The sequence below is a fragment of the Labrus bergylta genome, chromosome 5 (assembly GCF_963930695.1).
Source record: "Labrus bergylta chromosome 5, fLabBer1.1, whole genome shotgun sequence".
Taxonomy (NCBI): domain Eukaryota; kingdom Metazoa; phylum Chordata; class Actinopteri; order Labriformes; family Labridae; genus Labrus; species Labrus bergylta.
In genome coordinates, this window is record NC_089199.1 from 17,938,945 (window position 1) to 18,083,123 (window position 144,179).

At 41.7% G+C, this 144,179-nt stretch overlaps 2 protein-coding genes across 2 annotated transcripts; one reads left to right on the plus strand and one right to left on the minus strand.

Annotated features, from left to right (window-relative positions):
• The first annotated feature begins 22,507 nt into the window (after positions 1–22,507).
• Positions 22,508–75,822, plus strand: slc25a26 (solute carrier family 25 member 26). The gene is made up of 10 exons (XM_020633095.3): positions 22,508–22,669; positions 24,308–24,464; positions 25,867–25,985; positions 31,599–31,703; positions 32,961–33,008; positions 55,792–55,836; positions 60,350–60,419; positions 64,070–64,134; positions 67,607–67,680; positions 75,333–75,822. Exons 1-10 carry the CDS (start codon positions 22,637–22,639, stop codon positions 75,427–75,429), a joined length of 813 nt encoding a protein of 270 aa, XP_020488751.1. The 5' UTR covers positions 22,508–22,636; the 3' UTR covers positions 75,430–75,822.
• Positions 75,823–77,757: 1,935 nt separating this feature from the next.
• Positions 77,758–112,726, minus strand: lrig1 (leucine-rich repeats and immunoglobulin-like domains 1). The gene is made up of 18 exons (XM_020633111.3): positions 111,683–112,726; positions 100,559–100,630; positions 99,576–99,650; positions 93,837–93,974; positions 93,452–93,595; positions 92,386–92,529; positions 91,729–91,872; positions 89,451–89,594; positions 87,204–87,284; positions 85,395–85,466; positions 84,866–84,937; positions 84,568–84,731; positions 83,964–84,317; positions 82,927–83,208; positions 81,031–81,465; positions 80,667–80,801; positions 80,167–80,442; positions 77,758–79,629 (listed from the first exon to the last, which is right to left on the minus strand). Exons 1-18 carry the CDS (start codon positions 111,883–111,885, stop codon positions 79,445–79,447), a joined length of 3,120 nt encoding a protein of 1,039 aa, XP_020488767.2. The 5' UTR covers positions 111,886–112,726; the 3' UTR covers positions 77,758–79,444.
• Between the last annotated feature and the right edge of the window lie 31,453 nt (positions 112,727–144,179).

Below are 144,179 nucleotides of genomic sequence, written 5' to 3' on the forward strand. Positions count from 1 at the left end.
TTAAATCCTCCAAAACAGGTGAAAAACAACAGGAAAAGCCTGATTGAAAGTTAGACTACAAACTGGCACAGAAGGGAAGGAACAAAGTGACTAAATACACATTGTAATTAGAAAGAGGTGAGTCTAACAGGACACGGGTGAAAACAAAAAAAGGCGGGGCACACATACAAACCCAAGGGAAACACACACACACTTCGTTTAGGGCCACATGCTTAAAATATAAACTTTCCTTTTAGCACTTGCGTTTTAGCATACACCACATGTTAGCCCAGCCCGTAAGAGTCTGGATTCATTGCTTTTCTAAAAGCATCAATCAGTACAGTACAGAACCATTACATTTTGTATTGACAGGAAGCTAAACGACTTTGACTTTTATAGAGGTTTAGTTCAGTATATTTGCCTTTTTGCTTAAATATCTTTGGGTATGTAATGTTCTCCTCTGAGCCTTCCACATCAGTAAAAGTCTGCTTCTTCTGCTATCCCCTCGTTGACTGAAGTCTTGGCAGAAGTCCAGCAGATGTAGGGGGAGATTGAGCGAATTGTCCCCCTGAGGCAGTGGCTGTGGGCCAGTAGGGCGAGGGCCACGGGACCCGGGGAGTGCCGGTTTGTTACTATGCTCCAGTTATGTATGTCAAGACTGTATAAGATTTCACGTGGAGAGGCAGGGAACTAGCCCAGAAGAAAATTCAAGCGAAGGGAAGTCGGCAGTCAGGAAGTGAACAATAATTCAAAACAGAACTCCCAACAAAAGAGGCCCTTCAAATGTGTTGACTTTAGAGCATATCATTTATCCATGCAGTCAAGGTATCCTGGTGGAAAATATACAGGCACATAAAGACAATAATGAAAAGGTCATGCAGGAAGTTTGAAATGGAAATGATTCATTTAACAAGCATATTTATGTTTGGAATATACCAAGAGACGTTTCTACTGACATGTTAATGATTTTGTCACAACTGGACTCCATTGTGAACAAACATAAAAACTGACCAGCAGCAATTGTTGGCTCCATCAGTATGGCGCCCCCCCCCCCCCCCCCCACCCCATGAACAGCCTGTATTGAATGTGAAACTTTATATTATTAGTGTTTGAAAATAATTTGTATTTAATAACATTTTCATTTCAGCGTTGGACCTTTGAGGAAAATGTAAATAAAAAAAGCACGTGATGATTTGCGAAACATTGAAACCCGCGGCCTTGTGGTCAGTGTGTGCACCACATGTACGGATGCTGTGGTCCTCCAAGCGGGCGGCCCAAATTTGAATCCGACCTGTGGCTCCTTTTCCACATGTCACTCCCCACTTGCTCTCTGCTAGATTTCTGACTGTCCACTGTCCTGTCTCTAAATAAAGGCATAACAAGCTCCAAATTAACCTTGAACAAAAACATTGACCCACCATATTTAATTCAAAGAGAACATATCATATCTGATCTATGTCATTGTATTTGGAAAGTTATGCCCATTTGTAATTTGTAGCCAGTAACATATTTTTTTAAAGTTGACTAGGGGTCATGTTTACCATGCATCACTTTGTCTTTTATCAAGACTTTGTAAGCGTTTTGGGAACTGAGTTAAACTATCTGTTTGTGAATCATGTTGTTCCTAGGGCTCTAACATGCACTCAGATGAGAGACATGAACATACATACACACATAAACCTGTAACTGAAACACTTGCAGTCAGTAAAGCATGAGCAGCTATGGGTATGGAGGAGTCAGTTATCGTCTGCTCTGTCACTGTGCTTTGCTGTGTCCACTGTCTTCAGCAGGAAGCCGCCTAACTCATAGGCTGACTCTCTGCCACAGGCTCCAAAGCTGCAGGTCCTCAGTGGTCTTTAACTGTGATCCAATGTGGCAGCGCTGCCTGCTGCACTGACTCAGACTATGTGTGTTTGTGCGCTCAGATAAAAGGAGAGGACGGTGTGTAATTTATCACATACACAGGGAGAGAATGGCCGCCGTTATGGGTTTCACTTGCTTTAATGTAAATATGCATAGACAGGATGTGTGTGTCTCATTGAGTGTAGATGGCTGCTGTGTATGTGTTAGGTCAAGGGTCATCCCCATGGCAATGTGAATGACTGTGTTATCACTGTGAGGCATGAAATGGTTGTGACTTTTCTTGGAGGAACAGCATCATTTCTATCATCTTTGAGATCAGTCTGGAGTAAATCTGTAGACTGAGATCTTATCAACACTGACGGCACAACCAGAAGGATATATAACAGGGGCGTGTCCACATGGGTGGCCTTCTAGAAATCTGATTTGCCACCCCAGGTGCCACCCCCAAAATCCTAAACAGTGATTGGTTATTTGCCAATCACTGTTGTGTTAAACCAACTATTAGGTCTTTTTTATGTGTTTAAATATCAATGTCTATTAGATCAGGTGCATGGGACAGTAACGCAATCTGTCTTACTTGCAATTAACTAACTAGCAATGCATAGGGACCAAAACATTTACGAATTAATGTAAATTTGCAAGTTAGACTGTGCAGGCGTTTTCTTGCACATTTTTAAGTACTCTAAATTCTGACTTTAACATAAATCTTCTTTTCGTATCATTCAGACATAAGACTAATGTGTCCATCATCTTGTGTTATAAAGTAAATATGATAAATTGATATTTATTTGAGTGTGTTTGTGTGCACATCCCTTCAGAGCCCCCCTGCATGAGTCAGTGCCCCATTTGGACCACCCCAGTCAAAAAAGTCTGGACACACCCCTGATGTGTAGATATTTATGACAGTAAATGCACTGATGCTATCAGTCTTTATCCAAATGAACCTTCTTCTATTTGACTTTGTCCTTAAAAAAAAAAAAAAAAAAAAAAAAAATCAAAATTACATTTGTCTCAGATTTAAAGGCTGCAATCTTGTTTTTTTTTATGTGTTATGTTTGCATCAAAGTTTAGTAACTTAAAAAAGCTAAATGTATGTTATGGCTGCTTTGCACCCTCTACAGACATCCTTCAAGGAGGAGTAGGTATCTTACCTCTTCCTCTGTGCTTTTCTTCCTGTGTGATTGTTATTTTTCTAATGAGGCCAGCATAAGCCATTGCTCTGTGACCCAAAGGGAGGACTAAGTGCCATTGAAGTATAGTCCTACCTGTGCAGGAATTATTTTGACATGTCCTCAGGTCCTCTGTTTTGCCAGTTATCATGTTTTTTATCATCATTGAGGAAATGATTTTGCTGATGATAATGCAATGTGAATAACAGGAATATGATTCTTTTAAACCAAGTCACAAAAACAAGACTTGATATGTTCCTCTGGAGAAGATGTCTGTGCCTAAAAGCACATACGAAATATTAATTTTCAGCAAAAAGGCATCACAAAAAAGATACCACTGTATGTAGTGTGTAAATGGGTTTCTCAAACAGATGGTCAGTTCTTGTCTCTATTTGGGCCTTTAGAGATTAGTTAAACAATCATAGTAAAATGATAACATTAAAGGCTTCTATCAATTTATCCATGTGATTCAATAACATTTGGCGGCTCAAGTACCTTTTGCTACATAGATTTAAGCGCTTACATCAACATTTTGATGATGAAATAGGACTGGAAGTGATAACTAAACCGTGAGTTATGTGATCACTTCATGATATTCAATATTTGTATGTTTTGTTCAGTACAAGATCATCTTATGACTCTCAATATGTTATTCACTTTTTTCAGTATACCGACATTGGCATGCTGGTAAAAAAAGGTATCCATAAATCAAAAAGCTCCAGCACCACCTGAACTTTACGACAATATAGTTAGAAGTTGTTTATTCCAAAGAGAACGTGTATAAACTTTACTGTGAGGCTGCAGCTGCCTCCACTCAGAACAACAATCTCACTGATGCCTTTGCACTGCGTCCCCCACCACTGCAGCTTACCCCATATCGATCTCCATAAACATGCTCATAAACTACCGTTAACACCCCCCGGCCCTGAAGCTTACATTGTGCCACCGGGGCAGGGAGATTATGTGTTTTTATTTAATAACTTCCTGGCAGCATCCGTCTCCCTCTATAGATGAGTGGTCAGTATTCACCTCATAATGCATCTGCTCTGAATTACTGCTTTTGTTTTTACTCGTTTTAGCCCCATCGTCCTAAGTAATCAAGAGGCTGCTCAACATAGCAAATAATGCTCTTTGTCACCATTACTGTATATTAATCCCTCTATCACACACAATCTCCAGAAATCCCCCCTTGAGTGAAAAAGGTAGGTTGGTGGGAGCTAAAGACAAACAACAGACATGTACTGTAATGGAAGTGTGCGAAAGGAAAGTGTGCATGAGCAATATGTCACTATGACTTTTTGTCATGGAAGCGCTACTGGGTAAAAGGAGAGTGTGTGTTAATGTGCATTTGTTTTCCAGTGTTTTGGCCTCGTCAAGTACTTCCTGGATAAGTGTGCATGTGTCTTGGCATGGTTTCCCCTTGCAACAAAAAACAGCAGATATGAGTGGACATGATTAATCTGTCAGCAGAATTCTGTTTCCAATGTATTCTGTCTGTTAAAAAAAAAAAAATCAGAAATTTAAACCATAGATAGCACATATATGTGTACGGGAGAGAACTGGGAAGCGATTAAGCAGTTGATATTCCCAAGAGTCAGTGGAAACTCAGTAAATGAGCTCCCAGAGGACAGAGTTCACTGTGAGATGGCTCATCTTTGTGGATGCACCAGTGCAGAGCCATTCCTCTGTGATTTGGAAACAATTTTAATTCAAAGGGTCATACAGTAGTGTAGAACATTGTTATGGTCAGGGGAAAATATGAGAGCATGCTATAGTTTAATACCAGTTTATGCTGAAAAGTAAAACTTAAATGTCAATGAAACATAACTAAATTGCACATCCGTCATTTTCATATTGTTTGTTTACCTTAAATTGTAAAATTTCTAAAGCAATGTCATATACTTCCTGTTTACTTTTTTGATGACTCTGAAATGGATGGGGCGACATCCAATTTCTTGCAATGAATAGGCCCTCAACATGTGAACATTGATTCATGAGTAAAACTGAGTGACCAATAGCTGGTTCAAACAATTTCTGGCTGTTTTACCACTGCAAGAGTTTGACACTTCAGAAAAACAAACGTTGATATTTCTTGATAAAATAAATTAAATAAAATCAAAGTGCTGCCGTCTGCTGCCACACTAACAACATAAAAGATTACTCGTATGCTAACACCGTGAAGAAATCATCTCTGAGTGGGCAGCTCTCCATCCCAGTGTCTACCATTATGCTTTATTTTGAGGACCAGTTATCCCAACAACACGTTTTGAAGTGGAAACAGTGGCTCTGTCTTAAATAATGCAGCATGACAGGCCACTGAAAGAGGACCACATTCTCCGCTTTGTCCAAGGCCTTTGACACGATTACAATGTGAAGCATTGGATGGAGGCTCACTGCATATATTTACTATAGAGGTTGTTTAATAAGATTAGCTATATTGTATTCCAGACCTAAAGCTTTGCTAGCTCTTTCTTGTACGATCTCATTATCCACTGATGCGATCTTAACCAGCCAAAGCTCTTGAAATCAAAAGAGTGAACCATATGGTAAGAGAGCACGAGAACGTTTCAACTGACACACTTTGAGCTTTAAATATTCAAATTAATTATTGGAGCATGCAAAAACGGATGACTGTCTTGATGAAGTGTTGTCTTCTGTAAGGGAATCCTTCAAACAACAGAGGCAACAGTTTCAAACCTGCACGGGGCCCTCCCTGAGATCATGTTCAGTAAAGGTTTTAGCCATGCTAACAGCATCGCTAAGGCGGACCATGTCACTGTTAATCTTAACATCTTTTTTGATGTGTTTGAAAAAAAAAGAATCATGGCTCCTTAATATATCCCAGTGACTTTAGTAATCATCTGACTTTTTTTCCCTTTCCCCTGCATCAGGTCAAAATTGTCCAATTCTATAATGCCCCCAGTAAACTAGCAAGCCTCAGCTATACTTTATGTTTATCTTAAAGCGCTGTAGTGGTTTTTGACAAAAGAAAGAAAAAAAAAAGAATGTCCTTCTTTCTTTTAACAGTCAATTGTATCACTCACCTTGACTTCAGCCTGCTTGTCTCACACTTAACCCATGGTAACCGTTTTAGGCAAGTAAAATGACCATATCGTTCATTTTAGTTTTTGCTGACAGACAGCCCTCTTACCTTTTTTGGTCATATAGAGACATCAGTAGTAGGCTTTACTTCATTTCAGTCTGTTTCATATCCATCTAAAAACTCCTCACTGGGGATTTAATTAGTAATCGTTATCATGCTAACACACTTCACTGAAGGTGTGTGAGCCATGGTACTGGCAGTTAGCATGCTTACATTCACATTTAGCTCTAAGACCAGACAGGCCCACATTGAAGGCTGTATTCAGTGTACAATCAGTACGGAGCTGCAATAGCATTAGACTCATGTAACACAAAAAGTACTTTAGTTCATAACTGTAGCTCTGATTTTGATTTGGGCTTCAGTGAAGAGAAGGCTATAAAGAGCTACATTGCTAAAATACAAAGGTCTGTTTTGTTGTATGCTGTTTTTTGTAAGTTGAGATAAAGTGTATGAAACTCATTGACTTTGTCTTACTATCAAAAGAGGAGAAATTGAACTACAGCGTATTCTCTACTGAGCAGAAATCCTTTGAGTAGATCAGCGATCACATTGTATGTAACAGAACAAGATAAAATGAAAGGAATCAGAAATGCAGGACCACACAGGGGCAGAGTTTAATAAACAGCCCAGGGCCACACACAGGTAATCAATAAGCTAGTCAAACAACTCCAAAAAGGCAGCAGGCAAAAAAAACAAACAAGCAAATAGTCAAATCGTAGAAAACTCACAAGAGAGGACTGCTGGAAAGAGGCATGACAAGGAGAAAAACAAAGAACAGGCAACATAAGGGAGGACGCACTGGGTTTAAATACACAGACAATCAGGGGATAATGAGATGCAGGTGAGTACAATCAGGTCGTGGGAGCACTAGGCGGAAAACACAAGGAGCGGGATCTGGAAGACAGAGACATGTAAGCACAAAATAAAATACGAAATGACTGATAAAATAAACAGGAAACTAAAACATGATCTGATTGAACTTGACAGACCGTGTTTGAATACTGAAAAAAAAAAAAGTCTCTGAACATCAGTTTGGATTCAGAAGATTATTGCGAAGGGGCCCTGGTAACCTAGCAGTTAGCATGTGTGTCCCAGGCCTCGTACTTCAAAGCGAACGACCTGGGCTCAAATCCTACACCTAAGGCTCCCTTTCAGCATGTCGCTCCCCACTTTCTCTTTACCCAGTTTCTGACTCTATCCTCTGTCCTGTCTCTGAAATAAAGGCGTATAAAGCCAAAAAACAAATCTTAAGAAAATGAAGACTGTCACGAAAACATGACCAATTGTTTCCAACCAAAAAGTGAGAATGATTCAGTGTTGACCCTGTTTCAGCCCTACATTTCTCCAACATGAAACTACCTTATAGCTCTCAGGCTTCATTACTGCTGGTATAAGCAATCAAACTGATTTTGGCTCAGTCGGGGGCAGGATGGTGACCGACTCTGTCATACCATTAAAAAGATCAGCTTTTCACATATCCATTCATCTCTCCCTCTCTGTGTCTATTTTTTTCTGTGTCTCTGGGCAGGTAAAAAAATAATCCTCATATCCAGCCTATTAGTCACAGAGGATTAGACCCCTGGCAGAGAAGAACTGAGATGGGAGGTGAGCAGAGTGATAGAGAGAGAGAGAGAGAGAGAGAGAGGGATATTAAATGCCTATAGCCTATGGTATTATGAGGTAATGTTCGGGGGCCCTGAGGAAAAGTGTCATTTTTGAAAGTACTGTGTGTATATATACAAAGATACATTTTAATCAGGCAGAATATTCCTGCTTCACATGCCATTGATAACACTTATTCTGTATATGTGCATGCAAATAACTCCTTACTGCATGACAGTGTACATGTTTTATTCATATCTGCATGCATGTCAGCAGTATCTGCATGTGAAGAGAAAACATGTTGTGTGTGTGTAAACAAATCCATCCCTGCCATGTACAGACTTCCTGACGTATTTCAGGCCATCAACATCATCGGTGTGGATATATCTCTCCAACCTGCAACCCTCTGAGAAGCTCATTTAAAAATCAAGACTCACTTATCAGCTTTTGATCTAATTAAACAACCTGAAGCTGGGAGGAAAGCAGGGACCGGCAATTATCTGACTATTAGCTTTGGGCGACACATAAGAAATTACGCCCAATCCCTTTACTTTAGACCAACTCTCTCACTTGTTCTTGTCCTGCAGCAGCTGGTAAAGATTATGATCTTGTTTTTATTCCACCTTTTATTGCTCCGCTGCTGAAGCTCTTTAAAATAAAATAAAAAGGTTTTTCCTAAAAATGAATTTCATCACTTTATCTGCTGAAAACTTTTCCATCATTGCTGTTTGCTATATGTGACGTTTCATAATTCCTTACTCGTCAGCTCAGCTTTCAGATTTCAACAACTTCAATGTAATTAGTTTCTTAGGATTCAGGTAAAGTGCTGTATATTCTCTGCTCTAATACCTTATACCAACATGTTCTTAACCTCTGTCTGTTGGAATCAGGGATTATTCTTTAAAATATCTCCCCTCTTTCTTCACTCTTCAAGTGAGTTTTAGGGACGGAGGTGCAGATTTATGACTGGTCTGATGGAAGAGGATCAAGTTAGGATCAGAACTAGCTTGAAACTTGACTGGGAAAGTGACAGTTTTGCATGAAAGCACTTTTTTGTTGTTGTTGTTGTTGTTGTTGTGGATTCAAAGTTTGAAATCCAAAAAAGCATGTGTCAATGTAGCATGAGGGGAAATATGTGTGGGTGTTTCTTCCTGTGACGTTTTCATATTTGGCCTGAAAGACATGTGCCCCCTCTGCTGGGAAGTTAAGGTATTGCAGCACTAGCAGAACACCTGAACTTACATGGCAAAATATTGAAAAAAATCATTCTAAAAAATCAAATAAATGCAGCTAGTATACCAATTAACTTGACTGCAATTTATTATTGTTACTCCAACATTTTCTATTATGTGTTGACTATTTATAGCCAACAACTGCATAGTGCCGAACATATGAGTGATCATTGCACACATCACAGAGTCATTTTCACTGGGCCTGCAGGCGTCTGGAAACATTACTGTTAGAAATGTAATGGCATCAGTTTTCTGAGATGAGAGACAATGAGGACACCAATTAGGATGGAAAGACTCGTGGCAGTAAAAGAAAAGGAGAATGTTGGAGGAAATGTAGTGGTGGAGCGTAATTAGCTGTGTTTACTGCAAGCTATTAGCGCTAATTTGTGATGCCTGCAAACAAGCAGTTAAAGGTAATGGGCAATGTCTTGTTCAGTGGAGTTAATAATGGCAGTCTCATGTAATTACAATTCAACAAACTGTTTCTCGACCTGAAGTCATGGATTCATTTAGTGGGAACCACTAATATAAATTAAAAACACAGGTCACTAATGGAGGCCTGTCACTTAATCTATCCATCATTTCTTAGCACTGAAGTCATTATTAATGTGGTAGACATTACCACTAATCAGGACAGCTTATGTATGTGTACCTGCAGGCCTCTTTCTCCTGTCTGGCATGCTGCAGTTGTGTTTCTGCTGGTGTGCACAACTTCCATTAGACTAGAAATGTGTCTGTTCTACTGATTAATGAGATTTTGGCTGTTGCACCGATCGAGACAGTTGGTCCATGGTTCCCTGCTCTTATTCTTTATGAAACCCTGGTGGTGAGTCTGGTGGCTCAGCTTTTAGCAATGTGAAGTTGCAGCCTTGTGATTCATGTAATAGTTGTTTCATTTTAGGTTGACCACTAAAACTGCTGATATGCCCCCCTTTTCTTCACCCTTAATTATTCCTTTTAGTGCCCCCTTTTCAGCGATTGTTTTTTCCCCTTCTTGCTTCTGTTATAATAATTGTTCTTAACCAATTTAGTCCTGCATCTAAATTCCCTTTTATTTAAAAGAACAAAACAAATACTGCAAATACACTTAAATATAAAGTCTGTGATTCCTATTTGTTTAATATTGTATAACTCAAATGTTTTTAATTATTTATTAACGTATCACTTTTTAATAGAACAAACATCTAGTTTATTCTCTCACAATGTCTTATTCTTATAAGCTTATCATAAATGGTCGTATTTTGTGTGAAATCTTCGTTCAGCGCAACCAGTACAGCGATAAAGCTTTAAATAATGTAAATGAAGAAAGGGAACAATGTTTCAACTTATAAGTGTATGTGTAGTAGTATAGCAGATAAAAGTGTAACATAATATAAAAATACTCAACCAATATTCAATCCAACACCAGCAGGGTGCTCGCAGATTCGTTCATACTTCAACAAAAGTTTCATAACATTCAATATCAGCTCCCTCAGTAACTCCTATACCAGAATGCACTTTCTTTATGAACAGATAAAATCCAATCTGTTTAAAATCTCATTTGATCCCACGTATAAAGAAAAGCAACTTCCATAGAAAGGTTCTTGATATTGCTTTTGTAATCTACGTTATATGTATCATAAACTTTAGTATTTGATTTGGCCAAACACAAAGTCAGCATCTTCACATTAAGAAAGTATTTGTGGCTCTTGACAGTTCAGCACATTAGTGTGGACCACATTATACCAACACATTAAAAATGGAACTGGTGACAACAGGAAAAACATGTTTACAGTAAACTACTGTATAACAGATGTGTTAGTGTTGACAAATAAATGCATGTTGTATAATGATACAGAAGAATTGCATGATTTCCTGCAATGACAGTCTGCTTGTTGTTTATGAGTGAGAGCATTTTCTGGCAAAATGGTAAAAATGGCCTTCATAAAGTCAGAAGAAAAGTCTATTCATTTTTTAAAATTTGGATATGTCATGACTTACTCTTGTTTAATTCATGTATTCAGAGTTTTGTTGTCAATGTTTGTTTTATTTTGTCTTTCCCTATCCTCGTGTTTCTCTATTCTGGGTTAACTTTGTCTTTCATGTTTTATTTTCTCTATTCCTTCCCTTGTCTTACTTCCTCCCGTTGTCTGGTTTCCCTCCTTTTTGATTGGCTTCATTAGTTTCACCTGTGTCTTGTCTGTCACACCTGGTCTTGATTACCTCTTATCTATTTAACCTCTTGCCCTTCTGGTGTGGTTTAGACATCTTCCTACCCTTGTTCCTGACTCCTGAGATGTAAATTATTTATTCTCTGGTTGCTTCTTGTTGTTTCTTTTTGCTTTTTAGTTGGACTTTAAAGAAGCCGGTCTTGTTTTGTCTTTTGGTCTTTTTTTAAATGATGTTAATTAAATATAGTTTAGCTTTCCTGCATGTGGGTCCTCCTCTTTGTTTTGAACTAACTGGGAAAGATAAGCTGCAGATTGAGACTTGATAACTGCTAAATAATCCATTAAATAACAGTTTTGTTTGGATTGGATACAACATTTTATATTTACGAAGTGTTTCTAATTTTACATGTTGTATACAGAAGAAAAAATGACTTACAAGTAATGAATATCCTACTACTTGTCCCTAAAAAAACAAACATTGTCCTTATGATTTACATCTGCAGGGCACAGGGTTGTAGAGGAACAAAATGTTATTTCCCTTGAAATAAATTGCACAGCAACACGCGTCTTTATTTTGCACTTCTAGAGAAGACTATTGAACCCCCACAGAGACCTAAATCCTATAAGGATTTCAGGTGGGATGAGGTCCTGAGCAGATCTGGAGCCCCAGGTGAATCTTCTGCATGAGAACAGCCTCCATGCAACAAAAGGTCACTGAAACATGATGATGATGTTATGGTTGGAAATCTTAAATTGTCACAATTATGTTGATTTGCCAAAGAAAGCCTTACATCGAGAAATGCCCTACTCCTTTTTTTTTCTTCTTTTTTTTTATGCATTTTCTTGTAGGGTGCAGTTGTGCAAAAAGTTTGGAAGCTTTTTGTATAAGCAGATTGAGTTTTGGTATTTTTTTTATTATTTGATGTTTTTGTGACAAATTAGACCAACATGGCACACCATTTTATGGACTTTGACCAGGCTTGCAGATTTCACGAGTGCTAGATTGTCAACAGGGATCATAACTTTAATCATTTTAATTGGATAGGTTTTTAGAAGGGTTCATTTCAGTTGGCTTTGGAGTGTATTGTTTAATGATTTTAGGGAACTATGAAAATGAAGTTATTTGCAGCATTACACATCCATGTGAGAGAGTTGGAAAAAGTGTAGATGGGCGAGGCTTTACACCTTTATTTTTCATCATCTAAAGCCATTCATCCTGTTTCTTTCAACCCAACAATGAAAATCAAAGAAGATAAAAGATTCTTAACAAAACTGTTCAGGATTGTACAGGAGAAGGTGCAACATTTTAATTACCAGTTAAACAGCAAAGGGTTTTGTTAATATAAATATTTGATTGAGATTTATGACCAGGTGTAATCACATACCAGTGAAGCTGCTGTTTTCTTTGACTTTTGTCTGACCTGCAGAGGAAGTAAAATGTAACCGGTGGCTGGTGTCTAATGAGGTCTATCCTGCTCCCGAGCTGCATGAATGTAGATTAAACCAATTTAAAAACCACACTATGTTGGAGCTCACTCTAATCTGCCTTTATTGCTGACTCTTATGACCTTTCAGGACTTTCCCTGTACAGGCAGCTCTGCAAAACAAAGTTGTTAATAGCTGCTGGACTTCTATTGTAGTCACTGTCTTTGCTGCAGATAGGAAACCGTTAATAGAGAGAGTTCTACATTTACCCTCTTCTCCAAAGATGCATACTGTGCTGTTTGTCCTGACATTACACATTTTTAATCTCAATGTGAAGGAGCACGTCAAAAGAAAACTAAAACTTTGTTTTACAAATGGCGACTGTGCAGCCTTGGTTCATATTGATGAAGGCAATAATGGCAAAGATGAATGGTAAAATTAGCATGCTAATGGCTTATTACCATACAATCAGGCACATTGGTCCCTGAAGACTTTCCTCTTATACACTGATCTGATGGGAGCAATCCCATGTGTTTGGAGGTGAAAATTGCTAATACATAATGTCTGACAACTGATAAATTGGAAGAACATAAATTATGAATGCAGGGTTAATGAAGCCACTTCATTTTTTTGAATGCAATTATTTTATGCCTTTATTTTGACATTGATTTCACTATTCAAATATTTTACGAAATATGAGCTGCATTGGTTATTTGAGAGGATAAAAACAAATACTCCACCCTTCATTTCCTTGTATCACATTATCCAAATGACATGAAAAGGTAGAATTTCTGTGTCGTATTTGACCACTAGATGGCACTCTGACACTGCAGTAAAGCAGCCCTCGCTGTCCAGATGTTATTCAAATGTAAAGGTTAGCTTCTCCCTCGGTGCTCACTCTTTACTGTTTTAAAGGTCATTATTTGCAAGCAGAGGACAATCTGATGTAACATTTATGTTGCTGAATCATAATTGTAGTCTGCGACAGAATGCCGAGTTGATCACTATCACAGTTTGGTTGATACTTTCATTTCCAGACCCCAGCAAAAGTTCTCCAATGTAACCTGAAGGTGAATGCAGAGGAGAGGAGGGCAATGCTAATGTTCACCGTGTCATCTCTTCCCACTGTGCTCTGATTAAAGGTCTCATCTATGACAAACATTTTTCACATTCAAGGCAACAATTTGTCACATATCTCCTGTGACTAAAAGCGTCACAAAGCGTCAGTGTGTCACGCTGATGCCAGATTGAATCAGCTCATGAAGGGATGAATCAAATGTCAGAGTGACAGGGGGGCATGCCAGAACAGATCTATATTTCTATTAGGCTGCACAGACAGAACAGATAGGACTGGTTTGCCAAGCATGTTTGTGCATATTTTTTACTGTAATGCAGCTCCTCCGTCTTCATTGACCCACAGAGGAGGTGATAGAGAAACCTGCATGGAGTCTACACACATACAGGGGCATACACACACGCACACCATTTTCTGTCCTCCTCTCCTATTTGATGTTCATGTCATAAATCGATCCACACAAAACGAATGTATCTGTACATGCCTTTGCCAAAAGAGCCACTCCGAGTCTCTCATTCAGGCGGAGACGGGGGACCGGTGTTATTGATCCACCTGCAGCTGCCTGGAGAGAATGACTGCCAGCAAAGATGAAATCTACTTGTTCACATCTGGTCCCTGTGCTGAACAGGCTTTTAGCACAGTGCAGACTTTCGACATGCCACACATACTGTAAGCTCTCAGACAGACATGGCACTGGTGGATATTGACAGAGCTGTGCGATGTCGTCGTAAAAACTATACTTTGTGCTCCACATGTGAAGCCTTAGCCCAGTATTGCTATAAGAAAAATGGTCAGAGGATCATTAATAGAGTACAGATTTCGTTACTAAGAGGATAAGACTCCTATCAAATGTTCCCTTTTCCATTCTGGGGTCCTTTATCTGCGTTCAGATGGATTATTGTGTTAAAGGGGAAAAAGGGTTTGGGAAAGTTATGGGATAAAGATGAAATTAAGAAATGACATTGTAGGGCTGTCCGATATCTTTCTGAGATCTATGTTCGATCATATAGATATACACATTTGCTACATTTATCCCTCAATTGCAGTCAACTGGAAAGTAACTGTGCATGTACTTGCAGCACTTTGAATGGTGATACTGCTTGTTGTAATCCATATAGCGCACTCTGTTGGTGAAAGAGAACTGCTAGTGTAATACAATGAAACTCAAATGAAATGCTACTTGACTGGTGAATAAATAATATTGGCAGATACCTGCGATAAAATTAGCCGATACGATAGTCACTGGTATGCTAATATCGGCTGATATTATCAGCTAGCCGATAAATTGGTTGAGCTCTATTACATTGCATCCTTCCCAATCATCATCCCAACTGTAATTAGTTAATGGAACAATTGACTGCACTTGTATAACGCCCTCAAAGTCTACTGATCAAGGTGTCAACCTGCCATTCAGAATTGTCTCTAAATCATTCACATACAGTCACATACTGATGGCAGGGTCTTGACATCTTGACTCTTGAAGACATAAAGGAAAGAAAATATAAAATTCTCGAAATGTTTTTATTCAATTTTTAGTATTTAACAAATGAAATATTGCTTTGCAGATCCAGATCATTCCCGCTCCCACAACATCATCGACAAAATATAGATCCTCTGTTCTTACTAAACAAAAAGAAATGGAAAACCAACGTCTGCCAATGTCATATCTATTTTGTCAAAGGTCCCATATTATGCTTTTTCTGGTTTTATATGCTCTTTAGTGTGTTTTCCATGTATCCTTTGCATGTTTAGGCACATCTATGTGCAAAAATTCAAAGTCCGCAGAAGCTTCTCCTACGTCCTCCTGTTAACTGTAGCATTAGCTGCATGTAACGCTCGGTTCTAGCCCCCCTCGATAAAGATTTGTCAGTGCGGCGTCATTGTCAGTGTGAGATCACTGATCTAAGTCCATTGGCTCGTTGTGGCAAGCCCAGCAGCTCATGTTGAAATTTCCGAGACGCGTGCTGAGCAACTGACCAATAACGACAGAGCGGATCGGCAGACCAATCAGAGCAGACTTGGCCCACGTGGGGTCTAACAGTGGGGGCTCAACAGAGCGTAGCTGACGGACTCAGAGCGTAGAGGGAGCAAGGAGGAGCAGTACATGAAAACAGACACTTTTTTCAGACTTTATCTATTGTGAACGTACAAAAGTAGGAACATAGATTAAATATACGAACCCCAAAAAGGGCATAATAAAGACATTAAAGGGCCTTAAAGAGACAGTGTCATACATGACAGAGGCTTACAGTGTTGCAAGATGCTTTGTGAAATGTTAAAAGCCATGCCGAGGCATCAGCCACCAGAAGGCAATAGGCTTTGTCAGGGATATCTGTCACTGCAGACACAAAGACAGGCTGGCATTAGTGGAGTCAATGAGGTGTGTGTGTGTGTGTGTGTGTGTGTGTGTGTGTGTGTGTGTGTGTGTGTGTGTGTGTGTGTGTGTGTGTGTGTGTGTGACACCATTCACAACAAAATGTTCCATAACTGGAAAGGATCGTCTTAGGCTTTCCATTGGGTAGTGGTGTTCTTAATATTAAATGCAAAAAGAAGCTAAATCATACGGTATAAAGAATGGAGACCAAGTGAAGTGATTTATCAGAGGGCACAGGATGCTGCACACAAAGCTCCCAGGATTGATTTTGCTTTGTGAAGAATTTTGGTTTGGGTGCGCTCACCTTTTCCTCCTCAGCACTAAAGGCCGTGACAAATGCACGTGTCAGCCGTGGCCAAGAACCAAAACAGAGAAAGGCCAGTCAGCTGATGTAAGCGAAGGGTAGAAGTCAGCCACACTAGTTGTGATGAATAGATACTGTATCTCCTTTGAACTAATTTTTGTTTTGGTGCTTTCAGCGAGGAGACTGGCTGCTCACAGTTTCCTTTTTTTTTTAAACATCTGTCAGCACATTTCATCAGAGATAATTCAACCTGTTGATAAAAAAGAACTTACAGTATCAGAGTTTGTGACTCTAAATATTGTTGCCACTCTGCTCAGGGCCGGTACAATACCTCAAATTTCAATATTGACTTTTCATTCTGAACATAGATGTGAAGGTCAGGTGAAGGGAAAAAGAGCAGATTGTGATTTTATCATCCCAAATTTTAATTTCCATGTGAACAGATTATCGGGACGCAGCTCTTACACAACAAGACTCGTAAGTCAGTTAGGCTACTTAGTTTAATTCAAAATAAAATGTTATGTTGTATCAGCTGATAAGATTAAAACAGGCTGAAACTTACCTCATTTTGAATCAAATTGATTGCCATCAAATCCTGAATCGGGGTGAAAGCAGCTATGAGGTTTAACTAACTGTTTGCTCATCCCAAGTTTCCAACAATATCTTCCTACACTGCAAAAGATTGTTATGGTAATATTTTGGTGCCCAAAAGGAAGGAGGGAAAATATAACTATCAACTGCAGTTTGAGTTACATAAGAAACTCGATCAGAGTTTAACCGTGAAGAAGAAGATCCCCAGTTGAAACAGCTGGTTTGTGCTAACATCAGGGTTCTAACCTTTTCTCATTGGCAACAGTCCCATCATGTTTTTAAATGTAGTCTTAAAACTAATTTATTCAGTCTGGCTTTTATATAGTGTTTTATATCAATTCAAATCTTAACATTACTGTATTGTCTTTTTTATCCTATGACAATTTTAAATATTTTCCTCTTATGTATTTATTTTAATATCTTGTTGCTTTTATGTGTCGTATTTTCTTTTATTTTCTTTTTATACATATTTTTTCATTCTTATTGGTGTGCATTAGTCATTATGATTTTATCAATGATTTTATAAACTACTTTTTGTCAACAACTTTTCTGCACTCTTGTTAAGCACTTTGAACTGCAATTTAATTTGTCTCAAAGGTGTATGATGTATAGATGTATATATATATATTCATAGTATTCTTACCGTTGGTGCGTTTCATATGCGCTCCGCTGTGTCCCGTTTGGGTGCCTGACAGAGGCGGCCCATTTCCGCATTCTAAATAGGCGGAGGCGGCGCGCAATATTAATCACGTGATTGATTGTTTAATTAAGTGTTTGTTTACAATGTATCGCCACTGATACATTGCTGTGGTGTTAAATAAATATGGATTCAAATGTTTCATTTAGTTATGAGTAGACCATATGAATGTAACAGATTAAAAATCATCTCATTCATGAGAAAGTGTGTTTTGTTTAAAGTGTTATGTCATTCATAACGCCCAGTGGGAGGGGCTTCTTGCTTTAAAAGATGGCTGCTTGCTGCTTTCAGGCAGGTTGGTCAGAGAGGAGGTAACGTGTTGGAGACTTTCTTTTTGAAGCGCAGTTTTGTTTGCTCGCTCATGTGGAATTTTGTTTTTGGAAGACTTTTGTTTCGTAAATAGTTTAAATATTTCCTGTTTTTGGAAATATATCTGTCACTTCACCTTGGGAGGCCGGCTCAAAATAAAACACATCAATTGCAGTCTTCGACTATGCCTGTGTTTTTAAGATTTTGGGGTGTTTTGAAAGAGGACTCCGTCACAAGCATGTACAATGTTTACAATGATAGTTATGAAAAGTACAGTTAAGCTAAGCTATGTGAAGTAAATAAGCCTAAGTAAAGCTAAGATAAGGTTTGTACACCTATGCTAAAAAAAAAAGCTTAAGCATAAAGCTAAGCTTAATTAAGCTAAGTTGTTAGCTCTCCCTTTGCTTGAACAATGACTCATTGCAAATAAATGAATGGCAGCCTTAGTCTATCTCATATGATGTCATATATGACTTAAGGAAGCCAGAAGATTGTCATAAATGAGTAAACACATCAAATAATCTGCATGCTATTTAAAGCTTTATCTTCAGTGATTTATTCCGAGGGTGAAGGAGGTCTTGACAACTGATGCCTCTATTGTGGCCCCTGCCACTGGACAGCTCTAACACAGAGCTGATTACACACGTCCTGACCAATCGAAGGCCATCACAGTTCAGCCTGTGTGACAGCCCTCTGTTCAGCTCCTACTGAGACAGTGACAACAGAATCCATCAGCATTGCGTTGTGGCCAAATTGATCGTCGCAATCAATATCAACCAGTGAATCCATTGGCACTGCCGCTGCTACAGCTGCAGAGGAGGAGAAGGAGAAGGAGGCATCAGGAGGAGTGCTTTGCCTTGTCTGTGATCCATCTATCTTTAGGCAGGAGCTAGGCATGGGATCAATATGCTACAGGCAGCTCATATTTCAACCACTGGCCCAGACGGGATGAGAGGGCAGAGGGGGAGAAAAGGGGAAAGGGGTAGATAGGATGAGGACGTGGCTTTGCGAGGCTCATGGGGTTCAATAGAGAGCAGATAGCGAGCAGCAGAAACAGGTGATATGAATGCAAGCAGAGGTGAGAGAGGAGAGAGAAGTTTTGGGTGGGACGTAGGAGTCAATAGTTCAGCAGAGGCTTATACACTACGTAGACGGCAGCGCAGCCTGACAGCTTGTCGATTCAGTGAATTTATAATGAATGTTCTTTTGTTCTCCTCTTTCTCTCTAACCTTTCTTTTCTCCTCTCCTCCCTTCATCTCACCTACCTCCTTCCTCTCCTACTGTCACCTCCCTCCTCTCTTCGTTTTACCGCTCTCCCTCCCTGTCACGAACTCATGTAGCCTATCATCCTGAGAGTAAAAAAAACAAAAAACAGAGTTATATGAAAGGCGCTTAGTTGCATTTCCTCCTGCCCCTGCTGTTGCACTGTCCTAATGATGCAAATGTTAGGCCGGCTAATGAGCAGGAGTTATGTTTGCGATGAAGTTTAACACGCTGCTCGACCATCCTGTCTCATGAATAATATCACCGTGTCACACTCAAGATGTGTGTTCCTCTCAGCTCACAAATAATGACCATTACAGATGGTGCTTTCTCAAGGGGGGGAAAAAAAGACAATGCTTGCTTCATAACAGTGTTCAAAAGAGCAACTCGGCCTTTAAAATGAAGGTAATGAAAATTCATTTGAAGATAAGCAATCTGCCCTGTCTGAAAAAAAAACACACATAGTCCACAAACACACACACAGGCAAAAAAAAAAGGTGTCTAAAAAACACACACACAGACCACAAACACACACACAGGCAAAAAACACACACACAGGCAAAAAAAAAAAGGTGTCTAAAAAACTTTAGTCGGAACTCTAAACACCCTCTCACCTGTGCGAATCTCATGACTTTTTTTTTTATCCTGAGTTCATTCTGGCTGTCACAAAGCACACATGCTCTATAAGGGAGTGCAACCGTAGCTGGCAGCTCTGTGTTATTACAATAACACTTATGGCTGCTTGCATTTCTCCCCCTCCCCACCTCGCGCCTTAATCCACCGCGATTTTGCCCTTCGGTGTTTCAAAGACAGCCTGCAGGCTAGAATTGCCCTTTGCTGACTTGTGGCTGACAGTGAATAAGTTCCCCCTCTCGTCTCCTCCCTTTTATCTCTGAGATCATACTCGGAGTGGGTCAAGATCAATGGTGCTCCCTGCAAATCTGCCCAGACTCTGGTTGCTTCTCATTGACCTTACACTGGGGTAACTGAACACTCCAGCTCTCATCCAGGCAGCTTAAACATTAACTTCTATAGATAAATTCACCAACCCCCTGGCAGGGCTCTCATCAAAAACACACACACCCCCGTTGGTGCAGACCAATTTCTGTTTCTATTAGTATTCTTCCTCTCACAGTCAGAGCTCGACTCCTGACAGGTTCCTGATTAAAAGTCATTTGAAAAAAGGTGAAGCCTACAAGCTGCTTGTAAGTTTGACCGGAAAAAAAAAAATGCTCCATCACTGCTGCAGAAGTAAATAAATGTTTCAGACGCATTGATTCAAACTACTTTTTTTGGACAAGAGACCCATATTAAACTTTCAGAGGTAACAAACCTATTAAACAACTTTTTATGGGTGTCCAGTCTTGTAGCTGTAGATTTTAACGCCACTTTTGAAGCTTTTACTAACTGTTCCTTTAGACATAGCATTTGGAGCACAAATGACAAAAATCCCAATACCCAAGGACGTCCTGTGACAGGGTGATAAATGACTTTACATGACAGAGCAGACAGCACTCTGGACACCACAAACTTGTCGACATCAAGTGAAAGAAGACAAAATCAATTACATGGCACAGAATTAATTATTTTTATTGACTTAACTGAGGGACAAAGTCTTCCTAAAGGTCTGCATTGTAAAAGAAGCAGTAGAAAAGTAGTGTGATAATAAGTATCCATTGCATAAATCCAGCAAAGTAAAATGTAACTAAAACAGACCAAAGCAATAGAAAAGTCACTCACAGAAAATGACATTTTTGTACTCTGCAGCACATGAAATGCTTCACTGAGACAATAAAATGTGAGATGCAGAGGCTAAGTGATGCTGTTGCCATCCCCGGGCATAATACAGATCAAGACAGCAGCCCGCTACAGATCCAGCTGGGGCTCACATCCAAAGGGATCCCTGTGAGACCCGCATCAACAAGATGGATGACGGGCACAGAGCTTCAAACTGGGCGCACTCAGCCCAGACATCATTGGGTCCGGGCTGAATAAAGAGGTGGCGGCCCCTCGCCTGCTCTTCCCTAATAGGAGGCGCTGCCTGGCTGACAACAGCCCATAAATAACCCAGTCTGCGTGTCACTAGAAAAGAACAAACTCACCTGAGCACACTCACTCAGTGGGATCAGGAGGGAGAGATGAGACATACAGGGTAATGTTATTGAATGGTAATAAAAGTGCATGTGAAGGTAGGTCACAAGAGTTATTTTTCTCCCTTTTAGACTTCATTTTTCCCCCAATGATAATCACTGTGTTGTGTCAGTACATGACTCCATTTAATCACATGGTCAAATAAACACTTCAAATTCAATTTATGAGAGTCTTCTTAAAACTAGATGAGACTGGTGCAATTTTTAAATATGATAAATGTGATTGGATCTTCTCCCTAAACCTAATCTTTCCATCTTTTAATGCTTTGTGTCATTAAGTTTATTTATTTTCTAGACTTTTCCCAGTTGTTAGCAACATTTCTAGCAAATATAAAATGGGTAAAAATTTAGAACAATAACATTAGCCGTCAAAATGCACAACAACATTAAGATACTGAGTAACTGCAACTGAGAATAGCTTTTAGTTGTTTCTTTTGTGTGTTTTTTCTTTGCATTGTTAAGATGCAATCGATACATGCCTGAACTTTAATATGTGAAATGCTGGGATAATAAAGCCACTAAAGCATAGATTTCTTTTTTTCTCAATTCAGTTCAAAAAACATTATCTGTCCCCGGGTGCAAATATCTCTGTACCGTCTGCTTTGTTTTATTGGAATAATTTTGTCTCTTTATGGAAAATGGTTAGGATGCTACATCACTAATTTTTCATTAACAAAAAAAATAGAGAGGTTTTAAATTATTAAATATAACTTACCTCACAAATCAGTGCATGATGAATCTCCAACTATACTTTCTGTAAAACTCAACCCAGAGAATATCACACATTTATTGCGCATTTATACATTTGTCGCCTTTTTCCCTGATTTAATGAAAACATTGAAATGTAGGCTATTTCTACAATTTCACAAAGCACTAATAACTAAGCAATTAAGACTTATATTGTCTGTTAATTTTATGTTTTTTTTTAATTTATGTACGTCTGATATGTTTCACAAAATGCTTTGATTTGAAGCATCCCTTGGCATCTCACCGTTTTGTACTTTTTGTCTATCTTGTTTGTTTTTCTGCGTTCATTATCTGTTTCAGAAAAATATCCTGTATTGTTATTTTTATCAGTAAAGTAAAAAAAAATTAAAAACAAATGAATAAAGCGTAGATTTGTCTTGATTTAGAAATGTGACCGAGACTGTAAATACAGAAATGAACACGCGCTAGTAGCGTTCGACAGCACGTGAGCAACATGCGTAATGACGTCATGCGGAAGCGGTTCAACCAAGATGGCAGCGTCCTTGACAGGCATGTTTTGATTCGGGTTGAGTGTCGAACATGCAAAACGGGTGTAATTTCACGAATTGCACGACCGACGAGAGGAGACTTTGAGAGCGGAGGATGGAGAGACGAGAGTTTGTCACGTCCCTTGTGGTAAGGTGGCAATCTAGTAAAAAATGACAACGTTAAAATAGTATTGTCACACACCAATATTGAATTTTACTATCAGTAATGACAAATGCATTCTGTTCTTCGTGTTTAAAGACTATAACACCACAGGAGCTGAAGTAGTTTTCTTCATACAAACCAGAAAAAAAGGAACAGGAATGCATATGTCAGAAAAGCCTGGAAACACTGTATAATATAACTTAACCCTGGTCTATTCTTTCTATCATGACAACCATTCAAGCTTAAAATGTACAAAATAATAACTAATGCATGTGTGACTCTCTGGGAGTTAGCTCTTAGATTAACCGAGTTATTCTTACTGTCCTCGATAAAGAATCGACAGGAAGTCTGAAAAGTGGTAACTTTTGTGTGAGCGGTTCTATTTAGCTGAACCATTTCTCAAAGATAAGATCATCTGTTTGTGTCTCTACTTAAAGAAGCCAGGGGGGCAGGGCAGCTCTTTTTTATGTGACACATCAAGAGTTATTGTTCCTCTCCATGCTGTGGTTTTCTGGCCCAAGAGGGAACAGCCGCAGTGTTATGAGTCTTATTATACAAACACGACTGACTTACAGTTTACAGTCCATCATTAATTATTCCATTATTCCATCACTAAAACAATGACTGTTATGAGGTAAGGATGGACAAGGAAACACACTCAACTCAAATACATGCTGAAGCATCAATATGCTTCAGCATGCTTCATGTTTCCTTTGAGGTGACTTTGAAGGACAAGGTGGTGAAGGTCATGACTTCACATCATGGACTGTAAATATTAGTCTGCAAAGATAGAAGGATAAATATAGAAATATACAAAAGGCAAAAGCTTTTGAGCATTTGAGGATTTGATATCGTATAATTGACCAATAAAGACGAAGAGAGGTCAGAATAATAGACGACAGAGTTTAGCTGAACCTTATGTCTGTGTAGGTCCTCGCTCCTTTTTAAGACCCTTGGGCTTCTGCATAAAACATTATTATAATAACTCCTTCATAATACAGTGACAAAGGAACATCTATTTGTATTTTACTGAAAATAATACCTATGTTTATGTTCTGTTACTTAAAGTTCTGCTGTATTTTGGTTGTAATGTACAGTTTGCGTCTTTGATATTTTGAGCATCCTAACCCCTCCTGATTATTAGCATTAAACACAACAGCATCATCAGATATATGATTTCAGTGATAAAAGCTCTGATAAATCAACTATACACCTCTTCCTGTAACTGACAAACAAAGGTAAAAGCTAGCTGCTTAGCATGGGTGAGCTTTTAGAAGCTAAAGAGACAGATATTACCTTCCAGGAGTTGGTGTAGACAAAACAAGAGCTGAAAGGAGGGTGAATGTTGAGCTGACACAAATCAGGAGGCCACAAACAGAACTTCAATTTATTTATACATATACATATATTTCCCTTTGTCTGCTTGATTTGTTGTAGTTACCACTAACAAGTTCACCACTTTTGCTCTGAAACTTTCAGTGTTGTGTTTACAACAAATAGCAATTCCCCATGTGGCTCATATGCACATCAAATGAAGTGAAAGGTCTAAATATATCTTCCCTCATTGGTGTTAAAGAGTGTGTTTCCCCCTCATAAAGTCTCACAAAGTGATTGTCTCTGCAGGCAGGAGGCTGTGCAGGGATGTGTGTGGATTTGACCCTCTTCCCCCTGGACACTATTAAGACAAGGCTGCAGAGTCAGCAGGGCTTCTACAAGGCAGGGGGCTTCAGGGGCATCTACGCTGGAGTCCCATCTGCTGCTGTCGGCTCCTTCCCCAACGGTACGACAGTCATTGTGATGATGCATGTTCTCATATGAATCTTCAAGGTGCAGTATTGTTTGTATTGGATGTTTTCCCCCCGTGAAGCACATGCACACCCCAAAAAAACAAAACCTTGTCATCTGCAGGTTGGCAGCTTTGATTGGCAAATCAAATTGTGGTTAAACGCAGCATTGCATCCAAAAACACACTTTACAGTATGTGATAGAAAGCACAACCAGACGATTGTTTCGACAGCTTTACAGGCAGACTTTTGTGTGGAAGATGGAAGATAATGATGAACTAAAAAAGAGAAAAACAGTAAATAGAAAATACTTAAAAGAATGTCTCGAGACTGTCTATACAACAGTAAGTTCTGACCAAGACAAGGAGGCATTCTATGAGTGCTGATGTAGAGTACACCATCACTGGGCCTTTCACACTATGTATCACTCCACCTAAGATGAGTGTTACAGCACACAGAGTTTGGCTTTTGGATTAATGTAGCTGGTAACCTCTGCGATTATTTTCCGCAAATCACGACAGTGCTGATGTTCAGTACATCACTCCATCTGGTGTGGTATTGCTTGACTAGAGTGGAGATAGAAGCACTTCTGTTCGCTGATCAATAAATCATTCAAACCATTTATCTGGGATGTGAGTGTGATATTAACAGAAAAGTGTGCCACACCCAATCCCCCCCCCCCCCCCCCCCCATTCACAGTTTCACTAAATTTTTGTTAAACCAACAAAAAGATAGCTTCTTCAATGTAATGCCTGTTCTGACTGAAAGTATGTGGCATCACATTCTGAATGAATTCCATTCTTGCAATGAACAAAACAAAACAAGTGGGCTAATTTCAGTCATGTTGTACAAAACTACAAATTAACCATACACGGACTACTTCTTCTGCAGGGCTGAAATATTGCTGAAACAGACGTTTGTAATAAGTGCCATGCACATTCAAAGTAGTTAAAGCTTGTTTTTTTTTGTCCAAGGTGTATCACATCCTTGAGTTAGCGGTTACCATACTGCACTGTATTGAATAAATTGGTATATTAGAAAGCTTAAGCAGTTTGTATGAGCCTCTCAGAGAGAGACTGATAACGATGAGGTAGTGGTCTCGTACTTTGTTTGTAAATCTATCCAATCTGCTTTCTACAGTCTGCTCACGAACTCCACTCTCTTACAGGATACATTTCTTTGACTATTGGGAGAAACAACTCTGTCTAAATGAGTCACTGTTAACTTTCAGAGCTTTCCCCTTGTCTTGTACTCGCAGAAACAGACTCACATACACACCACGCACACACAAACGTCCACACCTCGGCGTCTCCCCTGTCAGTGGTAGTGAGGGATATTAATTGCTGTATGCTGGTTGACTAATGGGCCTTAAATGGCTGTGGTTCTGCTTGGTTTCAGCCGCTGCTTTCTTTGTCACCTACGACTGCACAAAGTCCCTGCTCGGCGCCAGAGGAGTGCTAGAAGCACCACATCTAGCACCTGTCACTCATATGCTGGCCGCCTCCCTGGGAGAAATCGTAAGTTTGCCTGTCTTTCATTCTCCCAACTTTTGATTCTGCACATCCGCTGCTCTTTCACTTTTCCAGTAATCCTTAAATATTTGTCTTTGGTTGTTCCTTCATTGAGAGGCCAGCTGCCGAAAGCACATCTTCTTGCTCTTCCATGTACTCATTCTTCCCTTTATTTACTTCCCTGATCTGTTTGTACAAAAATGAACACCACTGGCATGTCCTTTATTGCCTTTCTAATTTAACAGACAACTATGCAAGAAGGCAGCAGGGGAGGAGGGGAAGTATGTTCTTTTGGCTCTGGACCCCAGAGTCCAGCTGGTTGAGTTAAAAGAGCTTCCTCAGGACTGCCCCAGCATTTCCCCCACAAGCTGGGTAAATAAGATCTCATTACTGCCTATTGACTCATCTACTTTCCCAGCTCAGGCCCCTAGACTCTGCCAATTTAGTCTGGGGAATTCAGGCTTGAAACCAACAAGGAACGGTGCAATTTCCTCAGCCCGTCCTCTCCAAATCACTCGCACGGAACCGGAGAGTCTGAGCCATATGGGGGCCAGGCGTACTTACATTGGCATGAAAGAAAGGTAGACATAGATAGGGGGTATGGAAAGAGGGACACCCCCTGCTATACCACTGTGGCTTTCTGGAAAATACTAGGTTTTCAGTATTCATGGCTTTTGGATGGATGTGATTTAGCCAAGTTTTGCATGTTTATGAAATGGGATTATTCCACATGGAAGGATGTTCTTCTTGCTGGAGTTGTTCTAAGTCTTGGTGTCTCATTGTTGATAAAAATTCATATAATATTAGAGTATAAGACGTATACTCTTAGCAGAAAAACAAAGAGCGATATGTCACAGTTATCATAACAATCATGCAGAACTGGAGGAGTTTACGACTTATTGTTATAATCTGTGCATCTTTCCACTTTTTGTCTATTGTGCGTAGTCGATGTGAGGGTAAAAGGTGAACCTGAGGCTGCAGCTCCCGTTAACCCCTTCCCCCGCTGTTCTGGATTTGAGCACATCAAAGGCATAAAATCCTAGGAGCAGAGCTGCGCGGAGCAGGGGCAGTATCCCACTGCAATCTGGCAACTGGATACGTCTTGTTCAAAGCGAGTAATCTTCAGGCTTAGCCATGAAAGGCCTACTCTAGTGCTGCCCCCGAGTACTACCCAGGGTCTCTACGCCTGCACTATGATGCAACCACTGCCACATATGATTCTTCTTCTCCTCAGGCGTTGCTAATGATTTGTAATTAAAAGTTATTGCACTGGTGTGCTCACATAAGCTTGACTCAGTTCTGGCCAAGAGGCGGCATAAACTCGTTACATGTAGTGCTAAAACGTTTTATTGATTAATGGATTAGTTTATTCAGCATGATTTTTCAGCTTTTTTTTTTTACTGCAAACATTACTCCCCTTAGTTCTTCTCGGGCTCCTTAAGGAAGACAACAATCTCACCTGCTTGCTTTTTGAATCTACTTTGTAGCTTTAAAGTTTTATTTTCTTATATTTCCTATTGAGAAATATATATTGCTTTTATTTTGGTAACATTTAAACCATACTGCGCCATTTTCCCATTAATCTTCCCTCTTCTGTTAATTGTTCTGCTCAGCCATACATGGTGTTTATCTGTTACTCTTCCTTCTACTTTTCCTTCTGTCAGTGGGTCCAGCTGAGTGAGGGAAGGCTCTGACACATAGGAACTTAATGCAAGGATAAGCAACTTGTTATTTGTCGCTGGTCAGATTATCCCACTCCACTCCTTCATGAGTGCAAAATCTTTTCCACAGGTGTCCCTTTTTTTTTTTAATCCAAGTATTCTCACTCTGCAGCGTTCACACAACAGAAGCTTCATGGGAGTTATTGCCTTGCTAATCCCATCCCCAGAGTCTGCCTCTGTGGATGATGTGCTTGACTTGGCACCAACTTTCTAGAGTCTATTATCATCGTACCAGAGGGAGTTCTAGCCCAGAATCTATACTGTTCAAAGTACGGGATGGAAATTGGAAAAGAGAAAAGACAACACCCTAAACACACTCAAATCTTTTTACAATCTTGACAGTCAAACTTTTTGTCTGATGCCCATTAAGGGGTAGAAGAGAGCAGCCTCTCCAATCTAATATTGAATTCCAAACTAAGGTCCTTCGTTACAATTTTTGTCACAGCAGGGGGTGAGTATGTACTTAGCAATTTATTTGTATTTTATTTCTCCAGTGTCGTAACTTTTGCCTTTCCTTAGTAAATCCCCTTCATGCTTGGCGATGTATGTAAACATTGGGCATGGCAGACATAGACTGGGAGGACAGAGATGCAGACAGTCATAAGTTGCTGAGAGAAAGACCGGGTTCAGGACAATGAAAAGAAATCTGCCCAGCCTGAAGCGTCCTGGTTTTTGTGTGACTGTGGTGTTGGGACGCTCCTATAAAGAATGTGTAAGCTGATGGCGTCTGTCAGGCTCTAGCAGGCTGTTATCCAGCCATTAGATCAGATTTATCTTCATTCCCATTCGCCCGACGTCTGCCCTGAAAGCTCATTTGTCAAGGCCAGGCGGGCGGGCTTCTCTCGCATCCATAAACCCCCTCAGCGCCACCACCATCTCAACACAACGTGTCCATGGGAGGATGTACTGGAAAATACAGGGTGACATGACAAGATAGGAGGACAGCGAGAAGAAGGGTGCAAGAGGGAGGAGATTTGGTGGTAGAAACTGGCAGCCACTTTCCCTTGCACTCAGAAATAATCCATGCATCGCCTATCAACCACGCTCTGTGATTTATTGGCTGTTGTTTCAAATTTAGAGACACACGGTGTCCTCATCTTTTCCCCTTTCCTTATGACCCTTTTTATTACCTCGCTTTCTTTCCCTCCTATAGAAACCTCATTCCAACCTTTGTTGTGCTATGATACATTTCCAGGATTGGGCATTGTAATGAAAACAGAAAATTGGAAGAAGTCTGGTACTGGAATAATTGTTGGTTGTTTTCCTTATTTCAGGGAAGGAGATGTCGTAGTTTTTGGTCTTCCCAGGCATCACTGTTTTAGTATGTACCACTTATTGTCTCTTGATCAAATGAGATGTATTGTATTGTATTGTTATGTTGTATTGTACTATTGGGGCGGCTGGGCTCAGTGGTAGAGTCAGTCATTTCTTAACTTGACAGTCACGGGTTTGATTCCCCAGCTGTCCTTGGGCAAGACACAGGATCCAACACTGCCAGCAGTGTAGGAAAGCATGTGCATGTGATAGTACTGAAGGCGTTTGGACACTTAATACACAGTAGCAGCCATGGCATGTTTGAATGTGGTGTGAGTGGGTTTAATGTGACACGTTGTGCAGAAGACTAGAAATGCCAAATTCATAAACCATTAACTGCACCACTTTCTCACTACTTTCTCGTTTGGCAAATTGCCTGTTTTGTTTCCTATATGGCGCCCAATGGTAATCCTGGTCCTCCTTGACCGACAACTCTGTTCTGATGACCATGATGTACCTAAGGAGTGGAGGACGTGGGGGATGTAATGATTCAATCTGCTGATTGATTCACCAGCTATGCTGATAATTTGCTGAGAGTCTCCAGTGCTTACCTTGTTGTTCGGAGGCCAGCGATGGGAATTGAAAACACACTCTGTCATTTGGATAAACAACAACAGGCCAAGGGAAACTGAGGGCCTCCAATCACGGGCAGACAGCTCCCTAATTAACGGCACTTTACGAATACAACAGCTTGTAAATAAAGATGAATGGGACAGGAATTTAAAAGCCTGCCAATGGGTTTATAATAAGTTTACAAGCAAGTCGAAAGCTTTGAGAATGAAGGGCATGGAAAACAGGGAATAAACAGACGTCTGTCATCCAGATAGTGCCTCCTCTAAACGTGAGGTAGCAAGCCTGATTTGTTGAGGGACACCTTCCATTTTTTGATTCTGCCTATTGTTTGTTCTTCTTTGAAAATCTTACAGCATACTCGCACTGTTTTTTTCCCAGCCTTTTGAATTCCCAGCCCCTTATCGCCCTGATTCATCATCATTGTTCCCCCATTCTTCGCTGTTTTCTGAGATCTAAAATGGCCTCGGCGGCTGCACACTCTGTCCTCTCTCCAATCAACACCATCTTCCCACCCCTAGGCGTGCAAATTACTCCCAAATAAACAATGTCCCTAATTTATTTGGTATAATCTCTGGCTCATTCTGCCTTCCCCTCTGCAGTGACAGGAGAGGAAAGGCCGTCTCAACTCGAGGCCCCACATCCAATTACGTCAGTAATTACTTGTCATAGCCACTTTCTTTCTATTTAGCCGCCTTGGTCTGGTCCTTTGGAGAATTGGTTCGGGGAAAACATGATGTACAATGTATTATAAATGGTTACTTGACCAAAGGGAGGGTAAATGAGATCTGTGAGATGGATGCAGCAAGCTCAGTTATAACAGGGAGGTGATGGTGGTGGAAGTTTGGCCACTTGGTGGTACTGTTGCACTGTGATTGAAGATGAAGCTAGACTAGAGGCTTACTCACCTGAAATAACAAAAAATATTTGCGCTGAGTCCTTTTGTAGACACCTATTCAAGTCTTTTGTATGTGCTCTTATACACAGGGAATCAGGTTTGTCTTCTCATTGTGCGTTGAAAAGAACTAGAACTTCCATTTCTTGTGACAAAAAGTTGGACAGTAAAGGTCAAAACATAGCTGAGGAGTACACTTTATTTATAATCAATAGTTAGAGCTGCAGAACAAAAACTCTCTCTTTTCAGCTCAGTCTGATTTCACTTGACTTTCAGCTTACTTATCCTTTCCGTGCTCCACATATATTCCCATTCTTGCTCATTAGGTGTCCTTGACCACAGAAAGGACAAGTGGCTGACAGAAGTGACGTCTCTTGCAGCTGTCAAGCAGCCTTTTCTTTTGCACACAGGACGCAAATAGTGCCTGACCCTCCAGGGCCCTTTGTCTCTTAAAACTCTGTTCTGGCAATAAAGCTCAATCAGTGCGATGGATTGCTGAACAGTGGGCTGAAAACAGGAAACGATGCACTATCATATCTTTGTTGCAGCGACTCCATTGCTCTTTTCTTTTTTGTGCTCACCCCACATCATGGTTATTTTTTCGAGGGTGGCACTGGTGGAGAACTGGCATTTTTGTATGACTGGGGGAAATCACAGCAGGGGGGCTGCTCACCAATCGTTCTGTGAGATTGCCCGCCGTTATCAGGATCGGCGGGCAGGATAATGGGAAATCAAGTCGCCAGGTGGGCAGCTGTATGCCTTCCTGCCTACCTTTAGGGCCATGGTAGTTATGAAGCATAAATATTCATGTCTATCTTCACTAGCTGCTGGGAGTCCATATTTCTATAGACATATGGTGCATGGGTTGGAACTTGAAGCTCGGAGTGTGTATAAATGAGTGTCTACATTCATACTGTAAGAGTGTGAATGGAGAACGCATGTTACCCTGATGACCTTTACACCTGATGCTCAGTTGTCATGTCTGTTGTGTGTTTTCTTAATTGGCAGAATTGCATGCTAGCTAAAGTACTTTCTATCACACAAGCTTGATCTAATTTCTCTCCTTGGCTCAATGTCAAAAACAAAGCTAGTATCAGTAATGCTCTCTCCATCCTGTAGGTGGCGTGTCTGATCCGGGTGCCCACGGAGGTGGTCAAACAGAGAACCCAGGCCTCTCCATCTTCTGGCACCTACCGCATGCTGCTGGCCACACTCAGTGAAGAGGTACAGAGGTTAACTTTGGCTTCATACAACTTTGATCTTTTTGTTGGTTGTTTTGACCTGCATTGCTATCACACTGTGCTCACCAGGATGATTGTGTGTTAGGGACATAGCTATGTCATTTTGAGTGAAAACCACAGTCATATACTACTGAAGGCTGGTGTGAGAACTAATTCATAATATATGCAACCATCTCTGAAAACAAACTATTCACCTTTTGTTCCAAAAAGCAAAAGAGCCAGCATTCGTAGTTGAAGCATGTGGATAAGAATTCAAAATGAACACCGTTTTTTCTGTAAGACAAACATTGATTTTCACGTGTGCAATGATTGAGTAAGTCAGGAACAAGGAGGGCTTGAGATCGAAGTCTAAACTCTACTTCTTTCTTAATTCTAAACACATTGAAAAGTATCATAAAGTAGCCTTGAGTGACCATCAATGCCTTCAGAAAGAAAAAAAAAAAAAAAAAAAGGTGCCAGAAACAGCTGTCATAATTCTCTTTCTTGAAAGACAAGTTGGGATGAGACTGTTTGACCCTTTGACCTTTGGTTTTATTAGAGAACACTTTTCTCAATGAGTGACATAAAAATCAGATTGGTAAAAAATAAGGACTGAACTTTAAGAACATTGAAACATACATATGTTTTAATATATAATGTCACAGATGAATTTGCATTCACTTTTCAAAATGTTGTGAACTTTAAATAAACATTTTTATTATTTTAATTTGAATTAATTATTATTCAAATTAATGTCTGGCAGGCTGCTGGATTATGGGAAAAATCCTAATCACGATTATTTTGATTAATATTGAGATCACGATTATTAAAATTATTCTTTTTGATCTGCATCACATACATCAATCAGACTTAAACACTGTTAACACTCTAACATCCTGAACACTTTAAAAAACAAGCGATACATGACAATAAAGAAGTGAAAAATATAAATAAACAATAATAATAATAATAATAAATATATACAAATAACTTAAACATGTTTTTGATGTACTTGTCATGTACTCTTGTGGCCAAAAATATAATAAACACTTTAAAACATTTAGCACACATGACAGACAAAGTCCAGTTATGGTCTTTAAACATTACTATGGATTCAACACATGTGGCACAGTTATCATTTAATCTCAGTGATCTTGTTTGTATGATCATGGGAAGCCAGGAATCATAATTGAAATAGAAACGTGATTTATATCCAGCGCTGATGTCTTTAAAGGTGACATTCTCTGTTGTCTCTGAACAGGGGGTCCGCGGCTTGTACAGAGGATTTGGGACTACGGTTCTCAGAGAGGTAAGATTAACTCCAAGATGTTTCTTCCTCGCATTGTCTGTCTGTGTAATCTCAGGTGATGCGCATTCCTCCAGTGACGGTGATCAAAACCAAAATGACAACCAAAACTACACGTGATGGAACATGCTGCACATATGTCTGTCTTTGGTCGAGGTTGTTCTCAGGAAATTGCAAAGCACATCTCACAGACTCTACTGAATTCAATTTGAGGAGTTTATACTAAAGACCATTACTGGACTACTTAAAGACTGTGAAGTGAATTCTGTTTGATTGGCTGCACGAATATTGGAGCTTTCCACTCCTCTGACTGAAGACATTTTAATTTCTCTCGGGCTTTATTGAGGTTGGAAATATTGATTTACAGTTTTTTTTTTTCTTCACTTTCATTTCATTCAATTACTTGAGCAAGATGCTCTCCTTCCTATGTGAAGTACATCTGATTAATTAATGCAATTAGTTGTGTTATAAATGCAAAACAAAACCAGGATAAATGAGCGCTGGGCTGCACTCCCTTGATGGCCGCTCACCTTTTTTAATGAAAAGATGCTCTAGTTCTTTGATTCATGATCTTCTGCTTAATTGCACTTGCAGTGCATGATAATACAAACTGATTGTTGCAAAAGCTGTATAGATCTCGCCCTCTTTCCCCCTCCCCTCATGCCTAATGAGCTTCGATAGAAGTGGAAAAGAGAATGAGAAAAGCCGAGAAGGAGAAAGAAGTATATGAAGGTGACACTTGTCTTTCCATCCTTTTCTTTTGGGGAGGTGGGTGAGAGTGTAATCTAGTCCCCTCTGCTGTGCTAGCCTGTACTTATTTTCTGCCTCACTAAACTGATGTTATTCACGCAAATTCCATCTGGACAACCGGGGAAAAAAGGACAACAAGACACTGTGATTTCTCCGAGGGGCTCTGAATAAATGAATACATTTGGAGGCTGGCGCATGGCCTGTGTGCATACTAACACTGGTAGATGAAACGCAACGGTGGTGGCGGGGATTTGGGGCGCGGCAATGGCAAGGGATGCTCCGCTGTGATTGGCTTTGACGTGTGTCAGGAAGGTAATTCATTTTCTCTCGGCCTCCTTCGCTATCCGCACATCTCCCTCCTTCAACCAAGCGACCCTGTCAGGATAAGTTTGTTTATGTCGTATGGTGTCGCATCCCTCCCCTCGCTAGCCCATTAATTGGAGGCCTTCGTAGTGCTGTATATTCAGACGGGCTCAGAGGACATTTCTTTTGGCCATCATTTCACAGCGGTGCAGGATATGGGGTGTTCAAACTGGACTGGACCTAAAAGGTGAAGTTTTGGTGTGACTGGTCCACATAATCTATACCTTCCTGAGAATGTATAAAAAGTGATGGTTGCGTTAACACAGCACACTCCAACAATTCCCCTGATGTTATTTAAAAAAAGATGTGGGTCTATTTGTCCTAACCACATTAATCTGGACTTGTAACTGTCTATTCCCTTTTTAAATATAAATATTGAGTCGTTTGCCGAGTTGGCACTTTTGGGTTTTAGCTGAGTAGAGCATGAAATTGTTGAGATTCACATTCTTGTGAATAAAGCTGCGCTGTGAGAAATGACTTAGTCAACATGAGAAAATTTGGATTTTTTAATTAGAAAAACTGCAGACTAGTTTTTTTTTCTTCCTGATTTAAAGTAAGCCGTTTAAGTTGTCTGGGTGTTTATTTATTTTCTCTTTATGAAGATTCAATTACCCCTGACTCCTCTTACAGTTTAAACAAGACTCTGATATATTTCATCTTCTGCTGATGCCTGTCATTTGGGCATGATCCCCTACTTCAAGACAAGCCGTAACCGGACTCCCATCTCATTTGTACAGTACCCCTTTTTACCACTAGATGGCATGCTAAGATTAGCCCTGCCTTCGTTGTCTGTACCTGACTTCATCTCATTTCACTCCTCTCCCCACTCTCCTTTTCTCCCCCCTTTCCCATCTCACCAATCCAGCTTTATGACATTTACAAGCAGCAGTCACTGCAGTAAAAATGAAGGCTTTTTCTTATTTTATGCCTTTTTTGTTTTAATGGTAAGAGCGGTAAGGTGATCTCGGATTTGATCTTCACTTCTCCAATCTGAGTAATGAGCCTGAGATGGGTTATTAGTAACTTAGTAATATGGTGCTATGGGGGCAGTGGAAGGCTCTAGTGTAAGTGAAGCTGACAGTGTCTGACACAGTCGAGGTCGTCGTCTGATTGAGTACAGCATACGACGACTACGCTACTTTTGCCCTTTCACCTTCTCAGTCTGATGGCCACTTTATCTAAATCCATTTTCTTCACGTGTACAAGAAAGACACAGACAAGGAAGGTAATAGAGGCTGAATGGTCTACCTATTAAAATGTGTTCCTGCTCTTCCCTCCACCGGTGCTATTTATACATTTTTCTTTTGCCAGCGTCTAAATCAGCCTTTTAACTTTCCCCACCCAAACAGCTTGGACCTGGCAACCTGAGGTCCAGGATCTGGCTGTAGGAATTATGAAACACCTCTCGATCCACACCTCTTCTTCCTCTGTATCCCTCTCTCTCTTCTCCAATCCCTGGTTGATCCTGCTTCCTCAGTCAGACTGTAAGGAAATACTTGCTGACTTGGGTTTTAACTGGTACCAACCGGCCAGATCTCCAACTCTGAGATTTCAGTCCTGGTCAGAACTGATCTCACAGATTTTCAAAAGTCAGTTTCGAAAGCAGGTCTTTGGATGACCTTTGAGCTAAAGGTAGGTGACAAATGGAGGGAAAAACCAATGTATGTGTCAGGTTAGAGTCAGGTGTTGGGTCATCACAAGCCATCAGACCAGTCGTCACATTCTCTGAGATTCTGAAACCCTGTTTGAGAAAAGCACACAATTGCACTAAAACATATTTCCTGGTGTTCTGGTGATTGTTGTTAACGTGACACAATTCACTTCATTGGTGGTTTATTTTATTTTTCATAATCAATTAGTCTATTAATTGTTATTTTAATTTGGTCCATGTGATGATATCATGAAAAATGCTGCTGATCACAATTATTTGTTGTAAAATATACAAATGGTTTGTTTTACCAGAATAAGAGTCATTAAACTAAAGTTGTTTAGTTTAATGAAATGGCAAAACCCCTTAAACATTTTCTCGATGAAGTAAAACGTTTTTGTTTTTTTTTTGCTTAGAAGGAATACTTGAAAATGAATTTTCCACCTCCTGATAATCTGTTCATTAATTACTCAACTACTAATTTAGACTTTAAAACATGGAAAATGTCTAAAAGAAACTTGAATTTAAAGGTTTGTTTGTTCAGGGTTCGATAAGTGAAGCCAGATTCAGCCTGAAAAAGGTAAAACTGGTGGTGAGTTTGCGTGCTTCAGCGTGTAACACCTGCAGTCTCAACTGTTTCACAGCTCAGTTGTTTGTATGATAAGTACGCGGGTTCTGCTTCCACTGCTGGGATGCTTTGGTTTAAACTGTTTTAACAGGCGTGCAGCAGAGCAGAGCACAGCTGACCCCTGCATAGCCCTTTTTTTTTTTTTTTTTTTTGGGAATAGAGCCACTTTTCTCCGTCTGTGACGCAGGTTCAAACGGGAGAGGAGAGGGGAATCGCTCTCATATCCTGTCTCTGGGCGCACTGATCCACAGAGGCTCATGTTTATACACCCTCATATGACTGAGACAGAGTGCAGGAGAGAGGTAGAGCAGAAAGAGAGACGCGAGACAGAGCAGGGGGAGCAGAAGGTGTTTATTTTCCCTCACATATGCAAAGACAGAATTTTTTTTTGGACATGTGTGATGGACCAAAAGGCTTCCTCCAGCTTTGTGTTTAGAGTTGGACACCATGTTAGAGCTACAACCATTAGTCTCCCAAACATCATCTGACTTTATAACTTGGCTTCACCACCTTAAAAAAGTCTTAACAGGATTGGGTAAATGAAATGGAAATGTCACACAAATGCACTGTAAAAAAAAAAGAGAAACTAAACCAAGGGAAATGTTAACCAGTCGACTGAAAATGAAATGTAATGCCGACTGATCTGCTTACTGATGCACCTGTTCTTGTTTGGTTTTTGACCTGTAGAGTCATTTTCAATTCGTAGCTGTTTGCAATTACACAGTTATAGGTAAATATTTTTTTTTTTGGATCAGCATCTTCAAGCCAACAGAATAACTAAGAAAACAGAACTTTGGCTTTCAAAGATGGAGCTGACCTGAAAAAAACCTGTTGACCTCTGTAGGGGCTGACCCTTGACATGACTTGACCTCTAGAAGGGTGCTGGATCTGTTTCTGTGATATGGTAAAACAACACCAGGGTGTCAGCCATCTTGGATTTGAATCCAACGCCACATCTTCCTATCAGCCAATACAGAGAAGGGATGGGAGTTGCAGTCAAACTTATCAAATTCCCCTATTTAATTATTGCAGTTTATTGTCAGGCAGTGTCACCTAAGGCTTCATCTCTTTATATCCTCCTTAGTCTTCTTCTTCTTTTATCCCGCTGTCAACTTCTTCTTTGGCCAATTGACTTCTGTTTCATGTTACCCTCATTCATGTCATAACCTCCGTGATGACGAGTCAGGAAGTGAGAAGACGTGAGTAGAATTGCGGGGAGTGCCGTATTTGTAATTAAACTATATATATATATATATATATATATTTGGCACCTGAGAGTTGGTAATTGTATCTCACGAGTCAGGAAGACGATATACTTGGATATGGATATTGTGTTCTCACTCATACGTCCAACTTTCAGGTCATGTTTGAGCAGTCATCCACAGCTATAGAGGGGCCTCAGTTTGTTGTGTCTTTTCACATTAAGCGTTTTAACAGTATTTATTTCTTTGACTAATCTGAAACGGTCTACAAGTCGAAGTTATGGAATATCATTTTGAAATACTGACCTTTATTGGAGTTATTTGCAGGTCAGGATGACCCTTGTTAGAAGAGTGATGGTCTTCTTAAGCTGCAGAAAGCGATTCCTCTTTGTGACTGAATGATCTTTATCACTTTACCACACATGTCACTCCAGGGATTAATGGTTTTACTCCCACCGCCACTCTGGATGACTGATGGATGGGCTTCTTCGCTGCATCTGTCATTCACATTAGTGTAGTCTGGTGATACAGCTGTATCCATACATTTCTATTTTCTATGGCTCATTGTGCGTCCATGCTAGCCCATTAACATATAGGCTATATTACATCCCCTCATACTTTCTGGGGGTTGACTTTGGCAAAGTGGCTTTTGCTACAAATCTGACTAAACCTCAGTGACCTTCCTGAGATCAACATGTTGTTTTTAATGACTTCTACAGCCCGATGTGCTTGAGGAGTTAGCTGCCATGCTGTCTGACCCCCATGTGCGCTCGCTCCTCGATGCAGACTTGGCAAGGGGACAGTATGAGGCTTTCTCTGCTTCCCTGTTTAAGATGATGCATTGGGAGTCCTTGCCACAAAGAGCCATGGATCACACGCTTATGTTAAGTATGTTTTCCCCCTCTGAGCTTTTCAATCCACTCGGAAATCCATCATTGTGGCTATATTTCTAAATGCAGCGATTCTGCGTTTTTCGTGTGGAGACTTATTACCAATATCTACTGCCAGACATATTTCCAGGAAAAAGACACTTGTTGTTTTAGCCGTGCAACCATTTCTTTTATTCCTCTCCAACCTGCTGTATGAGTGAATGCTGTGGACATGTTAGTCAATAGTCTGTGTGCCTCTCCAGGTCCGGGGGCTATATTTGCTTACCACAACTTCATGCATATTTGTCTCAATGTGAGCAGAAAAACTCTGGCGCTCCACATGTGTTTCGAATAACACATACGGCCATGACGGCTTGGCAAGGAGCTGAGGCCAGGGGGGTGGGGGTGGTGGTGGGGTAGGTCTGAGATGGAGGGGTAAGGGACAGCAGCGGTTTGGATGTCCTTTGGAAGGAAATAAGTGTCAAGACTAGGCTCCTGTATGTGGGAATCTGGTGCCAGTACCCATGATTGAGTGTGACGCATTATTCCCCTGACAGCAATACTTGCAATGCACTTTGTGTTTGACTTGGACACCTGTTCCACTTGAGTTCTGCAGGCATTAAAGTGACATAATACTTTAACTGCCTAATTACCTTAATACCCATCTCAGTCAATAAGCCTGTTATAAAGTCCCTATAAGAGACATTTACATGAGTCAGTTATGTCCACTCTAAATAACAGTTAGGTCTTATTTACTCTTTATTTTGAAGTGACAGGAGCGAGTGAGAGTCAAGGGAGTGGAAGGGGAATAAATCATTGCTGTGCTAAAGCCAGACGTGGGGAAGCACCTAGTAATTACAGCGCCATTTCTCTTTCATGAGAAGCAATGATGCACATCCCTCTCCTGTTCTCCTCTCCTTTCCAAAACCAGCAGCCTCATCTCTCATTCTGCGGATTTACAGTGATGTTCAGTTACATGAAGCATGTGACCACTTGTGAATTCAATTGGTTTTTGGAATGTAAATCATTTATGACTCATAGAGGGAGTTGCATTTTTTTTTTTAAAATCTCCTAACAAATTGAAAGCCGATGGTGTAGTTTATGAGTTTTTTTTTTGTTGCACAAGTGCCCCTTTATTCCCAGACAGTCATGTGAGGTTTTCCAAAAGCAGCACCTGCCCCCACCTACACCCCGACAACCCCCAGCCCCCCCCCCACGCCCCACCAACCATATGCCTGTCCCTCCTGTTTCCGCAACCACAACCATCATCTCGCTAGCAGGAGTGCTTGCGACAAAAAGCATCTGGAACAAACCAACTGAATGTCAGGGGTCAGGCTGTGATGTCACTGCTTACTGTCTAATAGAGAAAAAAGCAATGTGAAGTGTCACTTGCACTAAAAAGCATTCACCTCATACAACCCCGGCAGAGGTTAGTGGTTCAAACCAATTTATAAATCAACACTCATCTGCAATCACAACCGTCCAGGCTGGAAATGTTTTCAATGTAAGCTATGGGTTAACAAGGGAACAATATTATATTATTTTTGCATGTTTGATGTTAACAATGTACAGGTCTTTGCAAACAAGGATTCATTTTTTTGTCTTTGCAAACAAGCGCTCTTCTTGGATAAGACCATTTATTCTCTCCAGCACATTAAATTGTAAGTCCCAGTGGTCAAGTCAATAAAGTAATGGAAAGGTCAAAGACTACCTGTCAGCATCTGGGCTCAAGGGATGGCAACAGTGATTGGTTATTTTGTTGTGTGTGTTGATTGTTAGGCGCACCAATCCATCCAGATCTCATGGATTGACAATCATTTTCTCAAGAGGATGAGCCCATAAAACTTTGGTTATTTTCCTGACTTTGTCTGAAGTTTTTATGTAAAGAACTTCGCAAATATTGCATGGATTGCTTGGAACTTTTTTGTATATGAGAGGGGGGGTAGACGAGTTTGGTGGAGACCTTTTGGCCACCCGCAGTTCAAACTTTTCATTTATCCAATGACATTGGAGAGATGGAATTGCATGACATATTGTACCGACTTTCATGTTTTCACGGTAATGTTTTGTATGGGCTGAAAAATGTATTCCTTTTTCTCTACCCAACCACCCGGAAAACACTTTAACAGCAAAATGGATAACATTTCCATTAACCTTGGCCATATTTATTTAAGTGCTTACAATTCCATTTACAGTTTTCCTACTGTTGGTCAGTATGCCTTGAGAAAAAAAAAAATCAACTCTGAAATTGGAAATGTTGTGCAGACTCAGCAGATCAAAAGCAGACTCAGTGTCGGCATTTGTTACTGCAATGACAGAGTACCACCCAAACAACTCAACTCAGAATTCTGAACCCATTGTAACAAAACATCTATTGTTTCAACTTTAAGAAAAAATGGAAGTGCTGGACTAAATAATGAATTGGAAGTTTTTTAATCTGTAGAGCCTAGAGATTAAACATTGGTGCAGTGGCTGTAAAGATAAGATCACTAAAATGGTGAGGCAGCTGAGATGTCTTCCATAAAGACCTAGTGTGTGTTTATATAGTCAATAATGATAAGCATTATGTTGTGCAGCCTGTTGTCAAGGCCCATAACGGATTGATTAAGTCCATGCATGGTTCATCAGACTAACTCATCTTTGTCTGTATGTCTGTGTGTATGTGTGTGTGTGTGTTTGTGTGTGTTTGTGTGTGTTTGTGTGTGTGTGTGTGTGTGTGTGTGTATGTGTGTGTGTGTGTGTGGAAATGGTTGTATCTGTGCCAGTATGCACTTTCTGTTCTTTCCAGCTGCGTTGCGGCTGCTCCTTTCTGATTCCCAGCTGACAAGATATGTTTGTGCTAGTGAGAAACGGGGAACGAAACACTTCAGTTGACCGTCAGGCTGTGATTGGTTAGCTGCAGTGACTGTGTTTCTGTTTTTATTGCTTTGGGCAATACTCTCAGAGAATATAGCGTGCGTTTTTATGTATTTGTGTGTTTTCAGCAGGTGTGTGTGTGTGTGCCATGCTGGAGATACAGTATCAAAGCAAGCACCCTTATTCTGAACCTTCCTCCCCACTTGCTGTCTTCTGAGACATGAATAATACTTTTATTTATTGACATATATATTTGAATATACTGCCAATAATAATGCTTTCTGCTTTTAGCCTAACCTGGCTGTTAACAAAACCATATATTGATTGCAAATGCTGCCTTGGCTGGTGGTGTCCAGTTAAAGTGAACCACTTAGCTTTTTGTTTTACTTGACGATTGTACAATCACAGTTTAAAATGTAAGTTTTGAATACACAGCAACTTTACTGAAGTGACATTTTGTGTAACTGCCTGGGCCAGACCATCTGACTGTAACTAGTATACATTACAATACAAAAGCAGAGGTTCTGTGATTCTATGTTTGTGGTATAACAACTTGTTTGTTCTCACACTCACTTAATTAGTAGTGAACTGCTCTTGTTGTGTTCTTTAAAACGCCCCTGCTGTCTTGTGGTGGCAACAAAACTCCTTCAGGAAAGTCCTTTATACTGCTGTCCCCAATAAATTCTGACAGAAATATGCAGCCCATTTTCAAGTTAACTACACCCATTATATGTTGGTTTGGTTGATTAGAGCAATGTGCTCTGCGTTGGCTAAGTTTACCCAGCTTGTCTTTTTGCTGCTGGCTGTGTCACTTTTTATTTTTCTGTTAAGTGCTGTTGTTGATTTTCTGCCGACCAAGGCTTCGTGGTGTTTCCCCAGTGTCTGTAGTTTGTATAAATAACCATGTTTCTCCTGCTGTTGCTTTCAGTTTGTCTTAGGTTGATTAAAGTGCCACTCCAAAACACACAGCAGCGTGTTTGCTCGGGCCTCAACAACCAAATACAATTGTTTATCCTCCAAATTGAAATTCATTCAGTGCATTGTTGGCACCATTTGGCTGAGTATTTGCTCCTAAAACTTTCTAAATGGAGGTGTTTGTTAGCACAATCAGGGAACACAATGCCCTGTTGACTTAAGCCAGGTACACACTACAAGATAATAGGGCCAATTTTGGGCCCGATTTCCCCGACTTCTGACCAAAGTCAGCAAATGCCCAATTATCTTGCCAAGATTCTGTGATTCTGAGAAGACGATCGAGGCCGTCACGATTTTAAATCGCAAATATGAAACGTGTTCAATATTTTCTTTGTTAATACAACTGACAAGGAAAGGAGTTGAACCAAAGTGTTTACCATAATGGATGAACCAGCTAACAGCTAGCCACATTTAGCTTGACCATCATGTTTACTCTTAGGTCGCGTTTGACAGTGTGAGATTACACGTTTTGATAGTGCAGACTCTGGTGTTGGTGAATGAATCGGGAAGTTTGTGGTGTGCTGAGTTGGTCGCCTCGTTGCACACCACACTCTGTTACTGAACTGTTGATCTGTCATGGCTTGTCCTCATGTGTTAGGTCTCTCACATTTTCAAAATTGTTTAAGATTTTAAAAATCGTTTAGTGTTTGCCAGGCCTTAGGGAGGAAACCAACTATGAGTTAGTTGAAATTTTCTTCCATTGACAGGCTTTCCCCAAAAATAGAGCTGATGATGCATGTTTATTTCACATGTCATAGCATTGTTTTCCATCCTGGTACCAATTGTGATTCATAGACTAGCTGCCAATACTTAGTACTCCAGGTGTTAAAGAATTTCAAAAACTTGGTGAAATAACACTTTTTTCAGACATAAAGCTATATTTGGCTGATCAGTGAGCAGTGAACAACACATTGTTTGGTTTTTTAATAATGCCACGAAACAACCTGATTGTTAATGGAGTTATTAGTTATGGTACTAGATTGCTGGCTTTACTTCCTGATGCCTGATATCATATTTTAGACAATATTGTGGGCCAATACAAGTCCAAATATAAAATCTAAATAATGTTGAAAAGGTTGTGTCTGTTAAGGCTTCAGCCAAGTTAAGATACCAAACATTCCTGTCAGTTCAATGATCATTTGCATGTTAGAAATGTTCTGCTCAGTGCTCTAAACGCTCCTCAACCAGCTGTGCAGCTGGGCTAACTCTGCCCCACCAACCTCTCCCATGAACATTGCACCAACACATTTTCCCCCAGTCCACTCTCCCACGCCTGGCTCGTATAGCCTCAGCCAGATCCTCAGGCGGCCATACATCTCTCTTCCTGTCAGCAGCTAATTGGTTGGCCCTCAGGGCATCCTGTGTCACACCACACCACCATTCATTGGCTAATGCACCCTGCCACTGATGTCATCTGTCAGAGGCCATGACTGATCTGAAGTGGCATGTTTTTAACCCATTGAAAGTCTTGATACATAAATACACTACGCGTTAAACCGCATCTTTTCATTTTTCTTCAACTGTTGGACATTGAAAATAGGTTTGTCAGAAAAAAAAAAAACCATAATTCATAACACAGACTTTCATGTCTGTACTGTCTGTACCCTGAGTAAAAAAGTCTCATTAATGTTTACCTCTCCTGATTTGCTACAGTGTTGTATGAGCATCATGCTGTATAACATCTGTTTTTTAAAGTTTGGTGAAGCATCACGTTTGTATATAGCCTACAGACGTTTTCATTTTCCCCTGTATGCCTGTACTGCTGTATCAGGTGTCCATTTTGAAGCAACAAGCTGCACACAGGTGGGAGGAAGAAAAAAAAAAAATCACCGGCACAACATAAATATTATTCAGAGTTTCTGGGAAATATTTCTCTCATGTCAATGGAATTGCTGTCTTGAATCTTTGCCAGCACACTGTTTCTCCCAACCACCTCCTCTCCTCCTTCTTTTCCTCCTCTCCCTCTTGTCTCCCCCTCTAACCCTGAACAAGTCTTAATTTGTCGGGGAATATTACTGCCTTGTGCCGCCATTCGCTGGAGCTGAGGAGGCTTATAAAGGAACATGGGCCAGCTGCGATTTGATTTGCTCGCAGTAGATGTGCCGGCTCTCAAACGTCTCCTGAGTTTGGCTTGTTTAAACATACACACACACACACACGCAGCACTGCCCTTGGCATTCAAAACTGTCAGATGGAATTCTTCAGCAAGTGCACTCACTCTTGTTTCTAGTTGTTACAGCACCGAGGAGTGGGAAAGGTATGGAATGAGTGATCGCTAGCTGCTTAAGGCAGAACACTCCTCACTGTAAGACTTAAAGGGACACGCGCTCATACTGCAGGATGCGCTCAACTGCAACTCCTCCGGCACCCCCTTATCTGTGACAAATAGGTGTAGAGAAGCTGCACTGAGCACAGGGGGAGTTGTGCTTTCTATGCGTTATAGGTTTAGCTTTGGATAGGCGTATGATTTGTGTGAAGGGTGCCTCAGGGTAGGGTAGGTAGAGACAGGTGTGTGTGTGTGTGTGCGTGTGCATTAGATTGAGACAGCATATTGGGATCTGTTTTCTGTTATTGGGAGAGCAGTTCTTGGCTTCCACTAACCAGCACTATACAACCACCAAGAGGGAAGAAATCCAACCTCCTACCTCTCTCTATCTATTACTCTCTCCCCTCTCTCTCTCTCTCTCTCTCTCTCTCTCTCTCTCTCTCTCTCTCTCTCTCTCTCTCTCTCTCTCTCTCTCTCTCTCTCTCTCTCTCTCACTGGCACTCTCAGGTTCCCCCTCCTTCCACCCCCCTGTCGCTCCCTCAGGCCTCTCTTATGAAGTGAGAGGCCAAACACAGGCCCGCAGTGCCGGATCAGGCTCCTTCTATCGATTGACTTTATTTATGTGTTTGTTTACTTATTTAAAAGGCCCTGAACCCCTCTGTCCCTGAGGGGTACTTATGTGCCACACACACACACACACACACACACACACACACACACACACACACACACACACACACACACACACACACACACACACTATCTTTCTTACTGGTCTGTGCACATACAAATTCCCTGTGTGCGTCTATGTTTAGTCAGGGATTTTTGCCGCGTCACTGCTGGGTGTAACGCATGTTGTCACTGCAGTGACTAGGTGTTACATTAGCTTATATGTGCGCACACGGCTTGTGCTCAGTGTTTAGAAACATAACAAAGTGCTGCTCGTAAAAGGAAAACATTGAACTGTGAATACGCGGTTAAAACAAGGATTAGGTTTAATTTATATTAAAGGAAGCTGGGTTGATATTGCTGGATCAACTACTACTTTCTAATACAATAATTTGTATTGTTCAATTATGGAGAGTATCAAACAGTATATACACAGAAGTTAATCCAATTAAAAGTAAAGGTGATTGAAACTCAAAATCTAATTCATTAAAAATAACATGAAACAATTCTGAAATCAAAGTACATGAATCCCAATTGTTCCTTTAGTCCTTCTCTGATGCAGAAACCTTTAAATTCTTCATGTACCTGAGATCTTCAAAAATATAAAAATAAAGTAAGTGTGGCATTCCTTTTATATAAAGTACTATTTATGAATAAATACAGCTAAGATAAGGTCATATCATTTGCGGTATAAATACAATCCTGCATTGAAACATAGAATTACATCTTCATCTGATAAATGACACAAAGTTTTTATAAATATGAAAATAAAATAGATTGTCATCTACAGAAGTATCTTTTTCTTCATGCAATAACAAACATATTAGCCAAAGTCATTTCAGGGGAATTGTTGCTAACTCACCAAATAAAGCTGTGGGAATTGCAACATGCACCCTTATCACATATCTGTCTTATTTCATTAGAGAAGCACTAACCTTCATGCAGCATGTGTGTTTGTGTTGTTTGTATGTGCTCTTTGTGTGAAGCTGTGCACACAAACAGGTCTGTCTTCTTCCTGTCGAGGGTGCCTTTCTAAAACTTGGCACAGTTCTGTTCGGAGGTGTCCAACACCACCTGCCTCCCTGCTGTGATTAATGACTTCATCAACTTTCAGCATATTAAAATCTGATCTCTGTCTGTTTGTTATCAGTGTGTCACCACACACCGATCCTCATCATACTTTCTTGACACACAGCAGATGGAATGTGGGTGTGTCTGAATGTTTGTGTGTGTGTATGACTTTGGCAAGTGAATCTAGCTTGCAGCCCTGTTGCATTAGCAGGTAATAAATGTGGACTTAGAATCAGGGCTATGCTCTGCTGTGTGAGTGTGTGTATGTATGTATGTGTGTGTGTGTGTGTGTGTCTTTGTGTCTTCACATGTGATTCCTCACTTTGAATAAAGCTGCTGTTGATCGTTTCACCATCCGACTCCCATCTGCTTTCTTTCAAAAGTGCCTCTTCTCCCCTTCTCTCCTCTCCTCCCCCCCCCCCCCCCTCCCCAGCTATTCCACCTTCTAACTTTGTTATCATAGGAAAAAGAAAAATCATGTTTTTATTTGTCTGACTCCTACATGTTAGTGTTGCACACTTCTGTAAACAATGTTCAGGTTTACAAGCAGTACTGTACCACAGAATACCGAGTATCAAATTGCAAAGAAAAAGCTGACACTGGAACTTTGTGATGCATTTAAGATCCTATAAAAGACTATAAAAGGCTCTGAGTAGAATCAAAGACCATCGGGTTAAATGGACAGTAAGACCTTTTCTATTGGCTTGACTTTAGCTCTTTAGTGAATCATCATTCCTTAACTTGACTTTTTAAACATGAAAAAGGAGCCATTGTTTGTTTTATTTTGCATATAAATTGAATTTGAGAGAAAACTCCAAATCCTCGGGTTAAGGAGGTTTTGCCAAATGGATTTGGCTTGGACACTCAGTATCCAAAACGAAGTGAGCATCCAAAAGGCCTCTCTGGCTCGTGAATCATTTGCACTTTTACTCATTTGCTTCACATCTGGTGAGGAGAACACAGCAGAATGACTGCTCTAAGATGTTGGGTTTTAGATTGCACCACAGTGCCTTGACTGAGTTAAAGTGTGAGTGGTGGTTTTCTGAATACTGTTATTTGTGTCTAGAATTTCATAATATACTGTTGCAATAAAATCTTGGAGGGCGCCTGTCTTGTAATTGAGATGACAGTTAAATATGTCATTATGCGTGCACAAAATCTTAAAACCATAAACTGCAACTTTTTGGCTGAACTGTTTCCAGTATGGTTGAGTCTTCACAAGCTGGTACAGAAGTGTGGCTCCTCTGTTTACCCAACATCTTAAACAAGATTTAAAAAACTATCAGCAGGATTGCAAAGTGAACATCAGACTGCATGTAAACTACTTTGTGTGAAAAGTAATATACCCAGTGTAACATAAAGAATGAACTGTGGGCAGCTTACCGCTATTTGCTTCACTTTTTGTTGAAAAAAAAATCTATTTGTCTGCCATTCTTTTCCACATATAATTATCTTAATAACTACTGTATGGATTGAAATGAGATACAGATACCAAGAATGAATTATGACTATGAGGATCCACTGGTTTTTCTTTTTGTGCCAATATCAGGTTTCCTTTTGATTGTGGTTTATAGTGAGTTGTGTAAACAAAGTATTGTCGGGAAATACAGCTCTCTTCTGCATCATTGCGTTGTAAAAACATTGGTAATCTCTAAACTTTCATCTTAAACCATTACAAGGTCAAATTTAGAATTTGGCCATTTCTTTGAAACTTTCAAAACTATTAACATGTTCAGCATGTTATCAAATCAAAAATGTGTTGCACTTTGTAAGGCCCCAAACTATAAGAGCTGGATGCCATTGTTACTGTGATAAAAATAGCACTCTGATGTTAGCATTTAGCCCAAAGCCCCAGTGTGTCTATGAACATCATAAAATCAAAATCACAGTCACTTGAGTGGCTGTAGAATTTAAGGCTTGAGCCATGCATGAAACATTGGTCCTCCTCTAGTTTGTATGAAGTCAGTTTGTTGGCATAGCAGGGTGCCAACGTAAAAAAAAAAAAAAAAAAAGGCTCTGGAAAAAGAAGCTGACTCAACGTTTTCTGCAATGCCAGTCAACACATTAACCTGTTACTTCAATTGGACTCACTGGACGGTAATTCTGGACCTCTCTCTCAGGTGCCCTAAACAACTTGTTCCCACAAATGCAGCCCTGCAGCTGACCCAACTTTTGTCTGTTTAACTTAATGGTGGGTCCATATTACCAGTGAGATTTTTCTGCTGACATAATGTAGAGCCAAAGTTCTGTCTATGAGCAATTTACAGTTTGAACAATGGTAAAATGACTGCCAATCAGTATGTGTTGGGCCTGTTGTAAAAGTCCCTTATGCACTCTTAATGTTAACTGGATTGTACAAATTGACTTTATATCATCAAAATGGCATATTATACTAAATATCAGACATGCTCAGATTAATTTGAACATGTAGTTGGAAAGCATCTGAAATGTGGTTTCCAGTCAAGTTGCAGTTGGAGAGCGTTTCATCCAGTAGCAGCAGGTAGATATTTTAAAGCAGACAAACTTTAATGGATGAGATACTTTTTGGAAAATAATCAGCTAGAGAAGATGAATAATGCCTCATCTGTTGGTCTTAGGCATCTGTACATTTGTCTGCTTGTCTCTCCATGTCAATATCCATCTCCCTTAATCTAACTATCTCCTTTTAAATGCTCATCTGTATGCAGAGGCTGCAGTATGACCTATTAAAAGTCATTTGTAAAATTGCAGCCAACTGGCTTGCCTGCAATCAGGCTCAATGTGAATATATTTTGACATGTGTTTTTCCTGCCCTCCGCTGAGTGCCTAAGGACCTGTGACAGCTCGGAGCCTCTCTGAATACTAATAAAGTTAGCACTAATACAGTTGGCAAGGACGCCTGCACACACACCTACATACACACACTGGAGCACTGTCAGTAGAGTGACACAGCAGACGCAATCTCCATATTCCTATAATATAGTACCTGACAGTCACTGCAAGTGGAACTGTCACCTTTGATCAGTGACTAAATGTGTCAGCCGGTGAACACAAAACGCCGCTTTCAGACACACGTAGACACATAGCAGCAGAATTATGATTAAGCACGCCAAAAATAGTCATAGAAAAAATGCAGAGGCATGGATAGCAGGTCTGTGTGAGAGCTGCTCATGTGTTTCCCAGCAGTGGAATCTGTCCCTGGAGACCAGCTGGATGACACACATGTTTGTGGGCTTTGGGAGCAGATGCTGCTAAGCTTCTGGAGCACAATTTTTAAAAGTGTGTTCAAAATGGAGAGCCATAACTTGGCATGTTATTTATTTATCGCTGTATGAAATAATGAATAGGTAAACAACTGTGTTCTAAATACTTAGAGTCCAGGAAGGTAGTGTTACGATTCAGAGGAAGTGTAGATCAATGGAGTGGAAAGTGTAGATTGATGGTTAACGGAACAAGAATAATGATGGAAGTTAGAGGCAGACAGTGAAGATGAAGATATGGTGTTGACAGCCAGATGCATTTGAGGTCTGGAAATTCAAGGATTTAAACCAGACGCCGATTTCCTGATAATTTGTGAACATATTGTTAAGGCTTGACAAGCTTTTGTGCAGAGAGGAACAGGTTGATTGGACTTAATATGTATATGCTCACTGAGAATATGTCCTATACTGCAAAATACCTCAAATAGGGGTGGATGACAGGGGTGGAGCTTAAGGGCAAAGAACGGCTGAGAAATGACTTGGACTATATCTTCAAAAAAAATAATAGTGAAAAATGGCCATCACAAGTTTCCAGTTCATAAAAAAAAAAAGAGTGAGTGAGAGTGAGAGTGAGAGTGAGAGTGAGTGAGTGTGTGTGTGTGTGTGTGTGTGTGTGTGTGTGTGTGTGTGTGTGTGTGTGTGTGTGTGTGTGTGTGTGTGTGTGTGTGTGTGTGTGTGTGTGTGTGTGTGTGTGTGTGTGTGTGTGTGTGTGTGTGTGTGTGTGTGTGTGTGTGTGTGTGTGTGTGTGTGTGTGTGTGAGAGACTGCATGGTCAATGAAGAGCACTCGTTATCTCAGCGAGCTAGTAAAGTTTTGGCAGGCGGAGGAAAACCTCACTCACTCTCAACGGACATAAACATTACTGCTGCACTGCGCTGGCTTCAGGGTAACTAACTGATAATTTGACTAACAGCCACATATTTAGTCTGTGTGAATGATAGTGTCAAACAGGAAGAAAACAAGCTTTCTCTCGTTTGCCTTGCAAATGAACAGTTGGATGATTTAACTGAGAGATTGTAAACGTTATGCTCTGAAGATGATGATGGACTTCTCTCTACATAATAAAGTGTATCCTCACACAAACACATAAACTGTAGCTTGGCTTTGCTCATTATACGAGGCAGGGGGATGAACAGTCAGCAGTTAGCACCAAGGACACTGTGGAGCATTCAATTCTGCTTGACTGCCTTTATGCTAGCTTAGCATAGCACTACCTGTTTGCATGGCTGTGTACTAGTCTGTTGGGACATAGCTTAGGTCTAAATGTGCCCTCAGCACCTCTTTGAAACTGTAGATGATCAGAACCATGCACCTTGTCCACTGGCTCAACGCTCAGAGAAATTGTCCCCTTTTGACTTTAGCTTGAGCACCTTCAACCAGTTACAGCCAGGTGGTCCCTCACTGGGTCCTTTAGTAATATACTGAGCCCCTTACTCTCTCAGTCACTGCCAAAATGTACTTCAGTTGTATAATTGTGTTCTTTTTGTATTGATAATAAGTGAAAATGTAAAACATCTTTAATCCTTCAATTACAACTTAAATATACTGTGATCTAAAACTCATTTGACAGACACGGAAATACTTCAAAATGTGTTTCAATGCTTTTGTTAAGAATAAGATATATGGGTTTTATCAACACAATCCCAAGTTTAAAAAAAGTGACGTACTTTATACATACCGTTTAAATTATATTACTGATGATTGATTAGAAATAAGGCAGAACCATCAATCAGATTTTCATCGTCATTCAGATGTCAAAATGCAGAAAAACATGTCGCAAAACCCTTCTTCAAACACACATCTGAGATTTCCCTCGCAAGAAACTGACCTATTTCATATTTACATTTGAGTTCTACAAGTGTTTGATAACAGCATTTGAGGGACTTACTCAATAAATGGGTTTGTTTATCCATCTATAAAGATCACAGAAAGATATCCGTGATTTATCTTTTCACTGTATCTGCACTTGTGTTTTTACCTTAATTGATCGCATTGGATTGATAAATATCAGTCAGACATATTTCATTAAAAACACTCCTTTGTAATCTCTGGTATTATTCTGATGTTTTCTGTTTGCCATGAAGAGTCCGACAGAGATGTACCATCTCACCTCCCACGACGTCTGATCATTCATCAGAGCATCAGACAATAAGAGTGACGTCATGGAAAAAGTTTATTTTTAGAGTTCATCTACGTAACTGGTGTGCTCTGTGTAGTTTGACTTTCAATTATTTTTAGCACATTTCACTTTCTTGTAACTCTTTATCACACCATAAAAGAGACAAAAATTGGTTTGACCAATTGCTGCTAAAGTCAACCTCTTTTAGCAACTCATCTCTGGCTTTCTTTCTTCACCCGAAATTCCAGGGACAGAAAAAATATGAACAACTTTCAGTCTATCAGGTGCAATGCTGATGCACCAGTCCATCTCCTAGGTTACTGCACCTCAAAAACAATACCTCAAGCCAAAAAGGCCCGGGGATGTTTGGAGAAATCTTGCTTGTGTTATTTTTTTTTTGTGCGAGTCAGAGCAGTGAAGTAAAGTCTTTCAGTCGTGGTGGTTTTCATTCCACAGCAGGTAACACATCACACGCAACCTATCGACTGGGTGGTTAGAAAGTGAGCAGACTTAAGGTAACTTTTAGATTGGGATGTTCACAGTGTGAGAGAGACGGATCACCTGTCCAGCCCCCTTCCTTTTACCACTTGTCTTTCTCCCTCTCTTAGTTCTCATCCTGCTGAGAGACGTACTACATCCGTCATCTCCTCCATCACTGCACAAACATCAGCTGTGTTGATATGAGTTGAGATGAGAAGAAATCATTTCAGATCAACCAAGAAAATAACACTGCAGCGACTCCTCCACCCTGTTCTGTTTGATTTCATAACTCGGATAAACAAACACACGCATTGGTTAGGCCAAATTTTCTCAGGTTCACACATGCCTTGAGTGTGTGTGCGTATGTGCCCTCCGCCCTGCTTTAACTACAAATGGCTTATCAATCTTTACCAGATCGCATGTGTTTTTTTTCAGACGCTCCATCTCTGCCAGGCAACACACTCACTCTCTCACACACACACACACACACACACACACACACACACATGTGGCACGCACAGCGTTAAAGGGGTGTCAGACCAAGTCATAAATCATCGCTGGATCAGTCTTTCCAAAGAACAGTGTGCCTGTCTTTTTTTTTTCGCTCTCTGCAGTCATCGCTGTAGTTTGAAGGGACAACTTTGGAAGATTTGTCTATTTGGTTTTAAAAGAATAAATATCCATAATATGGTAAACGTTATGTGTAAAGAGCTTTAATATGAGCACCCCCCCCCCCCTTCCACTCTCTCTGTCTCTCTCCTCGCGGTCTGGAAAAGAGCAGAACTCATCAGAGTGCTAATAAAAGACAGGTGCACTGTAATTCCTTTTGAACGCTCTCTCATCTCTCTACAGTTGGAAAACAGTGGTGTACTCTCTCTCTCACTTCACGTTCAGGGGGCTGGATACCAGAGCTACGTCCAATAAGGTTTTCAGATCATCTCCCTGCAGGACTGAGAGAATTTTCATCTGTCTGCCTGAGTTGAACAGATGGACAGAGAGTTTTCAGTGGAACATTTCTGTCAGCTCCGTGTATCAGACTCACTTTATAAAGAAACAGTAAAAAATGTGAGATTGGGTTGAACCAGCAAAAAGGGAAAAATGTGTGTTTCTGTATGCAGCATTTGGAGACTGTGGATTTTCCTGCTCTTACTGTAAGATGTTAACAGAAACAACATGGTTAGCCTCTATCATTGATTTTAAAGCTTAAGAGAATGTTGTTTACTAAATACATAATAAAAAAAACATTATAATACAACCTCTAACCATAATGTGTAGTTAGAGGTTATAAAAACATGTGTTTAATATCAGTCCTGTTCTAGCATCCCTTCACTGGCTCTCAATACGCTTCAGGATCTATTATAAGGTTGCACTGTTTGTATTTTAAGGCCTGAATGGCTCTCCTGTAAATAACCGACCTCCTTAGCCTGACATTGCCCCCTTAGATTGTCAGACATGGGCCTCCTGGCTGTCCCCCCGCTTACGGCTCAAACTCAAAGGTGATGGGGCCTTTGCAGTCAAAGCCCCTAAAGGCCCTGACAGACCAAGGAGAATGTCGGGCCGTCGGTCACAGTTGGACCGTCGGTGAGCGATCGTCGCCCTAGTTTTTGTGGTTTTGCGGCTCGTCGCTACCCGTTGGTATGTCGACCTCTTTTTTGACTGGTTCCACATGTTGAATCGGCGTTGGCGGTCGCTGAGAGGAACCTCTCTGATTGGCTGTTCGGAGGTTTCATTTCTCTCCAGCTCTCGACACAGGCTCGGGAAAGCTCCTTGAGCATGCCGCTGTAGTAATGCTTTCAACCATTTGTCGTCTTCGCCTCTTCTTTTCTTTTTCCACTAAAAGACCAAGGGCTGAAACGCCAGTGCCATTTTCAACATTTTATCAGACATTATTCTCCTTTAGTAGGCTACCTATAGGTGTCGCCTGCTGGCATGGAGTGTTCTTTGATCTTAGGCATGTGCGAAACATACGTGGTGCTTGGCCTTGGTGGCCACTAGTTCTTTGCCGCCTGCTTGCTGTGTCAGGGCATTACCAAGTGGGAGAGTCTTCCCTCCTACATTACGTCGGCCCCCTCTGTTGACTCTTTAAAAGTCCCGCCTCAAATCATATGTCTACATGTTAGCATTTGAGTCCTCCGGTCCTGAATAGGCCACTCATATCAGGTTTTCTTTATTGCTTTTTTAGTTATTTCTTTATTCTTATTAATATTGTAAGCGCTTGTATTTTTTTTCTTGAATGCTTTGTACAGCACTTTGTTCTGCTGCTGCTGTTTTTAAATGTGCTTTATGAATAAATGTAACTTGACTGAAGTCTAGAAGCTCGGCTGTTCAGAGCCGTTTGGAACAACTTTTTTCGGGTTTTGGGAGATTTATGCTGAAACCCCCCTTGCCAAATATTTCGTTCATAGCGTAAAAGGAGTCTAAGGCAATCATCAGTAAACAGAATTATGTCACCGTGGTGTTACAAGGGAAAGCTTGACAGGCAACAGTACACAAGTGCACTACAGCTGTGGTCAGCTGAAGTTTATTCAAGGCACATGTTGATCTCTGTCTGTATATGTACGAAGAATGGTGTGTGGTAAAGCTTTTGAAAACAGGGATGAGTGATGTAGATGGTTTTACAGGTATAGAAATATTGAACTCATAACTCTTATTATGTTGACTGTTAGGTGGTGACTACTTCCTGACATCCTCCTCTCACTTTCCTTAGTGATGCGATGACGTGTTTCTTATTTGACACGATTACTTTTACCTTTTGGAATCATGACTTTTTCCAGTTCATTACAGAAACTACATTTGCCGTGCCAAGGTGGATTTGTGGACCTTTATATATTTCTAAAAGATGCCAGTTATTAAAACCAAATACTATATTAGTGAGTTTTATGTCGAGCCCTGTGAGAGCGTCTTCTGCAAAAACCTTTCAAGTGAATCTTCGTTTGAGATCGGTTCAGTTATTATCCGTTGTACTCACAGTTCCATGTGTCCCTTTTTTTTCTCCCAACGTGATGAATGTAGTCTGATAGAACACGCTCATGAATGAATGATGGTCTTCTGTGATCAAAGACTGATGATACCACACAGCGTCACTTGATTTATTTCTCTTTGCATTTTTGTTTTTGTTTATTTTCTTCCTTCCTGTCCTGCAGTGCAAGATGACAGGATGCATGTGTGTGTGTCTGCGCGTGTGTGTCTGCGTGTGTGTGTCTGCGCGTGTGCGTGTGTGGTCTATCTGAATGTTGTCTGCCCCTTGCCTTGGCACAACCATTGATTCCTCCCGCTGTAACTTCCTGCCTGAGGCGACTGTAGCATTTCCATTTTCCAGTGGCAACACTCATGATCCAACCATCTCTTTAAAGCCCTCCCCCCGTCCCTTTACTCCTCTTTCCAAGTTTGGACAATCAATCACCCATCCATCCATCCGTCCGTCCATCCATCCATCCATTCAGGACTGCCAGACCACAGCCTCGTCTCATTCATTAATCATCAGCAGTGAGAAGGGGAAAAAGGGAGCAGTCAGGCAGAGAGAGGAAACAGAGAAAGGTGGTGGGGATGACAAGTGAAGGAGATGAAACTTGACCCTCCAGAAAAACCAAAAGAAAAAAAAAAGATGCTGAGATATTTGTGATGATTAATGATCTGTTTACTTATTTTTCAGATCCCGTTCTCGCTGGTGCAGTTTCCGCTCTGGGAATATTTAAAGGTATGTTTTTAATCATTCCAGAAACCTTCCTCTAACAGACTTATTTCCTTTCTTTTTTTGTTAATCGATGCATTTGACCCCTTCCACTCTCTACTTTTCTTCATAACCCTTATTTACAGAAATGATCCTCACCGGTGTATCTGTGTAGAGTTATAATAGTGTTATTGCTCTGACATATTCACTGCTTGCTCACACTCTGCGTTTTCTTTTATTATTGAGACAAATCAAAATGGGACTTAACACCTCTCTTTAATGGGTTGTCACGAATACCATCGAATGAGACGATGAGCACATCCAGCCCTGTGTGTTTTTCTTGCTTTAGCTTATCTATCTTTCTTTCCTTTCTCATTTAATTCTCCCCTCATGTCCCTCAGCTTGCCTTTGCTAATTGAATGTCCCTGAACACAGTAAAAAAAAGCCGTTTCTCTTTGAAAAGACGGCATTTTGTCCGAGTGACATCATGTCTCAAGGGCGCAAGAGGCGGACAGTCAAACATTCCATCAATGTTAGGCGCTAACGACCGAGCTATGACGAACAATACGCTGCACAGCTGTGCGTGTGCGTGTGCGTGTGCGTGTGCGTGTGCGTGTGCGTGTGCGTGTGCGTGTGCGTGTGCGCGTGCGTCTGTGTGTCTGTGTGTGTATGCACTGTATGTTTGTCTGTGCATTTTTGAGTGTTAGGTTTTGTCATTCACAAGTGTCTCTTTGTCCCTCAGTCAAAGGCCCTCTCTCTCAAGGCCATCTGGACACGTCCGCTGGTGGAGAGCTAAACTGCCTCTCCTCTCCTCTCCTCTCCTCTCCTCTCCTCTCCTCTCCTCCTATCCATGTAATGGCTTTCATAATCATTAAGTAACGAGGCATTTCCTCAGTTACAAAAGAAGATACCAGCTGACTAGTCGATGCATAAAAGGAAACAAAAAAAGTGACTACTTGCAGCCATAAAGACTTTTATTGCAAATTCCATCAGTATAACCACCCTGATGTTCTGAGGCTTTCATAAACACATTGAGTTTGAAATATGCCAGAGTGAAGGAATTTGGGAGAGTGCATGTGTGTGGCATGATCTCCCATCTGCTTTTGTGGGATGGTAATGTGCTGCGTTATTGCTTTTTGCTTTTTGCTTCACCCAGAGCCAGCACAGCTGTCAGGGAGGAAGTCAGAGAGAGGAGAAAGCAGACACACTTTTTCAGACTGCATTAAGTTCAACTCATCCATATATATGTCTATAACATAATTGATGGAGGGAAGTCCAAGACAGTGGCCTTTACTGTTTTCATCAAGCATATGAAAGGATATTGAAGGAACTTCAGTGATGGTCATCGCACCGATTTTCTAAATGCCTTCTTTGCACCAGACTTGAGTGTCATTGTGAGTATTTCTCACACTTCTGTCCCACATTAATTACACCATATTGTGGTTTTTCTCAGTTGTTTTCTCAACATAAACACGAGAAATACAGCTTTTCAGTTCATCCCATCTGCTCTGACCTCAAAAACAACATTAGAAAAACAGGAGGGTGTAACACTTGTAGGTTATGATTAAACACCAAGAATTAGCCACACAAAAAAAAAAAAAATTCAAGGAATCTCTCATGAAAAGGCATTTCAGGAACTCAGTTTAAACCAATGTGATGCACTTACAGATGTTCTCTCTCTACACATGAATACAAACACATACAAGATGCATCGACAAGGACCACCTCCTTCCTGTGGGAAGTCGTCCAGGTGCAAACTCTGACCCTGACACACGGTGTCACAGGTCAAAAAGTTTGTTTTCCCAGGTTTGCCCCATTATTATTTATTCACGAAACAAAGAGGAAGGGAAGGAGAGACCCAAAGAATGAAGGAGACAGAGAGGAATCCCCCAGCCTCGGCCTTTGATGTGGAAAACAAAAATCTTTAATCTGCTCTCTAATGGAATATGCAGAATATGCATGACACATCCAGAGCTGGCTGTCTCCTCCTTTCTCTCTTTCATTGTGTGTTTACTTGTTTGTTGTGTGCATGTGTCATGGATGCACACATTGTTTGAACATGATGTGCACATGTGTGTGAGGTAGGAGGAGAAGGAGATAACATGCAATAGATTATACTCACATGGGGGGGGGGTGGACAAAGCAAATATTAGTAATCGCTCCATGCTGTTGCTCAATTTCTCTCTCTCTCTCTCTCTCTCTCTCTCTCTCTCTCTCTCTCTCTCTCTCTCTCTCTCTCTTTCTCTCTCTCTGAGAAGTATTCATACCTTGAAGGGCCTGAGGCTGTACAGCTGTCCACGTGTATTTTACACAAAGGATAACCTTGTATAGACAGTCTCCTCATCGTGTTGCTGAAAACAGGGAGTGGGGAAAAGAGCGTTCATTCTTAAAACAAAAACATGAGGTGCTTTCACTCAGTAGCCGGTTGCGTTTGGGAAACCTTTCAGTGAAGTGAGAGATATCACACAGAGGAGGTACTTAATAAAAGCATCAGACTTGTTTTTCATATTCACAAGCTTTAATGATCTGTAGACACATTTTAAGCCTTGTGGTGAAGATGTAGAGTTTATTATTCAAACACAAGTCATTAAAAAGCAATTTTAAAAAAACACAACAAATTCAGTCAAATTTGATGATGTCAACAAAATATGCACCATCATGTACCAAATAAACACTAATGTAAGAAGAGGCTTTACCATTATTCAAGACTGACAAGAGAAAATTCTATTTTATATTATTAATAGGGCTGTCAAAAAATATGTATTGCGATGAATCACTGAATTTCAATGGTTATTGGGATTAATTGCATTTTTAATCATGTTTAAAATATATTATTTTCAATTTAAAAATACAAATTGTTAGGCTTTTATTCTGAATTTACATCATTTTTTTAAGCTGAGAGTTCTTTACTTGCTGTCTGAAATCAACCATGCTTTTATTTTGAAATAAAATTATGCCCTTCTTTTAGATAGAAGGTTACAACATTAAGTTAACCACAGAAAGAAGAACTTGTTATAGATAAAAAGCTAAATGAATACAGCTAAAGAGGACAGTTAAAAAGTGACAGTGATGTCATAAGTTAGATTTTACTATTCACTCGTCAACTGATCTGTTTGAGAGTTTGTTAAAAGTCAAATGAGACGATCAAAGATTCAACAGTCTAGTTGTTTTCATCACTGTGACTACTGGGAGACGCTGAGGCTTATCCACGGTGTGCCTAAAGGGACAAAATAGCCTATGAGATCTAAACCAGACAACCTATCAGGTTGAAAGGTTCTGCACAAACCTGCATCATCAAGCTTCTGTGACCAAGACAATAAGCCAGTTGCTACATTCTAACGTTTGTTTTGTTTGTACATTGATGGTCTGTTAGTGTGTCGGTCCTCTTAGTCCAACACAATGAGCTGAATGGAACAGACCGTTTACAGTGACAAAGTTACGATGGTTGCAGTTCATGTTTGGTTCACTCATTTGATGGGAGTGGCTTAGCGGAGTGATACGAGGTAGCAGAGGGAAAGGTGGAAACCATTTTCATCACATTGGAGTGTTCATGTTGCCAATGCCTACAGCCACTTTAACCATTTTTGACAAATTTAGATCAAGAATCAATTTTGTCTTCACAGTAAATAAAGACTTTTATTTTGTTAAATTCAGGAGGATTTCAGATTAAGTTTTGACATGAAGTCTTACATTTATAAATATTTTGTGAACATCGACACAGTAACAACATTTACTGATTTTTTTAAATTTATTTCTGGAGCAGGAAAAAGATGGAATGAACTTTGCAACTTCAAAAAAGCAGCAACACACTTTTTTTTTTTACAATAAACAACCAAAATCATAAAGTAGATTACAAAAACATTTCAATCATCAGTTAAATCATTTATACAGACATCCAGAACTTATTAGATTTTTTAAACATTTAAAACTGAGTGCTACTAGATAGGACAAGAGAGGGTGATAAGTTGTTCACCTTTAGAGTGTTAAGTTGCCATTTGAATGATTTTGTATTTTTCCAGTGTGGTGTTCATGTGGCCCCCGTATTAACAGAACAACCCCACGGCCCCAATGTAATCTGAGTTTCAGACCCCCTGTGTATATTTATAACTGTACTATTTAACTTGTGTGCTTTTGTGGTACATACATAGAGGTTAAGAAAATACCTTGCTGATAATGATATGTGCCTGTAATGTTTGAATCTGTGCTGATCTCGATGGTGTCTAGACTAAGTGTGTAAAGCTGCAGCATGTCGATCCTCTTGCCTCCCTCTCGTCCCGTCCCCGTTCCTGGGAAACAAGTAACATGACATCACTGGGGAGAAAAGGCAACACAAAAATAGCTGGACAGCCCAGTTCCCAGCCTGGACCCCAGCCTGGACCCCAGACCGGACCAAGGTTCACAATGTGTTTTCAATGTGTCTGATATCTGCACTAACTACAGTCTTCTCTCTCTCTCTCTCTTTGTCTCCCTCCCTCTTCCCCTCTTTGTTCCCGCTCTTTCATCATCTTCGTCTATCCTCTTTTCTCTCTCTTTTTCTCAGACTCTCTGGTCATGGAGGCAGGGTCACACGCTCTACTCTTGGCAGGCTGCAGTGTGCGGAGCTTTTGCAGGTGCAGGGGATTATATGCTGCTTTTGGGAAAGAGGCGGAGATGGAGAAGTGGGGAAAGAGGGGGAGGATGAAAAAAAAGAAAAGAGGGAGAGATGGATAGCTAGAATCGATGGCTGGATGGATGTGTGGATGGGTGAATGGATGGCCAGGAGGGCAGAACAAGTTTACCCAAAGCCACATTCTTGTTCTCTTCCGCTAAGTTGAGATCAGCTGACAAATCACATCCTGTTGCACAGTTGATCAGAGCTGAAAGAGAGGATAAGGTGAAGAAGAAGAAGGAATGAAAGGAGGAAACAGGAAATTCCATCCTTTTCTTCAACATTGCTTTCTTACAGTCAGTCCTGTCTAAAAAAAAGTCTTAGCATCACTGCTCTCAAGCGCTTCAGCAAATAAAAGTCATAGCATAGTGGACTTTTATACTTCTGTCTAAGCCTGGATGAGTGTCCACGTAGAAACAGACAACTGAAGGAGGAGAGAGCAGGGATAAGAGGGGCCAGATCTCACAAGGGCCTCTGCAGCTGTGCGACCTCCTGAGCACTGGGGCCTGAAGTGGTTCAAGAGGGAAGGGGAGAGAATAAGGGCCGGAAAGGAGCCAGAGAGGGGAAGGGGAGTGGAATAATAAGAAGACAAATAGAGGAAAAGGACAGACAGTAACTGGAGGAAATTAAATGAAACTATTAAATAGAAGCAGTAAATACATGAAAAAAGGCCAGAGTCTGAGTCTGTTGTCTGTGATCATAGTTTTTTATGTTCAAAGGATGTTGGGACAAAGGTGTAAACGGTATCAAGGATATAGTTTTATGATAAAAAAACAACCTGGAAATGATTAATCTACTTTGAAAATTAGAGAAATTGTTCTCCTTAGTTTCCAAAATGCAAACAAATTGATGAAGTAAAGACAAAAAGTGATGCAGCAGAGTGGTAAACAACTTTTTGATGTGTGTTTCTGGCAGCAAATTCAAATTAGGCATGTCGTTTTCCAAAAACAATTCAACATGTGATGGCTTGATAGATTGATAGACTGTGTGCTATTTTTAGATTTGGGGATTAAATCATCACATGCTGGTTTTATTTCAAATGTGCAAAATGTCCCAACTTGACTGAACTTGGGGTCGTTAGTTGTGCATTTTTAGACAGTTTTGTATTTCCCAACCTGTGAGTTTGACGTGTGTCTGTGATGTTGCTGTGTAGAGCTGCACGTCTGACAGAGGGCGATGCAGCAACACACAGCATGCAGCTTCAAGGACAAGGCTTTTTTTAAGTTTATAGAGAGGAATTGGCAGGTAACAGAGGCACATCAATGATTTCTATTCATCATCAGAAATATCCAGAGTTACAAAGATACATAGTACGTACCTTTACTGTTGTAGGTCTGGATAAAAAATCTGTCACATCATCAATCTTTCCCCTCAGTTCTCACCTTTCACACGTTGAAAAAGCAGAACCACAATGAAAATACATATTTCAGAAGAACAGATCCGCACACACTGGTCTGTGTTGGACGGTCATAGCTCTCAGTCCATAACTCTTACGGCGCTACAATGTGCCAGACAGCACAGGGAGCTTCAGCTTGCTGCTCCTGGGACAATGGAGAGATGGAAAAATGGAGACGGAGGTGAAGGAGAGGAGAGGGGATGAGAAAACAGCACCCTGAGGAGCTGAGACGTGGTCCTGCGCCACCCTACCTGGACTCAGTCAATGCAGGGGGGGGGGAGAGAGAGGAGAGGAACGAAGGAAATGGAATTGGAAAAATAGGAAGAGGGGGCGGGAGGTGTAGATGAGTGGGAGGCAGAATGAGACCTTTAGAGAAAAATTCTAAATAAAAGACTTGGAATAGATATGGAGCAGAGTGGAGTAAATAAAAGATTGAGAAGACTCTTAACCCGTTTATAGCCATGATTTAATTTCAGAGCTGCCTGCCCCTAACATCATCCTCAGTTGCTCCTTCAGACATATCCCTCACAGCTCCCTCACAGTGGGAGACAGAAGGGGGAGTGTTTGGAGGCTATCTGTGATGGGAAAATGATGCTGCGGAGGAAGCAACTGAGTGATGACACTTATTTACTTTATATCAATGCATTGATGTAATTGGACAGATTTAGTTTAAATTGAAGAGTGTAGTGTTACATCCAAACCGGCCGCCAAGTGGTCGCAGGATGTGAACGTCATCAACCTGCCCTCTCGCCCGCCCAAACTACCGTGTTTACACATAAACTCACCCAAACTGTTTGCAGAACTTTAAGTGAGGGGCTGACAAAGTGGGAGTGACAACTCTTTTGTTTGCATTCAAACATGCAGCTCAAGAACATTTCTGGACTTGTTGTAGGAGTTTTGGTCTTGTGTAAAAAGGGGATTTAAAACATGTTTCAAGCTTTCAGAAATAACATTATTTCTCTTCCAAAAATGTTACCCCTAATAATATAGGAAATATTAGAAAATATTAACATAAAGTGATTTATCATCTGAGAGGTTGACGGCTTACTAACATGCCCTGTATGTTGATCAAATTCTAATAAGGTTGAACATCAAAATCTTAGAAATTCAAGGGCAAACTGAGGCTAACAGAGGAGGAGGGGGGGGAAGGAGCAAGGAACTGTGGGGTTGGGTGGTAGTACGGGGACTCCTGAGTCCAGGGCAGGAATCATGTTCATGTCCCTTTGTGACCGAGCTGCTTTCCAACAGGGATCCTCAAATTTCACTTCCCCGTACACCTCGCTTCACACTCCCCTCTTTCACTCATACATAATCTACTTGACACTGGAAATGCTCACACAGGCGTGTTTAATCATCCTGAATATCTCCACTCACACCCTGCTTTGACTTACGACTTACTTGACCCTGGTTGAACCGGCCTCGGAGAAAAACAAGCTGCCCCCTTGCTTGAGATGGGATTACATCAGTGTCTGATTTTGCTCTAACCTTCATCACATCACATGATTCTTCCAGCCAGTTTTAGATCCTCCAGTTATGCGCTCAAAGAGAAAGATTTATGAGGGCAACGCATCCTTTTTCACTGCTGTCCAAGAATGTTACCGAACAGGCGACAGTAAGTGAGGCTGTAACTTCTAATCCTACCGACATTTCATCCACCTGAGTCGGAAAGTCACTCTGCTGCGCTGTGGCCCATATGGACATGTTTACTCAGAACAGTTGCTACAGTATGTGTGTGGCAGACTGACACACACAGCTCAGTAGGGACACCTCTGCATTCTGTCGCCCTTTTAGTTTCCAGGTAAGAGGGATGTCAGGTGTAACTTAAGGGAGGTAGTGAGCATACTTGCATCTGAATGTATCTGAATTTCTGCTTTTTTTTTTTAATGGTTGTGCGTACAGGTGTGTTAGTGTATTAGTGAATGTGTGTGTGTAGCTTAGTTGAAGGTGTGTGTAGTACGTAAGGGAATGGAAGTGTGTTTGGCTTGTGTGGTGTAGCAACTTAAAAAGTCTCAGATGGGGAATATTATCTTTTGTATAAACTTAATGGAGCGGAGGGCTTAGAAGAGTTCCCCTGCTAATTCTGAATTAATTGCGATCGTGTATGTGTGGTTAAGTAATGGACTTTTTTATGACTTCTTTTTTCAATATCTAAAGTGCTCTTAGAGTGGGACTCTGATGTTTGCTCTTTGCTAAATGTGTCCATGTGTGTTTTGTAGGTGCTGTAGCGGCTTTAGTTACCACTCCTCTTGACGTGGCGAAGACCAGGATCATGCTTGCAAAGGTATACACACTTGAACTAGAACACACACACACAAACACACACACATTGCACCTCTGGCAGCGACTTTTAAACACTGCTGTCAGATGATGCCTCGCAGGCGGAGAGCTGAGCGGGCCTGCCGCCTGAGCAAACTTCAGCAGTTTGAGGACGCAGGACGGAGTGGGCTGAGGTAGCGCCGGGACAGTAGAAATACATAACACACACATCAATCATCTGATGAAGACTGTGGGCCGTGTTAGGGAGACATGTTTGTGCGCATGGTTAGTGTTAGGGTGAGGACTTGAATTTCCATCTCAAGGCTGCTTGTCACCGAGAGGTGAACCAGAGGACCAGTGTCCCTCCGGTAACTCTGTGTGTTCTTTCAAACAGCCTCTCTCTCTCTCTCTCTCTCTCTCTCTCTCTCTCTCTCTCTCTCTCTCTCTCTCTCTCTCTCTCTCTCTCTCTCTCTCTCTCTCTCTCTGTGTGTGTAAAAGTGTCCCTCCTCTTCCTCCCTCTCTCCACCCCCTCTTTCACTTCTGGCTCGCTCACACTGTATGTCTGGCTTCCCTCACTATGTCCTGTATGTGTGTGCAAAGGGTAGAGAGTTCAGAGTTACCCCTATCCACTAGTACACACACACACACACACACACACACACACACACACACACACACACACACACACACACACACACACACACACACACACACACACACATTAGCTGTCCTTGAAGAAGACACAGTGTTCCCTCCCTTTCTATAATAACTAATGGGATACCGTTATTAACAAAACACTCACACAGTCTTGATCTGTAGCTAGAACTGGTTGGCTGGACGTGGAACATCTCGGTACAGAACAAAAGCTTCCTGTAAACACAACATTTGAAACACAGCTGTTGTGATTTACCACCAGCAAAGGACTCGGCCTGTGCTGCCTCACTGATGTTCAGTTGTAACTTTATAAGGCCAACATTTGTGATTCCATAAAGGCCCCACAGGTGGGCTGGAATGAGACTAAACTGCCAATGAAAATAAAATATTTTTTTAGAAGATAACATCCGGATAACAACCTGAAAACCAGGATTTTACACACACACACACACACACACACACACACACACACACACACACACACACACACACACACACACACACACACACACACACACACACACACACACACAGATATATATAAAAATCAAAGTGTTTCTGAAGCAGGACTAGAGGTTTCTGGGATTACAATCAATCCTGCTGCAAATACTTTACATTGAAAGTATTTTCAGTTTCATTATGTTGAGCTATTTGTTAAGTAGACAATTCTATATTATTGGAAGTTTTATTTTGCTTTAGTTAAAATTATTTATTTTCTCTTCTTAATGTTTGCAAATTTTTTAAATTTTTCTCACCTATGTCATCTTATAACATTTTTCTTTTCACCATTATGAAACCCTGCTGGTTTAAAAAATGGATCCTGCAGCTTCATACTATTTTCCCTTTTTGTTATTCATTAACTGCTCCATTCAAAAAATGTGAGAAATATTGAAATATGGCCATCAGCATTGCCTCAAACCCAAAAATAAATCCTCAAATATCACATGACAAACCATGAAGAACTAATAATTATAATTTATTCTTTATTCATCTGTTTAATGAACACACACACACATGCACAAACAGGATCCTGTAAACATTCATGGAGAGATGTCAGAGTGAGGGAGCTGCCCATAGCGAGCGCTTCAGAGCAGTTTTGGGGTTCGGTGCCTTGCTCAAGGGCACCTCGACAGTGCTCAGGAAGGGGACTGGCACCTCTCCAGCTACCAGGCCAATTTCCGGACTTGCTCCGTGCCGGGACTTGAACGGGCAAGCCTCCGGTTCCCAACCAAAGTCCCTACAGACTGAGCTACTGTCGCCCCACTAACCGCCTAAAAGTGAAACAAAAACTCAGGAACATTCACGGCAAAGAAAAGCAGCAAATGTTTGGAATTTCTCCTTTGAACAATGCCTTACATGATAAATCAATTATCTAAATATTTGTATTCACTTTTTTTTAATCTCAGCTCCAATAGAAATGTACTAAAAAATGTACTTTATACATGTGAAAATGTTCTTTAAGTTAAAAATGTCATCACAACTTTACGTTCTTCAATCGTATGTGATTTTTAAAACATCATCTACCACTGAAGTTCAGTTGTTCTTACTCCCACCGCAGCACAGGACTACAAGTCCCTGCTTTTCATACAGCATGACAAATATAAGGGTGAAAGAGAGACGGACAGACAGATTTGGATTGGACTAAGGGGAGGAAATGTGGCTTTTAGAACCTGCCACACTAGTTTCCGTCGGACGGCAGCGGATGAGAAGCGTGTTTCTTTTTCTACGGCAGGCAGAATGAAAAGAGCCGTGTTGTACAGTAGGCTGATGTCCAGGACACAGCTGGAGGTGTAAAACCCCTCCTGGACACGACTCCTGCCTGCAGCTCTGGCACCATGCTTTGCACACCACACTCCTCCTGCTACTGTACAGCGCTGCTCCTCTCCTCAGGCTGCCATGTTTCTTTCCATCAGTGTCTTGTTCACGTCACTCGATGGAGCCAGCTGTGGCAGACACAGGAGTCCACGTCGGGCTAGAGCAGTCGAACACCTTTACTGACACTCATCACTGTCATTCAGATCACTGAGGCTTTTTGAACATGGAGATGGTCTGCATTAAAGTCACTTTTCACTTTGTGTGTGTGTGTGTGTGTGTGTGTGTGTGTGTGTGTGTGTGTGTGTGTGTGTGTGTGTGTGTGTGTGTGTGTGTGTGTGTGTGTGTGTGTGTGTGTGTGTGTGTGTGTGTGTGTGTGTGTGTGTGTGTGTGTGTGTGTGTGTGTGTGTGTGTGTGTGTGTGTGTGTGTGTCAGAACAGTAAGGAATACGGGTGTTTTTCCTTCCTCGCGTGAATACAATGCGGGAATCTCTATCTCATCCCTTGGAGTTACAACTTACACTGAGCATGTTTCCGACATGCTCGGTGAGCTGTAGCACCGATTGGTGCACATACACACACATTGTTACTGCATAAACTCCCTCTTATTTCTCCTTACTCCTCACTCGGTCTCTCTCTCTCTCTCCTCACTTAACCTTGCCTGGCCCCGTCCTGCAGCTCTCATACGGCCCCGCCACTCCGCAGAGATGGATTAAAAACTCACTGCAGGCTAAGCTGTATTATGTAAATAAAAGTTCCAGACTGACTGGTGTGGCAGGAGATGTGGAGGAGAACTTGTTGAGTGTGTTTTTGGGTGGGCAAATGACTGGCTGGGTGTTGGAGGTGTCACCTTCGCCGACACAGCTGTCAATGAGGAGAAATGGAGGGGGAGACAGGGGCATAAAAGGGGGGAGGGGGGGTAAAGGAAGCTCAGTTGAGGAAGACTAAACAGGGTGTCTTCTGGGGAAGCAGGAAGTGAAGGAGACGATCCATCCATCATCACACCTCTATTTTGTCTTTCTCTTTTTGTAGGCGGGGTCGACCACAGCGAGCGGCAACATCCCGCTGGTGCTCTATGACGTGTGGAAGAGTCGAGGAATTCCAGGGTGAGTGTGTGTCCCACATAGTGTGTTACCCCATCCCATTTAAACCCTCCTCTTTTACATGATTTGATTAACCCGGTCTGCTCCCTCGCGTAATCAAGTTTGATGATAGATTTCTCTCTCTGGGCGACACAAATTTACAGCTGCAGCTGAAAAATTAAGCCGCATAAAAGCTTTTCCTGCCTTCTTCCAATACCTTACCATTGATTAAGTCATTACACGGTCCCATGCAAAGGTTTATATTTGAGCGTTGTGATGTTTTTATAATGTGCACGGACTAAAGGCCAGGTCTAATGAGGCCGCAGAGGGCCGCCAGCTCTAAAACAATCCCTCACTTGCACTGAATAATAGACCTGCTTGTATACAAGCTGCCATCATTTAGTTAGGATGCACCTCGACTTGATGCTCAGAGCAGATTTGCTTTGAGGCTGGGCCAAACACCAGCGGGACATCTCTCTTCCCTCGTCCTGTGTCCCACAAACACACTCTGTGTTATTGTTTGTTTGTGGAGGCTGCAGGGCTGAAATCAACTCAGAGAGAAAAAAAACATTTCACATTTTAAATGGAGCAAGGGGGGGGGGGAGTTCCCTACTTCAAATATAATCAAGGTCATGTCTGAGGCCACTGAACATTGCCGATGAGATCATAGTCTGTGGGCCTCTGTGCAAAAGACTTAGGGTGCACTCACACTAGGAAAAGTTGTCCTGTAACGTGCTTAAGTATGATTGTGCCCCCCCCTCCCCCCATTCCCCCTACTGGTCTGCACTCACACTGCTCCAGGACTAACCGAGCCTGAGCACGGTTACCTCTTGTTCATAACATCTTAATAGAACACGTGCATGGCTTTACGTAATTATGAAGTGCGCTCGTTAACAAGACAGGCAAAAAAAAGAAAAACGAAATGGATGTGTGCCTGAGTCCGTGTCAATACCATCGAGAACAACACAGAGAACACGGCAGCTACTTTACTGACTTTGTGGCTTATTTTGAGTCATTTTAGTCAGATTCAGCCAGAGCGCTCCTGGATTTCTCCATAATAAAGGCTGTCCATGTTGTGTACCCGTGCTTGTGCTCATGCATGAACTGTACCGTGCTGAAACACACCTCTCAAGCGTGCCAAGGAAGTGTACCGTGCTTGAGCTAGACTCGTGTGAGTGCTCCCTGATGAACTGGACTTTAACGGTGAAGCGTGTTTGACACGGTACAGATTGCCTTGTGTCAGTGCGCCCTAAAGCTCACTGCCCCAGCTGCAATATTGCCCAAGTGTTAAAGGAGAGCTCTGAAGCCAGTCTGTCCACCTCTTCACCACACAGCTCTTCTCCCCCAACTATCTCCTGTAGCCACGTGTTACATCTACCTAGATTGTGAAACCCTGTAATAATATGCACCACTGGTTCTACAACATAGTGAACTCCTGAAGGTATCCCTCTTCTCTCCTGATATTTGTGAAACTGGAGTAGGCAGAGAATGAGAAGAAAGAGAGGAGAGAATGAGCGGCGCAGACAAAAGCAGAGTGTGTAGACAGTAAAAAGGGGGGCTCGCAGCTCCGCAGGGCCAAAGGCCCGCTGGTTGCGCTGGTGCATGCCTGATACAAATTGCTGGGGCTTTAAAGCTGTAATTATGGTAATAGGCCCAATTGCAGTGTAGTGAAGCTCTAAAGTGCTTCCATGTGTGTGCCGTGCCCCAGAGACCCCGGGTTAGCAGGGAGCAAAGGAGCTCACAGTGGCCTCCCTCAGTAACCTACAAAACAACCAAACTGCAGCAGGAATCGTGTCAAAACAAAGACTAACAAGCAACATGTCCCCCAGGCTGTGTCTACTCTGAGCCTTATTAAAAGCAAAGTGGAAGAAAAGTAAACAACGGACATGTTGGTGCCACATACACACAACAAAACTGGAAGTTTGTGGTTAACCTGAAATGTGCTTTGATTAAATCAAGGGTTTTTGTTGTAAACTGAAGAAATAAAGTCCAGCAGTTTAAGCCATTTATTCAAATCCTTAACCGCACTTTAGTTGATCTTAGTGAGTCACAGGGATGAAAAAGACACTAACCTGCTGCTTATATGCAGTTTTCTACTAAGTCATTTAAAAAAAAAAAAAAAAAAAATCAGTAAATCTGCCCAAGGAAATAAAAACGTTTCATTCTAATTGGTGCAAGTAGAAACCTCAGACAAACCATTTCATTAAACAATAGTTTAACGCTCATAAATATCTTCATGGACTTGAAAAAAATGGATGAATTTAGACTTTAAAAAACATGGCACCTTATGTTGTTTAATTCTGCAACACACCACCATATAAGGCAACCGTTTCATACAAAACGAAAATGAATACTACACATCTGTTACATGGATCTGCTATTGCACACTTTGACAAGACTTCAGATGTTGTATATTGTTCTTAGTTTTAGAAATCCCCCCCCCCCCAAAACCAAACAGAGTTATTCTGTTTCTAAGTACACACCAATATCTCTCACCTTTTTGTAAATCGCAGCCTGAATGATCATAGTTGTAAAAAAAAAAAAAAAAAAAAAGGCAGGGTAAGGATTTTTAAAATGATTTAATTTGAGAAAAATAAATTAGTTTGTGCACTGTCGTTTAAAAAAATATAAATGTTCTTTGAACAAGAGAATATTGAATATGAGGTTCACTGTGTGTGGCACACATTTGGGTTTTATGTTTTTATGGCAAATGTTTTAACATAATTTTTTTTTAATCATTTAGTTTTACTTTACAGAAATGTGTGTACACCCATCTCTTATTAAAAGAATCATAACTTAACCATAGACTTAGACTTAACCATATCTGCTTCTGTAAAGTTTAAGGTTTAAACCCTCTGTTTAGTTTATCCTGTGAAAAAGTTGCAAAACCAACTTTCAACACAGCCTCACATTGTTCCTGCTCCTTCATCAGCGCCAGAAATATGATCCCACGAACATCTGAAGGTTTCCACCCTTCTCTTCTTCAAGACTGACGCTTTTGTCTCAACTTCAGCCAAGACATTTTCATTCTCACCGAGTTCACCACTATTCCTCTGTTCCCTCCTGCCATGCGTTCAAACTATATTTAGTCCCAATCCCCCCCGGAGAGTGGATTGGCCGACTATAGAGGAATGACTGCTCTCAGTGGTCGGCGAGGCTGTGATGTCAGAGTGAGTCGAAGCACCTTGGGGAGCAGAGGGGAATGTTTGAGCTCTGGCTCTGACGTCTCACAGTCCACAGGTGGGCCTGATCCCAGACAGAAAATATAACTGCAGTCAGGAGCTGAGACAAAACAAGAGCACTGAGTTTAAGATTAGATCATTCCTTACACTACTGATTATCAGTCTGACAGCATGAATCCAAAAAGGGAGAAATGCTTGGACTGTTTGTCCACTGTCTTGTTGTTTAGACGTCCAGCTGCTCAGTATATACGTCTTTGTTTCTCTCTTTCTGTCATTAGAGTTGATCAGCAGTAAGCTCAGTGCAGCTCTCTATCATCGTATGCTGACTCACACCAGGTTCATTTTTGAACAAACACATTCTCATCAGGAATCATCTATAGTCATTTGATAGATGATATGTGCCCCCTGGAACGGATGTGTTGTCCACAGTAGTTCGGGTGAAGCGAGCAGTAAGGGTTCCTTTCTAACTTTTTGTACCATCCGCCATTTATGTCTGCAAAGTAAATGCAGTTTTCTTTGGTCCAGAATATCCCTCAGTAGAGTAGGGTCCGTTCATCTGTTGAGTCTCAGGTCAGCAGTAGAATATAAGTTACACAGTTCCTTCCCTCTGGATCACTTCAGGGGTATGAGCCTGAAAAAGAAACTGATTTACCCCCCTAATTAACAGGAATCAAACAAAAATAAAAGCATCATGATGATAGATTGGTAAAAAGTCAGCAGTAAAGATTTGTCAGGTCTGTCATCAAGGGGAGAAGAAAACAACTTTTAAAATGCTTTTGTGTTAAATGGAGGTCTGATCGATCATCATTTCTGATTGCTTCTCATGTAGTCAGAGAATGTGAATGCTGATTGGCTTTCACGACACAGCGAAAAGCAGATTTGTGGCTTAGTTGAGAAGTTTCATCTTCAACGGATCCTTAGCTTCACTGTCATGCAGGTATCTGTTGGATTGAAGCCACAGAAAGCTGACGCACCTTGGATGTGGTCATTAGATGCAGTGAGAGACTGGATAAAGCTGGTCAGGGTGTGTAGCTCATGTATTGAGATTGGGCCTAGCTGTTTAGGGTGAAAGTTCTTGACCTTGAAAACAGAAGTTTCCTACCCTCAAGGTTAGGTTACTTGCTTTTTTTGGCGCAATCTAAACCCCTACCTTGATTTCACAATGTGATGATGCCGTGACTTTTCAAAGATTACAACTATGATCTCATCGGCTTACTCCATGAAAGCTGAAAAAGTACTAGTGTGCACACATCCAAGCAAAATACATTCAGGTGCAGGACGAAAAAAAAAATATGAACTGCAGAAAAGAGAGAAAGGTCCGCACACTGTTCAGCTCCCAATGAGCAACTTTATTAAGGGCAACGTTTTGATCCAAAGGATCTCTTTCAGGCAAATGTGGCAGGAGACGAGCAGTCTTTTCTAAAGTCTGGCAATCAGCAACACAGTCATTGCCAAACTGACTGCTCGTCTCCTGCCCAGTTTGCCTCAGGAAGATCCTTTGGATGTTGCTCATTGGGAGTTGAGTTTTCTTTTTTTTCTCAAATCAATCCAATATGCCAAAATGTGTCATTAAAAGATATCATCCAATCATTTTAAAATGTCAATCCCAGTATGAATGAACTATCATGTGTGACGTACATAATTCATAAATAATGTTTTTCAAGAAAAAAACTAAAGTAAGAAGGAATATTGTTGTTCACTTTTAGTCCCTATAGGGTGAGTCATATCCCAGAGACCAGGGCTACTACATTTCCCATAATGCAGCTCAGCTGTTTAAGAGGTTCCCAGCTTACTAAATGCTATCTTTTAACCCACTATCACAACTTACTCTAAACTAAGTATAAACTAATAAAACAGCCATTGATGCCTTCTGTTCATGAGGCTTCTCTTCATCTGACAAAAATGGTAAAGCAATTGTTATATTTCAAAAGTTTTCTCTACAAAACAGGACAGAAACAGGAGTACACACACACACACACACACACACACACACACACACACACACACACACACACACACACACACACACACACACACACACACACACACCCCCGCAGATGATGAATACAGACAGACATTTTGTGTGAGCAGACGCTTCTCCTCACACAGGCACGCATCCACAAACACACAATGCTCTTCATCCGTTAACATCTGGCTCGGCTGGGTCCAGACCATGTGAGTGTGGGGGCGGCTTGGCAGACAGAAGGTGTTGGTAGGCAAATTCACGGCAAGGGAGAGACAGGCAGGAAGAAATAGGAGAGAGAGAGAGACATGTAAAAAGATGAGAAAAGTGAGCACATGTCTAAGAGGTGGATGACGCAGCAAGGAAAAGAGACAGTGGAGAAATCCCCGAATAAGTGAGCCAGCTGAGGGGGCCATCATGGACAGAGAGATAGAGAAACCACTGAGATAGAGAAATGGATGGATGGACAGCAGAGGGACATGTGTGGATGTCATCCGGCCATCAGTCAAGCATAGAGAGAAAAAAAGAAGAGGGTTGGGGTGGGGGGGGGGTTTGGAGCTCCAGGGAGGCCCTAGGGTGGGGAATTGAAGCCTAATCCCAAAAACAGCTGTGTGTAGTGGGGACGGTAGAGAGAAGAGGGGAGTTGTTCCATGGCTCATCACATCCTCTGACCCCCGCAACGTCAACAGCTCCATGTTGGGCCTCAGATGCTGGAACATGGGCCCCTGGCTTTCTGCAAGGTGGTTCCACCAACAAGGCCTTATGTCTGACCTGCTTCTATGCACCAAACAACAACAAAAAAACACCACAAGGCTCTGCTAACACGAAGGAGCCGTAACTCACTCACAGATAATGTCAGATCAGTCGAGGGATATCTGATTCAGATCCTGATCAGTTGATTCTTTTGTGAAGAGGCGCTCCTCAGAAAATAAATATCTGAGTTAAGGAGTTTGCATGTGCAAAACCAATTACATTCCAAACATTGTAAGCAAAATATATAACTCAGCAACTGCAGCAATAAAAACAGCCGGGATCATGGCAGTAATGTTCATCTGTGATTTTGTTAAACAAAGCATATACTGTAGGGCCCTGTAATACAGTGGAGATTCTAGGGTTTGTAGGGGCCCTGGGCAAAAGTTACGTCAGGGGCCCTCTGACCAGCGCTCTGCAGGGTAACAGGAGTAGATGCGGTCAGATGGGGCCCCCTTAAACATTTTTTGGCGCCAGTGTCATTGGTATCATTCCATGACTAAACAGACAATGCACACCAACAATCAAGCCCACAGATGTGAATGCAGACTGTCCAATATCCATTATGGACTTATCATGCCTTGGATTCCAGCAGCAGAAAAGCAAATAATTGTTTACAGACTACCTTTATTTGATGATTAGCATACATATAAGATCCTGTTGACGTGTCTGTAGATTTGAATAATTCATAAGGTTAATTATTGTGAATAAGGTCACAAGGGAATGCTTCAGGGTATTTCATTTTAATCTGAGCATTAACTTATTTTATACAGTGTATGTTCTGCTTGTTCAGGAGCACTATGTAAGGAGAGAAATAACATAAGGACTGAGATCCCGTGTAGATAAAGGTGCACCTTGCTTCTTAAAGGGAATGAGAGGTGACAACGCTGTGCCTGGCCTCGCTTAGCGCGCAGATTTTGCGCCACTCAACAAGAAAAATGTGGTGGCACACGCCCCCGATATCACTTTGTGCCATTTGCTTCAGACCATGTGTTTCATATCATCTTAATAGAGCCAGCCATCTCAAATTCGTATCTATTTCTGCATTAACTAAAAATGTAATGGAAAAATCCTGTGTGGTTTCCATCTCAGACCAGGGCCAAACTTTGAGGCATCATCCCTGCCTCTAATGAAAAATGAGCTCAGACTTCCTGGGCACAGATCCGTGAGAGGTTTGTGATAAACATGCAGTAAATTGTCTGCTAATTTTAGTTTATTTCTGCTGTCAAAATGGACATTTGACTATGGGGTGTGTATGTGTCTTCTGGGTCTTTCTGGAGCCAGCATCAAGTGGACACGTGAGGAACTGTACATTTCTGCGCTTCTTCATTGGCTTCATTTTTAATCACCGAAGGTTCCCGCTATTGCTTTCTCATGTAAAGCATATAGAATGGGATTATTTCATACTGATGAACACTTTACATAGCAGCCTCTGTCACCAGTGTGTGAACGTGGTGTGAATTGGTGAAGTGGACATCTGGTGTAAATCACTTGTGAGTTGTCAGAAGACTTGAAAAGCGTCCAACAAGCTTCAGTCCATTTAACATTTAATATTTTAATGATCCTATCAAACTGAGATTCTATCATACCGCAGTCAAACAAGACAATAACCACGTGAGCATGGTTTAGTTCAAGATATCCCCATTTGTCTTTGTCATTGACCACATCTGGAAAAACAAAAACACAACAATAAATGGATGGCGTGCAGATTCTGAACACCACTTTGTGTTCCTGTATGATACAAAATGTAAAGAATGTGTGCTCTCTCTTTTCTTCTGCAGTCTGTTTGCGGGCAGCATCCCGAGGGTGACCTTCATCAGTGTGGGTGGTTTCATCTTCCTGGGAGCGTATGAGAAGGTCCGCACCACTCTGCTTTAGCTCTCTGTGACTGTGCTGAGTTTTGACCTGAAGGACGGCAGGGGGAAATGCCCCCCCTCGAAGTGGCACCCTCGGCCTCGTCCCCTGGGGGGGGGGGGGGGGGGGGCTTCAACTTGCACCTCAGTGCTGCAAGGCCCCCGAAGAGGCAACAACCACCTGATCCTATGAGTAAGAGTTCTCCTTAGGTTACCCAGGGTGCTTCATTCCTGCTCATCAGTGACCTGCTGATTGAGTTTGACATCCTGATCTGGAGCTTCTGTAACAGCAGCATCAGTGTGGAGAAGTGAAGCCACTCCCAATCACCAGAGACTCACAAGGACTATCTTTCCATCTTTACAGTTTAATGTGTGTGTATTTTTTAATTGGTTAAGCTATTAAACACTGTCTCTTTTATTGCTTTGACTGAGATTTCATGATTGCTGTGGTTCCTTTAATGTCCCCACAGGGGTGTTTCATGATCTCTTTAGTGCTCCGTCCATAATTTTTCCCTCCGCTAAGCCAGGCCACCTGCAATAAAGAGCCATGGGGGAGAGGCTGGGTAATATCTCAGCATTGTTACATTCCTGCTGAAGCACATCTGAGCTCATCCACCTGCAGGACATTTCATTTTATACTGAGAATGTGCAACAATGAACACTTTATGCAATTAATGAGGCTTTCGTTTAAACAGGAGCTGTTGTGTTGGCTCGGACTAAAAACAGAATTGATCATTTGTTTATTGTCAAGAAATGTATTCAGTGACTTGAAAAGGCTACCTTGTAGTCATTAATAGTCGTGTTTGCTTAATTGGGGCGTTGATTATTTAGAAAAATACTGAAGTTGACAATGTTTTGTTGATTTCAGGAATCGAGGAAGTGGTTTTATAGTTAGCCACAGTCTGAGGGAAAAACAAATCACTGCTCCATCAAACAAAGATACTTAAAATAAGGTTTAATAAGATGACAAAGTCATGAGTATAGAGAACCATATTGTAAGAATAGTATGATAAGAGATGTGATAATCAGGGCTTCTCTGAGAGAATATTTTAGATTTAAATCAAATATATTACTTGCCTAAGATTTGAGTGTGTCACAGCACATGTAAGTAGAATGAGTAGTACACATTGAATCCACTTACAGGACCTAGTTACTTTGTGTAAGTCTATTTCAGATTGTTTTTTTAACAGGGTTAGTCACGTCTATTTTATAAATGCAGTGAACAAACTCAAGGATTTGGAACATCTTATTTTCCCACTCTGAGTGGTATGGAGCCTCGCAGATGGTTTTCATTTCACTTGCCAAGTTTCCGGGATATCAGCTGTAGACTGCATGTGGGGAATTAACTTGGGAGGAATATGTTTGTGTTGGGAGTTTGTCCAAATCGATCCATTTAAACATCAGTTATTAGGATGATACAACATGATATACAGATGGCGTTGCATCTGGCCTTACACAGGAAATGATATGACTCTGTGAAAATCTGTTAATTTCTCTAAATGTCTGAGCTGCAACACAGGTTGGAATGAATTGTAGCATATAAAACTGGATTATTGGATTCACCAGGAATGTATTTAATGGTTTACATGTTAAAGAAAAGACGTGCCCTAAAAGATACCTACATTATTGGCATGTTGAACCAGTCCATAGTTAAACGACTAACAAATCATTCCTCTTTGTCTGATTATAGGAAGATTATTTAAATGATAAATGCAACAACAGTTGACTTAATAAGTGTTTTCCTTCCTTTTATTCAGTGAATAAGCTCAGGGTCCTTGCAGTCAGTACTGAGGTAAAACTAGGGACTTGTTAAATGCTGTCGGTTGCAGAGGGAGACAGATGGCCTCACAGGTGGGAGTGTTTGTCATGCTGCTTATCACTAGGCTGTTGTACGACAATGGTCAGCGTGTGATTGGTGGAGGCCACAGCCAGGAGCATGTCAATCATCCAGTGACACATATCCATCTGGAATGCACATTCTGGCCAGCTACTGACCCTCAGTCCGCCCTGACTCAATAGCAAATATTTTAAACAGCCCGCAGAAGGAAAAAATATGCCTGCTGTCTTTGGAGCTTCAGGGAGCCGGGACACATTCCTGTTGGGAAGGTTTTAGCTCTGTGTGTGTGTGTGTGTGTTTGTATTCCATGCACAAACTATCACTGCTTTGAAGATCAAGGTCTCTGGGGTTTCATGTCTTTGTGCATGCTCCATTTGAATTGATGACTTCTCCATAACGGCTGTGACGTGTGAGGAGCGCTAAATGCTAAGTCAGCTGCTCAGAATCTGTTGTCACTGAAGCATCTCCCTTCATGGTGTTTATGTGGGCAATAAAACATGATAAGAAACACTTGCATTAATAGCAAAATGGGATTTTATTCGACACTTCAATGCCATGTTAGACACTTCACTGTTTCAGCCTTGACATTGGTACAATGGTTCAATAAATTACTCAGCTGCAACCTCACTTCCTCTTGTCCCTTTTACCTGCTACACTAGGATCGTTTGTCCCACAGGGATCTCTGATCGGTCTTGCTGGTAAAAAAAAAAAAAAAAAATCACCTCCTAAAGGTGGTATCAGGTGTAACTAGAGGAGCGTGTCCTCCACTTTACCTTGATAAGGCCACAGGTAACAGAGCACACATACACTACTACACAATACAACAACTTTGATTTGTGAGCCAGCGTGTTCAGGCCCTGACTGCGTTACTCCTCCAGGTTTGGTTAGAGCGCATTTCACAAGCTTCCAAACTATTCACAGCATGCGGCCGCACCTTTGGTTACCTGAAACTGTGTTCAACTGTAGTGATGATGAAAACGCATCGATTAACGCAACAGAGGCAGAAATACTGGCCATTTGCCTGTGAATGCACAATGGTGGATGTATAGGCACATTACAGCAGTAACAATCACTTCCCTGATTCTCCATCTGTCTTAATTGAATAGCATAAGAATGATCTCATTTTGAATTTGGCCAATTAAACATCAGTCCTTGGGCTCACATGCTGTAGATGTCATTACGAATGCAACGTAGTCTACGTTAGCACACATGTGGTTGCAAATTTTGCCAAGTCACTATCTTGGACAAATAAAAAGATCAATCAGAGAAGAATATTTTCTCCCAGCAAGATCAGAGCAGCTTCAAAGTACCTTGCAGTATTGTAAAACAGGTAGAAGAGCCTTAAAGGTCATGTACTGTTGGATTTACTGTGGGAGAGGAATGTCTCCTCACACAGAGGAGCATCCTGCATGATCGGCTTTTGTATGAACTGAAAATAAAAGTGTCGTCCTCAAACATCCCGGCCTGTACCATCAGACGTACCAAAATATTTCACATAAAAGCTCGTCCTTCATTCAAAAACATTGAGTGTGAACTGTGTTTCTGTAAGGCCATGTTTGGCAGCGTTTGTCACAAAACTTTCAAGTGCAATAAAGTGTTGCTATAAAGAGTGTACCAGAATCTCTCATGTAAAGTCTCTTGATATATGCTATTACAAGTTGAGTTTTCTTTGATCATGCAATAAGGCACCGCAGCTGACGGTTGGTTGAAGCTGAAAAAGGCTGTTTTTTTCGATAGAAATAAAAATACCATCACTCCTTTCTTTTTCATGCACATAAATTCAAATACTCTTTTGTAAAAGTTATATAATATATAATATAAGAAAACTCTTATGTACAGTCAAATGTCCAAAGGTATATTTCTCTTTTTCCCCTGCACATACATACACTGTACAAGATTCCCTACATTTACATGCTTCAAATGCAAGTCACATTTTCTGGAGCTAGAATTCTTATTGGTCACCTCCCACATGAAGGTTTTTAACTATGTACAGCTGATACGCTCAGATGGGACGCCACCCACACAAGCTCCGCCTTCACACTCCGGATGCCCCTCCCCCTCCTTTCTTTCTCCTGGTTCTCCATTTCAGTTCAAACCCAGGAGGTTTAGGATCAATAGCCTCGATATGAGGTAGCAGTTTATTTCCCAGTGCAAATTTTTTTTTTTTTTTAAAGTCCAAGTTTGGGGCTCGATGGAGTGCCTGCTAGTCGCTGGCTCTCCTTAGGGGGGCGCTCTCATTTTGAGAGGCTCGGAGGGTATGTCCATTGGACAGCAGAGTCTGCCTGATCTCAGGATCACAGTCACTGTCCACGTGGCCATGGCACGTCACTGCAGCCAGCTTTACCGGCTTGTGGAAGGAGTCCTCCTGTGATGGAGAGCACGCCACCACTGAGGGACAAAGAGGAGAGGGGGAGAAGAAACAAAGTCAGTGATGTGACATGTGCGCAGACAAATATGCATTCGGCTTTAGAATAGAGAGGCAATGGAATGTATATATAGGGCTGCGTTGACATGTAGAGGTGAGAATCGGTATTTGGAGGCCACTGGTATTAGTCCTCACTAAAGGAGATGAATCCCAGGACAGGCCCAGGCGTGCACTTTGGAAGCAAAGGAAACTCAGTGCGTCTTTGCAGAGAGATCTCCTGAGGGGCTCTGGGCGTAAAACTATGATACACTGTCAAATGCTGCGAGGAGCCAATCCATCAACAATCACATTCAAAGGAATTTGCCTTCCTATATTGCAGCTAGTTTCTCATGGCTTCACCTCATATAAATGATATTCCAAGAAAAACAGGAACAGTTGTAAAAAAAAAATAAGTGTTAGGCCCGTGGATACAGCTGTGAGCATTTGGTAAGAGACTTAGAGCAGTTCATGCAAAACGTTTTTTGAAAGTATATTCAAACTCTGCTTCCTAATCATCTCACCTGTTCTATCACTCAGTTGTAACGTGTTGTGATTTTTTGGATAGCCATGCAAGTCCTTTCGGATCCCGTTGTGTGTCCCGTTGCAGAGGGGGGTTGACAGTGTTTCTGAGTCGTGCTGCTCCCCTTGGAGGCAGTAAGAGTATGATGGGGGTGCAGAGTGCTGTTGGTAGTCCATCCCTCCTCCAGGGCCAAACCTGTGCGGCAGGTAGTCGGGATCTTTGGAGTAGTTGCTGCTGTTCTCCATGCAGTCTGTACACACGACAGCACCGTCAAATCCTGCAAGCAGGGGAAGAAAAATATAAACGATTGGGAGAAAGAAAATCCACAAATGTATGTCAACACTGTGGTGAGGGCGTCTGCAGTAATTATTTCTGACGCTGAGCAGGCCAGCACGGACAGCAGCACTCCTTTCATGGTTGTGCAGCACAGCAGCTTTGCTCATGGGAAGTGGGAGAAACTTTGCTGGGGTGGATAAACATTAGAAAAAAAATGAGCGGTACCTGTGGTGTCTATGATGTGTCCGTTAGGCTGAGGTCCAATGCCTGCCTCTACGCGGATACACACATCCTGGCGCTCAGAGAGCGTGCCCTGGGAGGAGAGGTAGCTGGGTACATCTGGTGGAACAATCGTCTCATCTGAAAGAAAGGAAAGATACCAAAACAAAACATTACTACACAGTCTGTGGATACTGTGCCACTAGTGCTCAAAGTATTTATGTGTATCAAATGTGTACTACTGTATATAATCAGAAATGTGAATCTTATTAATGTCTTTAAGATCTTTGTGTAAAGCAACTTGTAACACTGTTTGATGAGTGCTATACAATGTTATATGTATCCATGACAACAGGACAGAGTAGCTTACCTGTGTTGGTGACACTGCACTCCTCGCTCTTCTTCCTGGTCTGGTAGATGATGCACACCCAAACAAGCGATGTCACCACAATACTTGTCACCACGGCGATGACAATGATCCCTATAGTGACTGTGATCGGCCCCGTCGACGCCGCACATGTGCTGCGGCGCCGAGTCACCACCAGCTGGCTGTGAGCGCGCTCCGTCCCCAGCGCGTTGGACATGAGGCAGGTGTAGCGCCCGGCGTCCTCCAGCGAGGCGGAGCCGATGACCAGCAGCTGGTTCCCCGGGGTGAAGTGATGTCTGTCAGAAGGCCGTAGAGGCTGGTCATTGCGCAGCCAGGTGATGCGAGGCGGCGGGCTGCCCAGGGCCTTACACTGCAGAGCCACCGTGTCCCCGACCACCACGCTGCGGTTCTCCAGGTCCTGGGCCAGGCGGGGGGTTTCTGTGGAGCAGAGGGTGATGAGTTTCACATAAAAAACAATATTTCTGAGGTCAGCGTTCTAACTTGTACTATTGTTATTCTATAGCTACAGAGTTTTAGGTTCCGCTCTCAGGTTTCTGCTGCAGATCACTTTGTTCGCAGTATTGATTACTGGCTGGAGAGTCAGCAGGATACACTGAGCACAAAGTGGGATGATCCCACTTTGATATCCAACAACTGAAACTTATATCATGATGAAAGCCTCATCTCACCATCACAATTTTAAATCTGAGCTCCCATCAGTCTTGCTGACAAATTCAAACATTTTAATTACAGAACACACCAAGATTCAGTTGGGGAAGAATCCTCTTCAGAACAATGTTTCAGTGTTTTCAGAGCAACTTTTCATTCTGCTGAATAGACATTGAACTGAGTCAGTGTGGGTGTGTGAGTCTCTCTCCCTCTTGAGGTAGGCCTCTCTGACTGAACACTTCCCCTCACAGTGGGACATACACAGATTAAGAGATCTCACTTAACCCTCTTCAGTCGCCCCTCTCTCTTCTATCAATACTTTCTCCCCCTCCATCAATCTCCTGCTGTCCTCTACCCCTGCACCTCTTTCTTTCATTCTCTTTCTTATTTCTTTTCTCTCTCACTTCCCTACCTTCCCCCACCACACTCTCATTCCAGTTCTTCTTTGGCTACCATTTCTCTCCCCTGCCACTCTTTTCCAGACAGGGGCCCCTCAACTGCAGCCACCCCTCCTCTCTCCTTCCCCTCTGTCTCTTAAACCCAAACATCACAGATTCAGTGCGGAGGCATGGTGGCTCGCTTCAATATTTTACATTGTTGAGTGGATTAGCACTCAGCTTGAACTGCTGTGAAGTCTAACAAGTTTCTCACAAGTCTCACAACATGCAAATATGCCACTAAAACCACCTCGACCACTCTGTTAGTAATACGTTAGGAAGTGTTGTGTCAAAAGGGGGGGGGATTTAAGGCTCGTTACTATAAATAGAAACAAACCCCCAATAGCTGTGTTCGACTGCTCTGCTCAGTCCAAAGACAAAGGACAAAGATGATCTGTGGTCTGAGAAGGTTTTGTTTGATTTAACAGTGTAAAACAGCCAATAAACTGGGAGCACTGAGGCCTGCAGTGAAGCAGCCATGACTGTCCCTCCCACTGGGAGAGGAGAAGGGAGGGGTGAGAATGCCTAACAAACGTCCCTCTGTGAGCCCCCCCTCTGTCACCCACCATCCCCCCTTTGACCCCCAACTGTGACCTCTGGCCCTTGACCTGCAGCACGGCCACAGCTGCAGAGAAAAGAAAAATATAAAGCCTCTCATTCTGCAACCTCGGACTGACCAATTCCCAACCGAGTGCTGAGCTATTTACAAGTGGAATGTGGGAGAACGAGCGACACTGTGTTACACTGAACACAAGAAAACTTGACTCGGAGGAAACGTGACAGGAGTACACACCTAGCACTGTGAGGGTGGCGTTGGCAGAGACGGTGCCAGCTGTATTTTTGGCGGTGCAGCTGTACACGCCCATGTCCTCCGGCTTGACGTTCATGATGAAGAAGACGTCGTCATCGGGCATGACGTGCATTCGTCGCTCGCGTGCGGCGGGGAAATCTGTGCCGCCGTCTTTCTGCCAGGCGATCTGCGGTGTCGGGTGTCCCTCTGCGGCACACTCCAGCCTGGCTGTGTGTCCAGTCCTGATGGTGCTGTCCCTGGGTGTCTTCACAAAGGACGGGAGCACTGTGGACACGAGAAACACAGTTAACATTAGTATATATGTACAAGACAAACTTTCAGCTAAAGTTGAATTTTTTTGCATTTCCCTGATTCATATGGAAACAGACCTCAACCTTAGTCATTCTTTCTTTTTCTATGACAAATTGGAGAGTTGGGTTGGTGACCATGCAGCCAATGTTCTATTTTAAAACCTCTGAGCTGATACTGCTGGAGAAGTTTGGGATCAGAATCTTGATGAAGTTCTCCTAACCACAATTTCCCTCCTGCTGCTGGAGTGAACTTCAATGATTCCATGATTTTAAACGCTTAGTTAACCGTGAAATACTTTATATGCGTGTGCCCAAAGATAACAATCAAAAGTGAACTTAGTGATGAATGCAGTCCATTTGCAGTAAAGCAAGTGACAATGCGGAGAAGAGATAGCCCCTTTTAGTGCTGACATCAATTTGTTCCGAATACCATCCATGGAGAGATAAGAGGCCGAGAAGGAGAGAGAGGACTTTATTGAAGTGGAATAGGAAATCTCTGCATGGCCACATAGCTGAATGGCTCCTCTGTCACACAGGACAGTTCAAAACAGGCATTTGATTTAGTGGAAATGATGCTGCATCACACATATTAACAGAGATAGTTCTTTTTCCCCCTGTGGGTTGTTCTCTTACTCTGGATCTCTAATATTCTCATACTTCCCCTTAACATTTTAATAAACATCAAACTTTTTTACAATATCAACTCATACACTCTAAAAAGCAACCTACCATTGACAATGAGGCGAGCCTTGCTGGAGTAGGTGGAGCCAAAGTGGTTGGTGATGATACACTGGTAACGGCCCTCATGAGCAAAGGTGACATGCCGCAGGTGCAGAATTGTGGTGTACTCCATCACACCTCCGCCGGCACCGGGCGCGTCAGATGTTGCTCCCTGATGGTGAGCACGCACATGGGCGTAGTTTTTGGTCTCAGCATTGCGAAGCAGCTCCTGGTCCTTTCGCCAAGCGAAGGTCATGGGGGAGGAGCTGCTGCTGGCGGCCGTACAGGTGAGCTTCACATCGCTACCGAGGACTGTCACTGTGGTTTCTGGCTGCACAGTGATTTGGGGCTTTGGAAGATCATCTGAAGGGGGGGAAAGAAAAGACAAAGTCAGTTAAAAAAAAGAAAGTATCAAAAACCTGTCAAACATGACAAATGTATCTGTGCAGTGCATACATTGGTTTAAAAATTGAATTTAAATACGAAAAAAAAGGATCCATTTGCATATCTGAAAATCAGTAACACACAACTTTGAGCAAGTTGCGCGTAACGGATCTTGCCAAAATGTCAAAGAACCTCTTGTGAACAGATAAGACACATCCACAGGACTCACCACAGACAAAGCTGCTGGGCGGGGCCTGGAAGATGTCGGTGCCCTTCAGGCTCTCTGGGTGAGCACAGGTGGCGTTGACTCCGGCCTGCAGACTGCGTGTCACCAACCAGTCGGGCAACCAGTGGAGCTGGCAGTCACACAGGAAGCTGTCGCTCTGAATTAGACTGGGGAGGGAGAGGAGAAGAAAATGAGAGAGATAAGTGGATGTGGTCTATAACTGAATATACATTTAAGCTGCAGGTTGTGATTTGTGTTCATCAATCATGTGGATTTGTGTAAATGCAGTAACAAAACTCACAGGCTTTTGAGATTCCTCATTTTGCTGAAGGCATCAGGCTGGATGGAGCGGATGGCATTCTCTCCCAAGTTCCTGTAGGGACATAACACACATTTTCACATCAGCTGTGAACCACTGCATCCACACAGGGCTTCATTAGTGAGAATATGCCTCCAAACCACGGTGAAATATATGTATGTCTGAGGCTAGATGGCAGACATTCTGTCCCTCCCCACCCTTATTTAACAAAGGCCTGTGAAAGAGCTTATAGGAATCCCATTGCTTGATGACTTTGTTCCTGTGCAGAGGCAGGGAAAAAGGCCAGAGTTGAGATTGTGCTAAGCTAACGTGAGGGAAGCAGCTGGGTGCTCGCAAAAGCCGCTGTGTTCTCCTTTTACAAAGACGCTATTAAATTGCTAGCAGTCTGCTCTCTGCCAGCTACTTTTGGTAATACGCCCCACACACACACACACACACACACACACACACACACACTCTTTCTCTCTGTCTTTCTGAGAGGAGTGGCAGCTAAGCATTGTGGGATACTCACAGGTGTTCCAGGGTCTCCAGACCAGAGAAGGCTTTCTTGGCCACCGACTTGATCTTGTTTCCAAAGAGAGTCCTGCCATTTGCAAACATGAAGAATGTTGATAGATGAAGAAGGGAGGAAGCGGGTGAGAAGGGGATGGCAAAGGTTGGGGTAGAGAGAGAGAGAGAGAGAGAGAAGCACAATTAGCCAGGCTGAATCTGATAAGAGTGAAGGGATTGAGGTATTGGAAATCTGAACTGTGCAGAGATTAGCCCCTGAGGAAGGGTGAGGGAGATTGGATGGGGTCGGAGGATGGTGTGGGGGTCGGGGGGTCGGCTGGGCTCTGTGCTGCTCATCAAAGACCACTCTTATATTTATAAGATTTTAAAAACAATAACTGGGCGGGTCTGTGAGTGTGTATGAGCTTGTAAAAACATACTTGTATCAGTGCATGTCGAGTCTGGTTTGAGCCAAGAATTGATTCACTCTAGTTTGGGGTACTAATCTCTTCTTCCTCCCTCTCTCCCCACTGCCACCTCCCCTCCCTCGCTGATCTCCTGTTGTAGCCATCGCTTCACAGGAAGAGGAGACACGGCTGGCTGGTTTACAATGAGGACCCCAGTGTTCAGATTCATCCACATGTATACACACAAACAAACGGCTGTCTTGTCATGTAGAAGATGAGAGGACATTTTTGCAATTTAGACTTTGAAAGAGTTAAAAAAAAATGGAATAAATCCCAAGATCTTCTCATCGCTTTCTTTGTGTTCTTCAATTTCCCCTCATGTAGCAGTTTTTTTTTTTAAGGAAACCCAGTGTGTGTGTGTGTGTGTGTGATGGACACTTTGATGTTCAACCCCTGCTTTCTCTTCACTGCATCTCTTTTTCCCATGGCTTGCTTTGCCAGCGCTGGGATGCGGCGGGCCGCTTCCACCAGCGCTGTGACAAAAGGGGTAGGGTCAGAGGGCGGGGCGTTCAAGGCGTTTGATGTTGATGACTGAATGCAGCCCTCAATTTCACCCTCTCTCAGCCCCAAACAACAAGAACTGGGAGAGAAGGGAAGAGAGAAGCGAAGGCATGGAGGAGAAATAGAAATAAGCCTATTGGGGAGCGAACCCCTGCCAGCTCGAAGAAAAGCTCTTTCTCTCTCTTTTTCTCCCGGTCTTTCTCTTTGAGCAGTGCCCACACTGGGAACCATCTTGGCTGGAAGTCATCTTTTCATCCTGCAGGTTGATGATTGCTCCACAGTGCCAGAGCATGCACGTCCGCTGTAATTTCTCAACTTGCTAATTCTTGACAGTGAACTATCTGGATTGATGAAAACATCGATGAGTAATCAGGAAAAACAGATAAAAAATGATTCACTGTATCTCCTTCTAGAACTATTAGCAGTAACAAGAGCCCAGTCTGGCCATAAAGCTTGGGGGAAACAATGAAATCATAAGATGAAAGCCAGATTGAACTGGAGGGAAAGTTGCCTGAACTTCCAAAAGCAAAAAAAAAAAAATCCTTCCATGTTCAAGATCAAGTGTTGTGCAAAAGGAAGAGGGACCCTGTAAGTCACTGGAAACTCCTTACCAAGTGAAGTGTGGCCGTCCTGAGGGGAAGGATATCACAAACTCTGTAGCCTTAACTTGGACTATTTTAACTTATCTGGCAAGGAACGGCAAATTGGGATTTGGGGGGGGAAGCTTCTTGATGCAAAGGCAGGAGAAAGCTTTCATGTTTTTGCGACTGTTTTTGAAGAGCAGCACAGAGGGATGGAAAGGAGGGGTTGATAGCAAAGTAGAGGCAGAGCGAGTTAAAAAACAAAACAGGGGAGACACTCACAACTTGTTTAGTCTGTCCAAACCAGAGAAGGCCCCGTTGGTGTCCTCTATTGTCCCCGAGATGTCGTTATGGTCCAGCTCCCTGTGGAGAGAGAGAGAGAAAAAAGAAGGATAAGAGAGATGGAAGGAGGAGGGAAGACGGAGAACAGGGAAAGCGTTTGCCAGCGCTGTAGCGTTTCACAGCCCTGGCAGAGGATGGTCTGGAAGTCATGGGTTACCCTCTTCACCCAACCCCCCCCCCCCACCATCATCCTCCCTCCTCTGCACCTGGCCTTTAGAGCCCCTCTGTCGCTCTGCTCTGCCAACCAAGCGCATTCTTTCCTTAGAGGCATGGAGGAGGAGTGTGCATGTGAGCATGAGTGCATGTGCATTGGTCTGCTGAGGCAAACAGAGAGCAGGGAAAACACATGTATAATTCATGACAGTGTGGGGGGCCAGGCGAGAACATAATGGTTGGTCTGAGTGTGACAGGTATGGCACAGCAAAAAACTATAGCCTGTGGTCTTAATGAGGTTAGATGGGGGGGTTACGACATGGCTTGGCAAGGACAAAATGGATCAAATGAAAAGAGTTGGAGTAAAGGGAAAAGGGGCTTTTCAGAGCTTATGGGGTTTTCCAAACACTTGTTGAATGAACTTTATTCCTCTTTGCAAAGTCTAAAGAATCACCTCTGTAGGTGAAGTCATGGCTAAATGGCCACCAATCCACCCCTCTGCTTGGTCATCGAAAAGAAAAACAACTGAGACAGAGGACTCCTCTGAACCATTAAAAGACTTTCTTTCAAACTTGAGAAAGACCTTTGAGGTTGATGGCCAGACACACCCTCCAACATCATCACAAAAGCCCCCTCCTCCCCTCCTCTTCCCGTTGCTTTCCAAGCATCTCTTATCCCCCTCTGCTTCTTTTCAGACCCCATTGGCCACTGTCTTAGTTAGACCGGACAAGGGATGCCAATTTCCTACTCTTTCTGGCTGGCTGGATGTGAATGGCAGTTGCCTTGTTAAAGCATGGCCAGTGTCGGGGGCTGTAGAGCGGGGAGAACGGTCACAGAGAAGGGGGGGAGGGGAGGGGAGGGGGGGGGGGGGGGGGGGGGGGGGGGGGGGGGCGATGAGCCAACGACCCCCGTTGCCGAATTAGAGGGCAGGCTGGCTTGTTTGGAGCTTTCACACCCCGATGCAGGCTCCAGCCCCATGCCAGCACGACCAGCAGCGCAGGCCCAATTAAAACTCCCCCGGCTCCTTTTCAGGGCTCAGCCTATGCCTGTCCTCCCCTCCACTGATTAGATTAGGCCTGCCTCAAAGATACAGTGCGCGCAGGAGTGATACAAGAGAAGGAGTGAAAAAGACAAAGATACTGTGTGTGTACTGAGGGACAAGACAAAGATAGAGCATATCAAACGGGAAGGAATCAGCATTAAGTGTGTGTTTAAAGACTACTGATGATTTAAACAAGGGAACAGTTATAGACAGATATGGAAATCATACAGCAGTCAGAAGCAAATCTCCCTATCCCACACATTTTCCTCTGCAGCTAGTTATCTAGCACCCAGCTAGCCAGCAGAGAGAGGCATTTTGTGTCTTCACTTGTCAACCAGCTGTGAGAGAGCGCTTGTCCAGAGAGCTTTGGCACAACACTCCTCTCTGGCTCTCACAGCCTGAGGGGACATAGCCAAGAGGACCTTGGTAGGAACCAAGACCCCCAAGTCTTACTCCTGGATTTATTCCTTGGCTTTCTCCTTTTCATTCCCTTCTTTTTCTTTATTTCTTAAAGCCTGTTCGAGGCCGTCTGTGAAAGGTGGATCGGTGAGAAAAGGGACCTCTGTCTTTTATTTCAAAGGCTGGAAAGGTTCTAAAGTGACACAGAAAGCTCTCACATCCAAGGGTGTTTGGAGCCAGTTTTAAGACAAAAAAAAAAGAAGCAGACAAAGAAGCAAAGTGAGAAAAGTTGCCACAGAAACCACGACAATCGTGTTGCACAGACTCCTCATTCAAGTAAAAGAAACTCACAAACAGACATGACTGCAAATGAGATCAAGCCTGTCTCAAAAAAGTAAACAACTGCTGCACACTGAAGTCTAATGAAGGGACTAGTTGAGCCTAAATATCAAATATCACAGACACAAAACCAATACTAAACATCTCACTGCTCCCACAGGCACATAGTCTTATCATCAGCAGGGGCAACACCATAATGACTTTTCTGTTGGGGGTCGTTTAGGGCTTGGCTGTTTGGGGCAGGTTGTACTTACAGGATGCGTACAGCCTTGAGGCCTCTGAAGGCTCCCTCTGTGATGTGGCTGATGGAGTTGTGTCCCAGACGGAGAGCGTGGAGATCCCCCAGCACAGCCAGACTGCCTTCATCCAGACGAGTCAAGTTGTTGTACGACAGATTCCTGGAGAGAGAAACAGAGCATGAGACTTACAGAAAGGGAGACAGGGATGAAGAGAAAGAGAGGGAGGGGGGGGGGGGTGTTCTGTGTGAGGTCTGGAAGGAGATGACAGGTTGGCAAAATGCTGAGGCAGCTTGCGACATCATTATACTTAAATTTCATGCCTGAATCAGTGTCTATTTGCCACTCTGTGATGTGTTTTTCCATTGTGCCTTTTTATTCCTCACAAGATGTTAACAGAGGATGAGCTTAGCAGACCTTAGAGCTCCACTGAGGTCTTAACCATTTGACTGGGGGGAAAAAATAGTTTCTTGGTTAAGAGCTTAACATGTCTACAACCTCCTTTTATAAGCTTACATGAGCATGTGGTAAACCCCAAGAGAATACACTATTACTACTGCAGCCTTTATAGTGATACTTATTTTCAGATCTAGGCTTCAAATGTCATTTTTCTTCTGAGGCTGGAGGGAGTCTCCATGCGATGGTAACAGTGCATGCTTTTCCACTTAATTTATATGAATAATACGCGAAGATCAAGCCTAAAAGCTTCTTCTGTTAGGGACTTTCGGTTTGTCGAGAACAGTTCATTCTCTTTGCTGAACTTGTCCTGTACATGTGAGAAGTTTTTTTCAGACATATAACTCACCAGCCCAATTCAGACTGCAGTTAGTTGCATTACATTCCCTCTGACGTGTCGCCTCCAATAAGAATATCGTGGAGGCGGGGCGAAATGTGACTTCACAGACTGGGACACCAATATTACGTCGCAGAATCAATATTAATGCACAAGGACGTGCTGACGGCTGAGCTTAGTTGCAGAAGCGCAGTATGAAAATGGCTGCTGTGAATCATTCCTGTAGGAAGACTGTGACACCCACTCTATGACAGCTGAATCATACATTCATAACTGTACTGAAATGATTTGTCATTTTCCTTATGGCCTCATTTGATTTTAAAGGTCATAAAAAGGAATCAGTATTAATGTCAGCCTGTTTCATAACCAGCTAACGCCTCCTCACAGCAGCTTTGAAACATCTTATGTTGAATGTTAAGAGTGGTTTAGTTTCATACTTTTAATAACTCATGATATTTCTGATTCTACATTTTTAATAAATGTTATTATTGTGATTTTTGAACAGTGCTCAAAGGCAGTATTGTGCATTTTATTGCCCTCTCGGTGGCCCTGGCTGTCTGTCTCTGCTGCCAGGCCTCAGGTTTGCTTGACCAGTCATGTGTGTCGAGATTCTCCCTGATGACCAGCTCAGCCTGGTCCAGTGGGAATGTAATAACAGCCTCCTCATAAAGACAAGTCACTCTCTTCTATCAGTCCCTGGGGTTATCATAACTCTAGATAATAAAAAAAAATAATGTAAATACTGGCTAATGCAGCACTGGGGGGATTTTTTCAGGGAGCAATCTGTCATTCTTAGACATGCACAGTGGAAACAGCACTGAGATACACAGAGCAAACTCAAATGAAAGCCATCTACCTTTTTATCCATTTTGACTGTTAACAGAAACAAACAAAGGCGCCACAGATACCCGGGGCTACCTCGCAGTTAGCAACGCCTCAGCTGAGCAAAGCACTTAACAGCAGCAATACCACAATCATGTCTACAGGAGAGGAAAGACTATCAGATAATAACTCCTCAATCGCTTGACAAAGGCGGTGAAGGCGATCCGTCAGAGTAATTACCACAACACAACATGTAGAGGATTACACGCTGCTTTGCCAAACCCCCACACCTCACAACTGAGTACAAAAACTCTTGTCGAAGAGCTCGAGCGCCGTTGAGCTGGGCTCTAATTATGGGATAACAGGCTTAAACGGAGAATAGCGTAGCATAGTGAGTGTTAAAGCACAATGTCATTTAACCCCGAGGAAGGTGGATGGATGATATGGGTGGGGATGGTGAAACGTCTCAGGTTGTAGAGCCACAGAAAAGGATGTTGAATAAAGGGATCCATCCAAACTATGTTAAACTTTTTATTTTAATTTTTAACTCCAGCTGTCTCCACCTGCAGATGTCATTCCAGGTCTAAGCTATTCAACCACCGTCTACCTAAAACCTTTTCGCAAGAGCACATCTGGCACTAGAGTTTGAGTGCTCGGGCTCATTTAAATGCCGATACTCACAGTTCCCTCAGTTTCTGGCAGAACTTCCATCCATCAGCATTGATGCGGGCTATAGAGTTGTTACTGAGGAATAACTGCTGAAGGGACGTCAGGCCATACAGAGAGCCACTGTTCACCTCTGCCAGGCTGTTGTAGTCCAGGTGACTGCAAGAGACAAAATGAGGAACATAAGCATTGCGAAAGAGCGGATGGTTACCATGGCAACATGCTGTTTGGAGTGTGGTGATGATGATTTTTGAGCTCAGAAATGACTTCATTTGCAGCAGCTTTTCAAATATCTTGATGCAATTTGTGACATTAATGTGATAGTAAGCTTATTATTGAAGTAATGTGCAGGTCAGCAGGAAATATGTGATTGCTGTTTAAGTGGACAAGCTCCAGGAAATCTACAGCGATCTTATTCTTATAAGATTAGCTGGTGGAGTGTTCCGGTAATAGAAGGCAACTTGCTGCAGATAGGTTTCTGAGGTTGTGATTTCTCTGGGCTATGTGCTGCACTTAAACTCTGTGAATCAAATGTTTATTATTACAAGGTATATGATTCTGATGTGAGTGTTATGTTGGTAACACAATGTAACAATAATATATAAAAAATATTGCACAAAACAATATTTGCAAATTATAAGTAACTTGTTGTGTTTTTGTTTTTTTACATACAGGACTTTCATCTTGGCCAGGTCCCAGAAGGCCCCGTCTGTCAGTTTGCTGATGCTGTTTCTTTGCAGCTTGAGGACTTCCAGGCTGGACAGACCCTGAAAGGTCAGACCCTCCACCTGACGGATACGGTTCCTGTTCAGCTCACTGCGGAGTGGACAGATAAAAAAGTACATGTAGCAACTGTTCATGGTAGAAAAGCAGTTTCAGTTTGCACTCGTCTGCCTCCGTTACTAAGAGACAAAGAAAAGAATCCTGTAGCCTGTAAGCTGCCACACGAATATTTTGCAGTTAACAGATTCTATGCTTAGCATGCATTTCTCAGAGCTGTCCTGGCATAAGAATAGTATTATCAAATTGATTCTTCAGTTTGCATGAGGCCTGGGATATCTCACCATTCACATGTGTGTGTTTGTGTGTTGTGTGTGTGTGTGTGTGTGTGTGTGTGTGTGTGTGTGTGTGTGTGTGTGTGTGTGTGTGTGTGTGTGTGTGTGTGTGTGTGTGTGTGAAGGTTTTAAAAACCCTCAGGATGGCAGATCTAAACCCACATGAGTTCCTTTGTGTCTGATATGCATCCTCACTGTCAACAGGGTTACCTGCTGAACAAAAAGGCACCTGGGGAAACTACCGGTGCCACAGTGGGTGACACTCCCATTATGCGAGTCCTTTTGCTCCCAGAATGGAGGCGTTGAGCAACAAATAGGTCGACCTCGCTGTAACACCGGAGGGAAGTTTGATGTTGAGAATGAACAAAACCTCTTTTGGATTCTGAAAGGGGGCAGTGAATCACTAATAATGCGTCTTCAATGTTTACCCAGTCAGACTTCACCAACCCTAGAGGTGTAGCTCGCAGTAATAGCGTTCCCGATGTATAACAGAGAGAGCTCAATCAACAGACACAACAAACTCCTCCACATGAATTCTTTTTTACTCCGTGTTTCCTCGACCCAATGTTAGCTACGACCTAATGTAAAAAATAAACAGTTTTTGTTGCTTTGACAGATCCAAACACATTCTTTGTCATCACTCTAAATATGTTGTCTGACTGATGAAGTCCAGTGGTACTCACAGCTGGGTCAGTCTTGGGAGCTGGAAGGCTCTGACAGGTATCTGGCTGATGCGGTTTCGGCTCAGTCTCAGGACCTGTAGAGTTGATCCCAGATGGTCCAGAGCTCCAAGCTCCAGCACACTGATCTTGTTGTTGCTCAGGTACCTGAACACAAACACAACACATGTTGACGTCAGAAATGTGTCACACGTATTCACTAAACTAAAATGTATTTATTCTGTAATGAATCTTTGTAGGGTAGGGTTTTATAATTAAGCTTTAGTTTTGGATGAAACGTCATGGGTTTTATGTTTTATTATGCTGTCCTGAAACATTTCTTCTTTATCTGTTTATTTGAACACCTCCGTTTAAAAATAAAAAAAAGAAGCCTGTTGATTGTACTCACAGGTCTCGGATTTGGAGGGGAGAAGGAAAGCAGTGCCCGCGGAGCTCAGTGATGTCATTATTGCTCAGGTCCAGGGTTTCCACAGAGACCAGCTCTCTGGTCCGTCTGCCGTCTATACTGCGGATCTTATTATGATGTCTGGAAAATACAAAAACACATAAAAGGCATAAGGTGTGGTTAACAATCCGACTCAAAGTGTCCATATCACCATCTCGGAAAATATTACCCTGCTTAACGTCAGTGTCCTTTTCCAATCAGCTGAGGAGGACACTCCAAATCCATGAGCCTCTCTTAACCCATTCACAGGCACAAAGAGGGAAGAGTACACAGAGCAAAGTGGTCTTCATCTACTCAACGTGTACTTTACAACTCTTAAAACAATCCCAAGGATACCTGTGCTTCTCCACAAAACTTTAGACGCAAAAGAAAGACCAACTGGAGCCATTGATAGGGAGATTTCAGAATTCTTTGTGTGATGTCATGAAGAGGTGTTTGTGCGGTTCCAAAAGGTGTTCGTGTTCTGGGAGCTATCACAGTCCTAATCTATCAAGCATGAATAAGTGACAGCTACTGACAAGAAAACATAACCTGTTTTTATCTGTACGAAACAAAACCGACTTTTACTTGTTAAAGTTGTTTTGTCATTCTAAGTAAGCCTGCAGCAGCCAGAAGCTCAACAGAAGACTGGACTGTTTTTTTGTTTTTCTTTTTGTCGACATCTGTGCTTGATTGTTTTCTGGGTAATCGGACCCTATTCCATACAGAGAAGAAGAAAAACAAAAGACACATCCATTTGGACTAGAAGCAGACTGTCGAAACACTATTTGGCAGTCAAAATGACACAAACTCACACAAGTCTAAAACCACGTGTGAGTTCAGGACTTTGAAGGCCACGGGGCTTGCCAGAAATGTTTTACAGCTTTACTCTAACTTTAAAAACACACACACACACACAGACTAATGTATACTTTAGGTATAGATCATGCAAAGCAGACAGAGCGGTTGTGTGTGTGTGTGTGTGTGTGTGAAGTGTCCGTCTATGTATGTGTGTAAGGAGTCTGATGGCCAGTGTTATCCGAGCATACATGAAAGCCTTTGCTGGGTGACACTTTTGACACATGCCTTGGTGCTAACTAGGGACGGGAATTTCATTTAGTGTCACTTTCATTTGACTTGTCCAAAAATAAAAAAAGAAGAAGAAAAAAACTAAAAGGTAGTGAACAGAGAGTGAAGAGGCACGAAAGAGATCCATTACATAAACTTTATTTGTTCTGTGATAAATGTTAACAGCTCCAAGAAAGCAGGAACACACGGACCACATTAAAGCTCAAACAGTTAGCTCACGATCAATTTACCATTGACCCATTGAGCGTTTGAATTTAAGTAAAATACAACTCGATAAAAGATTAATTTTCCCACTTAATAAAGCTAAGTGTCATTACTGTGTGTGTGTGTGTGTGTGTGTGTATTTGATGTAAAGTGCAAAAGAGAGTGAGAGAGCAGGTGTTCCTTCAGTCAAACTCATCAAAACAAGGTCAGTCCCTCCTTCCTTTCTAGCCTTCAGCCAACACACACACACACACACACACACACACACACACACACACACACACACACACACACACACACACACACACACACACACACACACACACACACACACACACACACACACACACACACACACACACACACACACACACTTTATTGGTATCTAAGAAGAGGAGGGGGTCACACCACAGTGGCCCACCTGAATAAACAGTGGCAGAAATGGTTAAGGATGAGCCATGAAAGCATGCCTGGGCAAACACACACACACACACACACACACACACACACACACACACAACACAAACAAAAATCCCACACATGGGACAGAGCAACAGACAGTGGCTAGGGTGAGCCTAGGGAGGGAAGGAATGGGGGAGGAGAAAGGGTTAGGGGGATGGAAGGGGTGAGGTGGGGTCAACAGCTGGTGACCTTAGCTGGGAAAAACAGATCAGTCTCAAAGTGGTGGGAGAGGTTGACCTCTCTCACTGGTTTCTCTCGCCCTGCTCTACTTCCACGACTCAGACCAAATTCCCTCTCTCTCTCTCTCTCTCTCTCTCTCTCCCTCCCTCCCCCCCTGTCCCACAGTCAGAGCCAGCTGTGTGTGAGAGACAGATAAAGCTCCAGCGCTCGGGGTGTTTGAAGTCCACACATACAATAGTAGCGTTTATAAAAACTGATTATCATACGGCCAGAGAGGTTTCTGATAAAGAGCAGCTTGATCCACTCTTGTTCCCTTTGATGTCCGGCGGTCTTAGTCGGCTTGATTCCACTTAATTCCAAATCTCATTACTCTGCCCCATTGACCATCTGATTATGGTGAGCTTAGCTCGTTTTGACACTTCTTTTGATGTATGGAAAGTGCATCGACGTTTTCTCACTCGCATGCCCATTCTCCCGTTACCAGTGTCATCTTTGGGGGCGAATGTTTGGCCATGAGGCTTCCCGTTTGAAGCCGCTGCCCAGGACAAAAGGAGAATTATTTTAAAACCAGATCATCCAGCAGGCCATATGATTTCTAGCCCTGAGCTGTTCTAAAGGTCCCCTTTGATGTGACGTTGGGAAAGTTGTTGAAATGTTGTTACTTCGACGGCATGTTTTTTTAATAAATTTCGGCTTCTTATCTGATTCTCCTACAGTTGCTTTATGGGAGTCAGCAGGATGCCATAAAGCTCTCATAGTTCCTCATTGGACAGTTGCAGCATGGCATATGACATTTGTCCAATTTTTCAGGAGTTCCTATGTGATCGGCTGACTTTTATAACATTTATTTCTCGTCTACTCAAATGTTTTGACTAAAAAACATTTATAAAAAGGCAGCAAACGTGCTGACTTCTACAACAGCAGTAGCCAAGATCTGAAAGTCATGTCAAGAAAAGCAAGAGGTGAAGGCTTCAGAAAATGAAGTCACCTCTGAACCAAGCAAGAAGATATAAGGAAAGAAAAAATTAATAAAGGAAAAGTTCAGCCCCCGTTTTAGTTGTTTTTTAAATTAGTAGTTTAGACACAAGATGACAGTATCTCTTTAAATATTGTACATTATATTCCTAAACAGGAAAAAGTCAGCAGGTTCTTACGGAGTGCACATTTTGAAAGGTTCTGCATCAGAAAGTTCTGAATAGCCATGTGTGTCAGGGTCTGAAAATATCATGGCAAAAGATAATCATCAGCTAATTACAGCTGCTGAGGTGAAGTGAAAAACTTTGCGCAGTACTTCATCTATTTCTATCATCAAAAGACGGTAAACACATCCTTTGAAATAATAATAATTAATTAACTGATCATTTAGAAAGCCTGAGATTCTGAAAACGTGTCAATCATTGTATCTATATTTAATATATGAACTTCTACAACCACTTTGAAATATAACAAACACTCCAGGACATAGAGACAGGCAGATGGAAGCAACCACACATAATGTTCTCTAAGCTTCTTACAGACTTTGCTATTAGATAGAAGTTAGCAGTCAGTCCATTTGCTTAGGCGTGCGTGCGTGTGTGTGTGTGTCTCACACAGACTTGTCGTCAGACAGCATTCCAGACTTTCTCAACCAAATGCACAGGAGCACTGCCCTGCAGTATGTACTGGGCTCATTCACACAGACTCTCACACTCCTGAGAGAGCCTGCTGGTTGGCATGGAGACTCAATGCATTACTTTAGGGAATAATCCTGAACATGACCTCAGCTCTCGCTTCCCTTTTTTTTTTTTGCCTTCATATGCCTCTCTGTTTCTCCTTATTACCTCCTCCACTATTTCTTCTCAACCATTCCTCTTTTTCGACATGTGGGTGATGTCACCCTGATCTGATACAGCACTCCCTATTTTCTCATCCTTCCTCCCCTTCTCACTGTCACCCATTTTACTGTAAGCCATGTGACTGACAGCTGCAGCTGCAAGTGCTTCCGCGGGCCTTTGCTTCAGCTGTGTGGCTTTGTAAAGATCCGACCCTCCCTTCAGCCTCCACTCCCGTCAGACCTACAGACCTTCCCCCTAGCAACAGGCTTCAAGTCAGGCCAAAAAAAGACACCGCAATCATTTGGAGGGGCTGCAACTCTGCATAGTTTGTGCAAGTTAAGGTGAACTTGCTCTGATCTGTTTTGGATATGAAGTTAAGTGAACTGGAGTTTGTGCTACACACTATTATTAAGAAATTTGAAAAACTTTGACCAGTTTCCTAATCTTTCCTGATGTATACAGCTTACAGAAATGTCCTGACCGTACTAGTGCATCATGTCAATTTCTGAGAAGCAGAAAGATGACACATAGGAAGAGACGTAGGTGTGACTCCCACGAAGCTCATCACAGAAAATCATATGACGATGACCAAATATTAAAGGAGCAGGCAGCTGCGTCCTTTACTTCCAGTCAGTCAGCTGGCAAGCTAGCAAGGTGCGAAAGAAGATACACTGAGTTAAGCTAATGCTTAGCAGTCGACTAGCTTAGAGGGGTTTAACTTTCTTGTTTCAGGTTGAGTGAGATGTGAGAATGTTCTCTGGTCACACGAGGGGAAAAAGCTATGGCACGCTGGAAAAACAACAGTCCACCCAACAGATGATACGGGTTGGAACGCTGTCATGATTGTTCTTCTCCATGTGTGTGTTTTTGTGCGTGTTTATAGAGCCACATTCATTTGAAACATACCAAGGAGCATTGCAATTTATCTGCGACTAGCTTTTATACCAGTTCAGCCTCGTGATTGTTTTCTGAGACTAACTTATGTGTCACCTTCGACAGCCTTTCATTGTCATTTGTTTTGCATTCTTTGAGACATTCTTGAACATCGTAGTTATCAAGAAACCAATCAGATGTGAGATGAAATTGAAGATAAATGAAGGTGTTATATGACACATTTGAAATGTCTACTGCAGGAATGGTGAGAAACCTTTCTTTGTAGCTTTACCTCAATTATCATGACTTTATTTCCTGTCCTCAAGCTTACCATCAGATTTACAAATAAAAAAATGTAGTCTGATTATCCTCATCCTAACTTTTAACATGAAACATTTCCATGCTTTTTCTCAGTCATCTCCCAAACTGCAACTTGAATTAAGTTAGAAAACTACACATTTCTGCCCGGGTTCGAATCTAATCTGTGGCTCCTCTCCTGCATGTCATTCCCAACTCTCTCTCTCATCAGTTTCTGACTGTATCCACTGTCCTATCTCTCTGAAATAAAGGCCTGAAAATCCCCCTGCTAAAAACAACAAGTTTCTCACAGTGAATCTTAAAATGAGACTGTTAGCTCAAGCTAGTGACATACACAATCACAAACAAGCCCTTCCCAAATATGGCAGTAAATCTCCAGTGATATGCCAGTGCAAGCAGTCCCCACAGGCACAGTTGCACAACTAGGAGCAACCAAGATGGAACTACATCCAAGCTGAAAAACCCAAGCAGCCATTACCACTCACTGTAGACACAAATACATGGGAGGGTTTTAAGACTGGGTAGTTTCATGACGACCATATAGTTCTCGCTCTGAGCTCAATAGCAGGAGCGATTTTTGATTAAGCTTGTGAAAAAAATCTGAATGCAGTATTCATTTCAGATGCAAAGGTGCACGGATCCTCCACAGATGTCAACAGACTATTTTAAGAGCATTTCAAAGAGGCCACTGGCCTAAGAATACAGCACGAGGGGGCTTGATCGTTTTGGTACCATGTTTAGCAGTGAATGAGGCAGTACTCACAGGTAGAGGGATACAATCTTGGAAGCTGCCTGTCCTAAATCTGGTATGGAGGTCAGCTCATTGTGGTCCAGCCGCCTGTAAATGGGAAAAAGAAAAGTAGTAAGGTGAAGATCAAAACTATTCCCTGAAGGGAAAAACCAAACCGTGCATACAAATTACAAAATGGGAGCATTTTTACAAGAGGAATACATTTTAAACTGAAAGAATCAAAGCAACAGATGATTTTTAACTGCTGTAATTATGGAAACTAAACAAAATAAATCCACTATATCTCAAATATAGAGACACACTGAGCCTTCATCAAACTACATGGAGTGTGTGCGAACTTCTGGTTTGCTGGCTGAGTTACAAGAGTGTTGTCAGGTCTGTTTCACATTGCATAAGGCTTAAAAAAAAACTCTGTATAAATCAAAAGATTTCAAACTCGACTTGTCACTTCAGCCGCAAAGCAAGTCGCAAGTCATCCTTTTTAAACAACCAAAAATAACATGAGAGTAAAACAGATGTCAGGGAGCGTATAACTGGCCGTTCGACCTGCCAAAGATGTCACCAGTGTGTGTATCACCAGTTAGCTGGTGTATGTGTGTGTGTCTTGTGCACTGGTGCTGAGTGACACAGAGCCAAGCCCTCTCCTCACCATATAAAATATTTACAAGGCCAGCGTTGGTCACAGTATCAGGTTGTCGAGGGGCTGCTTAATTTAGAAAACCACCACTTTATTCTCAATTGGACTTAGGTCAAGGCAACATATACTAGGATGCTACTAGGAAGTAGAGTGGCGGGCATGGAAGTTAGACATAAGTCATTGATGGAAAAAAAAAAAGTGTTGAATTCAACTGACTCTCTTTGACTTGCATAAGGAAACTGAGCTACATTTATACACTGTAAGCCTCACACAAAGGAGAAAAACAGATGATTCATGCCAAACATACACAAGGGGAAATCAACAAAACGTTTTCAGAGGTTACGTTATGACGACTTACAGCTCTCGCAAGTTGGGAAGGTCGTCAAAAGCTTCAACATCGATGGAGGTCAGCTTGTTGTGTCCAAGATTTCTGAAAGGAGAAAATAAGGTGTAAATAAATAAAAGCAGTTCAACTCCTTTCCTTTGCAGTTGCCACTTTTCAGATCTTTGAATGAGGATCAGGATCAATACCAACAATTATCTCTCCCATTTGACAAACAGCCTCCCCCGTCCACATTAAGTATGCCTCAAAACGCTGCAGTACATCCATCGAGGCGGCCTTCAAGGAGGGCCCAATCAATACTATCGATACAGAGTGCCTCTCTCCTGGCTCACTTTCCAAACATAACCCACAGGCTATTCATCCGTAGCAGTCAATTTGCACTTTAGGCTAACAGTGTATTTAATAGCTGCCACTTGACTTGTGTGGAGAGTTATTAGAGTGATTTGTCCAGTGATATAGCGTTACTGATTCAAAAGCAGGGGCTTTGAGCTTCACACTTCACATGAATATATTTTATGCATAAGCTGGTCTGTCACACACACACACATACACACCTCCTGCTCGGCTGGCATGCAGCCGGCCTGTTGGCAGAGAGTAGACTGCAGTGAGAGTGGTGTTTGTGTTTGTGTGCTGGGGTTATGGCTAGGGACAAAGGGAGCCTACAGCCCTGAGCCGCCTGCCTCCCGCCCCTCCATCCCTCTGTCCAGACGTGAGAGACGGCCCAGGAATGTTTCACAGGCCTGCCGAGAGATGGCTGCTTGTTCCCAGAGACTGGGGACACTTTTACCTGATGCAACACATTCCTCATCCTATTGTCCCACCATGGCCTTAGAAGATTGCAAAGGGGGAGAAAGGGGAGTAAACTCTGTTGCAAAAGCTATAAGGTCTTAAATGTGTCTACATTTTAGAGACAGTAGAAATGGATATTACAGTAAGAGAGTGAGAAGGGGCTCAGTCCATAGAGCAGCAAAAAGTCTGTTATTGCAGACACTCAGCATTATAAACCCATTTATTCCTATCAATCTCAACCTCCGTCTCGCTTGAAACATTTCCCTTTCTTGTCTCCTGTGCTTGATTGCAGATAATGACAGACTCCCTCCCCAAAGCTTTCTCCCTGTGTGTATGACGAGATAATAGCAGCGCATGTGTCTGGCCTCAAGGCACAGGTCTGACAAGGAGGTGTGCATAGTGTGTGTCTATGTTATGATCATTTCACTGGGGCACCTCCCATTGTGGCCTAGATCGCTTAAATTGTCGTCTGCTGCAACAGGAGGCAATTACCTCTTTATGGTGAAGCTAAGTGAAAAATCACACTGCTTTCCTATGGGTTGCCTCTGCCTGAAGGTACAAATATTCAGGCACACACACACACACACACAGCTCAGAAAAAATGAACTTGAGAGAGAGCTCTCTTTGGCAGATTTTCATCAAACTACTTCTGGAATAAACAGACGAGGGACATTTACAAGTAGAGCTTGCAACACGATCAAACAAGACGTGTTGATAAACCAACAAGGAGCTTTTTGTTGTTAAAGGTGAGGGGAATTGTATCTGTGCGAGGCATGTGCAAAGCAAGTTCAAGGGCAAATTCAAAAGCAGAGCCAAAATGGAAAAGTTTAAAATAGAGAGCAGAGAAAAACAGAACAAAGGCGTAACATCGAGAGTCAAACCTGCGATACTGGTGCTAAAGGCCCCAGCAATAACAAAACTGGTCCTTTTTCTGTGTGTATGCAAGCATGCATGAGCCTCTTTCTTAGTCACCTATGATGTTTACATAACTGAGGCCTTTTCTCCCTCCTCCTCATTCAGACAGATTTATTCCCCTGCCTATCAGATAAGATAAGTTTCACAGCATTTTAACACCTACTGTATAAAGTGATGCAGATAACACTGGATTCCCATCTATGCCCACTGTCTCCCTGCCTCTCTTGTGTACAAGGAGGGGTTGCAAGAGGGTGGGGTGGGGGTGGGGGGGTGTTTACAGTGCTAAGCCAGGTTAATGCTTTCCAGAAAATGACCTTAAAACTATTAAGCTGTTTCTGCAACAGCTTGCCACATCTGGATCAGACGACCTACAAGTCTTTAGAGTTTTGGTATTTAAGATTTGCAGACAAAAAATCCTGCAGGAACATTCAACCAAACCGAGAAGAATGAGAAGCTTTCATGTATTCTGAAAATCTCTAAAGTTGCTGCAGGGCACAAACAACCAATTGCAAACAATTTCCCACAAAAACACTGCATACAAATCAACCAGTCGTAGAAGGATGGATGATTTATCGGCCCGATCAAATCCGTTTTTTTTCCAATTTAGTTTTCTGATTTTTGAGTTTTACGATGTCACCACATTTTGTCACCCGAGGCTACTCTCATGTCCTTACAATGCTCCTCCTTGATTACAATGCTTCACCAGAAACTGACTTAGCTTCTTCAGTTTTTTCCCAGTGGAATAACTTATTCCGCGCATACACTCCCCTCTTAGGTACTTGGGGCAGCTTCTGCTCATGTGTTTGCAAGATTGAGAATTGCTGAAGCGATGAGCTCTTGCTTGCACGCTGTCTCTCTCAGTTCTTTTTGTTGATCGTAGGTAGCCATTGCACATTGCAGTCAATCGTATCGTGAAGTTGCTCTCCTGTTTAGGTGGAAGTCGTTCAGATTTTGTTCTGCTCTAAAAACTTGTCGCTCTGATGCATCTCTTAATTTTTGTCGATGGCTTTGACGTGTTAGGTGGCCTCTTCTTCATGCCTGGCCGTTATGGGGGAGACTGGCCCCGTCCCCGGGTGAAAACAGGTCACACACAGAAAGGCTGGCAGAAGCTGCAGTGGCTAAAATACGGTAGAGACTCTCAACGTAGTTTTTATCTGTTCATTTGGCTCAGGTGCTATAACAAAGACTTGGATTGGTAAGTAGGTTTTTTTTGTTAATCACGTCCACATTTCAGCATATTCCCAGATATTCCATGTTTTACCATCAGTGTTTTCTGTGTCGTGGAAAAATCATAGGACCCAACATTTAGAAGCGAGCTGTGGCTAAGATTAACCATGACAAACCCTACAAAGCAGTTTACCGTCATGCTTCAAACACAACATTTCATTGTACCGTACAACTAGTTTGATACAAATGGGCTGGACTGTTTGACATTAGTCAGCCGGATTACACTCAAACGCCTGTTCTGGCAGATCCTTCACCAGACAAAGTGTGTGCTAATTCAAGGCTGCACATTGAGCCGAAAACAAATGTTCCCACTGAAAGTGTACCCTCCTGACTGGGGCACTGCTGCCAGGTGAGCATGCTGTTACATTCCTTTCAAATGTTACTTACCGGTAATTATTATTCATGGTCCGAAATGACGATTGAAAAATATTAAAATTGAAGACCATGTTATTACTCTTACACTAACACACATCTGTTTTACGGTTTTCATTTTAGTAAGCATGTCAATAAAAAACCCACTCCATCTATCTATTTCAAACTGTTAAAACCAAAGATTTTCCATCGATGTCAGCACAACCTCTTTTCTGTCGTCAGAATGCAAAGACACAAAACAAAAGGGAGGCATACAGACGTAGTTACACTCCCACCTTCCAACCCCCGCCCCACCAAGCCGCCACAACCCAAGCACCTCCCTACATATTACAAACAATAACCACAAACAATAAGAGACTATGAAATACTCAGGGAGGGGGAATGGCTCTAGGATAAATGTCACACACAGGGCTACACCACAGAAATGTGGACAAAAGACAAATGTTGATCTCAGAATAACACACAAACAATCAGCCACCTGTTGCTCTGGATAGTGTCACTAAATCTGACACATTACAGTTGATAAACCAGCACAGAAGTAATGTTAAGACAGTCAATTTAAGTCAAATGTCAAGTGTTTCGGATGGAAGGTACCTTGCCTTTCTCCCTTTCCTACTATATTTACAGTATGAATATGTCTCTCTATGGCTTTTTGTTAATGTAACTTGTGACCTTAGTAACTCCTCTTTTCTCTTTCAAAATTGTTAGATCAAGTGATAATCAGCAAACTACTGTATCTAAAATGTGAGCAGTCTGAGCCTGCTGGAAAAAAAAAGGCCTAAAAGGACAACGTGATAAACTCCTAATAAGCCCGTCTGACTAAGCAAACTGTCTCAGGGAGAAAAATGGGGCTCAGCGCCTGCACTAAAGCGTCATTGCTGGACCGAGAAGCTGATCCAACATATAAAACTCATTAAAAGGCTTTAAAAAATAGCTGTGTTATGGGTGCTGTGGGAGTAGAGGAAATCTGGGAGGACAGGAGTGATGTCATAGCATATGACACTATGCTTGTAAGTCAGCACACAGTCTGTGTGTGGGAGAGAGGAGATACGGAGAGGGAGAGGTGAAGAGCAGGGACTCTCACATATGGAGATTCATCATCATTATCTTTCCAGTTTTTTTTTTTTTTTTTTTTAAATCACTCATAGACGCAGAGCGAACTTTGCTCGCTCAAAGTGTGAAGTGATGTCAGGGATGAACCTTCTGTAGTCAAGCTGCAAGACAAAGGCCCTTTAATGTGGTCGATTTCAGAGCATCATAAAAGCGGTCAAATAATAACCTGAGTGTCAGGGGCCAGGCACACACACACACACGCGCGCACACACACACACACACACACACAGTCTTCCTGTCATTAAGACCAAGTTTATAGCCAGGCAACTGCAGTGAGAGTGTACACAAAGCTAACACCAGCTCCAGGCCACCATTTTACACACAAGTCAAACAGAGGAAGGAAACGGGCAGAACAAAGCTTCTATCTTATCAGCTTTGACAAGGTTAAAAGCCTAAGCCGACCAACAAGATCTGCAATAATAATGACAAATGAGATAAGCTGAAACCATAGTAAAACACAGTGAGTGTCAGATCTCAGGAGGTTGAGGAGATCTAAGGTGCGAGATCAGAGAAATGTAGTGCAGATGGGATCAGCATAATTCACTATTTGCATAACAGAATCCTCCCCCACGCGCACACACAAACACACACACACACACACACACACACACACACTTCTCAACAAAGGAGTCGCTCTCAGCCTTTGAAATCAGGCAGGCTAGGAGGGAGCGTGACTCAGTTTCTGAAGTTTTCCAAGGCAGGAAGAAGGGCCACATCTTGGGGCCATGTGCAGCGCCATTTTTTCACGCTGCTGGTTTGGAGGGGGGGCTGAAGCCGGGAATTGAACGGGGCACTCCAAACAAACAGGGAGAAGGTTGGGAAAAGGCCCTGCACTCTAGCCTGAGGCAATGCATGAACCCAACGCCGACGCCGACGCTGTCTACACACATCCTACACACTGTATGTGAACATGCTGCTGCATTGAACATGTGAACATGCTGCTGCATTGAACACTGGATTCTTGTGTGATAACAATGTAATTTGTTATAAATGGCACCAGATTACTTCATTATGAGTAAGAGGAAATGAGTCTCTACAATTAATTTGAAAGAATAACATAAGTACTGTATGTCTCCATACTGAGGCTCTAGTGCAGACATCTGACCTTGTGCTCTCGACTTCAAAGTGGACTAAAAGACAGGATCGTTTGTCAATTCCTTTTCTACACTTTGTTTGTTTTACTATCAGATCAAAACTCTACAACAGTTACTCTCCAGGCAATGGTGAAACAAGCATCTAAACATTAGACTGTGCTAATCTCAGTGCATGTGAAAGCATGGCTGTCTAGACAGTGCCTCTCCTTTCTCCAGTATCAGAAAGTACAGATGCTAATAGAGGGAGAGAGGATGAAGAAAAAAAAAAATATTTGGCCGAATTGAGCCCTCAGAGCTTCATTTTCTTCTCCAAAGACTGCATGGTTTCTTGGGAGAAGCTGCGTTCACTTACACAGCACCTCCTCCTCCTCCTCCTCTCAGTCCAAGTCACGCTTTTTTTTAAAAAACATCTTCTCCAGATTTCGAAACTCTTACCAGATGTAGAGAATTCACAGATGATTCATCGATCAAGTCCACTTTGTAGACGCCGACTTTGTTGGGAGAGGGAAAGGTGGAGGAAAAAAAAACTTGGCACCCTAAAGTGTCTTCACAAATGAGCCATCTATTCTGCTGACTGGATTCCTCTAGAATGACTTGCAGAGCAGCTGTTTGATTGTCATTAAAGCCAGAGCAAAGGGGCCATGAGCTCATTCCATATCTTCATGTTAATGTCAGGCTTTATCTGCTGCTATTAGAGCTGGGGCTCAACCTTTGCTGTTCCTTCCTAAATTGTAATTAAGCTGTGATTTTTATTTTAGCATGAATCATAATCTGATATTTAGAAAGAGCATCACTCTCTGAAAAAAAAAACGAGACTGCTGCTTTAAATTTCCCTCCAGGAAGTGTCCTTTACTTTTACTATCCTTCTTTACACCAAGCAGCCTGATAAGAGGGGAAAAGTGAAGAACTGCTGATAAAAAATCTGTGCCAGTGATGGTATCATCCCAAAGCCTTCTAAACACTTATAAAAATATCTGCGAGAGGACATTCAAGTTACACCGCTAGGGAAACGATAACAATAAACAAACATAGTGTAATTACCCACAATACCACAAGATTACAAGGCTGTGTAGCTAGAATTGCCCTAGTGACCACAAGAAGCTCAGCCCCGCTGAGTGCTACTGCTGCTGAAATGTTCACCTGTTTAAGCAGGAGGAGAAGCCTTTTCACTGTTCAGACTTAGAAACTAAACAGCAGAAACTCTATAGCTGTACTTTTTCTAATTATTTTTGTAAGCTCACAGATAGTTCAAACTAGGTAAAACCCTTCCTCAAAATCAAGTTGTGCCTGATATTATGAAAGTAAACAGTGCTGTGCTTTTTCATTCCCTCTGGCATTGCTCAGTGTGTTAAAACATGTGTGACAGTGGTTGAGGTTTCTGACCACTGACAGGACTTTCACCAACTAGTGGAACCAGCCCGAAGGCAGCAGCAGCGGCAGCAGCAAACCGTGACATTGACAAAACACTTCCTATGCAGCGGGCGGAAAATGACCCCACCTCCGCTCATATTCCCCCAGGCCAGGTGATCCTCAGCCCCACCCTTTGCAGACTGGTCCGCAAGCAGCCAGCTGAGCTCTGAGCGCCTGCCAGGAAAACCGCCGACACAAACCCATATCCTGAGGGCAGCAGCCAAAACCAACTGTTGGGGGTGGTGTTTACCAATAAGGCTGCGCCGTGAGGTTTTAAGGCTAAGGCTTGGGGTTAAACTGTAGCAGACAGTTGGTGTACGCCAAACATTATGGCCAACATATTGGGAAACCACTGGGGGAAATGTAAGCTTACAAAGGAGACCTTTCAAGATCATGCATCGTCTATGCCGTACCACCAGTTACAGCAAGCTAATTAAGCAAGAACTCGCATGTTCAAATACAAACAAAGAGAAACAATAAAAAGTGCAGCTTTTTATAATTGTAAAAAAACAAACAAAAATGAGTTCTCAATCTTGCTTGAAAAGACAGAGAGGCACTGGCAAACAGACACCCGGTATCTGCTTGATCTCTATCCAACCAATCTCAGCCAAAATTAGCAATGTTCATGCTTTTAGTTACTCGCAAAATCGCATTATGCCCGTGGTGCTGTGGGCGAAAATGCTTTTAATACACATTACCCCCGCTCCAAATAAGATAAAGTACCACTCTTGAGAGGAAATTTGTTACTGTGTGAGGGCAAACTTGCTTTGAATGTTATTTGTCTATTCATCAATCAGAAAAAAATGACAAACATCCGAGGCTGGCAGTCCGATTGTTCAATGTCCCGAGCACTGAAGTAAAACAGTGGAAGACAAGGCAAATAAAATTCCGGTCTGCAGAGGGTGAAAAGAAGCTGCATCAGTCTAAATTGTTCACCCTAATAAACCTGTCATGTCAAACAGTGTGATGTCTTTGTTTTTGATTAATAAATATACTAATTTGTTCTTATCACATTGCAGTAAACTCTGGGTTATCATCAACCCCTAAAGCCCTACACATATCCTCAATCCGTCCTCGGATTGCTCTGTCAGAATGTGCCACCATGTTTGTTTCTTTGGTCCCTCATCACAGGACCAAATTACATCTTTATGACGGGCCATGTCAAAAACCAAGGTCCTGGTGGGAGACTTTTTTTTGACAAGGGGACAGTAGTATTAGAGCCCTTTATTCAAAGTACAGAGACAATACAGCTATTGAGGCACAAACTGCAAACATCTATATCCTATGCCCATCTAACTTCCCATGACACACAACATCTCTGAAAGTGACAAAGAACAGCTATGCCTGAGAGGAATGGGCAAGAAGATAACGCCCCCTGTGTGTCCAATATCTTCATTTTAAGGGGTTTTAAGGCTGGTCGATAATTCTGAGGTAAGAAAAAAACAAAGAGGATAACGCCCTGTGTTGGCCCAACAGAAGCAACCTCTGCACGGCTAAAAGCCAAGATTAAGTTACAGCATAAAGCTTGCACCAAAGTTTAACACAGCAACAAACACAGGGAATTACTAAAATCACTAATCAGGGAAAAGCAATCCTTCCTACTCACTGATTCAGCCAAGACAGAAGTCATTGAAAGGAAAGGTTTTTGTTTTTTTTATGATTCTTATGTAAGATTCACTTGCTCCTCAAACTTCTGCGATCTGCTGTGTAAATGCAGGTTCTGAGGAAATACTGTTGTGTCATCAAAGTAATCCCGATTTAAGAGCGTGTATTAAGATAATTGCAACAAATGCAATCCCTCTAAACCAAAACAAAAGGGTGGGAGGCTGCCATTTATTTTCAGCTCTGTGCTGGAACGTCTTTAATTTGTTTAGACATAACAGCAGATCACAAGGCTGATTTTGAAGTCCTGTAGATTTGATTAGAAATGATTGTAGAAAGCATATAGTAGGCTTCCTTGTTGATGAACAAGATGCAAATGTGCTTAATTTGTTTTACAGTCAAATCCTACAGGTAGTTTAGGTACAGGTAATTGAGATTTCCTTTAAGCTTCACATCTATTTTACATTCAGGATGAACGTAGAAAAGTCGGCCTTGTTGCAGAGACGTTCTTTTATGTCTCTGATTAACTTACAGCCACAGGTTGCACACATTCTTTTGCAAAGCAGCACTCAAAAAACTAAAACTTCCAACCCAGAACACGGAAAGTTTTTTCATCCACTAAATCGGACAGGACTGGGCTTAAGGTACCCATAATGGGATCACATTAGGCCACAAGTCAAATTGTCCATTCTTGTCTCTCTGGGTTCACGGCGATAAGTCGGCCAATCTGGCTCGTTTACAGATCCCGTAGGAGCAGAGCTTGTTCCCTTTGAGCTACCTGCCAACATAATGTGACTATCTCGAGTCATGTGGAAATATTCAACTGAGGTGTTTTAAAAGATCATTCAAAGCCATAAAGCCATTCCCTTTGAAAACAGCGAGATTGCGGGCGCTTATATCTCGACCAATAAGGTTTGGCTGAAATAACAGGAGTAGGACACTCTTTGCACAAAACCAGAAGTTTGAGAGCAGCTGTTTAGGACGGGACATTTGTCCAACAGTAGTTGTCCATTGTCCATTGGTCCGTGGGTACAGGAGACGCAGTGTGTGTCTACGTGCATGCATGACAAACAGTGTCTGCACTTGAACTTGGCTAAGTGGTGCTTCAGGGCAATGAGGCTACCCGGGCACAAGTGCCGTTATTCATGTTTTTAGAGGACTTTTTAAAGTTGCATTCCTCACTTCCCACGGGGAAGAAAACACAGGAACCTGGGAGCCGAGGAGTCTTTTGGTCTTTAACCCCACATTCCCAGAAACACAGACACACACACACACACAAACATGCAGAAAAAAAAACTCTATAACAAGATGTGGAATTGTCACAATACCCACTGGACATAGTGGTTGCAATAAAATGCAGGGAGAGCCAAAATGTTGATTGGGAGGACAGAGAGTCGTGTTGTGTGTAAATAAATTGTGTCATTTAGTTTGATAAGTGTTGAAGTTCACTAAACACTGAGGGATGTTCCATAAAAATGCCCCCAAATTGGCTCGTTTCCTAGATTGAGAAAGCAAACAGGGCAACTTTTGTCGGTCTTATCCGGACGAGTCAATGCTTTGAATATTTCCAAGAAATGCAATTTGTGAACTGTGGCTGGAAACAGAGAAGAAGAAAAAAAAAAAAAAGGAGGTAATACCTGTTGTGAATCTGTCTGAATAAAGGGGAGGATTATTTCTTTATCACATGTTTGGCTCTATTTTTCAATCCCATTCTAACATGAGAAACATGAAGACAATCTCGGTAAATTGTGCATGTTTACTATCTGTGCTTCAGCGCCTATGAAACACATTCGAATGTATCGACTGCAAGAGATGGTAAGTCATGGCATGATGCATTTTGCTATAAGGCTCAGGGTTTATCCGAGCTGGAGATTTAGTTCAAATAAAATCCATACTAAGTGGAAATAAGAAGAGGAAAATGCTGCATTTGTTAGCATCTTTAATACTTGAATGTGCCCCTGACGAGCTAAATAAGAGCTCAAAGTCGCTCTATGTTTGTGCCTGCCCTCCATTAGTTATCATTACACCTGTCAAAGTGCTGTAAGTCATTCAGCTACATTAGAAAGTTCAAAACGAGCAAGCACCTTATAAAGTCAGTTGAATTAAAGAGACCGTGGATACTTGAATAGCAGATTTGGATGTTTATTGAATGAATAAACAGTCTTCCTGCTGTGCTTTTGTTAAATGGAGGGGGGGGGGGGCAAACTCACGAATTGGTGAACAATTCTTATCATGTAACAACATGATTTATGTCTGAACTGTCTGTGCAGACAAGTAGAAAATATGTTAGTTGCAGGGTGTCCCTGTGCAAAAAAAAAAAAAAGGGGGACTAGTTCTTTTTAACACTTGCTAAGAGTTAGAGGGAATAAACACTCCTCATCTTGTTACAGCTGATAGACAACATTATGCAACTCAAATGCAAAACCACAAACATCTCCTCAGATGGGATTCCCTCTGAGAAAACCCCGTTTAAACACAGACATATCGACTAATCACTATCTATGTGTGTTTTTAAGAAAAGCTTTCTGTGCTTTAATGAACTTTTCTGTACAAACTCTTGTTGCCCCCCCCGTTATGGACTGGTCAATAAATAGGCAGCAAGGGCATCTTTACTTACAAGGAGACGGTCCGGACTGGAAGGTCCAGAGGCGTAGCTGTCAGCTCCTGGTTACTACAGTCCACTGAGTCTCCGCTGCACGTACAGTTCTGGGCACACGGCAGGTCCGAGCTCAATCCACGACCGATAAACAGTTCGAGCGACAATATTAAATAAAAAACACAACGTGAAACATATCCAAATCGTCCCAGTGACGCCGCCATTTTGTATCCAGCTTTAATAGCGCGGCCGCTGCGCCGTCTCCTCGTACCCGCAAACTGTGATTACGAAGGCAGCTTCGGAGAGATTAAAAGCCTTTACAGCATGTTTGCGGTCCTCCTCGTGTAAAACTGAGGCTAGCATAAACGGTGGTGTAGTAAAATGTTGTCCATTGCAATAACAGTCTTTACAGGACAGGAGTTTCCCACTCCAACTTTCTCCTCTGGTGTCCGACGCGGGCTAAAAAACAAAAAAATCAAAAAGGTGATTCACATTAAAGCCAACAAAAGTAGGCTACAACGGACTGGTGTAGCACCGAAGTTGGCATTCAAGTTTCTTAGAGTTTTCATAAAGGCTTAACCTTACTTTCTGGTTAGGAAAGCTTACATGTTTGAAGACATGAAACAGTGTTAAAGGACACTGCGCCCGGAGAGCTCTCAAAATAACTGGAGAGCAACACTGTTTCAAAACTTAGCCAGAGAGTTGCACTGTCTTATTACGCAGTTATTATATGTCCACTACAAATTTTGAAGACGTAGGGAATAACTTAAGACACTTAAGGATAGTGTCCGGAAAGAAAAAAAAACTCCAGCGTTTCTCTCTCAAGCCGAGAGCTGCATATCCAATCCCAGCAGCACTTCACCTCTGATAAATCCAACTTTGGAAAACCCCACGGTCCACCGAGAAGAAGTCAGCCAACAGCTTATCAGGTGCAGTCTGTGGTCACAAAATCTCCACGATCTGATTAAAAGCAAAATACAGTACCCCCTCCTTCCGAGCGTGCACCACCACCATGAGTTTTTTCCTTTCTTGAGTTACTTTTCCTTTTTTTTTTTTTTTTTCCTGGGTGATCGTTCCGTAGTCCCACGTTGGATGCACAACAGCGATTCCAGGGTCCTCCTTTAGGTTTGCTGCGATTGGCTGTAAAGGCTTAATGGGCGGAGCAAGTCTTAACCCGATTGGTCGTTTCAAGTTCCTCCGGCACCAGGGTGTACGACAGAACCGTGAGCGCCTGTCAGTCAGCGGCGGCTGGCCCCGCCCATGTTTCCCACCCCGGGGTGTGAAACCGCACCACCTCCTCTCACTCTCACTGCTTCTTAAAGGGACAAATCACCGGGATCAAGCTCTGTAATCGCATTATAACAAGCCATAATAACATAATTGGTTTGAATGTAATAACAATGCCATTGGAAGTGTTTGTAGGTGAGACTGACATCAAGATTTACATGTTCAAAGAAAAAGTCAAGAGAGGAAGCAGTAAACAATATGGTCCATTTCCTGCGATCCTCAGGTCATTTGAAAGAGAAAGCAACTAGTGTTACTCTACTTAATTCAACTGTGTCACTACCTGCTATCAACTTGGCACATTAATGCAAAATGATCAATCAAATGTCAATCACATTTTGAATTCAACACTGTTTTTTTAAAAGTGGCATTACTCTTTCAGCTTATCTAGTCAGTATATGTTTTGCTGCAATTTGAAGAATTCACTTTGAATTTAAGCCTGTTGGTGTGCGCCCTATTATAATTATTGATTAATTAATTAAATCAACCAAAAAACCAATCCCTCAACACAAAAAGGAAACATGACTAATATTGAGAACATGACTTTGTCTGTGGGCTGAGTCTGAAATAAGTAAAATGTTAAAATTGAAGTAGTACACTTATTAAGTCTACTTGTACTTGAAAACAGTGAAGGCATCCACTTAAAAAAACACTTAATTTATGACTTATCCTTTCTTGAGTGAATAGCTAGCTAGTTATTAGTTCATTAAAAAAATATACAATTTTTGATTAAAGCATTGATTTTTATTACCAACAACAACAGCAACAATGTGACATTTGTGCTAATTTCATGGAGAATAGATTTTCTCAAACTGTGTTTTGATCCGATATCATTTTTTAAAAACATTTCTGAATCTTCAAAGTAAAACGACATTGGGTGAAATCAACTTAATTGCGTAAAAAGTGAAATATCTGGTTAAAAAATGAGAAGAATAGAAGAATGAAGTTCAGAAATATTCAGGCAAATTTTTTTTGCCTGAAGGAACTAGGAAAGCTTGGTAAATGTGTAAATCCCACTACTCGTATGAAGTATTTGTTGTTAAAAATCAGCTTCTTGCAAGTCCAATGCTGTTTGCAAGTTATTGCATCTGGAAAATTCCAGTTATAAAATATAGACTTATTAGATGTTTCTGTTTAAACTACATGATACAGACTTTTACTTTGGGATACTTGTTTATACTCTGGTACTTTACTCGCGCATTTTGAACTTTGAATGGACAACTTTAATAAACAATGGGGCAATTTAAAGTGCAGCAACCTTATTTGGCTTCAGCGCAGGATCAGGATACATCTCTCACCACTGCCTGAGTATTGAGCAAAACTAGTTTTATGCAGGTGTGTCTGAGCATCTGTGTGCATGACTGTGTGCTAACTAGGTGTGTTATTCCAACACTTTATGTGTTGGAATAACACACCTAGTTAGTTTGTATTTCATGCATTCAGACTGCTCTTTTCAGCACTTAAATGCCCTCTATATTGGCCACATGATAGCACAAAATCCTTCCCAAATGTTGAAGTCGTGTTCTCCCTGTTGTCTCGAAAATGCACAACTGTGATAAATCAGGGGTCCTGTCAGCCGCCTGGCCCCCACAAACCCTTCTTTTCTCAACACGTTTTTCTCCTCGCCTTGACAGATCAGATTGATTGATTTTGTCAGAGCTATTGTGATCCCTTCGTGTTGGGAGATGTCCCAGATTTCATTGCTATTAATCACAGTAGGACTCAGATATTCACACCTGTAACACTGCAGGCTGTTCAGTGGCACAGTTCCTCGTTCCTTTTTCTTTTTCTTTTTTTTATCATTGAATAGGTAAAGGTTTCACATTGCATCTTGTGTGTGTGTGTGTGTGTGTGTGTGTGTGTGTGTGAGCTATAGCAAGCAACGTAGCCTATATGTGAGGCCTCCAGCTCTTAGAAGAGGGGGAAATATCTGAGAAATGAGATCCTGTTAAAACATGACTTCATTGATGATGGGAGTAGACATTTAATTTGTCCAGAAATCACAACACTTTGAGAATTGAGAGTTGGAAAATTCCTTTAAAGAATTCTAATTCTAAGAGGATCAAAGAATCAGAAAAAATATTCCGAAATGCAAAATAACAAAAACTTCTTCTAAGAAGAGAGTTTCTTTTGGCAACTTTCCAAAAAAAAAGTTTGATTTGATTGATGTAGAAGCGATACTTTTAGTTAAGCACTGACATCACTCATGCCCACTTTGATTGATAGCTTAGCTTGATAAGGTTTTTTATGCGATATGATGCAATACATTTATTGTTTCTCATCCAAAACCAAAAGATTGCTATCTAAGTTCCCAGCAAGAAAGTAGAAAGAAGAACTGAATTGACGTGTGTTGGATTTCTGTCTTCTTTTAATCAGATTGGTTTCACATTTCATTCTCACCTCATTATTCCACGCCTCATATGTCTTCTGCATATCTTCAGCACAAGTTTGTAACATAAGGTCTACAATTGCAGCCACCCCGAGAGTATATGCTCTGCCCAGCATTTTGATGGCCCGGGTATTTGGACCAGGTACTTTAGGGGCTCTATTTTGAGAAGATTGTTGACACGTCTTTTAATGTGATTTATTTGGTGGATGACCTGCTCTTAATGACTTGGCACAAAAATAACTTCACTAATGCAGCAGGCAAATACCAGGTTTACATTTTTGACTCAAGCCATGGGTTAGAGGGACAATGAATGTGAATGTTGTTAAACTTGCTCTAATGAACAAAGCCCTCTATCCTCTAATACAATCGTCTTTGATACAACTTTTGCACCTTGTGTTTCAAATGTCTTCCTTGTTATAGCGAATGTTGCATTGTTAATCTACATCCGAATAAAAAATAACAAAATATTTGACATTGTTGAGCATAAAGTAAGCAATAAGCACTAAAAGCCTACCAATTCTCTTATGTTGTAGTAAAATAACTACATTTTGACATGGCGTGCACATTTTTAATCGAATTCCTCTCGTTAAATTAAGAATAAATGTATGCAAAGTCATTTGCGTTTTTCTTTAGGGACATTTCACATGCCACCATTGTGAGGGTTATTTCTCCCCGGGTATGGATTGATTTATAATCTGAAAACCAGAAGAATTCACATTGTAAGGAAAGCATTAAGGGCTTTCTGCTACCATAACTAGTCTGCCCCTCCTGTGATGAGCTGCTGTGTGAAGCTGTGACTGATGAGAAGAGTGGACATGAGTCTGTCATGAGAGTGCATTGTAAAGGGGATAATGACTGCACCAGATGAGATGGGTGTTTTTTTTTGGTTTTTTTTGTATAGATGTTTTTAAACCAACCATATTGGTGTGTACACAGCTGGAATGGAATGAAAGTGTCAACGCAGACATGTCTAAAGTTTTTTTGGGGAGCTGCTATTTGAAAAGTGAAAGCAGAAGCTTCATAGGTGTACTTGATGAGTCAACATAATGTTCACATTTAGAGTTTTTTTTTTCTTCTGGTGCTTGACTAGGCAACGTGATGGCGTTGCGGCTGAATGTGTAAAGGCCTGGAGCGATTCATCACGCTCGTCTTACTGGAGTCTTCAAAGATAAGAAACCATCTGCTGTGGCTATTCATCAACTATAAAATTGAGAGGCGTGAAACTCGGCCAAGTCATCATACTGAGACTGGATGGCTAACGGGTGTTGCAGGAGCGTGGAGATGCTTTTTTGCTAATGGGAACCAGGAACGGTTTAGGCATTTCTGTCAATACCAGGCTGCCTGCTAAGTAGTGTGCATGCAGAACCTACAAGATGATAGCATGAAGAGGGGGGGGAAATCACAGAGAGACAGATGTAGAAAAAGAATATAAGACGATAACATGCAGCACAATAGTCTGGAGGGGAAAGAGGTCAGCTTTTACATGATGTATACAAATCCTCGTGTCTAAAACCATTTTAAAGGCTTCTTCTGACTACATCAAGTTCACATGTTTTATAATCTGAGAAGCACCCTTTGGGATTATATCACGATCAGGTGATCAATGATGTCCACTGGCTCTCGAGCTGTGATGGGCATGGGTTAAAGGACGTTACTTAAATAGAACAGTGCTAAAAAAAATTTTTTGCAACGTATGGTGTAAGAATTTGTTGTAGAGTTTAGTTATTAAACCATAGTTTTTATTTGGATTTTGGTTGATTTGCTCTTTCAGTAGAAGTTTTCTCGATGGTGGGGTTTGAAGACACGGGGTGGGGGTAGAGGTGGGGCTTAGGAAATCTTGCATGGAGTCACGGCAGATTTAAAAGCTTTGAAGTTTGGTCACGTTAATTTGTATTCCCACTTAGCCTTATGGCTGCAAATGCCTTTGGTTCATCACTAAAAAGAAACAGAAATAACCCTGTTGTCCCGCCACTATTTTTGGTTCGTGTTGCTCAAACCCTCTGTATGTTTTATATTAGATTAGAATGTAGAAGTCGGCATTTTGACTGATTTTCTTAATGATTTGTTCTCCTCTTCCCCATACAGTAGCCTACACTGATATCAAAATATGGTGTCCAACAATAGTTTCTACTGAAACTAAATGTCACAGAAGAGCAATGTGCTGCAGAGTGCGCCGACAGTGTAAAGTTAATCAAAGCTAGAAAAATATGAGCAAGAAGTGTTATTCAAACAAACATTGTAAGACACTGTTAAGTTTTATTTAAAGTTACCAGTACAAACACAAATAAAGTAGTTTCCTGTTAGAGATCAAGGTTTCTCTGACACTCTGTGTGGACACAATGTCATGAAAGGCTGAGCGCTGAACTGCCACTTACGTTAGCTTAGCTTGCTTTGAGATGCTCACTTTATTTTTAGGTCTTTACTACTAAGTCCACTAAGCCAGGCCATGTCAGTAATAATAATGTCATTGTGCAAGGATTGGATATGTACCAATACTCCAAATGAGGTTACTGTATCAGTATCGGGAAGGAGAATGGTTTGGAAAAATCTCTTATCAGTGAAATGACGCTAAGAACTCCAACATTATTGTTAACAACGAAGGTAAGCCTTCATTTAAGAATCACCTTTATTCATTAAGAATTGTTGGATTTGTGCAGATTCACTTAAAGCATTTTAAACAAACAGTTCATGCTTAAACGGAGGCTGACTGTCACAGTCCGTCAAGTTACCTAAGGTCATGTTTTGTTCTTGTTCATTTATTTTAGTATTATTGTCATTTCCTATTTTATTCTGTCTTTCAGATCCTGCACCCCGTGTTCCCCTTCCCTGATTGTGCTCACTTGTGTCTCGTTATCCCCTGATTGTCTGTGTTCATAACGCTGTGTCCTCCATCATGTTGCCAGTTCGTTGTGGGCAACTCATTCCAGCATTCCTTATCTTGTGAGTTTTCTAGGGTTTGACCATTGCCTGCCTTTTGACTTCTGCCTTGTTTGCCTGCCCCTTTTTGGATTTGTCTACTACGCTGATTTGATTACCTGTTTATCGACCATGACTGTTTAACCCTTACACAGTTCTTATTTATGGCCAAGGTCAACCTGGTTCAGAAATTCACTCAAAGCGTTTTTTTTTTTTATTACAGATCTATTTAGAATGTATAAATAGTCTATCTGGCATTAGTAAATGGATGACTAATCCTTACTTGTTGTGTCAGAGAGCAGGGAGAGTGTATTTGTTGACTCGTTTTTTTGGAGAAAACATACATTTTCACAAAATATTATGTCCTATTTTACCAAAGACATAAAGACATACATAACAACCATAATGAATACAATATGTTTTACTGAAACTGAAAATGGCAAGAACATTCTGGAACTGTTGGGGAATATTATATTACCATGTATAAACATTACAACCTGTCCTCACCGATATGTCTGCTACCTTGATCAGGTCTCTCTTGTAAAAGAGATTCTTTAATTTCACTGAGACTTACTTGTTAAATAAATAAAAAATATCATCAAAACACCCTCCTCTGAAAGACTTTTATACACAAATAACACTAATCACTTGATATCTATTTCCCCATGTTGGAAGTTCAGATCAATGGCCTGTTGCACTGTAAGTCTAGCTGTCATAACCTCAGTCACTAAATAGCAGCTCAGGTAATTTTATAACCGTATGGCCCTCAAACCCCTCTTTTGATCTACTTTAAAAAAAAAAAAGTAGATTAATGGATTCTAATGTGTTCTTTTAGATCATTTTGATACATCGCAGGTCTTCTTGCGATCTCAGGACTGTTTCAAGGCACACCTCTGTATGAGGTCTGTTCCTTCTGTGCATTATATACGATCATATTTATGCAGTTTTACTCTTTTCACTGTTTCCACATTTCCCCCCTGACTCTTCACAGACCAACAGGTCGCTGTCTCTGCGGGGAGCTTGGGCACATGTGGTGGGAACACAGGCACTTCTGGAGACAGTGTCAAGGCCCCACTTGAACTCTGTCACTAGTGTCCCATAAATAAAAACACACAGACATGACGTGTACAGTTTCACATTTTCAAGATTCCCTTAAATCACACAGCATACAGCAAATCCAAGCAAAAAGTAAGGTCTGCATTTCGAGCATTAAGAAAAATATATCAGCCATAGGGGCAAGAAACTACTACTACAACTACTTGTCGAGTGTCTTTAAATAAGATCATTATCTGGACTTGTCAGCTAAATGTGGATGAAAATAAGTGCGAGATATTCCTGACTGAGTAAGGGGATATTTGTGAATTACTTCCTTTTTTTAATTGTTACTTACCTGCTGACTTGTCTGTTTACCTGCAGTTTTTTAAAAGATGTAATTCAAAAGGAGGACAAATCTGTAAAATTGGATGCTTCATCAATAAAGAAGATTTAAACCTGGAAAAGTTCTATGGAAATTTCATTTTTGTGTATTTTGGGTCACTTTTATTTTTCACATTAAATTTCAATTTGAAATTGAGCCTTTCGTCGCATCATGCCCTGTGTGAGCCTACACTTTTGAGTCCATAGATGTGTCTAGTTCTGTTAATGACTTCTTGACAAACCACCTATTTTTCCCATCTTTTCAACACAGTGGTGTCAGATAGCTGTTCATGATGAGTCTGGTTTTGCTCAAGGTTTCTGCCTGTTTAAAGAAAGTTACTCCTTGCCACTGTAACTTAGCTAATGTTGCTTTGTGCTCTTAATAGATTCCTGTTGGGCCTTTTTAGATAATATAATCACGAGTTATGTGTCTTTACCTGTTACCTGAATTAGCCCCATACAAATAAAGATTGATCGATTGATTGATTATTCCAAATAAAGAATTTCAATGTAGGGAGCGCTGATAGCCTAGCGGTTATGTCACCTGCCTCATGTACAGAGGCTTAAAGGGATACTTCACCTGTTGAAACATGAATCTGTATTGACATTGGGTCATATATGTGGTAGAAATGTGAAATACATTTTGAAGTTGGTGTCTTCTTGGCCGAGAAAAGGCAGAAAGTGTCTTTTTGGCTCGTGGATGAAAGACACCAACTCCCAGAATGCAAAGCACTGCAGGCCACTCCCACTAAACAAAACAGACTCTTATGTCTGTGTCCATGGGCAAACAGTGAGAGCACCGACACTACCAGTCCACCCCAGCTCAAGCCGGCGCCGCCTCCTCGTCCTCACCGCCGCCGACAGTCAGGCCTTATGTCTCGGCTGCTGAGCTGGCAGCGGCAGGCCGCGAGACGGTTGATGCCGACAGGCTGGTTTCGCCATTATCAGCTTTCTCCATAGAGCCTGTTAGCATAGTTCCCAAGCAATATGGCGGACGTGAAGTTTAGATTCTGGGAGTGAGGTCCCACCCACTGATCTGTGATTGGTCTGTAGCTTCAGTGGTCGAAAATACGAGGAACTAGCGTTGTAGTTTCACCCCGCTAACTGCAACAGCTTCCAGTGATGCAAAATGACGATTTTTGCGTCACTGGAAGCTCCTTTTCAGACTTCAGATTTCCCATCTCAGGGGAAAATGAGGGTGGGATGCACGACCATTCAAAATTAGTACCAGTTTAGATACAATCCTTAATGCAAATGAGTGAAGTATCTCTTCAAGTCCTCGTTGCAGCAGCTATCCAAACTCAGCCCTTTGATACTCATCCCCTGCTCTCTTCTACCAACATTTCCTGTCTCTCATCAGCTGTCCTTGAAAAAAAAAGGATTTCAATGGGCGGGTATTGTGGTGGTTTAAGTTGCTAAAGAATGTAATGTAGTAGACGTTGTAAATGTTTTTTCTGTTGAACAATTGGTAAAGTCATAATAATTAGTATACAATTATACAAGTCAATATTTATATTGACTTGTATAATAACTGAACTATGTTTCCTTTAACCCAGGTCATAACCTACATGACTGTAAATGGAGAAGGTGAAAACAAAAGTGTATCTGAATAAAGAGAGCTCAACTGTGGTGTGTCTATTGAGTGTCAAACACAATCACACGGTCCGCAGGTGTACAAACACCACAGCCCTGGCTTTTCTTCAGCCTCTATTATTTTTTCGATCCGTATTGAAAGTGTGTGCTAACATTTACATTTCTCATCACTGTTTGTCTAATGAGGAGAGTGAGTCGCGCCCTGCTTTGCCAAGTTCCTGTCAGTTGGTAAGATTTGCAGATCGTTGGCTCAACGGCAAGCGATTAGAGACAAACCATACCAGCTCCCTTAACCTGTTCCATCACGAGGTGGGCGGGGTTAGAGGCGCTCAATCCTGTCTGTTATGCTAACGCATCAAGCCACAGTGTCAGCTGCAGTGAAGGTATGCATTGTTGAAAGTAGGGCCAACATGGCAGTTAGCTTCCACATCCTTTCAACAGGTGTTTGCCTGTGTCGACATCGCTCACATCCTCACGCTGCGAAGACAAAGTTGAAGCCGTGGCTTGTTGGTTTAAAGCTTTTCTGACAGGCGGGGTGGGGAAGGGATGACTCTCTTGTGTATTCGGCTATGCTTGTTTTAATAGGCCGTGTCAATAGAATATTTCATAAAAGAAGCGACGGACTGGAACAGTTTTTGTTCAGCGCTTGGAGAGGAATGCGCTTGTTTCACCCTCTGAAAAGTGACTTCTGTGTTGCACGGCCGCAGCAGACAAACAGCATTTTTTTTTGTCTGCCAGCCCTCTTTGTTTCTGTGTTTTAAGTGTGAATACATTTGTACCAAGAAGGCATTTCATTCTCTCTTCTGTCTTTTGTCTCCCACTCCGGCTCTCTCTTCAGTGTCTGAGGGGGTTTAAAAAGCAGCTTTTGTTGCACAGAACATAATTATCGCTGTTAGAATTAACAAACCGAGTGCCCCTTCTGTACTCAGCATGCATGTTTGTCTCTTCAAGTTTACATTAAGCAACAATTTTCTAACACGCTGTTGCATGGTGAGCTCCGAAATTGCTTTATTTAAACCCATTTACTATAAAATTACAAGACCCACCCTTTGACTTGTCACATTTCATGGTCGGCTTCATGTTAGGCCCAGCGCTTAGCTCTCCAGTGAGGGCTTTAATTAGCCAGCTAAATCAGAAAGGCCTCCGGTCTAAATTCAATTAGGCCTTCAAACACGCTCAATGGCACCACAGGCAAGAGGTGGAAAATTCAATTTATTTGAAGTAACTCAACCCATTTACTGCCCCGTGCACCATATGGCATCTCCCTTGGTGTGCGTTGTGTATGTTTACGAGCATCATTACATTATCTTAAGTGTATTATTAACTGTAGCGAAATGGCAATTAGATGGTGTGTTAACTCATGCGGCATTGTGTGTGTGTCTGTGTGTGTGTGTGTGTGTGTGTGTGTGTGTGTGTGTGTGTGTTTACCAGCCATTAGGAAAAGAAGACAGAGAAGTGCAGTTTTTTGCGCAGTGCTTGGACACTCACTTTTCTTTCTTCTCTGTAGCACACTAACGACTGTGATTCAATAAAACAGTCCACTGCATTTGCACTCGAACATTTAATGAAAACTTTAATTGGTTTTCGCTGCCTATAAATATTCTAAACCAGGCGTACAAAACACAGACCTACTTAAGAAGCGAAACCACCCAGTAGGCTTACCAACAGAAGAGTGACATTCCATCAGAGAAGAGAATGACCCTGAATTAATCAAACCTTTTCTCTTTCACAAACCTGCTTCTTTCTCCACTCAAACCATTGCGGAGGCCAACTCATTAGCAGAAGGCTTTGGGAGCGCTTGTATAGCTATGTGGAGTACAAAGAGAGAGAAAAGGGTGATCCCTCCTTTTTCGCCGTGCTCCCTTGCTCCTGACAAAGTAGGGCCTGGGTGAATAGCAGAGGCAAAAGCAGGAGCTGAATGGAGCCGGAGGAGTGGGGCTCGCTCATGCAGAGAGCTCCCAGCCCCTCTATACCTGCCCTGGAGAAAAGAGTGGCCAGCTGCTGCTGCTGAGCCTTTTTCCCCTGGCTTCAATAGAGAGCCTGTGAAAGGGGCTTGGACAGGGTGGTTGAATACGGGGGAAAGAAAGTGAGGAATGGATGTTGAAGAGGGAAGGAAGGAAGAAGAAAAAAGGAAAGGGGAGGGGGAATAGAGAGGATACAACGTTTGCATAAGCCCATCGTTATGCCCCCACTGTGCAAAGAGCTTTTGGAGCACAGAAAAGAAGAAGAAAAGTCTCTCAGTTTAATCAATCATAATGGAAATCAGCATGTTATAATGAAGCTGTTGGAAGAGTCAATTATTTGGGCAGTCAAAGGGGAGATGACCTTGGAGCCAGGATCTGTGGAAGACCTTGTTGACAGAACTTCTGCTAAAGCGCAAACAGAAAAGAAGAGCACGTTTGGTACAGTATTAACTATTTTCATGCCACAAACAAGTCGTTTTTTAAAGGTTTTTTAGGGCATGTCTTGCTTCTGGTGCTATATTTTAACTTTTCTTCATCTCTATCCATTATCAAACAGTGTCTTGGTCCAGCTATGTCTTTGTCATTTCTAATAGTATTTTTGCGTTGCTGTAGCTATACTGAGCGTATATTCTTCTCTTCTCTTCTCTTCTCTTCTCTTCTCTGCGCTTCTCTTCAGTTCTCTTCTCTTTTCTTTTCTTTTCTTTTCTTTTCTTTGCTTTGCTTCTCTTTTCATCTCATCTCTTCTCTTCTCTTCCTCTGCAACCTCTACCCCCCCCCACCATTAACTACTTCCCTCCTTTAACCCCCCAAATCTACTGCTTTGCCTCCTTCCCTTGACCGTACCTTCTTTTTTTCATGTCAGTTTATGCCAGTTTTTCTGCTCCTGTCTTCACTCCTTCCCGCCCCCCCCTGCCTGCCCCCAGGCCTCTGTTGCTGCTAATAGGATAATGGCTGCCATGTTATGCACACTTAAGACCCACAGAGCAGTGCTGAGGGCTGTGTGCATGTGTGTGTATGTGTGTGTGTGTGTGTGTCTGCTTTTCCCATTGCTCCTTGGGGAGTGCAGGATGGGTTCAGATGTATGTAAAATTATTTTCAGCGATTGCACTGGGAGTAAAATTGTGCATCACTTCCAAAGTCAAAATTAAGGAAATTACACACAATTAGCTTTTACATACTGGATTCCAGAGAGCTTTAAACACTTTAACGACCACAGAGAGAACGTTTTCAGCATTTTCTACTCAGGCTTTATTAAAAGACCAGTTAGCAGTGCTTAAACTCTCATGTTGAACCCACCACTGCATGGTAACACGGCCCTGAGGCTAAATGAAAGAATCCCAACTGTAATTGGGAATTTCCTAATCTCTTAACAACAATGTAAACTGAGAAGAGTTCCTTTAAACTATTTCAAATACAAACATAATAAAGGGCTTTAAAGATTACACAATGAGATACGTTTCTTGGCTCTTAATTCCTTTTTTAGATAACTTTTAGAAATCTTAGATAGAAAAAAACATGATTTTAACATTGAATGGTGAAGTAGGTAAGACAGGGGATGTTTGATGATGTATGGTGTATTGAAAAACATCATTTATCTGCATCTGTTTATTGGAGAATGAGCAGACAATAACAAAAGGCCTTTTGAGTTTTTCTGACTGTCGGCCAGATTTTGGAGATGCTGTTGTAAACTACCTAGCAGATGTTGGCCGCTCCTGATGTACGTCCAGTTCCTTGGCTGCGCAGGGGACCTCTCGCCACACAACTAAAGCTTTTAGGCACGCACGCCATGTGCGTCTTCCTCCCTGAAACTCTCAAAGTCAAACAGCAAGGCACAGGTATGAGGTAAAGACACACAGGGAATGAGTGGAAGGAAAATAAGTGGAGTGAAAAGTTCCCTCTGCTGATGTTTTCTCCCCTTGTAAAGAAGTGAGCGCAGGAGATAAAGTGGAGCGAAAACAGAGCCAGAAACTATATCGTGTTTTTTTTTTCATCCAGCTGGAAAAGCTCTCCATGGACACTCATAACATTTTAGCATGCACCTCAACTTTATACTTCAAGGCTGGAAGTATGCAGAAGTTCCAGAGATCAAACACAGAGAGCTGAACTCACATGAGGAGGTAAACATGTGAAGCCAAAATACATATTCACTCGAACACTCAGATTAGACAGAAACCGCTAATATGTTCATGGATAAAAATACTTACACACACACATATATATAAACATCGATAAGCACTACATTTAAACATGCTGTTAAATCTTAAATTCAAGGATTGGAAAACTCATTAGAGGGAATCATAAAAAACCATCCTCCAAAAAAACAAGAATCAGACATGCGGTGCAAATTAACATTCCTCAGCACCTTGACAAATTCAAAATGCTGCGCAAAACATGTTTGCAAAATCCAATTTGCCTTGCCGTTAAATGTGATGATTTAACATCTTGCATTACTCACGATATTGACAATGCCTTCCATATGCCATAGCTTCGTTATCGAATCCTCCTGCTGCATGGTAGCATCATGCAACAAGGCACCAAGCAGCCATGAATTACAAGGTTCTGGGTGGTTTTGTGGAGTTGCTCAATATGTTCTGTAACTAAACAGATGTCTGGATTTGTGGGATGAAAATCAAGATGATAATGAGATATGGACATCTGAGACCCATGTTGTAAGAATCACTTCATCTCACTGCTGAAGTCATTCAACAGGTTGCATTTATTCCTTGTTAGCTCATTACAACTACTGACAGCAATGCTTTGTCATTCACACTCATCCAGGATCTTTTTCCATCTCTACTTAACTCCTGCAGATCGATTTAACCTTTTGCACTCCAGGCAAGCCGAGGTGATTAGTTTTGCCGGTAAGGTGCTGCTACGTGTCAAACTTGCCTGATGTTCCCCATTCCTGTTCAGACACACACACACACACACACACACACACACACACACACACACACACACACACACACACACACACAGTAACCTCCTACTGTGATGAATTTGTTGTGCTTATTTAGCGTGGGCACCTAAGGCAGTTTGAGGCCAGAAGCGTGACAGGGCAGATGCACCGCAGTTCCGCATGTCTAACTCCAAACAGACATTCACAATTTGTCTCTCTCCAGCTTTATATCCTGCTTCTCTTTTTTTCTCCGTGCTGGTTCTTAAATCCCCTGTAAGAAAAACAAGGAAAATATCATACAATTGATTCGATAAAAATTAAAAACGAATCACCAGCTCAGCATAAAAAATGTCCAGCACTCCTGCTTTTTCTTCTTTTAACAATAACACATCCAGATCTCAACTGTGGATATTTTTTTGCCTAATGTCGAAGCCTGTGTTCTCTGTATAATCCTCTTTTTGTCAACCGTGAGGAGCATCCAAGTGAAACACACCGTGGTGGATTAAAAACACGACCAAAACAGGAGATGTGCAGTGGAAATCAAACTCGGCACTGAGGTGAGATACAGAGCGCTGAAGTCTGGCGGTCATTAAAGGGAAAAGATTGATTGGGTTGGATTAAACACACTCATCTCAGATTTCATCTTGGACCTGTTCAGAATAGAGTCTCCCCTACTCGTAAAGTCATATTGAACTAAAATGAATGAACAATTAATTATAAGAGACATTTGTTTGGGGCAAACATAAAATTGTTTAATAGAATAATCCCAAATCGGGTGCGTGGTGTGTTTACTTTTGCTGTCTTTCAGGTTTCTATGGACATGCATGCTTGCCACATTTTGTTTCTCCACACGCCCCGTCTGTTATGTGTGTATATATGTCAACATGCATGAATGCAGAGGCAGGCATGTGGATGAACATTTGGTCTGCGGCTTACTGACCCATTTGCAGGTGTGAATGTGTGTGCGTGCCTGCAGACACAGACAATCTATTGCAATACCCACACAACTTCCTGTTGGTGAGCCCTACTTTATTTCCATTTATGTGTGTTATTTTTTTACCTTCCTCTTCTGCCTCTTTTCTCTCTTTTCACCATGACAACATCGCCACATGGCAAAATCAACATGTTTAGCAGCTTATTTCATCAGAATGTGCACACAGAGAAGAGCTGAGGATGGTTAGGACAGAATTGGTTTGAATGTTTTTTTTAAAACTAAAACTTTTTTTTTCCGGAAAGCTGAGTGATTAACAAAGCAGCTCTAATCAGGACAGAGAAAAATTAGGCAACAATCATTATTTTCTTAACAGAAGTTGTGGTTATTAAGTTTTGCTTTAGCAGCAGAGGTTTTCTCTAAATAAATAAATGAATAAAGGTTTATCGCTATAGTATGTGAATAAGAGATGTTCATATTCAATTCATTAGATGATATAAGGCTTTAAAATAGTGTCATTTGTCAATTTGTCGTGGTTTTAATATCCTGCCCTTTCCAATTACCCAAACACACAATAACTTACAGATAAAAAAAATAAACTCTTGTCTATTCAGTCCACAGCTGGACACGTTCTTGTGTTGGTTTGATGCTGATTCACACCGGTGTAGGAAATTAAGTGTAACTGTTGTATAAATCTTTGTTTCCTTGCGCTGTTCCTAATCTATTTAGCTAATCCAGTGCACACAAAAGATATTTAAAAATACATAAATAAATAAATAGGAAGCTAGCTGAATAGATGGTTCAGTATTAAAGGAAAGGAGGGGGGTTTCTTTACTTCTTCCCTCTCCTTTCAGACATGTCAATTACTGTAAATAGCTCAGTGTCCCACAATTTCTTCTTCATTGAATTTGTTCTCTCTCTGATTTTTATGTTAACCTTTGTCATTTGTTGTGTGCATGTTTGAAAACAAAAAAAAATCAAAAATCACACGTGACACAAGAGCTGCATATGTCAAAAGAGCTGTCAAGCATGTCTTTATTTACACTTTTTTTTAGCATCAATTAACTAATGAAAACTAAACCTCTTCAGAAAAGCGAACACTCTGTCATAAATCAGCACGATAAGAACTCACTCTAAAGACAGAAACGATGTGAATAAAAAAAAATATAATAAATGTATTTCGATTTCAAAGTTTGACCCATGTCCCATCTGTTAACATGGAGAAGGTGTTTAGGAACTATAATGCAACCAGTCGTGGGAGCTCAAATATTTTGGCTTCACTTTTTGGGAACTCTCATGTTGTTTTTTTTTTTTTATACAGCCTATTTTCAACCTGTTGGTTTGAGAGGTGATACAGCCGTGCAGCATCAATAACTGACCTTCTCAGTCTGGTGGAACCAATGATTTCTCATTTGGTTGCTTTGCCAGCTTGTTCGTAAATGGTAAATGGACTTGAGCTTGTCTAGTCTTCTGACTACTCATTGGGCTTTTACGCCGCAGGGCACACCTACCCATCCACACCCATTCACACACTGATGGCAGAGGCTGCTATGTGAAGTCACAATCGGAATGAACTAATCCATTCATGCACATTCATACACAACTGACAAAGCAGCTGGAGCATCTTGGGGAAAATTATCTTGCCCAAGGACACATCAGTCATGTGGCCACAGGATCTGCAGATAGAACCGCGGTTCGGTCCGGTTGAGAGTTGACCGACTCTACCAACTGAGTCACAGGCTCCTCTTTGTGCATCTCGCTCTCAAATCCTTGCTAGCAGAATGTAAGATGAAGAAAACATAGAAAGATAAAGTCCTTTTGTTTTATCTTTTTTTAAGGGAACGGTCCTTATTCGGGCTCTCTCGGGTTTCACACCTCTCTGACCTGCAAATATCAAAACTTTTATTCTAAATGGTGTTTTTTGCTACTCAGAGTCTAATTACAGACCACATCATTCGTCAATTTGACATTTTCACTTCAGAGTACAACAAACCTACAGCAATCTATATCCTGTCATCTGACACATCACAGCAACATAGTCACAATTATGCTGCTGATTCCGAGCCAACTTCTATTCATATGAAACATTTCCTGAGCAGCAAGAACCTCCATATGTGGACATGTCTCCACCAGTCAAGCCCAGCAGTTGTAGAGCTGCCAGCAGATCTGATGACCTAATGTTAGTCCTGCTTCATCATGATCACTGCTGAAGGAACATACAAACTCAGACACACGCACACACGCGCACACACACACACACACACACACACACACACACACAAGCACACACACTGGAATACACAAGCCCTCCCTGAAGCCAAGGCATTACGCTCTACTCACTCCCAGATTTCAGGCAGGTGCTGCTGTTGTTTGTCAGAGCGTTTGGCAGGACAGTCTTGGATTGCGGCATTTCGGTGCATCTGTATCAGCTTGATACGAACAATTACGTATTCCTCTTGGTATGCTGCAGACCTCACTAACAGAGCCTAACTCTTTCAATGCAAGTCTCTGAATCTTTAAGGATTGTTTGTGACTTTTTTTTTGGTAAAAAAGTCGGTATTATTATTTTTCTGCATTAATATATTTGTGTGTTTGCATCTGCATACTGTCATGAACTTCTGTGAGTGTGTGTGTGGTCCTTTGAGGCGTTTTAGCACATTACCTAGGTGTGAGGAAAAATAGCGTGGTTACTAGTATCTGCATTATATTGGGTGATTAAAGACAGGTGATTTGTACGCGTTAGTTGTGAATCTAGAAATTGGAGGTGGCTGTGTCCACATCCCACAGTAATGCAGTGACAGAGAATGGAAGAGGAGACTTTACTTTGTCAGGACGTCTGGTGTTCAAAAAACGTATCCTACCTCATCAATCCTCTCAGGGCACATATCAGCTCAGATAACCTTTCAACAGGTTGTCTATTTTGTCATGAATTATTGTCATCCCCAATTTTAATATCAGCCAACACAGCTAGATTATTTATTTATCTAAAATAGGGACAGTGCACATGAATCAAACTCAAAATGTAAATATACTAGATTGTAGCCATAGGCTAATTTCCATCTGTAGTCTCTAGGTATGATGGTGGTACGCATATAAATGAATATATAACCACAATGACAAATAAAAACCAAATTCAATTTTCAATTTGGTTATTACAAGGTACCAAAGTTTTTTTAGGAAAGCAGTCACTGTTTGGGTTCAAATAAGTACTAACTCATGTACACTGATTATAACAAATATATGTTTTGAAACTACATCATCTAACTTAAATGCCACAACAAATCAATACTACTATAGAGGAACTTTATAAATGCAATTAAGTGGTACCAGCAGTGTCATCATTTAATGCATGATTCCACTGCATGACCAAGGTGACAAATATTTGTCCTGAGAATGAGAACTATCTTAACATAATCTGTGACATTTTTACTTTGGAAGAAGCCGAACGGACAAAAATAAATCTAGAATCCAAAATTGGTTAGCTGCTGCATGCAATCTTTAAGGTTTCAAGGTTTTAAGGCAAAAGAGAGCAGACTGCAATTTACAATTTATTATCGTGATGAATGATTCTTTTAATCATTTGTTCACAGAAATAAATCAAAGCGTAAGATTTCAGAACTTGTATTTTTTTCATACATTTCTCCAAAAGGTCCTTAGAAAGGTATTTCTCATAAAGCCTGTGTCCTTCTCACATAACTAACTCATTGGATGCTGCATTCAGGTGTCCAGAGATGAAGCCTGACAAATGGCTGCACATTGTGTGAGGATAGAAGCAAGATATGAGCAGTTGTGTTGGAGCTCAACGGTTGGAGCCACAGGTGTTAAACAGCTAAGCGCTTTAGCTGCTCGGGGGGGGTGGGGAAGATGTTATTGAAGCAGGGAGGCTTCTCAAACAGCCCCTCTCTACAGAGCAAGTCAAAGCCTGGGGGTCAAAGGTCAGTGTGAGCAGCCATAGAAGCCATTTGTTTGGTTGTCATGGCTCAACAGGTGAGCCCTAGGTGGGGGACCCCGGCTTCTCAAAACATCTCACCCGGCAAAAAAAAAAATAGCACCACAGGCTCAATATCAGGAATGTCCACCACACACGGCCACTCACTCAGCACACACGTCACAACAGCCCGTGTTTACCCGCTTATTCCACCTGTGTTCACGCATATCTGTTTGCTTTGCTTTGTTTGAGACGGACTTGCCCTGAAAAATTCTGAAGCGAAAAAAGGAGGACGGAAAAAACAGAAAGAACAGCCATGACCACCATCAGTGCACAGCTCGGTTCTTGTTTTTGTTTGAATGTCACAGGGTCGACTTCTTTTTTTTTTTTTTTTTAGTTGAGGGAATCGCCAGAGCTGCACCTGTGCTTCAAGTGCCTCCGGACTGGTAGCCGCCCTCTCGCTGGGTTGTTTTGTATTCAGACCTAGCCTAATCATCACATTGAGCGTGTTGCTGCACACATTCCTCCTCCCCTTCAGTCTATTGTGCAAACTGTGAGGCTGCTGCAGCACTTCCTATAGAAGCTGCACAGCTCATTTATTCCGCTTTCGTGGTGACTTCCATTGCTTCACAATGAGGCCTGATTGCTTGTTAGACGCAAATCATTTAAAGCTAATTTTAAATGATGTGCTGCATTTATCAGCAGATTTTCTTGAGTGATTGGGAAACTGTATAAAACTGTGAAGGTGCTCAATACATCTTTTCTGTTTTCTGCAATCAGTAAAAATTACTATAGGAACTAAATACACATACTCAAGTAGTGTTAAAGCAGTAAGAGTTTACTCACAAATATTTTTCATTGTATTGCAATCGATGAATAGACTGGAGGATATGCAACGGCAAATTAGCTTCATTTCTAGCATCAATGTTACTCATGTTCATATCATAAACAATTGATGAGTAATAACTACTTTTATGATTTTTACAGCAACAAAGGGTTCACATAATTTGACAAACTCTGCAGTTCCATTAAGATTAACAAATCCTTTTTTTTCAGGTCATGGTTTTGTATTTTGGTTCTAAAAACTTTAATGTTTGGTTTGGTCTCGTCCCTCTCATCCACCTTTCTTTCTTAACTTTTTATTTGTAAAGGGACCATGCACAATATTGATTGTTACCATTTGATGCATTGCACCAGAGTTAGCTTTGAGCTGGTTTAAATCTGCAGTCCCTCATTTCCAGATGCAACAAAGAAAAGCTCAGTGCAGACAGTAAAGACGGTCAGGATCTAGCCTGAATAGTGGAACATTTAGCAGCTGAGGGACCAGATTTTTATTTCTAGCAGAAGAGTGAATATGGGTTTCACATTGTCAAGTGGCCCAAAACACTTAAAATAAAGGCAGATGTTAAATGGTAAAAGGACTGTAGTGCTTTTTAAGTCTTTATGCCATTCAAGGCGCTTTTACACTAAATGTCACATTAACCTGACACACTCATGGTGCTTACAGATTCCAGGTCAAGGAGGTATATTTATGCAACTGTTCAGTGGCGGCCGGTGCATTGTTTTCAAACACTGAGGGCTACCTTGTGCTAGCGTGCGGTAGCTTGCAGGGTAGGTACAAGCTGTAAACGCACAACGTAATGAAGTGACTGTGCACTTCTGGGGTCGAAGAGCCCTGGAGGAGGAGCCCAGTTTGAATGTTGTGTTTACAAGCTGCAACGGACATTGCTGACTGTGCACTTTTGACAAAACGTACTGTGTTCATGAGCCAATGTCTGGCTTGTATTGAAACTTTCTTGATTACTACATGGTCTTTAACATGGAGGAGACTCTTAGTGTTAAATAAAACACAAGAATTTCAAATGACTTATTGTTCAGTGAGAACTCATCAAAGTAAAGGACCTTGACTTGACATTGAGCTCGATAACTGCTGTCAGGAAGAAGGTGTCAAAGCCGGGCGCATGAGATGTGGCGCATGTTCAGAACACATAGACCAGTTTGGGTCTGTTTCAGGTGTATACAAAACAAGAGTAAATTGATCCCTAATCTCATAAATGTGTTAGTCTGGCTGTGAAATATTCAACTTAGTATATCAGTCTGGCTAACATGTTTACCTGTATTTTAAAAGTCCAGTTTCAGTCAGACTCACACAATAAATGAACTTTCTTTAACTTCAACTAAACGTCCTGCCTAAGCTGCCAAGTAGTTAACTCCACTCAGCCTTTTATCTCTCAGACAGCGGATCAGTCGCCTAACAAGCATGAAGTTATGGTCCAACACAGAACAAGACGGCGCATTAGCTAGTATTATCAGAAGCGGCCGTGACAATTTCAAAGCTGTAAAAACAAGCGATACACGTGAAAACATCTGTTGTATGTGTGTGTGTGTGTGAAATTAAGCAGTTTCAGACAGAAGAAAAAAAACACAGGGAACATCATCGTCTCAATTTCCCAGCAGTCCAAAGGCTTAGCAGCATATGCAAGTGAACGTACACAGATGTCCTACGTTGTCCCATCTCCATGGGCTCGGCAGTAGAGATAATTATGTTTAAATGCAGCCATTTAAAGATAAATGAGCAATAGTAAGTAATGATGGCTTTTTTCCCATCTGTCTGTATGTTGCTCGCCAGCTGAGGCTTGTGAATGAACACCAGTGTTCTGAATTCAGTTACCCTTCAGAACCTTAATTTATCTCACTTTTCTTTTACGTCCTGTCATATCAAGCACCCAACTGCTATAACAATGCACACGTTTTTTTATTTTTTATATCAAAAACAAAAACAAATGGATTCACTTGTTGATCAATGTTACCACAACAGTTTTCCTGTGTCTGACTCATGGGCCTGTAAACCAGATAGTGTCGAGTGTTTAAGGAGAGCTTAATGCTTTGCAGGTTGATTGAAACCAGGCCATTGACATGCAGGAGGGTGTTGTTGGGTGATTGGAAAAGCAACTGTGCAGAGGGGGAAGATAAAAGAAGGGTCTTGGCTAAGCGACGGAGACCCTTAAAACATCCTGCTTAACAGAAACTTTACAGCTTCCCCCTAGAAGGAGCGTGAGAGAGAGCCACGGCCGCCTGCGTTCATGTGCTGTTCTGTTTTTGTTTGTCTTCGTTTCATCTCTACAGCCATGTGCTTCCTCCAAATCTTTTACCTTTCCTCCTCGTTTTCTTTTACCGTGGCCCTTTTTCTCTTTGTTCTGCATATACACTTACTCAGACACACACACACACACACACACACACACACACACACACACACACACACACACACACACACACACACACACACCATACAAGTCCAGGCCATGCAGGTGTGAAGGTTGTGAAAGCAACTCATCCCAGGTGCGGATCGAATGTTTCTGTTATGACAAACACTGCACTGCATTTCCACATTCCAATACATTACTAACATCCAGTTTCGTTCTATTCGTTTGAAAGGTAAGGCACTGAAAGACAGATTTGAACATTTAATACATGTGTTGTTTATGTCATACAATCCAGAGGTGGCACAGATTTCTTGAAGTTAAGCTGGCTGTAAAATCTGTTTGGAGAAAGAATCAGAAACACTTACTTAGGTTTTAGGGACTGTGGAACCTTGTAGTGCACAATTAGAAAACAACAGAAACCAGATTTTGGTGAATTAAAGTGAAATATGTTCTGCTGCTGCTGACAGACAGCTTTTTTTGTTTGTCTACTGAGCCCGACCTGCATTTAGAGCAGCAGACCACGGTGTGATTGATAATCTTCTAAAGAGGAATTAGATCAAAGAGGAGCACTTTGCATGGACACACAGTCTCCAATCTGACAGAGTCTTCCACCTGAGTCCATATAACTGTCACCAGATGCAGAGTTTCATTTAACCCTGTGGAATTATGAGGACAGCACTATGAGGAATAATCTAACTCTCACTTTGATAAGTAAAAGCTAATATTTGTCATACATTCACAGGTGGAACAAACTACTTGTGGCTTCATGGACTATTTTCAGACACATTCGTTTTAAATTCAGCATTTAGGCGTCAATAAGCAAGGTAAATAAGGGAGGAACATACGGCAGGTAGGTATGAAGAATTTATTTTCAATAATGCTAGAAGGGTTCGCAAAAATGGACAGCAGTGTTTGTTTGTAGGTCACTTTGGTTGAGATGGATGAGTCCAATTTACTTTTAAAAAATTCCTAATGCAACCAGTATGAGGCTTTTTCACATATCCAGTAAAATATAATATAGTATTTAATGCTGAATGTGCGTCATTTTACACATAAATATAGAGAAAAGAAGAATAACATACTGTACTCACTGCTTATTTGAATTTTTAGATCACGGTCATTTCAGATTAGATTCAGATTAGATAATACTTTATTGTCAGACGTAGCCTGAAATTTGCTATGCATCACAGCGGCTCCATTTGCGGCACAAAAATTAAGACAAGAAACAAAGATACAAACATTTGACACAACACTTAAACACACCACAACACTCAAGATACAAACATTTGAAACGACACTCATGTACCCAGAGTCCCTAAACGTGCTTTGGTCTGGGATTCAGCTCCGCATTCAATTTTAGGATTGATTGGTGATCCTTCTTAAAACGTGGGACCTTGTATCTCCGGTTTGATGGTAATAGTACTGTTCAGAGCATGTAAATTTACATGCAATGTGAAGCTACGAGCAAACTGAAGTCTGGGTCTTTCTCATAACTTTTAGTCAGCTTCTCCGACGCACGGTACATTCCACCACCTCTCTTCTTCTCTTCCCCTTTTCTCTCACTATCCAGCTCACTCCTGCCTGAACAGCGCCCACTAAAGTTATGTCTGCACAAAGAAAGAACATAATAAACATATATTTAAAACTTATTTGCATATCCCATTTTCACTCTTAACACTAACACAGCAATGCAGCTTGAGTTGTTTTGGTTTCATGCTGGTGCTGAAGATCGACATCTACTGGATCAAAACGTTGCAGATTCTTCCTTTAATGTCATCTGCTTATCATGAGTTTTTCTTTTAGTATGTGCACTTGAATGATTTTCTTGGCATTGCTTTTTAATTGCAGAAATACTAGTTTAACAGCATTTTAATCTCGTGTGTTGTTGCGTATTGTATCATTTCCATCTGCCCCTGCAATCAAAACAGGATAACACACTGATTCATAAGCAGTTTCTTCTGCTGGCTGACTCATAATCCATATGTGCACTAAGCAAAACACCTCTCACACACACACACACACACAAACACACACACACACACACACACACACACACACACACACACACACACACACACACACACACACACACACACACACTGTCTTACAAAACACTTCTTAATAGCCCACTTCCACAACCAATAACCCTTGCACCCTTACAAACTTCATACTATCATTGCCATTGCTGTTCAGCTAAAGCTGCTGGGTGCGAATCTGTGCTGTGTTTAGCGCTGGAGATTGTGTATTTTGGGAGTGAACTGGGAGTACAGCAGGTCAATGAATATTTGATGACAGTGCCACCTCTCCTCAGCGCCCAAGCAGATGATCTCCCGACCTTCAGACACCCAGGGCTGGATGAATTATTAAGAACAGAGCTGTCAGTCACCAGCTCCCTGCCAGCTCCAGGTGGAATAGAGAGGGAGAGCTTTCTGTGATCCCATCTCGCTCAGATGTCAATCGCAAAGACCACCACCTGCTGATTTGACACTTCGACCCAGAAGAAGAGGGAGTTCCTGTAAGATCAGCAGAATTATGTTTGCAATAAAAGCACAATCTAAGTATGAACGGTGATCTGATATGGACAGATTGATTAAAGAGTGATGGATGTATCAATACTAAAGAAAGTGTTCTTTTCATCTTCTGCTATATTGACCACATGTAATGCATACAGACCTGATGTTAAACATTAGTGGGACTCTTTCATCCTTGTCACAAAAGGAATTCTTCCTGCATCATATGGAAAGCCATATGCGTCATGTTTCGATTATCTTTCTTTGGTAACATGAGTGTGATGTGTGTTTTGATAAGATAATACATTATTGTATAAGCTTTTGAAAACTGCAGAGTTGCTTTGTTCCCTGTTCTCTGTTCCCTGCGAGGGACTGCAGACTATTGAACCGATTGGGACCTGCTAAGTTTTGTTTGGGTGGAGCTCTTCAGTTTCCTCACTCAGCTGTTAGAGGCCGCTCTGTTTGTGCTAGCCAATATAGATTAATCAATGAGTGTGTGTGCTGGTGAACCAGACTTTTGCTGAGAATGAGATTTAGTGCCTGTCTTCGTCCTGTGTGTGAATGTGAGCTGAAAATGTGTATGTACATGTGTGTGTGTGTCTGTGTGTGTAAACTCTTGTATGTGTATCTGTCAGCTTTTGCTTAGGCCTGTGGTCCAGAAGGCTGGCTCAGCCCAGAGTAACCTTCTCCCATGAAGGTGTTGCATATGATACTTCCTCAGGCCTTGGCCAAACATTACCTGATCCCTCATCCGACTCTCCAGCCTGATCCCTTCCATCCCCTGTATTCCCTTTCTGCACTCCCATCGCTGCCACCACCTTACCGCCAGCCCCTCTCCCTACACTGGTCATTTAGTCGCCACCCCTCCCTACTATCCATGTCTCCCAGCCCCAGCAACAGCTGGGTTCAACTTGCAGCTGATCGGCACTTTATATTTAAATAGAGCATCAGCAGTTCTCATTGACCATGCACAAAGCTCCTTAGCTAAACTTAAGCTGGACAAATGTGTGTTGCGTTTAAGTACACACTCTTCAGCTTAACTTGCTGCACGTCCATAACTTTGACACTTTGGCTATAATTGGAAATTATTCAAGAAACAAGAAAGATGGCAGTCAAACGAGCTAATTATTTTACCGTCAAGTAAATTACTTTATTGATCTTTTCTGAGAACTCATTTACAAAAACCACATACGTTTCACAATTAATCCATGCACACATGACAAGTTTCTATCTATCTGTGCACGTCTCTACGTTAGGCTTCCATCCATCTTGTGTTTCTGGCAAACTTCTGTGAGCTGTTGAAAGCGAGTTTCAACCGTGATAAGCAGGGACAGCGGCGGGGCATTTCACTTTCTTACTAGGCAGGCCCTCCTAATCAGATCTCCCGTGGACCTGATTGGTTTAATGATGCTCATGAGTGGCAGGTGACATTGAGTTTCTCAAAGGCAGATCCCTGTGAGAAGAAGTAAGTTGGCATGGTTGATACAAAGCAGATTGGTCCCAGCTGTCATTGTGTGGTTGAAAACTAAAGCGTAAGGAGGTCCCTGTTCTTGGATATGCCAGGTGACATTAGAGGGAAGTGTGCTGATCCTTATGGATTGGACCAGTCAATTCCTGAATGGTGGTTGAATAGTACATTTTCCCTTTTAATGGAAATTTGCGGTATGAGGAGGTTGAGGGAAGGGTATGTGAGTAATACAGTGTGTCCTTGAGGGGAGGAAGCTCTTGTGCATCCTTCAGATGTGCACTTTGATTTGCATGATATTTTCACAAACACAACGCTCATATATAGAGAGCAGCATCAGTCTTATTGTACCCAGTGGACATACATTTTGTGTTTATTTCAAACACAGTGCTCCCAGTGCCGTCTCTGCTATCTCAGATATGGGCGTCAGGGGAGTCATTCCGCTCAGGGCTTGGATTCTTATGGGTTTCCTAAGTGAAAAGACAGGCCCTGTCAGGAGTACTCCTCCTCTGCTTTACTGCAATGGCTTTTCCAGCGACTGGACACTTGCATACAGTAAAGCTCTTTCATGGGTGGGGGTGGGGGTTGGAGGGGGGGGGGGGGGGGATGTTTCTCTGTTGTCAGCGCTTTTGTGGACAATGCCTTCACAAAATCTCAAGCTCAACTGTCTGTCTGCTTTCTAGATCTCTTGTGTCTGGCAAAGAAAGCAAGTCATATTTCATATAACTTCCGATCAACTGGAACCACGGTATAATGTCCAGTGTCTTAATGCTTGCTTGAAGTACAAGGTCAGCAAAAAAATTGTCGGCCTCATTATTTTTCCTCCATCAACACTCCAGTCAGTCAGTGAAATATTATCAAGTAAGAACACAGGTGCTGAAGGTGACTGATATTCATAATCCGACGTGTGTCCGCTTTCATAACCTGTAAAAATGACACATGGCTGCTATCAGGTTTCTTCGCAAATGATCACCCTTCTCCATTTCTTGCTTGATTATCAATTTCATATTTCTCACTTTTTTAGTGTCTCCTTAACGCATATCCCTATCAATCTCGTTTTCTCTCTTAACAATTTCTCATCTTCTCCCATAACTTTGTTTTTTTTTGTACATTTGCTGCCGCGGCTCTTCATTATGCAAGGATGGGAATGCTTGTTGCTGGTATGTGTCTCCCTATCACACCTGTGAGGTTTCAAATTCCAGCATTCCTAGCACGGAGAGACACTTTTTATACAATCACACTGAGCACAGCCTATTAGCACAGAGCCCCATGGGCACAGCTAAGGGGAGGCTGTGACAAATTGCTATTTCAATGAAGGAGACCCTTTTATAAAGATGTTCAGTGTTTGTTTATCTGCGACAGTGGTCTAGGGACAAAGGAGTACAGCCCTCCCCTCTATATATCACTGAAAGAATTCTCCATAAACTGATAGAATGATTAATGATCCCAGGGCCTTACAAATGAGAAACTCAACTCTGCACATTTCCTCACGCAATCATCAATGCCTACTGTTTGATAAATTATTTCTCAGTTCCAAAGACCCTCCAAATCTCTCAGGATACTCATGTTAATACTGTGCGCTACAGTAAGAAAATGCGAGGAACATACTTCATCTTGTATTTCCGTGGGCGGCTCTAAGAGAGAAACAGAGACGAGGGAGAGAGAGTGAAAAAAGAGTTTGGCGGCTGTGATGTTGAACTTTTCCCCAGTTCCACCTGGCTGCGATGGAGGGCTTTTCAGCCACGATGGGCCCCTGGGATCTGCTGCTCAGCATAGCGGACTATGCATATGGGCTGTGATCCTGAATGTGTGAGTGTTTATATGTGTGTCTGGAGAGACAGCTGTCCAGCTCATCTTCCCCTCTTGCGGCCTGCAACATTTATAATTAACCCAGATGACCAGGTGGCTATGTCCCCCCGTCCCTGCCAAGGCATGCTTCTTTCTGACCTATGAACTTCTATCAGACATTCCTCAGCTCATGTTTACCCATCATGTGCTGCTTGGTTGACTAGACATCTCAGCCAAGGTTTTTGTAATAGTACATTGTTGAATACATAATAAGAAAACTAAAGCATACCCAATGTAAGTCTGAAAGTCTGAAATCCTGCCCCACTGTTCCTTTACTGCAGTTTGTTTGCTACAGTGTAATCCTTCAGGTTCTGCTTTCAAGAGATTAATACAAATATTAATAGTTGTTAGACGATAGCAGATGGGTTTTAGGATCTTATTATGGCTCATGCCTATCACTTATATTGCCCTGCGACCTGCTGTGCTGCATACAGTTAATGCTTGAGGAAATGCTAGTGGATAATACTACTAGTGGATGAAGTCCGTGGCACCAAACATCTACATGTATCCGGCCTGTTCATTCTTCCTTCATTTGCAGATTTGGTTTTTATTTTTTTGAATCAAAACCTGCCTTTCTTTTGAGTAAAAAAAAGGCTGGTTGCTCCATACATGAGGGTTAGGGTTAAGGGTTTGCTTATACATGAACGCCTCTTCCCAAATCTTCTTTTCCCTAGACACTATGTAACATGGAGCATTGAGATTCATCACAACCTTTAAAGCCTCGACTTATCATTGTTTGCTGTATGCACATGCTGAATGGTCTTTTTTAGTTTGCTTTAAGTTTTTCTTTTGTACTTACCTAAATACCTTAAACATAAGGAACTGATCTTATTGGATGATTTTAAGATATTTTTAAACGAGTTGGTGACATGCACATCTGGTTGCAGATGTTCTGCCTTTTAAATATATGAATGTGGTCGATTTTGAGGAATATTTGCTGGTGATTTCAATTTGTTATTTCATGTCATTTTTCCCTCAAAAGATTGAATTTGGGGCTTTCTGCCTTTATTGGATAGGAAAGTGGGTAGAGTAGGAAAGCAGGTAGAAAGAGTGTGACATGCAGGAAAGGAGCCACAGGCTGGACTCCTACCAGGCTACTCCCTTGGAGGACCATAGCCTCTGTGCAGGGAGCCAGACCTAACCGCTAAGCCATCTGCGCCCCATTTCATGTCATTTTAAAGTATATTGTATATGTGGGTGTTCATAGAATGTCCCCCAGCAGTAACACTAAACCAGAAGGAAATAAAGTATTTGCATTATTGCGATCAGTTTATTTGTTATTGGTTCAATTTCCAGCTTTGGTCAAACAGGCTCATGTCCATAAATCCACATCAGCAACAAGCAGACAAAAGCTACATAGGCCCAAGGGGGTCCTTACCAAAATCATGGTCTGCAGGCTGCCCTTTGACTTTTCCAGTGTTCTTACTTCTTGTCATTTTCTCAATGCCCTCTCCCCCAACATGTTTTTGACTTGGTATCATTCCAAACTTTGCCAGATGTCTAGGCCCTTTGGCTAGCAATGTCAACCCTCCACAATCTCCATGCAACCTTTCATGCACAAATATGTCCTTACAACCAAACAGTGCTGCCCATCAGTGTTCGGTCCGGAACAGGTTGAAGCTCACACATTCCCTGTGCCCTTCTTTCGTCGCCCTTATAATGGTGTGAGGGGGGCTGAGGGCAGGACAGCGACCCAAGGTTAGCGAACAAGGTGTATCCAGTTTCTGTTGTGTAACAGCAATACCTCCAGGCTTCCTGTGCACATGTTCTGTGTAATGCCCATGTCCTGGTGATTGGGTGGGCCATTAGAGGACATGAGGCAAGTGAAACTCTACCTGATTCATACTTCCTCCCACTGCTGCTGCTGCTGCTGCAAGTTTGAGCTGGACTTCAAAGTTGTCTTACAAGAACAGGTGAACTGATGCTATTCAAACACTGCCTCTTTATTTGACTGTTGCGTTATTTCTCACTGAACTCTATTCTAAGGTCACTCATTCGGCACCTTGCTTGAAAACACGCAGGCATGATGCAGCAGAATGTGACCCCGTGTCCTGACACCTCTCTTTTTCACTGCCCACACCCCTCCCTCCCGTATTCCTCTCTCTAAAGGGCAGGGCCATGGCACACTAATCTCCCCATGCGTTACCCTTCTGACTGCCCCACCCTAACCCCCCCTACCCACCTCTCCACCTCGCATCCCTGTGTTTGCTTTGGCACTTCCCAGGACATCCGTCACACCACCTGCCACTGTGGCCCTTAGCCTGCCTTCACCCATACCCCCTCAAGCGTGCTAAAGGGTGAGCCACGTGTCCTCAGCACCCTCTAAATGGGTGACAATACCACTGTCCTCGCCCGTCTGGATTAAGCTCCGGTACAAATCCACTATCCATGCTCCAGTGGCTTCTCCATGGGTAAGGGGTGTAGAAGGCATTTAAAAGGGGGGGGGGGGGGGGCGGCAACAGGTGTGTTGTTTTTTCTTAGCTTCCCCCCAGGCCCCCGCACAACAACATGTCTCTGTGTCACAGCATGGTAGAACTCGGGTTTCTGGGAGAGTTATAAGGGCCTGGCACAAGTCAAGGCTGAAATGAATCTTGAAGTTGTCGTTTAAATACATGATGTCCAGCAGTGCAAATAAAAGAAAACATTGTAATTCCCTGAATGGCCCCTTGAGGCTGGCTCCAAAAGCACATCAATTCCCATAGAGCCTCACTTTGAGTGTCAGGTTGGGACTGATAGTTGTCTGGTAGGTGTCACCTCATACTCCAGTCAGTGAACTTAACTTTCTGACAAATTTGTGTTCTGTCCCTTTAGGGTACTTTTTTATGCAAATATCAGATAAATATCAGGCAAATATCAGACAAATATGAGGGCCTGTTGTTAGCAAAATAGTTCCTGCTGGTTACATCAGAGGCTCCTCCTTCCCTTCATTCATTTATTGGAGTCTCATGGGCCCAAATAAGGGATGGCATAGTTTGTAAAGATTGGGTCAGCTTCTAAATCTTACTGAGTAAATCGATTATTCATTGTAAAATGTTCCTATTGTAATCTTCTAATCACAAGAAGCTTAAATAATTCAGAATTCCATGCAGAGAGTTGATGCTTTAACTAATATATCCCACCTCATCGTTGCTTCATACCAGTTTAAATCAAAAATTTAATGATAAACTTTATACTTGGTTTCATCTGCAATTTGTGGTTTAGCAAGATCAAAGTGAATAGTCTTAACTGATATGAGCCAAAAGTAGACTTGTGTAACAACGCAAACATTCACTCTAACACTGACACAGACATCCAATAAGTCTGTGTTTAAGCTTTTGGTGATTCAAATAGAATACTATTATATAGATTATTCATATTCTAACACTGATTATCAGGCATCTGTGTGTAGGTTCAACATACCTGTTGGCTTGTTCTTACATTTGTTAATTTGTGGTGGCCAGTGTCAGGGAGTAATGGGTTTTTCACTCTTCCCTACAGAGAAGATGGAAAAGCTAACATTCTCCATATGCCATCCCACTGGTGATGTTTGCTAGCTAATGATAAGAACTCTATCTTCAAATAGCTTTCTTAGCTTAAAACAGCTTGGTCAAGTTGCCCTGATAACTTTGGCACCCTATTGATCCATCACTCTCATCTGGTTCAAATATGGTCGCCTCTGGCTTTGGAAAACCAATAGGTCATTGGTCAAAATTACAAAATCAAGCAGTCAACTTACTTATGAATGACATATTTGTTAATTATACATACTATTATGTACAATACAAATATTTAACTAATCTACTGTCAGAAAGACTGTCTTTTTTATCCAAACTTTATTTCAATCTGAATCACTTTCAAAATCAGAATTAGTCTCTTTGGCCAGGTAAGTGTGCATACTCAAGGAATTTGACTCTGGTTAACTTTTCTCTCTATTTTAAAGCATTCAAATTAAATATTAAACTAAAAAAAAAACAACCTTTTGAGCCTTTTCATACTGCGTTGTCCCAATCTGTGAATTCACATTGCGTTTTGACGTTGTGGAAGCACGGCACAGTGGGAGCTATATGTAACATATATGTCGGCCTACATGAGGTAGTTGTTTTCAGTATTAACATTAAAAGAGTAAGGATTGGTTAATGTCAGATGAGGGGATGATGTTTACATGGTTAAATTCACCACCAACCTTAAAT

Coding starts and splice junctions, on each gene's coding strand:
- slc25a26 (XM_020633095.3), top strand. CDS start 22,637: ATGGAGAGACGAGAGTTTGTCACGTCCCTTGTG. Junction 25,986..31,598: donor CCGCCTCCCTGGGAGAAATC/GTAAGTTTGCCT, acceptor TCCATCCTGTAG/GTGGCGTGTCTGATCCGGGT. Junction 67,681..75,332: donor AAGAGTCGAGGAATTCCAGG/GTGAGTGTGTGT, acceptor TTTCTTCTGCAG/TCTGTTTGCGGGCAGCATCC.
- lrig1 (XM_020633111.3), bottom strand. CDS start 111,885: ATGGCGGCGTCACTGGGACGATTTGGATATGTTTCACGTTGTGTTTTT. Junction 99,651..100,558: donor CTTCCCAACTTGCGAGAGCT/GTAAGTCGTCAT, acceptor TCCCATTTACAG/GCGGCTGGACCACAATGAGC. Junction 89,595..91,728: donor TGCCAGAAACTGAGGGAACT/GTGAGTATCGGC, acceptor TTCTCTCTCCAG/GAATCTGTCGTACAACAACT.